This window comes from Mustela erminea, chromosome 18 (genome assembly GCF_009829155.1).
Source record: "Mustela erminea isolate mMusErm1 chromosome 18, mMusErm1.Pri, whole genome shotgun sequence".
NCBI lineage: Eukaryota > Metazoa > Chordata > Mammalia > Carnivora > Mustelidae > Mustela > Mustela erminea.
Genome location: NC_045631.1, coordinates 8,926,897 through 9,048,233, shown reverse-complemented (window position 1 = coordinate 9,048,233; position 121,337 = coordinate 8,926,897). Strand labels below are relative to the sequence as shown.

The 121,337-nt window shown below is 40.0% G+C and overlaps 3 protein-coding genes and 1 long non-coding RNA gene across 17 annotated transcripts; 1 reads left to right on the top strand and 3 right to left on the bottom strand.

Annotated features, from left to right (window-relative positions):
• Positions 1-8,669: 8,669 nt before the first annotated feature.
• On the bottom strand, positions 8,670-9,294 carry LOC116577180 (zinc finger protein 134-like). Its single transcript, XM_032320048.1, has one exon. The coding sequence runs from the start codon at positions 9,255-9,257 to the stop codon at positions 8,727-8,729; it is 531 nt and encodes a 176-aa protein (XP_032175939.1). The 5' UTR covers positions 9,258-9,294; the 3' UTR covers positions 8,670-8,726.
• A 7,096-nt stretch (positions 9,295-16,390) lies between these two features.
• ZNF286A (zinc finger protein 286A) lies at positions 16,391-44,815 on the bottom strand. Of its 3 annotated transcripts, none has more exons than XM_032320043.1 (7): positions 44,667-44,806; positions 44,033-44,270; positions 42,972-43,060; positions 39,380-39,494; positions 38,088-38,177; positions 20,812-22,063; positions 16,391-16,753 (listed from the first exon to the last, which is right to left on the bottom strand). In XM_032320043.1, exons 2-6 carry the CDS (start codon positions 44,067-44,069, stop codon positions 20,835-20,837), a joined length of 1,560 nt encoding a protein of 519 aa, XP_032175934.1. In that variant the 5' UTR covers positions 44,070-44,270; positions 44,667-44,806; the 3' UTR covers positions 16,391-16,753; positions 20,812-20,834. The 3 variants fall into 3 exon arrangements, with proteins under 3 accessions (XP_032175934.1, XP_032175933.1, XP_032175935.1); XM_032320042.1 differs by lacking the exon at positions 16,391-16,753 and adding an exon at positions 17,509-19,891 and having other exon boundaries at positions 44,667-44,815; XM_032320044.1 differs by lacking the exon at positions 16,391-16,753 and adding an exon at positions 17,509-19,891 and having other exon boundaries at positions 42,972-43,027; positions 44,667-44,810.
• A 7,691-nt stretch (positions 44,816-52,506) lies between these two features.
• Positions 52,507-76,875, bottom strand: LOC116577181. Of its 3 annotated transcripts, XR_004280433.1 has the most exons (5): positions 76,519-76,875; positions 75,559-75,671; positions 71,438-71,538; positions 55,446-55,575; positions 52,507-52,540 (listed from the first exon to the last, which is right to left on the bottom strand). It is a non-coding gene; the product is annotated as an uncharacterized LOC116577181 (long non-coding RNA). The 3 variants fall into 3 exon arrangements; XR_004280434.1 differs by lacking the exons at positions 52,507-52,540; positions 55,446-55,575 and adding an exon at positions 67,592-67,629; XR_004280432.1 differs by lacking the exons at positions 52,507-52,540; positions 55,446-55,575 and having other exon boundaries at positions 70,986-71,538.
• A 2-nt stretch (positions 76,876-76,877) lies between these two features.
• On the top strand, positions 76,878-113,924 carry LOC116577172 (zinc finger protein 624). 10 transcript variants are annotated; one of them, XM_032320034.1, is made up of 7 exons: positions 76,878-76,958; positions 83,449-83,537; positions 86,661-86,726; positions 101,331-101,457; positions 102,168-102,263; positions 111,525-113,413; positions 113,666-113,924. In XM_032320034.1, exons 2-7 carry the CDS (start codon positions 83,505-83,507, stop codon positions 113,741-113,743), a joined length of 2,289 nt encoding a protein of 762 aa, XP_032175925.1. In that variant the 5' UTR covers positions 76,878-76,958; positions 83,449-83,504; the 3' UTR covers positions 113,744-113,924. The 10 variants fall into 10 exon arrangements, with proteins under 10 accessions (XP_032175925.1, XP_032175916.1, XP_032175918.1 ...); XM_032320025.1 differs by having other exon boundaries at positions 111,525-113,924; XM_032320026.1 differs by lacking the exon at positions 76,878-76,958 and adding an exon at positions 79,890-79,926 and having other exon boundaries at positions 111,525-113,924.
• The last annotated feature ends 7,413 nt before the right edge of the window (positions 113,925-121,337 follow it).

The window sequence follows — 121,337 nt, the reverse complement described above, 5'->3', positions numbered from 1 at the left end:
GTTAATTATACTGTATTAGATATTTTAAGTGGATAAGGGTAAATCCTAAAAATTCTCATCACAAGAAGAAAACCTGTAATTATGTGTGATAATGGATATTAACTAATTTGTAATGATCACTTTGTTATCTATATCTATATCTATAATGATTATTTTATATACCTGAAACTAAGATAATATTTATGTCAATTATATTTCAATTAAAAAATGAAGTACTGGGGTGCCTAGGTGGCTCAGTGGGTTAAGCCGCTGCCTTAGGCTCAGGTCATGATCTCAGAGTCCTGGGATCGAGTCCCATATCGGGCTCTCTGCTCAGCGGGGAGTCTGCTTCCCTCTCCCACTCTCTCTGCCTGCCTCTCTGCTTACTTGTGATCTCTGTCAAATAAATAAATAAAACCTTTAAAAAAAACCCTGAATATATGACATTCTCTAACCATGATGTAGTAGAATTACAAATGTAAGTTTGAAGAGGGGGGAGAAAAACTCTGTCACCAGGAAATTAAAATAGATCCTCTTGAGTACTTATTAAGTCAAAGAGAGAACTTTAACTGCCAGTGAAATAGAAAATGAGAATTATAGGTTAAAAACTCATGGGTTGCCAAAACTTTCAGAAAGATAAAATTTATATCCCTAAATACATGCAACTGATATTTTTTAAAAGAATAAAAATATTAAACACTCAACTATGTAAGAGAAATAATTAGAAGCAAACCATAAAGAAAAAATAATAAAGAAACTAATAAGAAAACAAAACAGTAGACAAAGGGAGGAGCTGATTCTCTAAATAATGAAATACATATACCACTGGCCAAAGAAAAATACCAGTAAATCAAAAACAGAAACAAGAATGGGGCTATAATATATAAATCATCTTAAAACCATATGCCAATAAAAATAAAATTTCCCAAAGAACAATTTTTGCTTAAAAATTTTGTAAGACTGGGGCGCCTGGGTGGCTCAGTGGGTTAAGCCGCTGCCTTCGGCTCGGGTCATGATCTCAGGGTCCTGGGATCGAGTCCCGCATCGGGCTCTCTGCTCAGCAGGGAGCCTGCTTCCTCCTCTCTCTCTCTCTCTGCCTGCCTCTCTGCCTACTTGTGATCTCTCTCTGTCAAATAAATAAAATCTTTAAAAAAAAAAAAAAATTTTTGTAAGACTGACTCAAACAGCAGGAAACTTATGTAGGCCAAAGTAGCAGATACTGCTAATTGCCTTCCAACATCCAGTCTCCCCTTTCATACCGACAAAGGCTTGAAATCTCAGCTGGACACAAGGCCACCCAGGTAGAGACATTTCTCAGCCACCACACAGGCAGGTGTGCCCATGTGACTAAATTATAGCAAATGGGATTTAAACAAGAGAGCTGACATCACATATTTAAAAGGGAGCTGCAAGGCCTCCAGTTCCTCATTTCCCAAAGGCCTGGAACGCAACTGGTTGAGAGTGAGCCAGCCTCTGCCACAGGAAAGACAACACACCCAGGAGGTGCCAAAGCGAAAAGCTGAATGGAAACTGGGTTTCCAGAAAACCTAATGGATGAGAGCTGCCTACCCCTATCACCTTGGGCCACCTAACAGCTCAGACTTCTGTATCAGAAAGAAACAGGCTTTCTTGTTCAAAACACATAGACTCCATTAAAGCTGAAAAATGAATTTCCTAATTAGTAGAATGAGTGGCCCTGAAAGAAAAAAGGCAAGTTCTCAGGTAAGCAGGGGAGAGTAGGATTTTAGTTAAATCAAGAGAACATGTGAAGGGGTCCCTGGGTGGCTCAGTGGGTTAAAGCCTCTAACTTCGGCTCAGGTCATGATCTCAGGGTCCTGGGATCAAGCCCCACATCGGGCTCTGGGCTCAGCAGGGATCCTGCTTTCCCCTCTCTCTCTGCCTGCCTCTCCACCTACTTGTGATCTCTATCAAATAAATACATAAATTCTTAAAAAAAAAAAAAAAATGACCTGAAGAGTGCGTGGGTGGCTCAGTGGGCTGAGCATCTGCTTTCGGCTCTGGTGGAGATCCCGAATCCTGGGATCAATCCCCGAATTGGGTTCCCTGCTCAGCCTAGAGTCCACTTCTCTCTCAACTTCTGCGCCTCCCCTGTTTGTGCTCTCTCTCAAATAAATAAAATCTTAGAAAAACAAACAGACAAAAAGAATGACATGTGTCATCATTGCTTTTTAAATTTGTAAGGATTAATAAACTCCCCCTTGGCAATATGCCATACAGATAATGCTAGCTAAATATGGTTAATACCAAACTGTGCCATAAACATCTTTTTAAAGTTTTATCATCAGAATAAGCAATGCTACTTCAAATTCAATAAATTCAGCCTGATCTCAGTTATGTCAAAATAATGCACAGAGACAAAGACAGCATGTGAATCAGCCAAAACTCCACTGTGACCTGAGCGTTGGGCCCGAGGTGTTTACCTTCCTTCAGTTTTTCTTCACTTTCCACGTTGACAATGAGGAGTCGTCTGGTGTAGGTTCTAACTTAACTTCGGTTTGGCTACAGTGGAGACACGCCCACAAGCAAACCACCTGAGCTCAAGGGGAATCATCTGAGCAGTTGCTCCTTTCACTTCCGACATGACACAGAAGATACCCAGGCCGATACTTCATTCAGCAGTCATAATTTCCTAGATGTTTTCTCTGGATATTGCGACTTCACCCAAGCCCTGTCTACCCAAGCACTGCAGAAGTATCAGGGACTTGAGAAATTTCTCTCGCTGTGGCTCCCAAGCCAGCTTTGTTATTTTAAAATAACGACGGGGACCCTATTCTTTGTGAGAACTTCAGCGCCTGGGACCAGTGCAGCATTTCCCAGCCCAAGCAATGATGCCATTACCACGTCAGGGAGAGGCAAGGGACTTAAAAGTGATGACGTGAATGTAAGGGCCTATTTCGCCAGAGCGACTCCGTCTCGGTTAAACAGCTGTTGTTTGTTGTTTGTGCAGTAAAACTTAACCTGACCCCCCACCCCCACCCACAGTCCCTGACAACGGAGCCCAAATACAAGGACGGTCAGGTAAGGTGGAGATAACAGAGCCCAGAATGCAAGGACGAGTTGCGGCAGGAGGCCGGGTGGAGACATCTAAACAGGAAAGCACGCATACACTATCCCCTAACCACCAAGGAATGTAAACCCGGCCTTTTGGCCGTCAATTCTGACCAGAGTGATTGGCTAGTTCATACAGCTACTATAGGGTAAAGTGTAATTCAATTGGCCACCTGCGTGTGACCTAACATGACTATGCAACCCTCTCTGTGTGTTATAATCTCATTGGCCAGGCTCAACCACATGGCCATTGCTCTATAAAGGCTAGTCTGTGAGGCTGGGGGTGGTCCCTCTCTCCCTAAGAGACGGCGGTCCTGGAGCAAAATAAAGCTTAGCTTGACCTTCGCTTTGTATGAGTCTCCCTCCTTTGACCACGGACCCCATCAGTGAAATGCCATAAAATGAGGCAGGGAAAAACTGCCCTAGGCATAGAAAGACCGGAGTTCGTCCGCCTGTCAGGTCACCACATATGAAACCGGTCCGTCCCCGCCGCTTCAGAAGCCGGCAGGAAGACTCCTTCCACCCGCCTCGCACCCTTTCCCTAAGAGTACATCGGGCGTCCCCTCCTCCCTCCATCAAGGGTAAAGGACTGGGAAGAGGCGGCCCGCTCCAGGGCATCACGCAAGCCGGCCCCCGCGCCGGCGCTTCCCGACCCCGAGCCAAGCCAGGCCCGCGAGAGACCAAGCCGAAAGCCAGGCAGGAGGCCCAGCCCCAGTCGCCTATCAGGTGGGGGTGTCGGCTCAGGGACCGGAACTCTGGAGGTACTGGCCATGGCCCGGATGCCGCTAGGGGCCAAGGGCCGAGGGAGGTGCAGCGGAGAACCCGGGCAACGAGTACCTGGCTGCCAAACTTACTACTGCGTGCACTCGCAGAGCCCGGACAAGAACACTTCTGGGAATGGCGCCATATGGCGGTGGGGCGGCCTCCAGGCAAGCCAGTACGCCTGCGCAGCCGGGGCTCCCGAACTACAGCACCCAGAATCCTCAGGGCGGAGCTTTTTTTTTTTTTTTTTTTCGCCGCCTCCTCTTTTTCTTCTACTCTTTTGTCTGGATTAAGAGGAACTGGATGTGTTTATCGACAGTTTGGATGACCTAAGAAAAACTATTCAAATTGAACAAACTTGTATTGAGAAGCTATAACTATGTGTCAAGCATTATTAGCACGAAGGAGGCAAAAAAGAATGACACCACTCCTTGACTCTGAACGTTTCAGGGTGACTAAAGAAATAAAGTCAATGATAGAAGATACAGGCCTTTTGTAAATTAGCTAAAACTTCGGATGTCAGTAGAGTTGGTAAGTGCTGTGCGCACTTTTGTTTGTCTTTCTTGAATGAAAATCGATAATTCAGGGTTTTTTGATCTAGAGCATCCTTCCTCAGCTCATTAAAATTTAAAAAAATAATTAATATTTATATTAATTTATAGTAATATTTTAATCTTATTATTCATATTGATTTTTATTATATTATTATATATGATAAAGCATGTTTTCCTTTGTCTCAGTTCCACGGTTTAATGCCCGAAAGCCTTATTTTCCATAGTGAAACAGGCTCCATAAAGTCTCTAGGGCAGCTTCCCTCAGTGAAACCATTTCCTCTCTAACCCAGTCCTATTCTGTGTGCCTTGGATTGTATGCTGCTGTGACTGTGTATGGGGCCCACACAGAGTGAGCATATGGGGAGCATATGACATATGGGGATCTGCAGGGAAATAGCTCAGTGAAGCTGAACGTTGTAGAACTGGGTTCTTGGGATCTCAAAAAGCCAGTGGATACCTTTGGAGAAAGTATGACATGTGACACTTGAACTATGAAAGGAAAAAAAGTAAGTGGGATATCAAACTATTGGAGATAACAAGTATATCTGAAATGAAAAAAGAAAAAAAAACAGTAGATTAAGAGCTGATTAGACACTGCAAAAGGAAAGAATCATGAATTCAAAGGCACAGAAATAGAAACTGTCCAAAATGAAACACAGGGGTAAAAAACAGAGCATCAGTGAGTTACGGAACAATATGAAGTAGCCTAACTGTGTGTAACTAGAATGGTAGAAGGAGGGGAGAGAGTTAGGGAGTAGAAAAATATTTGAAGAAATAAGTAAATACTGTCAGAATTTGATGAAAATTATAAACCCACAGATCCAAGAAGCTCAGTGAAATTCAAAGAAAGCACATGAAGAAAATCACACCAAGGCACAGCATAATCAAATTGCTATAAACCAGTAATAAAGGAAAATCTTAGAAAAACAAAGGTATGTGCTTACTGGGTTCAAAGATAATTTCTTTTCATCAAGGGGAAAAAAAAAAAAAAGCAAAGCAAGCCAGAGGATAATGGAGTGCTTTTAAAGTACTACTTACTACCAGTTTCCTAAGAACTGAGGAATGCATAAGCAATTAGTGCTCAAATGCATTTGCACATACTAGAATTCCAGAAAGGTGAGAAGATTCCAGAAAGATGGGAAGATTGCTTAAGAACCCCTGGAGGGGCACCTGGGTGGCTCAGTAATTAAGCATCTGGCTTCTGCTCAGATCTTGTCCTGGGATCAAACCCTGTGTCTGGGCTCCTGGATGAGCAGGGAGTCTGCTTCTCCCTCCCCGACTCTCTGCTTGTGTTCCCTCTCTGGTTGCTCTGTCTCTGTTAAAAAACAAACAAACAAACAAACAAAAACAAACCAAAACACAAAAAAACAAAAAACAAACCCATGGAAGTGCTGAGTCACTTTTACACCTCTACAAAGTCCAAAAAGCACAAGGCCCAGGCTATAACAGTACCAGCCAAGGGCTTTTCTTAGCCCTCTTTCCTCTCCTAGCTCCAACTCTGGAGGAGCTGTAGCAGCTTTTATTGAGATAAAAGGAGTCTATCATGCCCTCCTCCTGCACATACATGTATGAAAACTCTGCATGAAACAAAGAGCAGAAGGGAAGTTTCACTTTAAAATCAAGTTCACATTGGAGGGGCATCCGAGTGGCGCAGTGCGTGAAATGTCAGACTCTTGGTTTTGGCTCAGGTCATGATTTCAGGCTCCTGGTCTCAGGGTCATGAGACGGAGCCCCCATGACAGGCTCTGTGCTCCACACGGATTACGCTTAGGACCATCTCTCCCTCTGCCCCTCCCCCGTGCACGTTCTCTAAAATGAACAAATCTTTTAAAAAACTCAAATTCACATTGATTCTTAATTATATAGAACCAGCCATTTTCATTTCTAAATTGTGACTATATTTTACAAATACAATGACAAAATCTCTTTTTCTCCAAATGTTATGGGGCTTTTCCCCAAATTGTGATGGACAGGATTCCAGATGACTCTATTGCCATCCCTCTCACATGTGACCCTCATTTGGTTCATATTCATGTGATGCAGACTTTGCCTGAATTTTCAGCCAAACGAAAAACCAGCCATCTATGAAATTTCAACTGAAAGTGACACATAAAAATAAAGTTGCTCCCTCCTCCTTCTCTTGATTTCTGTTTAATACCCTGGTTACACTTCACACCACAAAGGGGAAATATATTTATGATGTAATGTTAAGTGAAAACATCTGCATAGTGAGATTTTTTAAAGTTCATTTATTCTTTTTTAGTAACCATTACAATGTGGGGCTCAAACTTATGACCCCAAGATCAAGAGTCACAGGCTCTTCTGAGAGAGCCAGGAATCCCCTCATCTGTGTAATAAGATAAAAACTACAAAATATGTATATAAAAGTAAAGCCTAGAATAAACATGTTATACTACTTATTTCTGGGTGGCAAGATTTAGGTTGTTTACTTAACATTTTTCTCTATTTTTACCCTTATTACAGTGTTATTTTTACAATAAAACACATGGCTATTTTATTTTTAGAAAAGACTTGAGGGGTGCCTGGGTGGCTCAGTTGTTAGGAGTCTTCCTTCAGCTCAGGTCATGATTCCAGGGTCCTGGCATCAAGCCCCACATGTGGCTCCCTCCTTGGAGTGGGGGCTGGTTCTCCCTCTCCCACTCCCCCTTCTTGTGCTCCCTCTCTTGCTGTCTCTGTCAAATAAATAAATAAAATCTTAAAAAAAGAGACTTGAAATAAATAAGCAAAAATTATGAAATGATTATTAGGACGGTTGGGTTATAGTGAATTTTTTTTTCTATACTTCCTTAGTACCTAGCAAAATAATTACATAGGTTTTATAAGATAAAAATAATTTTTAAAATTTTGCATATCTTTCTGTGCTAGATTATACATGTGTTACTGATTTTTCTACCAAAGTTTTTATTTTACTAATTAACATAATTCTTTAAGAGACTGATGAATGAGGGGCTTTTGTTTTCTCAATTTTGAAGTTGAATACTTACTTCCACAATTCACTCTCCTACATTTGTTGTGCTATACAATTGATTTCCAAGATGGTTTCGAAGGTATTCAGTGAAAACTGAAAGAATGATATTTGGGGAAAAAAATCCATGTCAATTATGGTTCATTTATTAACTCTAAATTTTCTAGTAAGCCACAAAACTTGATATATAATTAATTTCCCATATTTGTTATAGTTGTAAGTTTTCACTCTCCAGAATTTTTTTTTATGAATATGAGTTGTAAATAATTGCTGAAGATTTTCCTTCCCGTATTCATTAAACATATACAATGCATTTCAGCATGCATTCTCTGACATTATATGGCCTCTTGTATTCCTTATAGCCATACTGTTTGCTATGTTCTCTGATGTAATCTCAAGGCTCGAGCTACATCTGAAAGCTTGTCCACATTCACTTATAAAGTTTTTCTCTAGTGTGTACTCCATAATGTATAGTAAAGTCAGAATTACTCCTGATGGTGTTCCCACATTCCTTCCATGCACAAGGCTTCTCCCTGATATGAACTCTTCAAAGAAGGGTAAGTTGTGATACACTGGTAAAACTTTCCGGATCTTCCTTCTCTCTCGTATGTGTTCCCAGATGCACAGCAAGGTTAAGAACCTTTACTGAAGATTTTATTTATTTATTTGACAGACAAAGCTAACAAGTAGACAGAGAGGCAGGCAGAGAGAGAGGAGGAAGCAGGCTCCCTGCTGAGCAGAGCCCAATGCAGGGCTCAATCCCAGGACCCTGAGATCATGACCTGAGCCAAGAGCAGAAGTTTAACCCACTGAGCCACTCAGGCGCCCCTCTTGTATGTATTCTTTGATGGGCACTGAGGCCTGCATTACTGGGTGAAGACTTTTTCACATTGATTACATTTGAAAGGTTTCTCACCAGTAGGAGAGAATTTATGCAGACTGAGCTGTGACATGTTAGCAAAAAATTTCCTACATTCATTTATGTTGTTTCTTCATTATGGGTCTTTTGATGTACAATTACTCCTCAAAGATTTCCCACAGTAGGTACTCTGAGATGGCTTGGATGCAATGTGAATTTTCTCACGCTCTGTGAGACTTACCATTTGAGTGAATACTTCCTCACATTCAGCACATTGGTACAGTTTCTCCACAGTACGGATTCTGTGGTGAACAATTAGGTGTGATTTTAGCCTGAATGGTTCCTTGCATTCATTACTCCCATAAGGTCTCTCATTTGTATGAATTCACTGATGAACAGGAAGAGATGAGGAGCACAAGGAGGCCTTTCCACATTCACTGCATGTGCAGTTTGTCTCTCATGAATTCTTTGACGTACAGTAAGGCTTGATTTATTTCTAAAGTTTCTCCCACATTTGTTACATGTAAAGCCATGTATATGGCTTCTTCCTTGCATGAATTCTCTGATGTGCTCTGAGGTTTTGTGTACAAATAATTGATTTTCCACATTCACTACATTCATAGGGTTTCTCTCCAGTATGGATTCTCTGATGGATGGCAAAATCTGGGAAACTCCTGAATGCCTTCCCACATTCATTGCATTTACGTGGCCTTTCTTCAGAATGGATCCTCATGTACAGTAAGGTATAAATTATTGCTAAAAGCTTCCCCACAATTGCCACATCTGTAGGGCTTCTTTCCAGTGTGACTTCTGGTGAGGAATCCAGTGTGATGTCTGGTGAGTTTTGATGTCTGACTGGAGGCTTTACCCCATTCATGACATACATAAAGTTTCTTCCAGTATGAATTCTCAGTAGTTGAGTAAAGTGTGCACATTTCCTGAAGGCTTTTCCACAGTCAGTGTGCTCATAAGGTTTGTCTTCAGCATGAATTTGCTGATAAGCAATTAAAGTTGAAGAAACGGGGGCATCTGGGTGGCACGGGGGCATCTGGGTGGCACGGGGGCATCTGGCTCAGTTAGTTAAGTGTCTGCCTTTGGCTCAGGCCATGGTCTCAGATGTCCTGGGATCGAGCCCTACATCGGACTCTCTGCTGAGCGGGGAGCCTGCTCCCCACCCCTCCCTGCTTCTCTGCCTACTTGTCTGATAATTGGCAGGCTTGAGACCCAAGGAAAGCTGATGTTTCTACTCAAGTGTGAAGGCCAGCAAAGACCAATGTTCCAGCTCAACAGGGAGGAGGAGTTCCCTCTTACTCAGCCTTTTTGTTCAGTTCTGATCTTCAGTGGATTGAATGGGGCCTACCCACCTGAGATAGGGCAATCTCTACTCAGTCTGTAGATTCAAGTATTCATCTCATCCAGAAACATTCTCATAGACACACCCAGAATAACGTTTGACCCAGTCTGGATGCCCATGACCCACTAAGTTGACATACTCACATTTTCTCTCTAGGGCAAATGTTCTTATATAAAATAGTTAGTGTTGGTCTGTGGTTCTTTAGTTAAAACTGTCTTTCTGAAGTAACTTTTCAATGGATGATTAAGTCAGAATTCTTTGTGATCTTCATTCATGTGCATTCATATGTGGACTCTTTCCTGAAGGCTCTGTAGTAAAATAAAGATAAACTTCAATCTGAAACCTCTTGTCCCACTTTGAGGTATCTTGTAAAAAAGTCAAATTTCCATCAGATGATACCCCCTACCTTTTCAACAAGTCTTCATGTTCCTAGGATTTTTCCACAGTGGACTGTTGACAGCACTATAAGTCTTCCCATTCTTGCCCCCTAGGTTTTTTTTCTGCTTTAGAAAATTCCTCAGATCAGGGGTGACTGGGAGACTCAGTCAGAGAAGGGGCTGCCTTCAGCTCAGGTCATGATTCCGGGGTCCTGGGATCGAGCCCTACATCAGGCTCCCTACTCTGCAGAGGGCCTGCTTCTCCCTCTCCCTCTGCCTGCTGCTCCCCCTGCTTGTCCTGTCAAATAAATATATAAGATAAAGAAAGAAAGAAGGAAGGAGGGAGGAAAGAAAGAAGAAAAGAGAACAGAAAAAAGAAAAGAAAAAATTCCTCAGATCAGATCTATGTTGGGCAGGTGATAGCAGATGAACCTACTGATGTGTGGGAGAAGACAGAAAATTGGTTTGTTTGTATGTGATTTCATACAACTCCAGAAAATGTCTCCTATCCATCAAAAAGGACAGCAGTCCTATGAGACCTGCACAGGTGAGCTTTTGTATTGTTTACTTTTGACTTGTGGTTAAGGTTGGTGAAAAGCTGCAAGCTATTTGCGTATCTGTGTCTATAAATGAGACACATTTATCTTACTGTGTGTTTTTCAAATATTTCCCTACAATTGGAGGGGATTAATTAAGTTATAAAGACTTTAGGTAAAGGAATTCTGATTAATTTCTAGAGAATGGTAGGAGTTTTTTTTATAAATCTAATATAAGGAAACTCTAAGAGTCCCAGTGGAGAAACTAAACCTCTAATTCTCTGAATATGGCCTTTTTAGGAATACAAAAATAAAACTTCTCATAGAAACACTAGCTTAGGGGCACCTGAGTAGCTCAGTCGGGTAAGCATCTGCCTTCAGCTCAGGTCATGATCCCAGGGTCCTGGGATCAAGCCCCGCATCGGGTTCCTTCTCCCTCTCCCACTCCCCCTGCTTGTGTTCTCTCTCTCACTATCTCTCTCTCTGTCAAATAAATAAATAAAATATTTTTAAAAAGAAAAGAAAAGAAACATTAGTTTACAGGTTTTTTTTTTTTTTTTTTTTTTTTTTTTTCCATAAGAACCAATTGCCCATAACCGAGGTGGCTCTGTAAACAAATCAGACTGGCTTGATGATTTTGGTTGAAAAAGAGCCAGATGCTTCTTCCTGAGTAAGCATGCATTCTCTTGTTTTGTAATATTTGGCATGTTTCTGATCACCAATTCTAGTGTGTAGGTTTTTTTTTCATATACATCCAAGCAGTCCTTAGACATCAGATGGGTGTCCTATAACTTAATTCTGATACGAGGACCGGGAGATAGCCTCAGATTCCAGAGGAGGCTAAGGGCTCAGTCCTATAAGACTGTCCCCCCACTCCAGTTGCCAGTCACAAATCCAGGTTGTCACCTGTTCTTCTGACCAACCCCCCCCCCATAGATTGGAGGTTCCAGTGACCCCCTCCTTGGGTTCAATTAATTTGCTAGAGCCACTCACAGAAGTCAGAATAGCATTTCACTTAGAAGAGCACCAGTTGACTACAAAAGGATTTAACTCACAAACAGCCAGTTGGAAGAGATGTACTGGGCAAGGGGTGGGGAAAGGGCATAGAGGTTCCCTATCCCCTCCAAGCACACCACCTTCCCCAAAACTTCCCACCAACCTGGGTTTCGGTTTTTATGGAGGCTTTGTTACATAGGTGCGATTGATTAAATCATTGGCCACTGATGACTGATTTGACCTCTAGCCCTTGTCCCCTTCCCAAGGTCAAGGGGGGTAGGGCCAGTTCCAACCTTCTAACCACCTGGATGGTTCTCCTGGCAAGCAGCTCCCATTGTTAGGTGCTGTCCAAAAGTCATTAACACAACAAAAGGTACCACTCTCATCACTTAGGAAATTCCAAGGGTTTTAGGAACTCTGCCAGAAATGAGGACAAAGACCAAATATATATATTTCTTATTATAAATCACACTATCACAGTTGGGTTTGCTTTCTCCCTCAGGGCTTAGTTAATCTAAACTTATGATTTTACTTATCTGCTAAGTTATATTACTTCCACATGTTTAAGATTATGAAAAACTTAGCACTGGTGTTCAGTTCCCTTGAATTATACTTGTGACAGGCTTTTTGATATCAACAGTAAATATGTTGCTCTGTAGTTAGCTTATATATAATTTCCAAAGGACCTTAACCTTAGTGAATTTTAAAGCCTAGAATTTACAATGAAATGAAAAAAAGGGACACATACACACATGCACATTGTTGCTAAACCAATGACTCGCCTCACTGGCCTGAAGCAGAAGCTAGACCTGCACTTGCTTTGTCTTTCTTTGGATTTTTCCTTCAGTTTCTCTGATTCGTGGGATGCAGATGTGTATTTAGCTCCAGGATGAAGGGCCTTGCCTTCTGTAGGACGCCCTGGTCACCAAGGTCAGAGGCAAGAAGAATGGATGTAGGTTTCAGTCTGACTGTATGAGGTCCTGGCTCCTGCTAATGGGATTCCAACTTGTTAGTGATCTTCCCCTGCTGACTGCCTGTGGACTTCAAGCATCAGATGCAGGGACTGTGACTGTATTCAGCCTCCACAATTCCCAGTGCAGGTCTCTTTTCAGGTACTAACCAGGACTCCCCAGGAGAGGATCCATGACTTTCTGGCTCACAGCAGATTTTCCATTACATCAAGGAATGGTCATTGCTGGGATCCAGGGAATACACATGGGCCTTGTCTCCATGGCCACTGTAGCAAACAGAATAGTTATAAGTATGCCCTCTCTGTGATCCTGGAACATAAAATCTTTTCTGATAACAAGGTCACAGAAACTAATGAAAGAAAAGCCTACAATGAGGGGCATCTGGGTGGCTCAGTCATTAATCGTCTGCCTTCAGCTCAGGTCATGATCCCAGGGTCCTGGGGTCAAGCCCAGGATCGGGTTCCCTGCTCAGCAGGATGCCTGCTTCTCCCTCTCCCACTCCCCCTGCTTGTGTTCCCTCTCTCACTGTCAATGTCAAATAAATAATTAAAAATCTTAAAAAAAAAAAAAAAAAGAAAAACCCAAAATGAGAGATGGCATGTGCTTCTAAGAAATCTAATGTTTTACAGAGATAATGAAGAAATGACTTTTTTGATGTCTCTACTAATTAGTCACAGGTTGGACTCTTCTGGGAAAGCAGTTTCACTACACAGATGGGTGTGGATAGCTAGCTCAACTTTCAACTAAAAGATTACAGATGCAGGGGCATCTGGGTGGCTCAGTGGGTTAAGCCTCTGCCTCAGCTCAGGTCATGATCTCAGGGTCCTGGGATCGAGCCCTGCAACGGGCTCTCTGCTCAGTGGGGAGCCTGCTTCTCTCCTCTCTCTGCCTGCCTCTCTGCCTACTTGTGATCTCTCTCTGTCAAAAAAATAAATAAAATCTTTAAAAAAAAAGATTATGGATGCAGCAAACTATAAACATAATTGTGCTTTTTCTACAAACGACATTATCAGATAGTTGTGGATGTTCAAAAATATACATATATAAAAATATATATCTATATATTTGTTGATGTAAGCTGAATAATTGAAACATTTCAGCTTGGAATCCTTTGCATGACTAAAATGGAAATGATATTAAGATTGCAAAGTCTCATAATTTACCTTCTTTGTCCTAATAGTAAAAATGTATTCAAATACATTTATCAAAGTATAACATGCATACCAAAAAACACAGGCATAAATCACAGCTCTAATACTCAGTGATGTATCACAAAGTGAATATGACCTTGTAACTACAACTGAGTTTGAGGAAAAGAAAACAAAACCCAGAAGCCCATCTCTTCAGAGTCCCCCAACCACGATCCATTCTATCTTGCGAGAACCAACCATCATCTAGTTTTTAACACCACAGATTAGTACTGCCTGTTTTTATAAATTTGCGTTTTTAGAACCATACAGCAGAGGGACGCCTGGGTGGCTCAGTGGGTTAAAGCCTCTGCCTTTGGCTCAGGTCATGATCCCAGGGTCCTGGGATCGAGCCACGCATGGGGTTCTCTGCTCAACAGGGAGCCTGCTTCCCCCTGTCTCTCTGCCTACTTGTGATCTCTCTCTGTCAAATAAATAAATAAAATCTTTTTTTTTTTTTTTTTTAAGATTTTATTTATTTGACAGACAGAGATCACAGTAGGCAGAGAGGCAGGCAGAGAGAGAGGAGGAAGCAGGCTCCCCGCTGAGCAGAGAGCCCGATGCGGGGCTCGATCCCAGGACCCTGAGATCATGACCTGAGCCGAAGGCAGAGGCTTTAACCCACTGAGCCACCCAGGTGCCCCAATAAATAAAATCTTAAAAAAAATTTTAGAACCATACAGCAGGAATTATTCTGTGTCTGGCTTCTTTTACTCAGATTATATTGGTGACACTCATCCATGTTTCACCGAGCGATTCATTCATTCTTGCTGCAATGTGTTATTCTTTTTATGAATATACCACGGTTATCAGCTCTGCTGTTAATGGACATCTGCTTTGTTTCCAGGGTGGGGCCATTAGCATTGAGGCAACCATACCATTCTTGCTGGTTTCCTTTGGTGCACATGCCTTCAATATCTTAAGTATGGGCCAACCTATAAAATGGCTTGGCCAGAGTCCCTGCATATATTCAAATTATGTATCACTAAACAGTTTTCCAGAGGTGTTTGACCAATATGCAACTCAACCACCAGTTTAAGAGAGTTCTAATTACTATATAGTTTGTTTTGATGGCTACAGTAGAAACCATGATAGGCATAGCTATTCCCTTTACCCAATATTAGAAATGATCTGATTGTCATTCTTTCTCATTTTATCTATTATTTCATCTTTATATATTTTGATCATTTAATTATTAGAAGACCTGAGCCTATTTTTTTTATATTTCTTAAAAATTTATATATAGTTTTTAAGGGTCTATGCAAATTTTCTGCACTTTTTTTCCTACTGTGATGTTAATCTTTCTAAATGGTTTTGAAGAATTTAAAAAATAATTGTTTTTTTTTTTCCTGGTTAAATGTGAAAGAATCTTTTCCATTCAAAAACTTATTAATGGGTAATCTTTGGATACTTAGATTTAAAGTAAGATAGAAAAAAGTCTTTTTGGGGTGCCTGGGTGGCTCACTACGTTAAAGCCTCTGCCTTTGGCTCAGGTCATGATCTCAGAGTCCTGGGATTGAGCCCCACATTGGGCTCTCTGCTCAGCAGGGAGCCTGCTTCCTCCTCTCTCTCTCTCTGCCTGCCTCTGATCTCTGTCAAATAAATAAATAAATAAAATCTTTAAAAAAAAAAGAAGTCTTTTAACATAGTTGCATTGTCTGTACTTTTCCCTTTTGTTTACATATGTTATAGCGGGGGTCTGATTTGGGGTCCTGTTAATGTATTGTTCTACTTTAAAAAGTTTTTTAAAGATTTTATTTATTTACTCATGAGACAGAGAGGGGCAGAGAGGGAGAAGCAGGCTCCGGAAGGAGCAGGGAGCCCAATGTGGAACTTGATCCCACGAACCCAGGATTATGACCCAAGCCAAAGGCAGATGCTCAACCATCTGAGCCACCCTGGTGCCCTAAAATGTTTTTACTTGGAAATAATCTGAAACTTACAGAAGTTGTATTAGCAAAGGATATCATTTATCATTTACTCTATGTATACATACTTTTTCTGCATTGAGAGTAAGAATGTGCATTGTTTTCATCCCTCTATGTACTTCAATGTGCATTTCCCAATAAGGATATGCTTCAATAAATTTAATGGATGTAATAATTTTATCTACTCTACTTCTTGTATTCCAGTTTGAAAAACTGAATCAATAGTGTTCAGGATCAATCAGCATGATCTCAAGCAAAGCTCAGAAATAGCCTTGGGATTTTGCTGGAGATGTATATTTTTAAGGATTTTATTTATTTGAGAGAGAGCGAGCGAACATGACAGGAGAGAGGTCAGCGGGAGCAGACTCCCCGCCAAGCAGGGAGCCCGATATGGGACTCCATGCCGGGACTCCAGGATCATGACCTGAGAAGGCAGCCGCCCAACCAACTGAGCCACCCAGGCGCCCCTTGCTGGAGATATTTAGAAAGAAGTATTCTCCTTGGGGTTGTATATGCTTAGAGCCATACTAATTTGGAATTGCCAGGAGATGTATTTGTCATCACTGGGAAAGACTGATGAGAATATAGCCCATACAGAAAAAAACAATGCAGATGGGGGTAAATAGTCGCAGATCAATGAATGTCTGAGTTTCTAGTTTCACTCCTGATTCCTCAGACATTTGAACTTTTCTGACACCAGTCTTTTTTTTTTTTTTAAAGATTTTATTTATTTATTTGATAGAGATCACAAGTAGGCAGGCAGAGAAAGAGGGAGAAGCAGAATCCCCCCGGAGCGGGGAGCCCAATGCGGGGCTCGATCCCAGGACCCTGAGATCATGACCTGGCCAAAGGCAGAGGCTTAACCCACTGAGTCACCCAGGCGCCCCACCACAGTCATATTTATGGGTGAACTGGGGGGAAGGGGAAGGAGAGCGAAGTAAGCACATTTTATGTATAGTCAACTCAATCTAAGGGCAGATTATCTGGTTTATGGACCAACAGAGGTTAAAAAATATGAGGTTACATTGTAAAAAATTTGAAGAACAATTCAATGAAAACATCTGATTTTTTGAGCACATCAACTGGAACTATAGGTAATTCATAGATGCCATGTTCGGTGATTGCCTCTTGGCAATACAACCTACGGTGAGGGACAGCTCAGGTGGTTCTGGATCCAGGACTGCCACATTGGGACCTAAAAAGAGTTAGGTAAGGAAAGGCAGAAAGCAGGGATGAAGAGCTTCCAACTTGAGTCCTGTTGTGATATTAAAAAGTGAAAACTCATCTAGGAAAACAGTTATTAGAAACTTTTAATAGACAATGGAACCTAGCCAATTGCTAATTTGAATACTATTCGGTGTTCTTTTTTTTTAAGTTTGGTGTTTTTTTTTTTTTCTTTAAAGATTTTATTTGTCAGAGAGGGAGAGAGAGCAAGCGCACAAGCAGGCAGAGCGGCAGGCAGATGCAGAGAGAGAAGCAGGCTACCTTCTGAGCAAGGAGCCGGATAAGGGACTTGATTCCACGACCTGAGCTGAAGGCAGGGGCTTAACCAACTGAGCCACCCAGGTGTCCCCTGTTCGGTGTTCTTATACAGTACTATTGCTTTAATTCTTTGGGTGATGTAACATTGTCCTCCCAAAAGCCAGATGTAATTTAAAATTTATACTAGGGGTACCTGGGTGGCTCAGTTCCGGTCTGCCTTTGGCTCAGGTCTTGATCCCAGGGTCCAGGGATCAAGTGCTATGTTGGGCTCCTGGTCAGCGAGGAACCCACTTCTTGCTCTCCCTCTCCCTTTCCACTTGTTTGTGCGCTCTCTTTCAAATAAGTAAAATCTTGCCAATAAATAAATAAATAAATAAATAAATTTACACCAAATCAGTCTACCTGATCTTGTCTAGTTGTAACACTACTTTTTATAGTTACCCCTGATAAATGAGTGGTGTCTTTTCCCCCCAATACCCCCTCCTAAATGAGTGGCATCTGCACTTGGCCAAAGGACTCAACACTGTTTGGTAGAAACAACCTTCCTGTACTCTTTAAGCTTTTTGCAGAGACATGGGCTGTGGAGGGAATTCCCCAACCCATGTCTTCAGAAGTTTCGAAGCCCAGATGAACAATTAGAAATGTGATTGGTTTCCCAAATGCTATGGAGATAGTTTATGGTTGGTCTGTCTTTGCCTCTTAAACTATGCTTAAATTAGGAAACTTTAGAAGCGAATTACAAAAGTTTCTGACAATAAATATATAAACAACATCTTTATTGACAGTGGGCCAATAAGAGCAGTCAAATTTAGTTCATAGGTAACCAAAAACATTTGAAAAGTGGAACACTAAAACTTCCAAGGTTCATGTTGGAGTACAAATACAGTCTTATTGAACGTCAAACATAAACAGAATACTGAAATGTCAAGGGCCAGAGTTCCCAGTAAAACTTAGAGCTAGTCTCTTAACAGTCCTTAAACTGCACTTAGATTACAAACTTGAGTCTCTGAAACTATCGATAGCTTCTGGCTAAGTGGTACTTAGGAGAGAATAAAGCAGATTCCCCAAGGTCTCAAGGAGGCTGTGTAGGGAGCAGCACCAGATGGAAAGACGAGCAGAAAGAGAAGCCTCTTCTCTATGCTGCGCTATACAGCAGGATGGTGACAGTTCTTGATGTTAACAAAAAGCGTGGAAGACACATTCACTCCTAAGTAATTTCTATCTGATCAATGCTTAGCCACTTATTGCAGACTGAGTTTGTATCTCCCCAAATTTATCTTGAAACTTAACCCCCAGAGGGATGGTACTAGGAGGTGGGGGCCTTTGGAAGGTGAATAGGTCACGAGGGCAGAATTCTTGGGAAAAGGTTTAGTTGGCCTTGTAAGAGGCACCAGAGCCCCCTTATCCTTTCACCATGTGAAGACAGAACAGAAAGATGGTGATTCCTGAACCAGAAAACAGACCCTCCCCAAACATGGACCTGGTGGGGCCTTGGTCTTGGGACCCTGGTCTCCAGAACTATAGCCAGTCTGTGGTGAGTTATTTCATTGTAGCAGCCCAAATGGACTGATGTTTCATTAAAATACATATATTTGTATATGTTTACATACCTTACAAACATATACTTATAGAAGCCATCTGTTTAATTTATTGTGAGCCAGGTCTTTGACACACATTGTCTTATTTAACCCTTACAACCTTACAAGAGAGGGATGATTTATTCCCATCTTATAGATGGAGGCCCTGAGACTTAGAGACAGCAAGTAGTAAGGTCACATAAATGTTAACTGGAGGGGGAGAATCCAAACTCAGCTTTGGAAAGCCCAAATGGATCTTACTCTGGAAGTCAAATTTTGGCCCCAAAATAATGAATTTATTTTCACTCAAGCAACTGGCACACAGAGAAGTATCAAGTATTACAGGCTTTGGGGGGACGTACAATCACTGTTGCAACTGTTGTAACAACCAAATGTAAATGAATGCATGTGGTCAAGATCCAACTAAACATTATTCTGAGATACAGGCAGAAGGTGGACTTGATCGTGGGTCCAGGTCACAGCCTGTCAGTTCCTATTTTTGAACATGAATACTGAGTATGAAGGGGAGCGCCTTTCTCTTTACCTTGTTCCTGTGTCAGCCTCTTACCCTTACCTCTCAGTCCCTGAGCCTTCCCACCCACTTCCACCCACAACGTGTTTTTTATTCTTCCCAAAACCTTTTCCCAGTTCATTCAGCCCCATTTTTGTTTTAATTTCCATCACGGCTGGATTTAACCCATTCATCCTTAATGATCTTGCTCTAAACTCTATTCCTCTACTTCTCCTCAATAATACAACTAAGATTTACAGAGAAGGAATTATAGGAAACAACAGAGATAATGTGGAGAAGGCCAAGAGCAAGGACTAGTTGCTGAACGTTCTTAAAGGATAGAATTTAGAAGAGAAAGAAGAAATCTGTAACTATTTTCCTTCTATCTCTTCTATACTCTTCTCTTCATACAACAGAGTAACAATAAAAATTGACATTTGTATAGTGTTCTACTAAATATTTATTTGAACTTTTGCTTCTGCATTTCCAATCCCACCACTTGTTTTTGATCACCCGTGTGGTTTCATGCCTCTTCTACCTTCTTTAGGGCTCTTGGACATAGCCCAACAAACATATAGGGAGAACAATAACAACAACAAAATGTGGGTAGACATGAAAGCCAGAGAAATGGCAACCTCTTCTTCATGGAGGGAAGCTGTTATCCTCCATTGAGTCACTGTCCTGTGAACTATTTTCCATATTTGACAGGAAGGTGTGTCCTTGTGTCTCAGAGTTGCTTCATTTCTCCTCCTTGACTGGGACCCTAAATATAATAACACATTGAACTCATCAACTTTCCAGACCCTCAACATCCTAGGGGCTTTTTCTCAAAGCGACAAAGCATCGTTTATAGAAGCAGAATAACTGTAAATGAGTTGGAAATGAAATATCCCTAATACTTTGCTTATAGAAAAACCAAGGACTCATTCAATGCCAAGGATACAAAAAGAGGCATTTGATCAAAAACTGCAGTTAAGATTTTGACCCATTCTTAACTTCAGGGAAATTCCAAGGAAGGAGAAAATGAAAACCTACACAACAGAGGGATAACAATTATCCAAATGTATGACCAGCATAATCCAGGGGAACACAATTTAGAACCTGCAATACATTCTACTTTATGTTCATCAAATTAGATAGTAGCCTTTGGGGAGGGAGGGAATCCGAAGCATAATTCAACTCTTAACTTTACATTTTATAGCTAATATAAAAGAAATAACCCTCCCTGAAGGAATGACACTAGCTGTACATCTGGAGATCTACTTTGGATCCAAAGAGGAACAACTCCGTGTCTTCCTGATGATAAAGATAGGAGTCTTCCACCTACGTTTATAAATAAGAATTTCCTTACAGAGTGAGAAGCTGTAACAAGGCTCTCATGTAACAAGGAGAGGGAGAAACCAGACTCACAATGATTATACAGTTATCCACTTCCAAGGATTTCTTGAATTTCCATGAAAGGGCTATTTGGTAGTGGTGGTGGGGGATCAAAATAGGAGATCCCTGGCCAGAAGCTTTCATAATGATCAAATCAATGAATATAAAGAACATTCTGTCTAGGGCTCAAAACTATCTGTTATGCAAGTAAAAGTAGATGCATACAAAATTGGTCCTTGGGCAGGACTTTACGGGTGTCCCACCTAAACTACTCAGATATTTAACACAGTGATAAAGCCAACTTACATTTCTTCACATTTAGGAATTTTTCAGAGTTGCTCTTCAGTATGAATTCTTTGATGTCTGATGAGGGATGAGCTGCACTTAAAGCTTTTCCCACATTCATCGCATCTGTAGGGCTTCTCTCCAGTATGAGTTCTCTGGTGTTGAATTAGAGCTGATGAATGGATAAAGGCTTTTCCACATTCATTACATTTGTATGGTTTCTTTCCAATATGAATTCTCTGATGTTTAGCAAAATTTGAGCTCCGGCTGAAGGTTTTCCCACATTCGTTACACTCGTAGGGTTTCTCTCCAGTATGAATTCTCTGATGCTGAACAAGATGTGTGCTCTGACTAAAGGTTTTTCCACATTCGCTACATTCATATGGCTTTTCTCCAGTATGAACTCTCTGATGTTTAGTAAGGGATGAGCAGTGGCTGAAGGCTTTCCCGCATTCCTGACATTTATAGGGTTTCTCTCCAGTATGAGTCCGTTGATGTTTAATGAGAGCTGATGAATGAATGAAAGCTTTATCGCATTCATTACACTCATAAGGCTTCACCCCAGTATGAATCAACTGATGCTGCACAAGATGTGTACTTCGATTAAACCCTTTTCCACATTCACTGCATTCATATGGTCTCTCTCCAATGTGAATTCGCTGATGTATTGCAAGGGATGCACTTTCTGTGAAGGCCTTCTTGCATTCGCTGCATTCAAAGAGAATTCTAGTATGAGTTCTCTGATGTTTAGTCAAATTAGCTCTGTGGCTAAAAGATTTCCCACATTCACTGCAGCTATAGGGCTTCTCTCCAGTATGGACCCTCTGGTGTCGGATAAGCACTGAATGGTAAGTGAAGAGTTCACCGCAATCGTTGCATTTATGAGGTTTCTTCTCTTTACAGGTTCTTTGCTTTTTCATTAAGTTTGATTTCTGTTTCAACCTTTTTTCAAGGGTATGGAAGGCATAGGATCCTCTGGGAGCTCTGTCTTGAGTGAGAAGAACAGACTTCGGACTCAGGTTTTTCCAATAAACATCATGCTCACGAGCTCTTTCTTCAGGGAGTGAATTCGCATGGCTGAGCATTTCTCTCAAGTGTCTCTCCTGATTTCCTTGCTGATTCTCTAGCCAGTTTTCACATTCAAGAGCTGTTTCCAAGCTGGAGTCATAGACACCATCCCTTGTCAGTCTATCTATTATTGCAGTCTGGCATGATTCATTGGAAAGATCTTGCACTGAAGTTGAGTCTTTGTCCTCAGGTTTAGTCTCCAGGTCTGAAAGAAATTGGAAATGCAAATTTCCTTTGTTTTCAGTGCTCAACAAAAGACAGTTCTGTAACAGCTAATAAAGATGAAAAGCATGCTTCCGAGGAGGAAGTGGATTTGACTTTTTTAAGATGACTTGCAAAGAGAAGCAAATGGAAGGAAACAAATGCACAGTGTTATGTGGAGAAAATGAGTAGACCTTATTCAGCATAGTCAAAAGGGGGTAAAAGATGACCAGAAATACAGAAGGAGAGATGCAGATGAACCAGTATTATCGCTGGATGCGCAGGAAATGAGCACACTAGATCAGAAGAGGGAAGAAACAAATTCTTATTGAATACCCACTTGCTATATTAAATATACTGTTCTCACTTTAGAGGACATTATGACTTTCAGGTTTCCAGTCATGCAGTCCTACCCACATCCAAATAGGCATTCCATTTCCAGTTTAACCTTCCCTAACAATGCTTTTATATGTCTCTGATCAAAAATGTCCTGTGATCTCCCAAAGATATAATGGCAAATATATGGTATCTTATATACATAAGACTACTCCTTTTAACACTGAGATAGCGGAATACTGGTAACATCTCAACACTGATTACAGAGAACTGATTAAATGCAGTATGATATAGACATAAAATGCAGTACTTGCAACTTTTTAAAACATCACAAAGATCTCCATATATAGATATGAAGTTATCTCCAGGATACATTAAGTAATTTTTTTTTAAAACCAGCAAACTGGGGCACCTGGGTGGCTCCGTGGGTTAAAGCCTCTGCCTTTGGCTCAGGTCATGATCTCAGGGTCCTGGGATAGAGCCCAGCATCGAGCTCTCTGCTCAGCAGGGAGCCTGCTTCCCCCCAGCCCCTCTGCCTGCCTGCAATCTGTCAAATAAATAAATAAATAAAATCTTAAAAACCAGCAAGCTGCAAGTGAGTGTGTACAATCTGCTCTTTATGTAGAAAAAATGGGGAGGGAGATATAAATATATGCACATATTTGGTTATATTTCCAAAAACCAAGGATGGACAAATGAAATATTAATAAAAATGGTTGCTTATAGGGAAAGTATCAGAATAGAGGAGAGAGGGCAGAGATGGAAGCTAGAGCTCTCTAAATACATCTAATGTATTAGAATATTTTGTCTAATATAAAACTATAAAGCTAAACTAATTTAAGGAGTGTGGTGGGTCAAAGCAACAGATCAATGAAACAGAAGAGCAACTTCAGAAATAGTCGAGCATATACAAATAAAAACAATACAAAGGTGATATTTCAGTCAACAAAAGACAATCTGTTTTCAAACATATGTTGCTATAACAACTGATTACACATTTACAAGAAAATTAAGTTAGACCTGTCCCTCATTCTATACAGCCAAATGACTTCCATTCCTTCACCAAGCTACTTTTCTATGCATTTATTCAACACTTATCCATTGAATATCTACCATACGCTAGGCTCTGTGCTAGGCACTGGAAAAAGACACATGCACAGGAGGGGAGAGAGAATTTTGTCTAACATTCACAAATGCATGTAAAAATATGCTTGTAGGGTACCTGGGTGGCTCAGTTGGTTAAGCGACAGCCTTCAACTCAGGTCATGATCCTGGAGTCCCAGGATCAAGTCCCGCACCAGACTCCCTGCTTGGTAGGGAGTCTGCTTTTGCCTCTGACCTTCCCCTCTCTCATACTCTCTCTCTCTCTCAATTAAATAAATAAAATCTTTTCAAAAAAAGTACTTGCAGTTAAGTATTGAGGAATAAAAGGCAAATGACTATGAAAAAATATGGGGGGAAATCTAGGGAGATGGGGGAGGCTTCTCTGAGGAAATAAATCACTGAGCTGGAATGAAAGTGCAGTTGGAGTTTGGGTGAATGTTGCAGGAAACTGGTACAAATCACAGAGATGAGCATTACAGGGAGAGGGAATGATACGAACCAAAGTGCCAAGATGAGAGGGACATACAGGGAAAGCACAGTGGTTGAGAGCATGGACTCTAGAATCGGAATGCATGAAGATAATCCCAGCTCTGTCGCTTATGAGCTGTGTGACCTAGGGCAAATTATTTAACCTCTCTATTTCAGTTTTCTTATGTGTAAGATGGGCAATAACAGTACCTACTTCATGAGGAATAATGACAATACTTACCTTAATAAGCATTAAAGGGATATAAACCACTAAAAATTATGACACAGCCTAAGAGCTAATAATTTGATGTAATAGGGATGTAGGTAGAAAGCTCAAAGTATGGTCCATAAACCCTGGGGAAGCCAGAAATTCAAAACTATTTTCAATATAATGTTTAGATGTTATCTGTCTCTTTCATTGTCTTGTCATTTGCACTGTTACAAAAGTCATCATGGTAAAACTGCTTATGACTTAGCACAAATCAGGACAACAATAAACTTAGTAGCAGCTGTAACCTAGCCCTGGCATGTACTCTCAGTTAAGGAAAAAAGGAGCCAGTTTCACTTAAAAATGTCTTAGGAAACAGTATACACTACTGATTTTATTAAATTTCAAGCCTTGAGTATACATCTTTTAAAATTTCTGAATTGAGAAAATAGGAAATATTATAAGGCAGCTCTGTTCCTGTCAAAGTATGATGACTGTCTTGAAGAGAACCACTTGTGGGATCATTTGAGCTGTGAGCTGAACTAGCCACTTTGCCCATGGACCACAGTTTTTACTTGGAAGAATGACTGACAGACAAATATGTTATCCAAGTTGAGTATTTGACAGATATTTCCTCCAAAATGAACAAACTGGGGTGCCTGGGTGGCTCAGTGGGTTAAGTCTCTGCCTTTGGCTCCGGTCATGACCTCAGGGTCCTGGGATCGAGCCCCACATCGGGTTCTCTGATCAGCGGAGAGCCTGCCTCCCACTATCTCTCTGCCTACTTGTGAGTTCTTTCTCTGTGTGTCAAGTACATAAATAAATATATATTTTTTAAAGATTTTATTTATTTATCTGACAGAGAGAGATCACAAGCAGGCAGAGAGGCAGGGAGAGAGGAGGAAGCAGGCTCCCCGCTGAGTGGAGTGCCTGATGTGGGGCTCGATCCTGGGACCCTGGGATCACGACCTGAGCCGAAGGCAGAGGCTTTAACTCAGTGAGCCACCCAGGTGCCCCTCAAGTAAATAAATAAAATCTTTAAAAAAAAAAAAAAAAAAAAAAAAGAACAAACTGAGCCTGTCACTTCAAGAAAAACAATCAACAGTATTCAGTAAAATTTCAGCTTTTGGGCAGAAATCAGAATTTTGGAAAACTTGTATCTGCTCTTGAGAACCTGGTAGTTTTTTAATCCTTAAAGACTTTTCTGATGAGGTCAGTGGTGATATTAAAAGTTGTGATTTAAAAAACACTACATGATATAATGTGTCAATACTTAGAAGATCTGGGGGTGCCTGGGTGGCTCAGTGGGTTAAAGCTTCTGCCTTCAGCTCAGGTCATGGTCCCAGGGTCCTGGGATAGAGCTCCGCATCGGGCTCTCTGCTTAGCAGGGAGCCTGCTTCCTCCTCTCTCTCTCTGCCTGCCTCTCTGCCTACTTGTGATCTCTGTCTGTCAAATAAATAAATAAAATCTTTTAAAAAGCCTGAGATCTGCATAACTCAATGAACCAGTATTTTCCAAAAGATCAGTAGATTTTAACAAAAGAGTATGAAAAATTCATGGATCTGGTTCCTGATGCCACATTATATCTGATCTTCAAGAAAGTAAAACTTGCCCAGGGGCACCTGGGTGGCTCAAAGGTGGTTAAAAGTCCGACTCTTGATTCTGGCTCAGGTCATGATCTCAGGGTCCCAAGACTGAGTCCCACCTTGGGTTCCACACTCAGTGGGGACTCTGCTTGAGGATTTTCTGTCTGCCTCTCCCCCTGCTCAAAGGCACCCACACACATGCTCTCTCAAATAAATAAATAAATCTTAAAAAAAAAAAAAAAAAAAAGGAAAGAAAGAAACTAACACTTGCCCAGTTTTTGGTGTAGTATTACAACAGCTACACTTACCTGAAAAAGCTATGAAATGTTTCTCCCTTTCCAACTATATTTTAGTGTGAGGCTGGATTTTTCATACATGTCAACCAAAACAATGTATCACAACAACTGCATCCAGAAGTGGAGTGAGAATATAGATTTGCAAAAATGTAAAACAATGCATTCTTTTTTTTTTTTTAAAAGATTTTATTTATTTATTTGACAGAGAGATCACAAGTAGGCAGAGAGGCAGGCAGAGAGAGAGGAGGAAGCAGGCTCCCCACTGAGCAGAGAGCCCGACGTGGGACTCAATCCCAGGACCCTGAGATCATGACCTGAGCCGAAGGCAGCGGCTTAACCCACTGAGCCACCCAGGCGCCCCAAACAATGCATTCTTGTCAATAAATTTTTTTTGCAGCAAATAGGTGTTTATATAAAAATTATATTATTTGTGTTAACATGAAATGGGTTTTAATTATTTTTACATGATTTAATAGTTTAAAATTTTTTCCAATTTTCATTTCTAATACAGTAAGTACTGGTAAATATAACCCAAACATAAAATATAACTGTATTTAATAAAGCTCTTTCGGGTCCTCAGTAATTTTAAACATGGTCCTTTGATGGCAAAGTACTTAAGAACTGCTATGTTAGAGTACAAAAACAGGGACAGCAGGTGTGAGATTAGATTAGAATAATGAGTAAAAGCCAGATTTTATGAGACTGTATAGGCCTCAAGGATTTCAGTTGTTATCCTAAGAGCAATGGGAAGACACTGGAGTGTTTTAAGCCAAAGAATGACACCATCAGATCTGTATTTTGAAAACATCACTCACACTGTGATACAGACTAGTGTAAATCTATGGGGACAGAGGTAGAATTGAGATTACCACAGTGGTCCAGGCCAACAAAAGAGAGAGGGATGCTAACAGTAAAAAAAAAAAAATATTTACAGGATGACTGGATAAATGCGAAGTTGAACTGGGTAAAGGAGAGAGGGAGTATAAAAACTGTTCACACATTTATGGCTTGTGTAATTTGGTAAAACAGTGAGTGTCATTAAGACAACTGAAGGGGCGCCTGGGTGGCTCAGTGGGTTAAAGCCTCTGCCTTCGGCTCAGGTCATGAACCCAGGGTCCTGGGATCGAGCCCCGCACTGGGCTCTCTGCTCAGCGGGGAGCCTGCTCCTCCCTGCCCCCGCACCTGCCTCTCTGCCTACTTGGGATCTCTGCAAGTAAATAAATAAAAATCTTCACAAAAAATAAACATGCTGTATTGCGGTTATATTTATCATAAGCACATGGAAACATCAAATAGTTACACAAATGTTTAGAACAGGAGGCTGAAGGAGAGATCTAGGCTCGAGATACAAATTTGGGATTCATTAGACAGAGCTGATAATTTGGTTATGGGACAAAGTAGAGGCTGCCACCAGGTGACCAGTGGGACAAACCTGACCCTCAGACATGTTTTGTTTGGCCTACATTGTTTACAGAAATTTTTGAGATTAGCGACAACATTTAAAAATGGAAAGACTTCACACAGAAATTCAAATTTTGGGTAATTTTGGAAAATACTAGAGGCATACTGCATGTCAACAACCAGCCGGAGCAAAGACCAGCAACTATAGCTTGCTGGTTTTTTTTTTTTTTTAATAAAGCTTTATTGGAACACAACCATACCCATTCATTTATGAACTAAGACTGCTTTCCACACCACCATGGCAGACTGAGTTGTTGCAGCAGAGGCCATATGTCTCACGAGATAAATTATTCACTATCTAGCCCTTCACATAAAAAAATTTGCCAGCTCTTGAGCGACAGCTAAATGGAAGGAGGGCCACTCCTTTCTGTTGAGCTGTGTGCTCTTTCAGTATATCAGCCCCACCTGCTTACCCAGCTTGCTTCACTCAGGTGTGTTACCTGCTGTCCCAGGCAGATGCTCAAGTGACTCCAAATACATAGAGGGATGAGAGATTAAAACCAAGCCTTGAGCCATTCAAACACGCAAGTGTTCAGAAAACAAACCTAAGAAGACACCACCAGAGATGAGGTGATTCCAAATGGATTACGGATTCAAAAGAAAAATTAAAAGACAAATAGAACAGAAGCAAATATGTCTTTCATCTTGGAGGGAGAACTTTTGAAACACTGATCAAATATCAGAAAATGGAGAGGAGGAGTCAAGATGGCGGAGAAGTAGCAGTCTGAGACTACTTCAGCTAGCAGGAGATCAGCTAGATAGCTTATCTAAAGATTGCAAACACCTGCAATCCATCGGCAGATTGAAGAGAAGAAGAGAAGAATTCTGGAAAACAGAAAAACAACCACTTTCTGAAAGGTAGGACTGGCGGAGAAGTGAATCCAAAGCGATGAGAAGATAGACCCCCGGGGGGAGGGGCCGGCTCCCGGCAAGCGGCGGAGCAACGGCGCACAAAATCAGGACTTTTAAAAGTCTGTTCTGCTGAGGGACATCGCTCCAGAGGCTAAACCGGGGCGAAGCCCATGCGAGGTCAGCGTGGCCCCAGGTCCCGCAGAGTCACAGAAGGATCGGGGGTGTCTGAGTGTCGCAGAGCTTGCGGGTATTGGAACGGGAAAGCCGGCTACAGAGACAGAGCTGACAGTAAGCTCACAGCTCGGTGTTACCTTGAACTGGCCACAGGCTCGGTGAGCTCGGAGCGTGGCCGGAGGTCAGGCAGACGGGAGTAACTGGGCGCTGTTCTCTGAGGGCGCACTGAGGAGTGGGGCCCTGGGCTCTCGGCTCCTCCGGGGCCGGAGACCAGAAGGCCGCCATTTTTATTCCCGTCCTCGGGAACTCTACGAAAAGCGCTCAGGAAACAAAAGCTCCTGAAAGCAAACCCGAGCGGATTACTCAGCCCGACCCCTGGTAAGGGCGGTGCAATTCCGCCTGGGGCAAAGACACTTGAGAATCACTACACCAGGCCCCTCCCCGAGAAGATCCACAAGAAATCCAGCCAAGACCAAGTTCACCTACCAAGGAGAGCAGCGGAATTCCAGAGGAGGAGAAAGCAAAGCACGGAACTCATGGCTTTCTCCCTGTGATTTTTTTAGTCTTGCAGTTAATTTAATTTTTTTCTTTTTCTTTTTTTTTCTCTTCTTCTGCTAAAATTTTTTTTTAACTTTTACCCTTTTTTTAAATATTTTTAACTAGTTTATCTAACATATATTTTTTCTTTTTTATATTTTTCTTTATTCGTTTTCTTTTTTTTAATTCTTTTCCTTCCTTCCTTCCTTCCTTCCTTCCTTTCTTTCTTTCTTTCTTTCTTTCTTTCTGAACCTCTTTTTATCCCCTTTCTCCCCCCTCACGATTTGGAATCTCTTCGGATGCGGTTAAAGCATATTTTCCTGGGGTTATTGCCACCCTTTTAGTATTTTACTTGCTCCTTCATATACTCTTATCTGGACAAAATGACAAGACGGAAAAATTCAACACAAAAAAAAGAACAAGAGGCAGTAACGAAGGCTAGGGACCTAATCAATACAGACATTGGTAATATGTCAGACCTAGAGTCAGACAATTCTCAAGGTTCTAGCCGGGCTCGAAAAAGGCATGGAAGATATTAGAGAAACCCTCTCGGGAGATATAAAAGCCCTTTCTGGAGAATAAAAAAACTAAACTCTAACCAAGTTGAAATCAAAAAAGCTATTAATGAGGTGCAATCAAAAATGGAGGCTCTCACTGCTAGGATAAATGAGGCAGAAGAAAGAAATAGCGATGTAGAAGACCAAATGACAGAGAATAAAGAAGCTGAGCAAAAGAGGGACAAACAGCTACTGGACCACGAGGGGAGAATTCGAGAGATAAGTGACACCATAAGACGAAACAACATTAGAATAATTGGGATTCCAGAAGAAGAAGAAAGAGAGAGGGGAGCACAAGGTATACTGGAGAGAATTATTGGGGAGAATTTCCCCAATATGGCAAAGGGAACGAACATCAAAATTCAGGAGGTTCAGAGAACGCCCCTCAAAATCAATAAGAATAGGCCCACACCCCGTCACCTAATAGTAAAATTTACAAGTCTTAGTGACAAAGAGAAAACCCTGAAAGCAGCCCAGGAAAAGAAGTGTGTAACACACAATGGTAAAAATATTAGATTGGCAGCTGACTTATCCACAGAGACCTGGCAGGCCAGAAAGAGCTGGCATGGTATTTTCAGAGCACTAAACGAGAAAAACATGCAGCCAAGAATACTATATCCAGCTAGGCTATCATTGAAAATAGAAGGAGAGATTAAAAGCTTCCAGGACAAACAAAAACTGAAAGAATTTGCAAACACCAAACCAGCTCTACAGGAAATACTGAAAGGGGTCCTCTAAGCAAAGAGAGAGCCTACAAGTGGTAGATCAGAAAGGAACAGAGACCATATACAGTAACAGTCACCTTAAAGGCAATACAAAGGCACTAAATTCATATCTCTCAATAGTTACCCTGAATGTTAATGGGCTAAATGCCCCAATCAAAAGACACGGGATATCAGAATGGATAAAAAAATAAAACCCATCTATATGTTGCCTCCAAGAAATTCATTTTAAGCCCAAAGATACCTCCAGATTTAAAGTGGGGTTACCATGCTAATGGACATCAGAAGAAAGCAGGAGTGGCAATCCTTATATCAGATCAATTAGATTTTAAGCCAAAGACTATAATAAGAGATGAGGAAGGGCACTATATCATACTCAAAGGGTCTGTCCAACAAGAAGATCTAACAATTTTAAATATCTATGCCCCCAACGTGGGAGCAGCCAACTATATAAACCAATTAATAACAAAATCAAAGAAACACATCAACAATAATACAATAATAGTAGGGGACTTTAACACTCCCCTCACTGAAATGGACAGATCATCCAAGCAAAAGATCAATAAGGAAATAAAGCCTTAAACGACACACTGGACCAGATGGACATCACAGATATATTCAGAACATTTCATCCCAAAGCAACAGAATACACATACTTCTCTAGTGCACATGGAACATTCTCCAGAATAGATCACATCCTCGGTCCTAAATCAGGACTCAACCGGTATCAAAAGATTGGGATCATTCACTGCATATTTTCAGACCACAATGCTCTGAAGCTAGAACTCAACCACAAGAGGAAGTTTAGAAAGAACCCAAATACATGGAGACTAAACAGCATTCTTCTAAAGAATGAATGGGTCAACCGGGAAATTAAAGAATTGAAAAAAATCATGGAAACAAATGATAATGAAAATACAACGGTTCAAAATCTGTGGGACACAACAAAGGCAGTCCTGAGAGGAAAATATATAGCGGTACAAGCCTTTCTTAAGAAACAAGAAAGGTCTCAGGTACACAACCTAACCCTACACCTAAAGGAGCTGGAGAAAGAACAAGAAAGAAACCCTAAGCCCAGCAGAAGACAAATCATAAAGATCAGAGCAGAAATCAATGAAATAGAAACCAAAAAAACAATAGAACAAATCAACGAAACTAGGAGCTGGTTCTTTGAAAGAATTAATAAGATTGATAAACCCCTGGCCAGACTTATCAAAAAGAAAAGAGAAAGGACCCAAATAAATAAAATCATGAATGAAAGAGGAGAGATCACAACTAACACCAAAGAAATACAAACTATTATAAGAACATACTATGAGCAACTCTATGCCAACAAATTTGAAAATCTGGAAGAAATGGATGCATTCCTAGACACATATAAACTACCACAACTGAACCAGGAAGAAATAGAAAGCCTGAACAGACCCATAACCAGTAAGGAGATTGAAATAGTCATTAAAAATCTCCAAACAAACAAAAACCCAGGGCCAGACGGCTTCCCAGGGGAATTCTACCAAACATTTAAAGAAGAATTCCTATTCTCCTGAAACTGTTCCAAAAAATAGAAATGGAAGGAAAACTTCCAAACTCATTTTATGAGGCCAGCAACACCATGATCCCAAAACCAGACAAGGATCCCATTAAAAAAGAGAACTATAGACCAATATCCTTGATGAACACAGATGCGAAAATTCTCACCAAAATACTAGCCAATAGGATTCAACAGTACATGAAAAGGATTATTCACCACGACCAAGTGGGATTTATTCCAGGGCTGCAAGGTTGGTTCTACATCCGCAAATCAGTCAATGTGATACAACACATCAATAAAATAAAGAACAAGAACCATATGATACTCTCGATAGATGCTGAAAAAGCATTTGACAAAATACAGCATCCCTTCCTGATCAAAACTCTTCAAAGTGTAGTGATAAAGGGCACATACCTCAATATCATCAAAGCCATCTATGAAAAACCCACCGCAAATATCATTCTCAATGGAGAAAAACTGAAAGCTTTTCCGCTAAGGTCAGGAACATGGCAGGGATGTCCATTATCACCACTGCTATTCAACATAGTACTAGAAGTCCTAGCCTCAGCAATCAGACAACAAAAGGCATGCAAATTGGCAAAGAAGAAGTCAAACTATCACTCTTCACAGATGATATGATACTATATGTGGAAACCCAAAAGACTCCACTCCAAAACTGCTAGAACTTGTACAGGAATTCAGTAAAGTGTCAGGATATAAAATCAATGCACAGAAATCAGTTGCATTTCTCTACACCAACAACAAGACAGAAGAAAGAGAAATTAAGGGGTCAATCCCATTTACAAATTGCAACCCAAAACTATAAGATACCTAGGAATAAACCTAACCAAAGAGGCTAAGAATCTATACTCAGAAAACTATAAAGTACTCATGAAAGAAATTGAGGAAGACACAAAGATATGGAAAAATGTTCCATGCTCCTGGATTGGAAGAATAAATATTGTGAAAATGTCTATGCTACCTAAAGCAATCTACACATTTAATGCAATTCCTATCAAAGTACCATCCATCTTTTTCAAAGAAATGGAACAAATAATGCTAAAATTTATATGGAACCAGAAAAGACCTCGAATAGCCAAAGGGATATTGAAAAAAGAAAGCCAAAGTTGGTGGCATCACAATTCCGGACTTCAAGCTCTATTACAAAGCTGTCATCATCAAGACAGCATGGTACTGGCACAAAAACTGACACATAGATCAATGGAACAGAATAGAGAGCCCAGAAATAGACCCTCAACTCTATGGTCAACTAATCTTCGACAAAGCAGGAAAGAATGTCCAATGGCAAAAAGACAGCCTCTTCAATAAATGGCGTTGGGAAAATTGGACAGCCACATGCAGAAAAATGAAATTGGACCATTTCCTTACACCACACACAAAAATAGACTCAAAATGGATGAAGGACCTCAATGTGAGAAAGGAATCCATCAAAATCCTTGAGGAGAACACAGGCAGCAACCTCTTCGACCTCTGCCGCAGCAACGTCTTCCTAGGAACATCACCAAAGACAAGGGAAGCAAGGGCAAAAATGAACTATTGGGATTTCATCAAGATCAAAAGCTTTTGCACAGCAAAGGAAACAGTTAACAAAATCAAAAGACAACTGACAGAATGGGAGAAGATATTTGCAAACGACATATCAGATAAAGGACTAGTGTCCAAAATCTATAAAGAACTTAGCAAACTCAACACCCAAAGAACAAATAATCCAATCAAGAAATGGGCAGAGGACATGACCAGTCATTTCTGCAAAGAAGACATCCAGATGGCCAACAGACACATGAAAAAGTGCTCCATGTCACTCGGCATCAGGGAAATACAAATCAAAACCACAATGAGATATCACCTCACACCAGTCAGAATGACTAAAATCAACAAGTCAGGAAATTACAGATGCTGGCGAGGATGCGGAGAAAGGGGAACCCTCCTACACTGTTGGTGGGAATGCAAGCTGGTGCAACCACTCTGGAAAACAGCATGGAGGTTCCTCAAAATGTTGAAAATAGAACTGCCCTATGACCCAGCAATTGCACTATTGGGTATTTACCCTAAAGATACAAACATAGTGATCCGAAGGGGCACGTGCACCCGAATGTTTATAGCAGCAATGTCCACAATAGCCAAACTATGGAAAGAACCTAGATGTCCATCAACAGATGAACGGATCAAGAAGATGTAGTATATATACACAATGGAATGGAATACTATGCAGCCATCAAAAGAAATGAAATCTTGCCATTTGCGACAACATGGATGGAACTAGAGCATATCATGCTTAGCGAAATACGTCAAGTGGAGAAAGACAACTATCATATGATCTCCCTGATATGAGGAAGTGGTGATGCAACATGGGGGCTTAAATAGGCAGGAGAAGAATCAATGAAACAAGATGGGATTGGGAGGGAGACAAACCATAAGTGACTCTTAATCTCACAAAACAAACTGAGGGTTGCTGGGGGGAGGGGGGTTGGGCAAGGGGGGTGGGGTTATGGACATTGGGGAGGGTATGTGCTTTGGTGAGTGCTGTGAAGTGTGTAAACCTGGCGATTCACAGACCTGTACCCCTGGGGATAAAAATATATGTTTATTAAAAAAAAAAAAAAAAGAAAGAAAGAAAATGGAGAAGACTGTAATGCATTAAATTTGTACATTAAAAAGCAAAGCCTAAAAGCAAAAGCTAGAAAAAATGTCTGACAATAATAATAAATGCCTCAGGTATGAAGAGTTTTAGATCATTCAGAAAATGGCAATATCTCCCACATAAAAAGGGAGAAGGGTGGTGAATAGGAAAGTCACAAAAACTGACAGGCCTACATACAAGAGGAAACAGACATATCTATGATCACAGGGGAAGATTTAAAAACTCAACATTCCAAAACCAAGAAGATTTTAAAAACAGAATATGACAGTAAGTTTCATTTTAGTGATACATACTATAAAGTATAATTCAAACAATGTGTTGCTGTGGTACAGGCAGACAAATAAGCCAAAGAGCCTGGAAACAGACCAAAGTATACATGGGACCAGAGTCTACCAGAGTTAGCACTACAAATCTGTGACAAAACATAGATTTTTCAATAAATGATTCTGGACTACCAGTTTTCAGCATGGAAAAAAAATTAAAAGTAGTTCCTTACTCACATAGCATGCAAAAAACCCCCAAGAGGTCCTACCCTTAAGACAAAACTTGAATATTTTAGAATAAAGTAGAGATCGTCTTCCCAACATTGGAATAAGGAAGGCAATGCAGAAAATAGTAAAGCACTTAAAAAAAAGAAATAAATCTAATAACATTAAAATTTTAAAATTCTGTATGCATAAGACACCCTAAAATAGACTAAGCCACAGATAAAAAGGACCATTTTTTTCCCTCACTGATTTCTAATGGTACCTCTGTCATGTATTACTATTGAAAATGTATAAAGAACTCCAACAAATCAAGAAAAAGATGGGAATGGCCCAATTTCAAAAAATAAGGCAAAAGATATAAACAGGTAATTTACAAACGAGGAACCCTGAATAGTCAATAAACATATGAAATACTCAAACTCATGAGTTTGAGAAATGTAAATTAAGAAATTAGAGAAATGTAAATTAAGAAATAAGAAATTTCCATTGGGCTCCCCGCTCAGCGGGGAGTCTGTTTCTCCCTCTGACCTCTCCCCTCTCATGGTCTCTCTCTCTCAAATAAATAAAATAAAATAAATTTAAAAAAACAAATAAGAAATTTCATTTCATACCCATCAGACTGACACAAATTACTAAATGCAATAGCATCAACTATTTGCCAGGATGGTGGTAGGACCTTGGGAGGTCCTAAGAAAGCTAAACACATGATACTTGAAGATCCAGTAGTTCTTACTCTAGTTATGGACCTAAACCAACTCTCAAGATACACAAAACACATTAAAATGATTTATCCCAACTAGTTACTTCTATGGAGAAAGCAAAAGGACTTCAACTATATCTGTAACATTTTTCCTTTTTTAGAAACTTTCTATTTTTAAAAAAGATTTTATTTATTTATTTTAAAGAGTGTGCAAGCACGAGTTGGGGTATGGGCAGATGGAGGAGAGAATCTCAAGCAAACTCCCCACCAAGCGCAGAGCCCCATGTGGGGCTCGATCTCATGACCCAGAGATCATGACTTAAAATTAAATCGAGAGTCGGACTCTTAATTGACAGAGCCACCCAGGGGCCCCAACTCTTCTTATTTATTGAAAAGATTTCATGCACCAATAAGAATGGCTTCAGTGAAGCCATCAGACAATATTAAGTGCTGGGAAGGATGCTGAGCAGCTACCACAATCATATATTCTGCTAGAAGTGCAACTGTAACTAGGACAATGCCTTTGCAAGCCTATCTGGCAGTTATCTACCACAAGTAAACATGCACCTATCCCAGGACCCAACACTGCTCCCCGTGTTAATGCAACAGAAACGCACAGACAGGCACACCTTGCTTTCATTATCGTCTACTTCACTGAGTTTGCAGATACTGCGGTTTCGTTTTGTTTTATAAATTGAAGGTTTGCAGAAACTCTGCATCAAGCTAGTCTAACAACTCCATTTTTCCAACAGCATTTGCTCATTTTGTGTCTCTGAGTCACATTCTTGCAATATTTTAAACTTTATCATTATTATTATATTTGTTATGGTGATGTCATCAGTGTTCATGACTTGCTAAAAGTTCAGATGACAATGAGCATTTTTTTTGGGAAAGAAAGTGTGAGCGACAGTGGGAGAGGGTCAGAGGGAGAGAGAATATTAAGCAAGCTTGGAGCCTAACGCTGGGCTCAATCTCAGGACCCCGAGATCATGACCTAAGACAAAATCAAGAGTTGGATACTTAACCGACTGCACCACCCAGCACCCCGATGGTTAGCATTTTTTTTTAAATGATTTTATTTATTTATTTGACAGAGATCCCAAGTAGGCAGAGAGGCAGGCAGAGAGAGGAGGAAGCAGGCTCCCCGCTGAGCAGAGAGCCCGATGCGGGGCTTGATCCCAGGACCCTGAGATCATGACCTGAATTGAAGGCAGAGGCTTAACCCACTGAGCCACCCAGGCACCCCGCAATGGTTAGCATTTTTTAACAATATGTTTTAAATAAGGTGTATACACTTTTTTTTTTTTTTTTAGATTTAATGGTATTATACACTTACTAGGCTACAGTATAGTATAAATGTTAACTTTTACATGCAATGGGAAACAAAAAATTCATTTGACTTCCTTTTTTGCAATGCTCACTTTTACTCTGGTGCTCTGAAACCTAACCCATACTATCTCCAAGGTCTGCCTCTATGGGTACGCCACAAGACATACCAAAGAATATACGCAGTGGCGCTACTCATATAGCCCCAAACTGGAAACCTCCCCGATGCCCATCCCAAGAGAATGGATAAACTGGTCTAGACCAGTGAAAGACCACACAACACAGAATGGAACCCAGCTACATGCAAAGACATGGCTGTTTCTCACAGTAACATTCAGTGAAGAAAGCCAGACGTTAGAACGTAGTCTGTATGAAGTTCAAGAACAGCCAAAATTAGTCTGTGGTGTTAGAAGTTGAGATAAGGTTATCCTTGGGAGAAATGAGTGACAAGAGTACTGCTAGGCTGGTAAGGTTGCTCCTTGATCTGGACACTAGTTACATGAACGTGTTCATTTGTGAAAATTCACAGACCCGTACAGTTATGATTTTTTTTTTAAAGATTTTATTTATTTATTTGACAGACAGAGATCACAAGTAGGCAGAGAGGCAGGCAGAGAGAGAGGAGGAAGCAGGCTCCCTGCTGAGCAGAGAGCCCGATGTGGGGCTCGATCCCATGACCCTGAGATCATGACCTGAGCCAAAATCAGAGGCTTTAACCCACTGAGCCACCCAGGCGCCCCCAGTTATGATATTTTTATTTTGTGTTGCCAAACAGAGGAAAGAAACAAAGGAAAGAGGAACAGAATATTAGCGTATGTTTGATTTTGACAGTGAAACCATATGTTACTTTTCTTCTCTACTTTTATATTAGTCACAGTGCTCTATCACTTAAAATAAGTGCACCACTTAAAATAAAAGCACATAGGCATTTCTAATATTCTCTCTTAAGCACTGAAAAGTGCCCCTTTCTGCTGTCCTGTGGGGCTGTTATTTCTGGAGACCACCATTTGGCCAACTCACCATAGTTGCTTTTGGGGGCTTTTCTCTCAAGCACCAATGGTTCTTTTCCATTCTCCAAACTGTAGTTCTCAGGTTTAGAAACCGGAAGCCCTGCTCATTTAAAAAAGAAAGAACAAAAAAGAAACAGGACTTAACTATCTGTGATGGGCACAAAGACCTATTCTATAACATAGACCCAATCCTATGATCTACAAAGACAGGGTATTATAGGAAGATCAGGAATGAGGGAGGGTGGGCTTCTGAATGCTGCTTAAAGTATTTGAAGCAAGAGTCTGGGTCTGGGAAGGCGCTTATATGCATTGGAAAAGGCAGATATTTTTGCCTGTCAAAAAGAAGAGAACTTCTAGGGTACCTGGCTGGCTCAGTCCACAGAGCATGGGACCCTTGATCTCAGGGTCATGAGGTCAAGAATCACACTGGGCAGAGAGCTTACTTTAAAAGACAGAGAGAAGAGAATTTCTCTTTATTTCTCTATTGAGGAATTCTCTCTTCCAGGGAGACACTACAGGTGAGTGCTTTAGCTTTGAGAAGAGATGAAGAAAGCGGACCTCAGTGGCTAAAAGTTGGGACCATGGTGACCAGAATTTTTGTCTTCTTTCTAAAGGTTTTTCTCTTCTTCCTTCTTTAGTTACCAGAACCCACTTTCTTAGAGAATTTATTACATAAGCACAAAACGAATTCAAGGCCAAAAGCATTCAATTGGAAAACGATGGCAACAAATTATGGGTTCAGATGTAATTTACAATGTTCATGTGTAACTATCACTGGGAAGAGTTAACATAGTTTCTTCTACCCAGTGTGAATCATATAGGGGCATACATTATGCACACGCGCACACATACACCCCCAGAAAGGTGAACACAAGATCCCTACTGGCTGGAGAGTACTCTAACTGGAAGAATCATGCAACCTTGGAGCTGCCAATGGCCATCTCTGCCACAGGGGGAGATCCTAAGAATAAAGCTTAGACAGAGTAATGCCAAGCCACATGTTTAAAAAAATTAAGAAAATTTCTGCCAGTATATAGGATTCCCTGAATCAATATTTTTATCCCCTTTAAGCCAGTGTGAATTAGGTTTCTAACATTCGAAAAAGAATTTTGACACAAAACCAGCATAGACATTTCACCAAGAAACTATGGCAGAAATAGATTTTTCTCTGGGCCCAAAGGGAGCAATACTTTATGATTCCTGAATGCAAAGGTAAAGGCTTCATTAAGCTATTTCACTTCCAGTAACGTAATGATGTCCCCATACACAGATTCTAGAGTCACGATGAGAACCCATCCTTACAAAGCGAGACCAGGTTCTTATAGTTCTCCAGCATCACCTCCCTTTGTGCGGGATCCAGCTTCCCCCACTCCTCTGGGGTGAAGTCCATGGCCACGTCCTTGAACGTCACTGATGCCTAAGACACAAACACACTTTTGTTCACCATCTCTCACTTAACAGACTCAATTTCAACCCCCAGTTTCTGCTGGCCCTCGAGCAGATGCGTAAGCTATACACAGGACAGGAAATAACAGTAATAAATGATAAGCATTCTAATGTACTCAGATTCGGAATACTCTAGGTATAAAGTCACTGGGTATCAATCATGTGCCAGGCAGACTACGGATTCAGTATGAGAATCCAGAGAGGTAAGACTACAGTTTCTCCATTGAGACTATCATTTTTCTAGGGAATACAAAGTTAAAACATGAATCAACGGGTCAGCAGTGCAGGTTGGCAAAGTAAACAAAACTCGGCCTGAGGAAAAAGGCATGTCTGAGTCATTCTCCTTGTGCGTCCTCAATAAAAACTTAAAGAATCAATCTAGCCAACCAGAAGATGAACTGAAACACAGGATTTGGAAATGCGAAATAGTCACGCAGTGAGAAGACTGACAGTCAAGCACAGAATTCAAAGGAAAAAGCATTAAACTAGAAACTAATAGGAACAAATTAATTGAAGGTACAGATATAACTTATAAATGTTCCTGTGTAAATATCACAGGGTCAAGTTTATATAACACAAAATATATAAAAGCTGTGATGAATTATAAAAAGTAAGGTAAATGTTAACTTTTGGAGACTAACTGGAGAGAATATGAAAAATCTTTTTACTACTTCTAACATTTATTTAAATCTAAAATTATTTCAAAATAAAGTTTCCAAAGTAGAAATAATCTGAGACTTAAGTAATAAAACAAAATCAAGAATCATCTTTGGAAAATAAAATACAATATGAAAATCATTAAGTAGCCACTGAGTTGGTATTATAAGGAAAAAATGACCTTGTTCCTATAATCTGCATATCTGTAGCTAAAATGACACACAATAGGAATTAATTTCCAAACCATTAAAAGAAAAAAAACAAACAAAAATGCAAGCTATTGCATGAAAGGCAGAAAATACAAAAGAAATAAAGCATAATGAACAATTATAAAAATCACGTGGCAAGAAAAATCTGAAACATAAAGTTAATATGACTTAGTTCATTTACCGCATAAAAAGGTGTTTTTTTAAAAAAAAAAAAAAATCCAAATCCTATTTACAGAAAGGACACTCAAACAAAAAACCCAAAGCTGGGGATGAGAGGGAAGTGGAAAGATATACACCAAACTGTCCTCCTCCGTAGGGAGAGGGGGAGGGCTGAATTTGGGGAGGCAAGTAATAGTATGCTTATTATATATATCTGTGCTGTTCACCTGGTTACAGTGAGCAAGAATTAAAACTTTAATATTTTTTAAAAATCTAATACGTTAAAGATAAAAAAAAAAAAAAAAAAAGAGCAACCAGCCCAGGCAAATTCCAGTAAGAAAGATAGTTGTTAGCATCAAACAAAATCTAATGCAATGCAAAAGACAGTTTTTAAAATTTATATAAAAGATCAGTGGGTTAAGCCTCTGCCTCTACCTTCAGCTCAGGTCATGATCTCAGGGTCCTGGGACTGAGCCCCACATCAGGCTCTCTCTTCAGCAGGGAACCTGCTTCCCCCCCTCTCTCTGCCTGCCTCTCTGCCTACTTGTGATCTCTCTCTCTCTCTCTGTCAAATAAATAAATAAAATCTTAAAAAAAAAAAAAAGGTCTAATCCATCCTGAAGCTATTAACAGTCTTAAATCCAATATCAAAGTGTTGAAATATATAAAGCATTCACCCCTCCTCTGGTACCTACACCCTGATTCTCCTCTGGCCACTATGTTTGGCTACTGTTAGTATAGCTCAGGTATTACTAATTCCATCCCTGATTCATGGATGGGATGTGTACTTGTTTGAGTGTGTGCAGGTATATTCCCTAGGCCTCACCAATTAATTAGAGAATTACAACTATATCTGGCCAATAATGGTGCCAGAATATTCCTCATACCCGTTCAAGAGTTAATTCCAGGACCTGGGCTCCAGTGACTAGGAGACAAGATAACTTTTTTCTGTGGTCTTCAACATAGGAAGATGTAAGCTTGAATTTGTTAGGAACAGGCACTAAGGAAAAAAGCCTGCTTGAGAACACAATGAGAGAAACAAAAACAAAAACAAAAAACAAAACTCAATGAAATGGAGAGAATACATGCTAATATTACTGTCTGGGTTCTATTTCTAGCCACACTTGGATTTTTCAGTTATGTGACTCAATAACTCTTTTTGCTTAAGCCAATCTGAATTTTCATGAGCTGCAACTTACCACTTCTTGACTGATAAAGTCTTCAGTAATCATGTAAGGCAGCTGAGAAAGCAATGGAAATAAGCAAGTGTAGAAGGATCCTGAGAAGGGATGCCTGGCTGACTTAGTCAGACGAGTGTATGACCCTGGTCATGAATTCAAGACCCAAGTTGGGTGTGGAGATTGCTTAAATAAGTAAAAAACTTATTAAAAAAAAAAAAAACTTAAAATAAAAAAAAAGGGATCCTGAGAAGTCACTTTTCAAATACTAATAGTAGTGCAATGTCTACTTTCTACATTCTGATTATAGTAGCAAAGAGAAAGCGAACAGAGGTATGCCACACACATCATGGAGAGTTCTTTTCTCCTACCCACCGTCTTTTCATAAAAACTTTCAAATATACAGGGGTGCCTGGGTGGCTCAGTGGGTTAAAGCCTCTGCTTTTGGCTCGGGTCATGATTCCAGGATCCTGGGATCAAGCCCCACATCTGGCTCTGCTTAACAGGAAGCCTGTTTCCTCCTCTCTCTCTCTCTGCCTACTTGTGATCTGTCAAATAAATAAATCTTTAAAAAAAAAAACTTTCAAATATACAAAAAAATTGAGAGACTAACACACTATTCACCCATATGGTACAGCCACCACTCAAGTTCAACAATCCTTGATATATTCTCTTGGGTAGGGGTTGGGAAGTAAGCTGCAGACGTTAACACTTCACCTCTAAAATACTTCAATGTTCATCATTACGGAAGACCGGATTCTAGCTCTTTAAATTAAATCCTGCACAGGCTTTCCCCTTCTAGCACTTCTTTGAACTATTTGAACCCTTGTTTTCATAATTCGCTTCCAGCATTTAAGGTGCTTTCTTACGCTTCTATTTAACAGTCATATGTATGTTGTTTCCCCTAGACAGACACATATTTCAATAGGTATGTGCCACATCTTTCAAAATAGTTTCCTATGTTATTCAAGCACAGAAATTAGCATAAAAGTTAAAAGAAGGGCAGGCTTTCTACATACCTACTGATAATGACAATAAACACTAGGTGGAGAAGGTACTAGGGGTACATACTAGCCATTTTCTACCGAGTTCATTAGATACTCAAGGAGTCTCTTAGAACTGGAATCCAGCTCTCTATATGGGCTCTACCGGACACAGAAACTCCAAATCAAAAACGAGAGAGTACATCTGTACTCTGAGAAATAACGGGGAGAGGGGTTATTTTTAACAGAGACTCACACTCACCTGGGATCTAGCTGTGAGGCGCAGAGCTGCCACTTCTCCCTCTTCTGTGCTCTGCTCTGGGGAAAAGGGAGAGTCCTGGGAAGACAGAGCTAAGGACAAGAAAGCAGTATAATGACAGGGCCTAGAACCATCCTGTGACTTTGATTTACAAGTCGAAAATTCCCTCCCCATACTAATGGTGCTCCCTACAAACACTGTAAAGAAAGGGAGGGAGCCCCAAAAAACCCAGGATCCCGGGATCATGGAGAAATGTCTAGAAGTGTTGCTACTCAGGACTTAAGTTCACTCAGTTGCTGTAATTCTAACACATTCTGGAAAGATGGCACACTCTGATCTAGAAATAAAACTAAGTCAGTTTTCCCCCTGAGCTTAATGTCCATATCAAAAAAAAACAGGCTCAGTAGCTTTCAGAAATCACCCTGCAAGCTTATTTAAAACGAATATTGCTGCATACCACCTCCAAATAATTATCATTAGTTGAATCTATGGTGCAATCTAGAAATCTAACAGGCACTCAGGAAGGTAATCCTGATGTAGGAGGTCACAGACCAAACTTCAACAAAGACTGCTCTGGTAAACTGGAGGTCAGTTACTGACTTCTAGGCCCGCTTTCTCCTATATAACACAAAAAATGATTTGCTTATTGAAGTCACATGGTAATCGTGCCAAGTGGCATAAAAGGTGTGGAAAATATTTTGCCAACCAGAAAGCGAAATTCTCAGGCCCACGACTGAGGCTAAGTTGGCATAATCATCTGGGAGAAAGAATGTGTGCGGAAAAAGTAATCGAGGCTCTGCTCACGCCTTAGAAGCTAAACTTACGCTCGGATTTTGGGGGTGGCTTTGAAGGGTCCATTATGCGCCCAGCTGGAGAGGAGAGAGGGTGGATCCCACACCAAGCCCTTCGTGCTTCCTGCAAGAGTCCATGGGTCCCCCAGACAAAGGAGACGGACAGCCCTCTCGGCCAAAAGCCACCTTCTGTGAGGCAACTGATTTTCCTGTCGGGAGGAAAGAATTTCTCCCTCCCTAACACAAGTTCAACAACACTTCGGCAACTCCTACCTCTCTTCTCAGGCTTGTCGGCCAAGTCGGTCTCCATGATCACTCCCTGCTCCGGGTTCCGAATATTCTGATCTCCCACCCAGTTCAGACTTCTCCCGGCAGAACAGCGAGAAGCCCCCGCGGCCTCGTCGTCCTCCTTCCTGCCCTCCCTCCGGGGGCTCTGCTGGAAGGCTTCGATCAGATCGGGTCGGGATTTTTCCTCACTCTCGAGCCTGGCTCGGTCCTACGAGGCTGGAATCTGGAAACCGGGGACAGCATCCCTGAGGCTGGGTGCCAGGTGCCTGTCCCTGCCGCCTGCAGCTGTCCCTGGGGGCACTGAGCGGCTGCGAGGGACCAGCCAGGTACCAGGCGCGCAGACAAATCCCGCCGCGCTCCGGGCTTGGCCCCGCGCCCCGCCAAGGCCCCGCGCCCCGCCCCTCGCGCCCCCGCCAGCACCGCGCTCACACCCGCGTCCCGGGGAGGCGGCAGCCGCGGGAGGGATTCGGGACGGAGCGCGAAGGGATGGGGCTCATGGTCCGCCCTCGAGGCCCCCTCCATAAACGCGCACTCCAGCCCCGACTGGGCATGAACTGATGCCCTAGGGGCCACCATCCAGGCTGAGTGGAGAAGAGCGCCATGGGAACGGCCAACTCACCTCCCATCCCGGGCCTGACAAAGGCTACGAACTTCTTGGGCCGGCTCGGAGTCGCGCATGCGTAAGAAGGAGCGGGGCAAGGCTGCCAGGCCTCAGCCAGCCCCGGAACTACGAATCCCAGAAGCCCCTGGGCGTTGTCGTACTCCGTTTCTCTGCAGGTGGGAGCACACGTGGCGCGGTTGGGAGAATCGAGGGAGCTGTGGGCTCCTTCCCTCTCGCGAGAGTATCGGGCCGCTGTGCTGGTGTCGGATTCACCCAAGAGAGCGCGCGAACGGTGGAGAGACAGAGCAGAGTTGGTATCGGTACCCGAGCCTTGTGTGCTCGTGGGACTGCCCCGCAGTGCTTAGGGCTGCTGAGGAATTCAACCCTAATGACTTACCTGTAAACTATATTACAGGATATGTCTTTTCCCATACTTTTGTCCTCCCCAAACTCAGCCTTTGCCTTCAAACAACGTGAAAGTCGTGTTTTGGAGAACAGCAGATTGTCTACCCAGACCGATGTTCCTGTATCCATAGACTGCTTTGTGATACTGCAAATTAACTTGCATGAAATAGATGAGTTGAAAAGACTCAGCCAGTTTCAACAAATTTGGAGCAACAGATTTCCTTGCAGCCGTAAAAATTTAATTTATATAAAGAGGTTGTTTGCTCAGTGAAGCACTGTTAGTCTCCGATTCTGCTCTTGCACGAAGCTACCCAGCCCAAACTAAACATCTAAATACATCTAAACTGCTCTTCCTCTTCTCAGTGAATTGTTTTCACTGTCCACAAACCCGTTCACAAAAGCCAGAACCAGAATATCCTCAACTCTTCCTTTTCACTATTTATCTCCAAGTCCTATTTGTTACATTTTTAAACAGCTCTCCAGTTTTGTTCATCTCTTTCTCTTCCCACTGACCTTCCCTTATCTCCGACCACCACCACCATTTCACGAGGATTACACCGAGTCTCCTAAGTGATTTTCCTAATTCCATTTTTCTCTCCTGTGTGTCCATTCTCCACACTTTCTGGGCACTGATCATTCTAGAGCCAGAATTTAATGTTCCTTTACTGCTTAAAACTTTTGAAATGGCTTTCAAAAAACTTTGAGGAAAGATAATCGTTAGTCCCCAGGAGAAGGTACTCCTTCTCTGGTTCCCATTATCTGCTGTGGCTCACACCCTTGTGTAATCCTGTCTTCCTGTGTAATCTCTTCAGGAGTTAAGTAGCACCTGGGACTTACTGTTAAAACAATGGAACACAACAAAGGTGATGTGTCTCTTGCGTCTTGGCTGGAGACTTCTTGCTGGCTTTGATGAAGCAAGGGTGTGATGTTGGAGGGCTCACATGGCAAGGATCTATGGGTGGACTTCAGCCAACAGTCAGCAAGAACTAAAATCTGTCAACAAACCCCAGGTGCTTGGAAGTGGATCATTTCTAGTAGAATCGTCACATGAGAACCCAGTCCTGGCCGAAACCTTAATAGCTGGCTGCAGAGGACCCAGATAAGCTCTGCTCAGACCTCACCCAAAGATACCATGTGATAATAAATGTATGCTGTATTGAGCCACTAAGTATATAGTAGTATTGCTATGCAAAGAAAAGATTACTAATACAGCATCCTAATGTAGAGGACTAAGTCCTTTCCCAAAACCTAACCTGAATATCCATTGGAAGGAGGGAGGTTGTTGAATTGAGAAACTATTGAAAAATTGATTGGCGGGGCACCTGGGTGGCTCAGTCATTAAGCGTCTACATTTGGCTCAGGTCATGATCCCAGGGTCCTGGGATTGAGCCCCACATCTGCCACCCTGCTCAGCGGGAAACCTGCTTCTCTCTCCCCGACTCTCCTTGTTGTGTTCCCTCTCGCGCTGTGTCTCTCTGTCCGATAAATAAAATCTTTAAAGCAAAAATTGATTGGAAACCCTCTGGAAGGTAGATGGCTACAGTTGGTCCTAGGAAGTGGGGTGCTTTTTGGTGTTTTGTTGTGCTCCTTTCCATCTACTCCCACACTACCCTGTGTAATTCTTTGCCCACTCCTTCACCATTGCACAGGGTAGCCCTAGAACAGGGCCAGGAGAAGAGTGGATATTAATAGATGCAATCATACCCACCTCAAAGGGTTTTATTGAGCTTTCTCCCATTCTGACACACACACACACACACACACACACACACACACACACTGAGCCAGGCAATTACTGTAAAAAAAAAAAAGAGGTAGAGATAGAAAGGTTCTCTGAGGGATAAGATCATCTGGTAGGAAGAGAGTAGAAAATGCCATCGATTCTCTGTTTTTAAAATAACTCAAATTCCCCTAAATAGTCTTTGCCCTGTCTACATACAAACATATGATCTACAGCTTGGGCACTTCCTGGTGAGTTGAAGAAGACTGAGGAAACACTCCAGGGCTTGGTTCCCTTCCCATCCTGTGTTACCAGCTTATAACCTGGGCCTGGAGAGTATGGCATTTACTACTCTCTTCCTACCAGATGATCTTATCCCTCAGAGAACCTTTCTATCTCTACTTCTTCTTTTTTTTTTTTTTTTTTTTAACAGGGAAAAAGAAATACCTGAAGAACTCTGTTGCCATAAAAAGAAAATAAACTGGAAAAAAAAAATAAACTGGACAATTTATAGAAGATAAAGCAGAATTAGTGGATCATTTAGGATAAAATATATGTATTTAAAAAAAGCTGCCCTAAAAGATAAAGGAGGGCATAAGAAATATTTAGTGAGAATGTATCATAAAAACGAAACCATGTGTGAAAAATAAATGGTTGAAATAAAATAGTCAATATTTTATTGAATACCAGAATGTATAAAGCTAGAGTAAATTTTAAAGCTGGGCACCACTCTTCCATAAGAGACAGAAATGGATAAAAAGTTGAAAAATATAAAAGAAAAATTTTAAAAAGATTTTATTTAATATTTGACAGAGAGAGACACAGTGAGAGAGGGAACACAATCAGCGGAAGTGTAAGAGGGAGAACAGGCTTCTGGCTGAGCAGGGAGCCTGATGCCGGGCTTGATCTAGGACCCTGGGATCATGATTGGAGCTGAAGGCAGATGTCTAACAAGTGAGCCACCCACGTGCCCCTAGAAAAGAAATGTTAAGCATCATGGAGACTGAATAGTTACTTATATAATGAGAATCCTAAAAGGAAAGGAAGAATAAACAGGTAAAACACTTAAAGAAATAATAACCAAGGATTATAGAGAAATGAAAGTTTAGGAACTTCAATAGAAAGTTCTCCTAGAAAGTCAAACAAGAAAAATATGAAAAGACACTGCATATTATAATAAAATATAACAACATAAATTTTGATTTACAACCTTGGGAGTTCCCTAGGTGGGATTTGAAACTGGCCCCCATATATGGCAAGGAAAGACTGAAGGAAGAGGCAGATTTCTGCAGGTTGGTAGGCAGCAATTTTAATAAGCAAGGGAACTAATATACTAGGTTCTCTTGAGCAGCTGTTCAAGAGACAAATTGATCTCTGCACCTGCCCACCAGAATCTTTAAAGTTTCTGTACAGGCTTTAACTGGATTCAGTCCACATGGTCTAAATAACACATTACTCTCTCAAGGCTACATCCCCCAAATGACTCCTACTGTGGGAATTCTGGGCAGAACATATATTTCCAAGGGCAGGGGAGGGGGTTAGGAGTCTCCCATTCCTTGGGTGTAGCTCACAGGTCAGTTGGCAGTCACTCTTCATGACCTCTTACACAAAAAGCGGCAAGAAATTCTAAAACCTCCCAGATACAAAACTGATCACATATAAAACAGAGTTCACTGCCAAATCCCCTGTGTTAAAAGCAGTGCCTGGAATTTTGTGGCCCTTTAATAAGTAATAATTGAATAAATAAACCTAATTGTTCACTAATAGTACTGACTACAGAAGAAGGTGTAATGATATTTTCAAATTGTAAAAGATTAAAAGTTTGAATCTAGAATTTTATATTTTAATTAAGTATCATGCAAATGAGTCAAAATAAGGCTACTCTCATGCATACAAGACCTTGGAAATTTTCTTGGAGGATGTATGTCAGCAAGAAGGAAAAGAGTTCAGGAAGATGCTTTAGGATATAAAAGACAGTAAGGGCAAAAATAATTTAATAAAGGATTTGTTATCATCTTTAAGGAACAGAGGTAGTGAAACAGGGTGACACCAACTAAATGTAAATAAAAATTCCACTAAAATGTTAGTATCAGTGAGGATGAGGTTGGGAAGTAGAAATGCACAAATAAGGTGACTAAGTTATTTGTCCTGAGTAGAGGGAGGATATACATAGTTACAAGTTGGATAAATAGATGGGCTGTGGGTAAGAAATGTAGGTGTGAGTTTTAATAAATTAGGTACAAGTACTATGAGGGTAAAAGAACATGTATAACATCCAAACCAGAGCAAAAGAACTGATTTAAAAAAAAATTTTTTTTAAAGATTTTATTTATTTTTGAGAGAGGCAGAGAGAACATGCAGGGTGAGGGGCAGAGAGAGAGGGAGAAGTAGACTCCTCACTGAGCAGGGATCCCAGGACCCTGGTATCATGACCTGAGCTGAAGGCAGACACTTAACCGACTGTGCTACCCAGTCACCCCAAGAACTGATAATTTAATGGAAACCCAGACAAGAGGAAAATGAGAAACAACAATAAAGTATGGTCAAGGGAAAACACAGAATAAGACCTGTTACATAACTTATTACAAAAAATGTAAATGAGTCAAACTCATCCATCAAAAGGCAGGGAATCTCTGTTTGAATTCAAAACAAAATCAAAAACTGGGGCACTTGGGTGGCTCAATTGGTTAAGCATCTGCCTTCAGCTCAGGTCATGATCCCAGGGACCTGGCACTGAGCTCTGTGTTGGACTTCCTGCTCAGCAGAGAGCCTACTTTTCCCTCCCACTATGTCCTCCCCCACCCACTGTATTCACTGTCTCTTTCTCTAAAATTAATTAATTAAGAAAAAAAACTAACACAAACCCAAAGATGCAGCAATACGTACTTTACAAAATACACATTGGAAATGAAGCAACACGGAAAAATGGAAAACAAAGTGATGACAAAGGATATACCAAGCAAATTGAACTAAAATAATACCCACATAAAATGTTATTTATTTTTTATTTTTTATTTTTTTTTAAAGATTTTATTTATTTATTTGACAGAGAGAGAGGCAGGCAGAGAGAGAGAGAGAGGGAAGCAGGCTCCCTGCTGAGCAGAGAGCCCGATATGGGACTCGATCCCAGGACCCTGAGATCATGACCTGAGCCGAAGGCAGCGGCTTAACCCGCTGAGCCACCCAGGCGCCCCTGTTATTTTTTTTTTAAAGATTTTATTTATTTGACAGACAGAGATCACAAGTAGGCAGAGAGGCAGGCAGAGAGAGAGGGGGGAAGCAGGCTCACCGCTGAGCAGAGAGCCCGATGCGGGGCTCGATCCCAGGACCCTGAGATCATGAACTGAGCCGAAGGCAGAGGCTTAACCCTCTGAGCCAACCAGGCGCCCCCCCACATAAAATGTTATTAATAGAATTAGATTCAAGATAAAAGCACCATAATGGACAAAAGAGGGATCTATATACCTGTAAAACTCATGAGGAGTATTGTATTTGCCTACATTTCTGTTTCTTCCATGGTTCTTTCTTTTATGATGATCTATGAGTCCTCGCTATATCGTTTTTTTGTTTGTTTGTTTGTTTGTTTGTTTTTGTCATTTTAGAATTTCGCTTTGCCATTCTTTAAGGGTAGATCTTCTAAGTGACCAATTTTTTTAGTTACCATTCATCTGAGAATGTCTGGATCGACTCTTCATTCCCAAAGATACTTTTGATACTCATGTCATGGTTGGCAATTTTTTTCCCTTCAAGCTGACAGCACTTGAAAATGTGCTATTTTCATCTGGCCCTCATGGTTTTTGGTGAGAAACTTCTGTCATTCAAATAGCTGTGGCCCTGTAGGTAATGTGACATCTCTCCACTGCCTTCTCAGTGTTGGCACTGTCAACTGCCTTTTCTCCTTTAGGTTGTGATCTTCCTGGTTCTTAGTATGATGGGTAATTTTGGATTGATTCCTGGAGATTTTGCCTGTTATATTAGGAGACTCGGTGTCCTATTTAAATCTTCTGTTTTAGACCACTATCACTCTTTTTAGGCTTAGCATACAGGTCTTAGCCTACTTTTGTGGTCTGTGATTTCAGCAAGAATTTAATTTTCAGAGCTTTTGTGGTACAATTTTGGTCTGGTTGGTGTATCTGGTACTGCTGGGTCTCCCACTGGTCCCTGCTGGTTCTGCTTGAGTGAGTGGAAAGAGCTTCCCAGGCTGGGCTAAGGTGGGGTAAAGGGTTTCCAGCCCAAAAAGAAGAAGAGTGCTTCCTGGGTTGGGCCCTCTATGTGGTGGCATTCACATGCCAGCAGTAGGACCCATCCAACTGGTATCTCTAGATGTGGGTGTGGATGTGTGCTGCGGTGGGCAGGTGGGGATTCCTGGGTCTAGCTGGGGCAGAGAGCACTTCTTGGGCCAACTGGTTGTTGTGGTCAGATCCCCCAGATTGTGCCATCTAGAGTCTGTTTCTCTCTGTGCATGAGAGAGGTCTCACATTTGTGGGGGCAAAGAAGCTTCTCAATCAGGACAGTTGTAGTGGTGGGATCCCCTTTATACAGTGCCATTTCTCATTAGTGACAGTCCCCTCCTACCTTAGCTCTAGGTTGGGGAGGGAGGTTTCAGTTTAAGGGACAAAGAAGCTTCCTGACTGGACGATGTGGCAGATCCTCTCCTTTTGCAAGTGCTGCCCATCTACTTGGTGTTATGGATGGGGGAAGAGAGTCAGGCTGGTAGGGAAGGAGGATACTTTCCCTGGCTTCTTATTGTTGGTGGGGCTTCCAATATGTCCCCCTTCCAGTGCTACAAGGCTCCCCTGGTATTATAGGTAGGGCCTCTATTCATTCTATGGGAGAAATGAGTCTACCTGGGCCACCTTCCCATGCTAGGTTTGGGTTGTGACTTGCCCTGCCACCATGCTGTTCCTCAAGTCCTGAGGTCTGTCTCTCTACCCAGTCCACGTTCCTCTTTCCACCTGTCAGAGTTCTTGTTTGTTATTTCTAGCATTTATAATAAATGCAGCAGGAAGGATTAGGGGTAAATAAGTCTACAGATCATCTCATCTAAACCGATTGTATACTTATAAAAGAAATGAGAGATCAAGTAGATAGTATGACTGATATCAATAATTATAGTAGGAAAGTTTTACATAACCCCTGAGAAAATGGTGAAATAAGCAGACAAGAGGAAGGAGAGCTATAGAAGTTTTAATAACAGGATTAAGGAACCCAAGATAAGGGGCATCTGGGTGGCTCAGTTGGTTAAGCGTCTGCCCTTCAGCTCAGGTCATGATCCCAGCATCATGGGATCATGCACTGCGTTAAGCTCTCTGCTCAGTGGGAGCTTGCTTCTCCTTCTCCCTGACACTCCCCCTGCTTATACTCTCTCTTTCTGTCAAATAAATAAATAAAATGTTTTTAAAAAGGAAGGCCAAGGTAATAGATTTACATGCAACTTGACATGCAACAAACAGATATGCATTCTTTTCTCGTATACAGGCAATTATTCAGAAAAATTGACTATAGGCTTTAATATAGAAGATGCCTCAGTGAGTTTAACTATCACACATCTATTCACTACATACATTATAGATCATTGAAATATAATGTAAACCGCATATGTAATTTAAAACTAGCCAGTGCACCTGGGTGGCTCAGTTGGTTAAGCATCTGACTTTGGCTCCTGTCATGATCTCAGGGTGCTGGGATCAAGTCCTGCATCAGGCTCCCTGCTCATTGGGGAGCCTGCTTTTCCCTCTGCCTGATTCTTCCCCTGCTTGTGCTTTCTCTGTCAAAAAAATAAAAATAATAATTTTTAAAAAGTAGCTGTATTTTTAAAATATTTATATATTATATATAATATTTATATATTAAATAAATATATTTACTTAACCCAATAAACCCAATATATTTAACTTGCAATCAATATCAAATTTAGTAATAAGACACTTTGTATTTTTGTGCCAAGTTGTCCAAATCTGTGTGTATTGTTCACTAAGAGCACATCTCAATTCAGATTAGGCACTTTTCGAGTTCTCTATCCACATATGGCTATTGGCTACCATATTGGATAGCACAGATCTATCTTTTTTGACCATATGTGATAAAACAGAAATCAAAAATAAAAAGAGCTAAAAATTCTCTTTCCGAATAATAAAACCAAAATGAAATATACTACTAAATAAATTTTGGGTTAAAGAGGAAATAGTGAAAGAAATAAGGGAATACAATGAAAAGATTCATTCAAAATTTGTGGGACACAACCAGAAGAGTACTTAAGGGGATACACATAATTTCAAACACATTTTAGAAAAATTGGAAACAAATGGGCTAAAGAGTCTATTCAAAGAGCTAAAAAGAAGGACAGATTAATCAAAAGAAATAAGAAATATGGAAATAAGAAAGGATTAAAGTCAATGAAGTAGCATACCCAAAACCAATGGAGAAGATAAAACCAAAGCTGGTTCAATGAATAGATTAAGAAGTTACAAAAAACCTGCAATGACAGTAATGAATCTCAAAAAGAAAGCAGGGGTGCCTGGGTGGCTCAGTGGGTTAAAGCCTCTGCCTTCAGTTCAGGTCATGATCCCAGGGTCCTGGGATAGAGCCCCCCATCAAGCCCTGCATTGAACCCCCAATCAGGCCCCGCATTGGGCTCTCTGCTCAGCAGAGAGCCTGCTTCCCTTCCTCTCTCTCTGCCTGCCTCTCTGCCTACTTGTGATCTCTCTCTGTCAAATAAATAAATAAAATCTTAAAAAAAATAAAAAAAGAAAGCAGACAGATGAACTAAGCAGAAAAAAAGGAGACACAACAGATTAATAAACAATACATTTGAAAACATAAATTTATGAAAATATACAATGAAAAAAATCAGTACAAAACTAAAGTAGATATTTTAATAGATCACTTACCATAAAATACGAGAAAATATAAAATGAAAAAATCAGTACAAAATTAAAATAGATATTTTAATAGATCAATTACCATAAAAGATTGAAAAGATTGAAATAAGAAACCAATTTCCAAATTCTACTAAACTTTTAAGGAATAAATCTCTATCTTATGTAAGATGTTCTAAAAACAGGAAAATAGGAGTGCCTGGATGGCTCAGTTGGTTAAGCCTCTGCCTTCAGCTCAGGTCATGACCCCAGGTCCTGGGACCAAGCCCCACATCAGGCTCTCTAGTCAGCAATGAGTCTGTTTTTCTCTCTCTCTCTTTCCCTCCACCTGCTTGTGCTTGCTCTCTCTCTCTTTCAAGTAAATAAATAAAATATTAAAAAACAAACAAACCAGGAAAGGGGCACCTGGGTGGCTCAGTTAGTTAAGAAGCTGCCTTCGGCTCAGGTCATGATCCCAGGATCAAGCCCTGCATCAGGCTCCTTGCTCAGTGGAGAGCCTGCTCCTACCTCTCCCTGTGCCTGCTGCTCTGCCTACTTGTGCTCTCTAGCTCTCTGTCAAATAAACAAATAAATTAAATGGTTTAAAAAAATGATTTAAAAAAACCGAGGAAAATAAAAAGAGATAAAGCTGTCACATTTGTTTTAGTAACCCAGTATAACCTTGATTCTTAACATTGATAACAACACTATATGGAATAGGAAAATTATAAAGTAATTCTACCTTTAGATATAGATGCAAAAGTCCTAAATAGAATATTAGGTAACTGAATTTAACTAATACCATGATCATACAGACTTTAACATCAGAAAATCTAGCTATGAAATTTTCCACATTAATGGACTCTAAAGGATAAAATTAAAATGATTAAATCAACAGAAACAAATATCATTAGTAAAGTTCAATATCTATTTACGATTAGGTTAAAAACTCAGATAAGCCTCCTTAACTTTTTAAAAAAGATTTTATTTATTTATTTGACAGAAAGAGATCACAAGTAGGCAGAGAGAGGGAGGAAGGGAAGCAGGCTCCCTGCTGAGCAGAGAGCCCAATGCGGAGCCTGATTGGGGGTTCAATGCAGGGCTTGATGGGGGGCTCTATCCCAGGACCCTGGGATCATGACCTGAACTGAAGGCAGAGGCTTTAACCCACTGAGCTACCCAGGCGCCCCAAGCCTTCTTAACTTTTATAAATCTATATTCCAAAAGCATAAATGTGAGTTTAATAAGGGTGATTAGGAGTATTCCCTTGCAGACTTGGAATTAGACAAGAACATTATCATTGTTGATGTTCAACATAGTAGAAGAGAAAATACAGTACTGCCCAATATAAGGAAGGAGGGGGGAGAAAAGGGGAGGGGCTTGTTAGGGTGTTGGAAGAGATAACATCTGAATGGCAATTATTTATATACATAGAAGTTAAGATCACAGACCCTAGAGCCCGACTACCAGGTATTAAATTTAAAATCTTGGCTCTGCTGCATATTATATGACCCCAGGCGCATTCCTTAACATCTCTGTATCTCAGTTGTCTTTTTGTAGAATGAGGGCAATAAGTAATACATACTTCAATGATGGTGTGAAAATGAAATGAGCTATCTAAGAGAGGATTAAATGAGTTGAACTCATGTATTTTATGTAGTTATTTGCTGGTGATATAACAGGGTATGAGTATCTCTAGAGAAAACCTAAAAGAATTAACAAATCATTAAAGTGAGTTCAAGCCCCATGCTGGGCTTCACTCTAAGTGGAGCCCACTTAAAAAGAAAAAAAAGAAGGACATGAAATGTGGTGTACCTATTTCATGAGGTCTTTACCATTTGCCGCAGCTTATGATCCATCCAGGAGTGATGACTTGGGTCATTACAGCCAGCCCTCGGAGTGCACGTGGTCCCACAGGTTTCCAAACAGAAGGCTTCTGCTGTCACTTATGACCCAGAAAGAGATCAGGGGCTCAGTGGGCTTTTCAAACATTTTGAACAACAAAATCCTATTTGCTTCTTCTGTAAAAGCTCAATGTGGAACATAGACAAAATGACGTTATATTAGAATACATCCATGTTGTAAGTTCAAAGTTCACTTGCTAGCAAGGCAGTTAGGGAGAACAATGTGGCTATTTTGATGAAAAAACACTAGAGTGCTGTATGCAGCATGTGGTAGGTTCATCTATATAAAAACAAGTTTCCTCCAACCCGACAGAAGCTAATGTCATTAAAATGAATAAAATGGGGGAAGCCTGTGTGACAGCACAAGACAGTAAGTTCAATGTGGGACAGGTTCCATCTGAGGTGTTTAGAGGGGCCCTGGGCAGGTCAGGTCACCTCTCTGTACTACCTTATCTGAAAAATGGCATAATAACGTAAAACATTCTTGATAGGTTATTGTGAGAATTCAATGAATCAGTGTATGTAAGCTGCTTAGAACCGCCTGGTCCATAGTAAATTCTATACACGCTAATCATTATGATGTAGCTAGAGCTTTCTAGTGTGAACTGCACATAGCAACAAGGCAGTTATCTACATGCTCATGGCTGTTGATCACATGCAACACCACCAAAAATATTGCCTCGCACTGTGAGAAGTGGATCCAAAACAGGCGTGAGACACGCGCTGCTACCATGAAGGCAGGAGGAGAACCCGGAGCCCCCAGGCTGGTGCAGGAACAGTCTAGAGAGAGAACCCTCTCCTGCTTAAGGGGAGCAGCCTCAAAGAACCCAAATGTCCTCAACTTCACCAAAGATCTGGAAGATACTTTTCTGGGTATTAAGAACAAAACTGGGGCAGCACCAGGAGGAATATGTGGCCCAACACCCAAGAAAGGGACGTTCTGTTACAGAGCATGGGGTGAGGGCAGGGTTTTCATTCGAGGATCTGCAGGAAGGACGAGCTGAGGACAGGACACCATGGGCCCCTCCAGACCAGAATCGAAGGCTTTACCTAAGTTACAAAGGTCCGCCTATCCTGCCTGTGGGCCACAGTCTCCCGTGTGCTTCTCAGTCATACTTTTACAGTCGCTATTGGAGTCTACATCGGTTTGAAAGGGTCTGTGGCAAAAGGACGAGACTGATACAAAGCGAAAGTTAAGCAGGGCTTTATTTTGTGCCAAACATCGAGAATCAAACTGACCGGCCAGGGCCGTCTCTTGCAAAGAGGCGACCCTCCCAGCCTCACAGACTAACTTTTATAGAGTAAAGGCCATGTGGTTGAGCCTGGCCACACACAGAGGCCAATTGAATTACAATTCACCCCATGATAGTCATTTAATTCAGCCTATGACCTTGGCTGGAATTGGCACCCTTGTCTGGCGCCTGATAGGCGGGGCTCACACTCCTTGGCGGGTAATCCGTGCGCTTTCCATTGATTGGACGTTTCCACCTGGCCTGGCTCATCTTTGGCGGGTAGGGAGGTAATATGTGTGCTTTTACTGATTGAGCATCTCCACCTGACCGAACACGTCCTTGGCCGGTAGGGAGGCAATACGTGTGCTTTTACTGATTGGATGTTTCCATCTGGCTGGACACGTCCTTGTATCTGGGATCCGTTATTTTTGCCCAGCCTGACATGTCCTGGTATCTGTGCTCCGTTATTGGGGTTATTTGGTCGTATTTCACCAGTTCTGTTTCTAAGCGCTTTCCTCTTTGGGGGGGGAAGGGGCAGGTTCAATGTAAGTTTACTGCATAAACAACAAAATGGCTCGCTCTGGCTAAGTATGCCCTTACAGGTTTCCTTGGGCTTGCCTCGCCCAGCAGTGCCCTGCACCACCCTGGGTTAGGGCATCAAGCAGACCAGCCTCCATTCACCGAAACCTGAAGCAAAGGCAAGCCCCTCGTGTGTGCTGGAGTGCACTGGAGTGCACGCGCACTGAGTGTCCCCGCTGCCCGCCGGCGCCATTGTGACCAACTGGGCGTTCCGTGCCACCCCAGGCACAGGGCCAGACCCCTGCGGGGCGCTGGGCAGGCCTCTTGCCTTTGGTTGGGGGGCCCCTGAAATGCCAGAGGGACTGAGGCGTATTGGGGGGAGTAACGTTGACTCTCTTTGGGGGGCATCCAGAGACCAACAACTTTGGACGTCCTGGTGTTGGGGTCCTGGGCCTGGAGCCTATTCCCCCGAGAGCCTAATGTGCCAACCCCTGGCAGTAGGGCCCCCTAGCACGTGTGTCCCCTGCTCAACCTGGGCAGGAGGAGGAAGCTGATAGAATCTCGGGTGTCTTCTGAAAAGTGCATCTGGCGGTGTGAGTGGTTGCCTTCTGAGGGTCACGTGTCCTACCTGCCAGGTGGGCATTCTTCTCCTTGGTCCCAGTCCCTTTTTTGTAAGCCCGCTGGAATGCAGAGGCAGTGCAGATAATTCCCTTTATTATTATTTTTTAAAGATTTTATTTATTTATTTGACAGAGATCACAAGTAGGTAGAGAGAGGAGGAAGCAGGCTCCCTGCCAAGCAGGGAGCCCAATGCGGGCCTCTATCCTAGAACCCTGAGATGATGACCCCAGCTGAAGGCAGAGGCCTAACCCACTGAGCCACCCAGGCGCCCAGATAATCCCCTTTAAATCCCTCTTCCTTGGCATATTATGATTGCACGAATCAAGGGTTGCTAGATTGGGCTGGGGCCCTGAAGATCACACAAGGGATGATCTCATGTATTTTACAGAGCAAGTCAGGTTTAGGAATCACGGCATAGGAAATTTCTTTCTGATAAAATACCCAAGCTGCTTATACATCACCTAATCTTGGTCATCCTAGTTTGAGAGGTTGAAGACTTAAATTAACAACACCCTAAAATACCCCAGGAAAATGTTCTGACCCAAGGGGCGGGAAGTAGCTGGTCATTTAGCAGGTGACTGGCAGAGGACACTTCCTATTAGAGGGAGAAAGGAAAATAGGATGGTTTTCCCTGTTTAAAAGAGGTTACCCAAAGCCCTGAAGCGGAAGGAAATTGCCCAAATCACCCTTCCAGGCATTGCCACAATCAAGACATGGAATTACAGATCAAAAGATTTTAATCTTCTGGGCGCCTGGGTGGCTCAGTGGGTTAAGCCGCTGCCTTCGGCTCAGGTCATGATCTCAGGGTCCTGGGATCGAGTCCCGCATCGGGTTCTCTGCTCCGCGGGGAGCCTGCTTCCTCCTCTCTCTCTCTCTGCCTGCCTCTCTGCCTACTTGTGATCTCTCTGTGTCAAATGAATAAATAAAATCTTTAAAAAAAAAAGATTTTAATCTTCTGATTACATAAATATTTACCACCAACCTGTCCTTACAGTGGTTATACTATTTAATGTTATTTATTTATTTATTTATTTATTTTTTATTACTGCCTGTATTTACTGGCAGTGTTTCCCCACATTCTGCCACATTTGGTATTGTCAGAACTTTTTACTGTATCACTTTTTTTAATTGAATGAATTGATTAAATTGATTCATTTCTATTTCACTAATGATTGCTGAGACTATCTTTTCATGTTTATTGGGCATTGCATTTAATGTTGTGAAATTGCCTACTTTTTTGCCCATTTTTCTTTAATCCTTAAATTTTATACAAGATACAAATAAAACATAAATCAATTTTCAACTAAAAACAAAACCACAAGCATCACAGGTAAATCTAAAGACTCCTTTGATTACTACCTTAAGATCATTTCCTCCATCTCCTCAGAGGAACCACTGTTGTCAGTATAGTATATATTTTTAGAATATTCCAAAAAATAGTTTTATAACTGGAACCTACTGATAAATCATAGCAGTGAGAAAAAAATCAGAAATGAGTGTTATGAGTACATATAAAATTATTAAAAAATTAAAAAATTATAATTATAATTATTAAAATTATAAATAATAAAATTTAATTATATAATTAAAATCATAAAATTATTTAAAAAATCAGAAATGAGTGTTATGAGTACATATAAAATTATATTGACTATACTGCAGTCCATTAAGTGTGCATCATATCTAAAAAAGCAATGCACATAACCATCATCTGAGCTTTCAGCAAGTCCTAATCTTTCTGCAGGCGGAGGGTCTTGGTTCAGTGCTGATGGCTGCTGACCAGTCAGGGTGGTGGTTGCTGAAGTTTGGGATGGCTGAGGCAATTTCCCAAAATAAGACAACAGTGAAGGTGAGCACATGGGTTGACTCTTCCTTTCACAATTTCTTTGTGATATGTGGTACCGATTGATAGCATTTTGCCCACAGCAGAACTTCTATTAGAATTGGAGTCAGTCTTCTTAAACCCTGCCTCTGCTTTATCAACTAAATTCATGTAATCTAAATCCTTTGGTGTCATTTCAAAACTCTTCAGAGGATCTTCATCAGGATAGATTTCATCTCAAGGAACAACTTTTTGTTTATCCATAGGAAGCAACTTCTCATCTGTTAAAGTTTTATCATAATCTCAGGGTCATAAGATCGAGCCCCAAATCAGTCTCCACGTTGGGTGTGGAGCCTGCTTAAGATTCTCTTTCCCTCCTTCTCCCTCTGCAGTGCCTCCGCCCCCCACCGTTCTCTCTCTGGCTCTCCCTAAAATAAAATAAAATAAAATAAAAGTTTTATCATGAGATTGCAATAATTCGGTCCCATGTTTGGGTTCCACTTCTAATTCTAGGTCTCTTACTAATTCTACCACTTCTTCAGTAACTTCCTCTACTGAAGTAGTCATCCATATGATTGGAATCAACTTCTCTCAGCTCAGTCTGTTTCTCCCTTTCCCTCTGCCTCTCCCTCTGCTCATGAGCTCTCTCTCAAATAAATAAATCTTTTTTTTTTAAGAAAGAAAATGGGGGCGCCTGGGTGGCTCAGTGGGTTAAGCTGCTGCCTTTCGCTCAGGTCATGATCCCAGGGTCGTGGGATCAAGCCCTGAATCAGGCTCTCTGCTCAGCAGGGAGCCTGCTTCCCCTCTCCCTCTGCCTGCCTCTCTGCCTACTTGTGATCTCTCTCTGTCAAATAAATAAATAAAATCTTTTTAAAAAAAATTTAAAAAAAAGAAAATGTGCAAAATTATAGCTTCTGTATGGGGATGAAATAAACATTAGATGTAGTGATACAGGTAAATCTTAGTAGAGTTCCATGGAACAAGGAAGGCACTCAACAAACATTTCCTTCTCTTTCTTGTATGTGTGTTCTGATATCCGGAGCTAATCTGCTTTGTGGTTATTGCTGGCCTCTAGGAAAATAGTGAGAGTGTTAAGACCCCTGGCAGCAAGGACCACGGATGCCCCTCTCTGGGATCTGTGAGGAAATGTAGCAACTCTTGTGACCCTTCTGAGGTGGGACACTGTAAGGGTTCTGATGGGTGCTCCTCGGTGAGGACATCACACTCCTATGAATTGGTATGTCAGGATTTCGAGTCCAAAGTGTCCGGGACTTTCAAGGTAGACTTGATTTTCATGTCTTTTATCTCGTCTTCAGGTAAAGTCTTCCCAGAGCCCCATCATTTAGAGGAGAATTCCATAGGAAGTATGGCTGCTCTACATTTATTAGTTTTGTGTGAGGTAGGATGTACCTTCTGCCATTTCTAAACAACTGTTTTGGTTTTCATTAAATAACAAAGACGTTTGTAAAATAAAGAGTGAAACCTTTTATCATCCCTTCAGTCCCACCCCACAGAAATAACTGTTAGTAAGTTTGGGATGTGACCGTTGGGATTTTGTCCCACTTGTTTGAGTGTGTGTATGTTCGAATGATCTAGAAGCACCTTCTTCTTTTAAGTGATTGTATATGGCATCATATGGTTGTTCCATAATATCTTCATATATTCCCCTTTTGGTGGCTGACTTCCTTGCTTTTACACTCCATGCTACAGCAAGAATTCTTGCACAAATCATTTACAGACTTGTATTAATGTGTTACAGATGATAAGATTTCCACCTTAAAGATTTTGATAGAGGCTTCAAAAATGCCTTTTGAAAGATTCTCATCATTCGTAAATAAGAATGAGAATACCAATTTCCAGTACGTGTAAATATCAATGTTAGGTGCTGTCAAGCTTCAACATTTTTGCCAGGCATGTACTAATGAGAAAATGTATCACATTATGGAATTTATTTTTAGAGATCAATGAAGTAAAAATCTATCTTGCCAAATGAGTAGCCGATGCAATAGTTTCTGAACGAGTCATGTTTTCCTCAGTTGTCTGAAATGCTGCCTTTATTATAAACCAACTTGATCTATGTACCAGGTAGTGTTTCCTTATTCCTTAATCTGTTTGACTGATGTATTTATACATTTGTGCACGAGGATCATCACATAGTCCTGATTTATAGAGATTTAAAGCACTAGCAGATATCTGGTAGAAAATATTTCCAATATTTTCCTTTTCTGAAAGTTTCTTGGGGCACCAGGGTGGCTCAGTCAGTTAAGCAGCTGCCTTCTGCTCAGGTCATGATCCGAGGGTCGTGGGATCAAGCCCTACATGGGGCTCCCTGGTCAACGGGGAATCTGCTTCTCCCTCTCCCTCTGTCTGCCGCACCCCCTGCTTGTGCTTGCTTTCCCCACCCTGTGTGAAATAAGTAAATAAAATCTTAAAAAAAAAAAAGAAGGAAGGAAAGTTTTTTGACTACTCTAGCACATTGACTATCAGAATTTTGTAATCAAATTACCAAGTTTTAGCAAATATGCCATGTAGCAAATATTCCATTATAATTGGAATTGTATTGGATTTATAGATTATTTTGGAGGCAATTGATAGACATTAAGTCTGCCAACCTAGGAAAAATGATATAGGTTCCCATTTTTCAAGTTTTTAATGCCTTTTTTATTTTCACTCAAAAGGTCTCACATATTTATTACTGAACCAACCTACTGGTGCAGAAGCATAGTAACAGAAAAAAATCACTTCTGTGATGAAACAAGTCTGTTGTTTATATAGTAGGGATGTTTATAGAGTGACAAGATAGAAGCGTGTGACCTTCGAGCAGCATAAATATGTGTGTGGTCTTATGTGCCACCCTTATAGACCCAGCTTGTTCCCTTTCAGTGCCTCCTTTTGGAGTTGTACCTGATTTTACTACCAGTTTTCATCTGAATCCACTGTGGAATGGGACAATTCTCCTTTTGTTTCATGACCAGGAAGCCCTTGATCCTGAAAGTCCTTTTTTTAAAAGATTTTATTTATTTATTTGACAGAGACAGCGAGAGAGGTAACACAAGCAGGAGGAGTGGGAGAGGGAGAACAGGCTTCCCGTTGAGCAGAGAACCCGATGTGGGGCTCGGTGCAGGGCTCCATCCCAGGGCAAGACCCAGACCAAAGGCAGACGCTTAACAACTGAACCACCCAGGTGCCCTCCTGAAAGTCTTTTGAGAACACAAGGCAAGGAGCAGTCAACCATATACATCACAAAAGCAGAGAAAAGGAGAGAGCTCAAGTTTTTATTGTCCTTTAAAAAAATGTAGATTTCTTCATATAAATGAAGTTTTTGCTATTTAAAAAAATTTATTAAATTTTTCTTTGATAGAGATAGCAAGAGATGGAATTCATGCAGATAGAACAGGCAGAGGGAGAAGCAGGCTCCCCACTGAGCCAGGAGCCCAATGTAGGACTCAATCCTGGGAACCTGCCATCATGATCTGAGCCAAAGGCAGCCACCTAACTGACTGAGCCACCTGGGCATCCCAATTGTTTTACATTCTTTTTTGGGTTTCTTCCTTTTATGATTATCAAGTATCCTTCTTCATCTCTTATTATGGTCTTTGTCATAAAGTCTGTTTTGTCTGATATAAATATTGCTATCCTGGCTTTCTTTTCACATCAATTTGCATGATAAATGCTTTACCATCCCTTCCCTATCAATCTGCATGTGTCGTTAATTCTGGAATGAGTGTCTTGTAGGCAGCATATAGATGGGTCTTCTTTTTTTTAATCCTCTCCATCACCCTCTGTCTTTTGACTGGAGCATCTAGTTCATGTATAGGTATGTACATTTTATTACTTGTCATGATTGTTTTTATGGTTATTCTCTTGCTCTCTTCTCCCACAGTTTTCTGGCTTTCATTGGCGATATACTTGGATTACTTTCTCTCTAGTTTTTGTGTATCTATACTGATTTTTAATTTATGGTTACCATTAGGTTTATATATAACATCTTATGCATATAGTAGTGTGTATTAAGTTGATGGTCACTTAAATTTGATAGATACAATTGGTTTCTGTAACAGAAACAAAGCTAATCAGTGTATTGTTTAGAGATACATATACATTTAGTCAAACTATAAAGAAAAGCAAGGAAATGTTTAACCCAACATTTAGGATAGGTTATTACCCCCACAAGGATAAAATCCAGGAAGGCCACACAGGTGAATTCAAATGTATTGGTAATGATTTATTTTATTTTATTTTATTTTATTGTTTTGGTAATGTTTTTTTTTTAAGCTGGGTAGGGGTGCACTGTTGTTCAGTTTATAGTGAACTGGGGTCTCCACAGATTTGCATTTGCTCAGTTTCTAATCTCAGAATATTCTAAAGAAATATTTTTTCAATTTTATTTTATTTTTAAAGATTTTATTTATCAGAAAGAGAGCACAAGCAGGGGGAGCAGCAGGCAGAGGGAGAAACAGGCTCCCCACTGAGCAGGGAGCCCAATGTGGGGCTCGATTCCAGGATCCTTGGACCGTGACCTGAGCCAAAGACAGACGCTTAACCAACTGAGCCACCGAGGCATCCCTTAAAGAAACGCGTTTAAAATTCTTTTTCACTGCAAACACTTTTTTATTCCAGTCTTGTGTGAAAAATATTTTAATTAATCTCTGATACCACTCTCCTTTGAGAATCTGCCTCTTTCCCTGAGCATATCTACATGTGGGAATATATTAGAAAGAGGGCTTTAAATAATTCATTCTTCTTATATTTATTATATGAGCCCTTTGCCAAGTAGTCAGCATGGATAATAGACTCCATGACACATAGTTTCTGTTTCCAAGATTTCCTCTTTGGCATTAGAAGAAAATAAATCTTTTTATTTAGAAGTAAATAAATCTTACCATAGCTTGTAGATGAATAGCCCTTGAAAAAATAAAAAAAGAATGTTGTAAATGAATATTTTCAGTCATTGTATTTTAAGAACTCTCATTTTATATGCACGGTGGAGAATTTCTACAGTTTTTCTTTGCATTTTGAAGAATTTTTGCTTTTTAAAATTTCCCATTTGTTTCCAAGCATTTATATATGTTCTACTTAATTGGCACTATGATCATGAATTTTTGTCTCCTTCAACTTTGAGGGAATTGTCATAAAGCAAATTATTGAGAAAAATTTTTTTCAATCATTAGTCCATAGACTTTTATGGACTCTAGTTATCTCTATAAACTTCCATGCATTAATTTTTTTAATTTTCTAAGTTGGGCAATTTAAAAATATCATTACCCTTCTCTTGTATCCTAAATCTTTATTATAGTTATAAATACTTTTCACTGTAGTTGTAATCTTGGTATATAAGTTGTATCAAATATGAGTAAAGCAGGGGATTTTATGCTAAAGGTAATAAAAGATGCTAAAATGTAAAATATGTTGTCAAAATATCACTTAAATAGCTATATTGGAAAATAAGTTGCATTTGCTGAAAATAAATTTAATTTTTTAAACCCTTATTTCCATAAATATACTTAATTTTAAATAAATGCATGAGTCATTTACTATTTATATTTAGTAGAGTCTTTCATTTTCTTTTTCTCTTTTGATAGGCCCTCCCTCCATTATTCCCCTCTCCCCACCTCCGGTGACCCATGTTAACAAACATATTTATTTTGACATATTTTTCTCTGTACTTAAATGCACATATATATGTACATGAATATTCACATTTGGGGACATTGGTCATTGTTTTTACAGAAATGGAATTATATTTTATATACCTTCATATGTTGCTTTTATCTTATTTTTAAAACCTTAAAATATCTAGTACAATACTTCTGTCTTTTTTTAAAAGGTTATATTCATTTATATGCCAGAGAGTGAGCACACAAGCAGGGGGAGTGGCAGGGAGCCTGATGCGGGACTCAATCCCAGGATCTTGGGATCATGTCCTGCACCAAAGGCAGATGCTTAACCAGCTGAGCCACCCAGGCACCCTACTTTGTCTTTTAAAAAATACTTTGTGGCTGGGGCGTCTGGGTGGCTCAGTGGGTTGGGCCTCTGCCTTCGGCTCATGATCAGGGTCCTGAGATCGAGCCCCACATCGGGCTCTCTGCTCAGCAGGGAGCCTACTTCCTCCTATCTCTCTCTCTGCCTGCCTCTCTGCCTACTTGTGATCTCTGTATGTCAAATAAATAAATAAAATCTTTTAAAAAAATAAAAATAAAAATACTTAGTGGCTATATAATATTCCATGTGTAGATGGTCATGGGATGAAAAGCTAATACAATGAAAATTCACTGTGATGTTTGCATGCTTTAACAAATGATTGGAACTCATTTTAGTAATATTTGTGTAGTAGAAAGCTGATCCTTTTCACTTTCACTATCACTTTTACACTAGAGCTGTTAACTTTCATTTGCATTGGAAATAATTTTCTGCTTTTTCTCTTTCAGACTACAAGATCAAACTTGAAACTAAGCAACCTGATCCTAGATACTTCTGAAGAAACTTGCCAGGGGACCATAATAGAATGATTCATTAATAATGACCCACAGGGCCCTAGTTTAAGAGAATCCTGGAAAAGAGATAACAGGTTATTGTGACAGAATAGTTAGGAAATTTTGAATGGAAAATAATTACCCATGAAAGAACTGTCCCCGAGAAAGTTACTTCTTGTTGAAGTCTATTCTCTTTAAAGGACAGAGAATTCTGGGGGCATCAGGGTGGCTCAGTGGGTTAAAGCCTCTGCTTTTGGCTTAGGTCATGATCCCAGGGGCCTGGGATCAAGCCCCACTTCGGGTTCTCTGCTCAGCCAAGAGCCTGCTTCCTCCTCTCTCTCTCTGCCTGCTTCTCTGACTACTTGTGATCCCTGTCTGTCAAATAAATAAATTAAAAAAAAAACAAACTTTAAAGAACAGAATTCTTATAGAAGATAGTGATACCTAAGTGATCTATATGGACAAAGTTGTCAAGAAAACTCTGAGCTAATTATTCCATGAGAAACTAACCTGGGTAAGACAATTTTCAAAACTACTAAAGGCAACAGAGATGTGAGCCAGGCCTCCTGACTTAAAATAGAAGAGATAAGTAATGGTAAAGAGAAATCTTATAAATGTAATACATGTGGAAAAGCTTTTAGTTTTAGGTCATCCCTTATTCAATGCCACAGAATTCATACTAGAGAGAAACTGTATGAATCTAAATGTGATAAATGTGGGAAAGTTTTGAGTCAACCTGCAGACCTTCATATCAACATAAGAAAATCAACAGAAAATTCACAGTGAAGAAAACCCTATAAATGTAATCAATGTGGGAAAGCCTTCATTGTTTCTTCAACTTTTAAAGGATTTCATTTATTTATTTGACAGAGAGAGAGATCACAAGTAGGCAGAGAAGCAGGCAGAGGTGGGGAGCAGGTGAGCAGAGAGCCCGATGTAGGGCTCGATCCCAGGACCCTGAGACTATGACCTGAGCCAAAGGCAGACACTTAACTGACTGAGCCACCAGATGCCCCCCTGCCACCCAGATGATGCCCCTGTTTCTTCAACTTTAATCGCTTATCAGCAAATTCATGCTGAAGACAAACCTTATGAGCACACTGCCTGTGGAAAAGCCTTCGGGAAATGTGCACCCTTTACCCAACTACTGAGAATTCATACTGGAAAAAGCTTTATGTATGTCATGAATGGGGTAAAGCCTCCAGTAAAGCCTCCGACATCAAAACTCACCAGACATCAAGAAAGTCACACTGTAAAGAAGCCCTACAGATGTGGCAATTGTGGGAAAGCTTTTAGCAATAATTTATACCTTACTGTACATGAGGACCCATTCTGAAGAAAGGCCACGTAAATGCAATGAATGTGGGAAGGTATTCAGGAGTTTCCCAGTTTTGCCATATGTCAGAGAATCCATACTGGAGAGAAACCCTATGAATGTAGTGAATGTGGAAAGTCATCTAGTTGTATACAAAACCTCAGGGCACATCAGAGAATTACGTGGCCATATACGTGGCTTTACATGTATATATGTAATGAATGTGGGAGAAACTTTAGAAATAAATCAAGCCTTACTGTACATCAAAGAATTCATGAGAGGGGCGCCTGGGTGGCTCAGTTGGTTAAGCGGCTGCCTTTGGCTCGGGTCATGATTCCAGGGTCCTGAGATCGAGCCCCGCATCAGGCTCTCAGCAGAGAGCCTGCTTCTCTCTCTCCCCATCTCCCTGCCACTCTGCTTACTTGTGCTCTCTCTCTAGCTGTCAAATAAACAAATAAAATATATATATATATAAAAGAATTCATGAGAGACAAACTGTACACATGCAGTGAATATGGAAAGGCCTCCTCGTGTTCCTCATCTCTTCCTGTTCATCAGTGAATTCATACAAGCGAGAAACCTTATGGGAGTAATGAATGCAAGGAACCATTCAGGCTAAAATCACACCTAATTGTTCACCACAGAATCCGTACTGTGGAGAAACCGTACCAATGTGCTGAATGTGAGGAAGTATTCACTCAAATGGTAAGTCTCACAGAACGTGAGAAAAATCGCATTGGATTCAAACCATCTCAATGTACCTAGTGTGGGAAATCTTTGAGGAGTAATTGTACATCAAAAGACCCACGATGAAGAAAAAACATTAATGAATGTAGGAAATTTTTGCTACCATGTCACAGCTCAGTCTGCATAAATTCTCTCCTACTGGTGAGAAACCTTTCAAATGTGGGGCACCTGGGTGGCTCAGTGGGTTAAAGCCTCTGCCTTCTGCTCAGGTCATGATCTCAGGGTCCTGGGATCAAGCGTCGCACCGGGCTGTCTGCTCAGCAGGGAGCCTGCTTCCCCCTCTCTCTGCCTGCCTCTCTGCCTACTTGTGATCTCTCTCTCTGTCAAATGAATAAATAAAATCTTAAAAAAAAAAGGAAACCTTTCAAATGTAATCAATGTGAAAAGGTCTTCAACCAGTAATACAGGCCTCAATGCCCATCAAAAAATACATACAGGAGGGGCTCCTGGGTGGCTCAGTGGGTTAAGCTTCTCTTAGCTCAGGTCATGATCTCAGGGTCCTGGGATTAAGCCCTGCATTGGGCTCTCTGCTCAGCAGGGAGCCTGCTTCCCTTCCTCTCTCTCTCTGCCTGCCTCTCTGCCTCCTTGTGATCTCTATCAGATAAATAAATAAATGAATAAATAAATAAATAAATAAAATCTTAAAAAAAAAAACATACAGGAGAGAAACCACTGACATGTAATGACTATGGAAAGTGCATTCGGCCAGATGATACATGGTGTAGAACATCAGAGAATTCAAACTGGGGAGAAACCCCATAAATGTGATGAATTTAGAAAGGCCTTCAATAAAGGTTCTTAACCTTGCTGTGCATCTGAGAACACATACTAGAGAGAAGGACTATCCGGAACGTTTTACCAGTGTATCACGACTCATCCTTCTTTGGAGAGCTCATATCAGGGAGAAGCCCTATGCATGGAAGGAATGTGGGAACACCCTCAGGAGTAATTCTGACTTTACTGTACATTACAAGTACATAATAGAGAAAAACTTCATAAGTGAATGTGGACAAGCTTTCAGATGTAGCTCGTGCCTTAGCGTACATCAGAGAACATAGCAAACGGTATGGTTATAAGGAATACAAGAGGCCATATAATGTCAGAATGCATGCTGAAATACATTTTATATGTTTAATGAATACAGGACGGAAAATCTTCAGCAATTATTTACAACTCATATTCATCAAAAAAATTCTGGAGAGTGAAAACTTACAACTATAACAAACATGGGAAATTAATTATATATCAAGTTTTGTGGCTTACTAGAAAATTTAGAGTTAATAAATGAACCATAATTGACATGGATTTTTTTTTTCCAAATATCATTCTTTCAGTTTTCACTGAATACCTTGGAAACCATCTTGGAAATCAATTGTATAGCACAACAAACGGAGGAGAGTGAATTGTGGAAGTAAGTATTCAACTTCAAAATTGAGAAAACAAAAGTCCCTAGTTCATCAGTCTCTGAAAGAATTATGTTAATTAGTAAAATAAAAACTTTGGTAGAAAATCAGTAACATGTATAATCTAGCACAGAAAGATATGCAAAATTTTAAAAATTATTTTTATCTTATAAAACCTATGTAATTATATTGCTAGATACTAAGGAAGTGTAGAAAAAAGAAAACATTCCCTATAACCCAATCATCCTAATAATCATTTCATAAATTTTGCTTATTTATTTCAAGTCTTTTTTAAAAAAGATTTTATTTATTTATTTGACAGAGACAGCAAGACAGGGAGCACAAGCAGGGGGAGTGGGAGAGGGAGAACCAGCCCCCACTCCAAGGAGGGAGCCACATGTGGGGCTTGATGCCAGGACCCTGGAATCATGACCTGAGCTGAAGGAAGACTCCTAACAACTGAGCCACCCAGGCACCCCTCAAGTATTTTCTAAAAATAAAATAGCCATATGTTGTATTGTAAAAATAACATTGTAATAAGGGTAAAAACAGAGAAAAATGTTAAGTAAACAACCTAAATCTTGCCACCCAGAAATAAGTAGTATCACATGTTCATTCTAGGCTTTATTTTTATGTACCTATTTTGTAGTTTTTATCTTATTACACAGATGAGGGGGTTCCTGGCTCTCTCAGAAGAGCATGTGACTCTTGATCTTGGGGTCAAGAGTTTGAGCCCCACATTGGGTGTAATGGTTACTAAAAAAGAGTAAATGAACTTTAAAAAAATATCTCACTATGCAGATGTTTCCATAACATTACATCATAAATATATTTCCCCTTTGTGGTGTGAAGTGTAACCAGGGTGTTAAACAGAAATCAAGAGAAGGAGGAGGGAGCAACTTTATTTTTATGTGTCACTTTCAGTTGAAATTTCATAGATGGCTGGTTTTTCATTTGGCTGAAAATTCAGGCAAAGTCTGCATCACATGAATATGAACCAAATGAGGGTCACATGTGAGAGGGATGGCAATAGAGTCATCTGGAATCTTGTCCATCACAATTTGGGGAAAAGGAGCCCCATAACATTTTGGGAAAAAGAGATTTTGTGATTGTATTTGTAAAATGTAGTCACAACTTAGAAATGAAAATGGCTGGTTCCATATAATTAAGAAAAGCCCTTGGCTGGTGCTGTTGTAGCCTGGTCTTGTACTTTTTGGACTTTGTAGAGGTGTAAAAGTGACTCAACACTTCCATGGGTTTGTTGTGTGTGTGTGTGTGTGTGTGTGTGTGTGTGTGTGTGTATGTTTTAATAGAGACAGAGCAACAAGAGAGGGAACACAAGCAGAGAGTGGGAGACGGAGAAGCAGACTCCCTGCTCAGCACAGAGCCCAGACACAGACTTGTTCCCAGGACAAGACCTTAGCAGAAGCCAGATGCTTAATGACTGAGCCACCCAGGGGCCCCTCCACAGGTTCTTAAGCAATCTTCCCATCTTTCTGGAATCTTCTCAGGTTTCTGGAATTCTAGTATGTGCTCATGCATCTGAGCACTAAGCAAATATACCTTCCTCAGTTCTTAGGAAGCTGGTAGTAACTTCAGCTGCTTCTGCTAAAAGCCCATGTACTCTACCTCTCATCTCAGAGATGACCCCATTGCCATCTCTCGCATGTTCATGGTATGCACACTTTGCCTTAAGGAACTCTGCAAATGCAAGGCACTCGTGCAACCACTCCTCTCATACATATCAGCCATTAGACACCTCATTTCTTACCCTTTGGATTTCTTCAGTGGTCAGATTTCATCTGCAGAGAATGCATATCAAATACATACAAGGGATCTTTAAAAGTCTTTTTGTATTCTCCAGTTTATGCCCTTAATAGAGAGGGGAAAAAAAGAATTAGGAGCCATCTAATTCATTCTTGGCCATGTACTTTTAAAATGTACATCTGAGGGCGCCTGGGTGGCTCAGTGGGTTAAGCCGCTGCCTTCGGCTCAGGTCATGATCTCGGGGTCCTGGGATCGAGTCCTGCATCAGGCTCTCTGCTCAGCAGGAGCCTGCTTCCTCCTCTCTCTCTCTCTCTGCTTGCCTCTCTGCCTACTCGTGATCTCTCTCTGTCAAATAAATAAATAAAATCTTTAAAAAAAAATAAAAAAATAAAATGTACATCTGATTGTTATCTTGGGTCTTTCTCCAATATTTTCATTTTAACATCACTCTTCAGAAGGTTTTTTTACCCCCAAGAATCTATTATCTTGAGACATCTTTTGAATAAGTAATGGGTGCCTGGGTGGCTCAGTTGGTTAAGTGTCTGCCTTAGGCTCAGGTCATGATTTCAGGGTCCTGGGATTGTCCAGTGGCTCCGCATTCAGGTGTTTCTTCTTCCCTCTCCCTCTGCCCTTCCCCCACTCATGTTCTCTCTTTCTCAAATAAACCCCAAAAAACAAAAAAACAAAACAAAACAAAAAACCAGTGACATCTCAGATGACTTTCAAGCAAAAATAAATAAGTTAAAATAATGTCCATCCTGAGGAAGATAGACTAGACAAAGCACTAAGTTTAAAGCGTTTTCTTACTCTTCCATCTAGAACAAAAAAGCTCAATACATGCGAATAAATGTATGAAATATATAGACACATTCAAGATGAAAACTTGTATTTCACTTATAAAATGTTTATAATGTGTGCACTTTTAAAAAAAAGACTCATTTAAAATCATCTCAGTATTGCCTCCTTTAAGCTCTTAGATCCATATTAAGTCAATAACTGAACATCCTAGCCATGGCCAACACACAGGATTTTTTTGGTTACATTATGCCTAAAGGCAGCTGCAGTTTGCATTGGGCCAAAAACTAATGTAACTTAAAATGATCTCATTCTAACCATCCATGAAAATATGGAATTCTTAGATACTATTTTTATTATGTTCAAGAGTCCAGTTCATTTAAGTTCAACAGCAACAGGGAGGCTGAGTAAGAAAGAAATTCTGCAAATAAAAATATAAAAACAATTTTTAGTTCTAATTTCAAAGTACCGAAAGACCCCCCCACCATTTTTTTAAAAAGAAAGATCTTTTTAAAATAAATTTCTCCTACTCTCTTACTCCTGAAATCCTGGTGCTATACAAAAGAGTTGGAAACAAGGATTTGGATATGCATAAAAGAATTTGGACATGGTATATATACATGTATGTCATTAACAAATGTAAGGAAAATTCTAGAAAAGAACAATGGCTAAGGATTACCAAGTTAATTTTTCCAAGCTATTTAGAACACAAAAGCAAAGAACAATTTCTATGATTTTTTTTTAATGCTGGTAACACTTGGGAATAATTTCCAGAGTTGTAAAGTCTTAAATGTGTAGTACCTTTTAAACTGTGCCTTTGAAAAATACTGATATCATAGAACCATCTATTTTAAGTTGTCAAAACTTTCATTTTGAGAGAACATGAAGATGATGACCAAGTTGCTTTTCTGTAGCTCTGATTATGTGAACTATTCTTACTTAAGAATATTCTATTGTTGTGATGACACCATCACATATGCGGTGAAATATTTATAAAAATGAAATCTGGCAATTTGCTATTGTTTGAATACCGAATCTTGAGGTAATGCAGAAATTTGCTATTCCTATGAAACTGGGAGAGAGAAAACTTTGATTTTCAAGTGTAACTGATTTGTATGGCAAAAAGAAGTATGTATTTTCATTTCTTTTTTTAAAAAAAGATTTTATTTATTTGACAGACAGAGACCACAAGTAGGCAGAGAGGCAGGCAGAGAGAGAGAGAGGAGGGAGCAGGCTCCCTGCTAAACAGAGAGCCCGATGCGGAGCTCGATCCCAGGACCCTGGGATCACGACCTGAGCCGAAGGCAGAGGCTTTAACCCACTGAGCCACCTAGGCACCCAAGTATCCAGAAAAAAAGGCATCCCCACTACCTGACACATTCCACCATGAAAAGCTAATGCTCATCTGGGAAACCAGCTCAGCATGTCTGCAGTGAGCACCCAAGGTTTTCTCAGCTATGCATATTCTGAACCAGCTCTGACATCCAGGGTCCAAGAGAGGACAATGCTTCTGACCCTTCTGTACTTGGCAAACCTCTTTCATGAACTATCTTAGCATCTGAACAACTTGAAATAAAGACCATCTGTCACATTGCAATCAGAAGGCACATGCTTAACTATATACTACATGCTGGAGAACTTTACTTTTCTCCTAGATCATCTATTTTTAACCCACACTGCTTCTTATTCTTTCACTTCTAGCTTCTCTTCCAGTTTCTCTTCTTTAAATTATTGACTGTTGTCATCAAATAGTTTTTGGCTCATCTTCAGGAAGAATCTTAGCATGTTATATCAAACAATGTTATTTTCTTGTTTCCATGTACCTTTAAATTGCAGTACAAGGGTAGAAACATGATGGGAAGAATGTTTGCTTCATTGTCACTGACTAAATTCAGATTCTGGGTTTACAATTACTTTCTTTCTTGAAAAATATTGTTTCATCTCCTTCTGACCCCCACGGTTTCTGATGAGAAGTCTACTGTCATTTGAATTGTTTTTCCGTTACTTGTACAGTGTCCTTTATTTCTTGTTGCTTCCAGGATTCTTCATCTTTAGTTCACAAGAATTTGATTATGATCTGTCTTAGACTGAAGTTGGCATTTTCTTATCATCTTGCATATGAAGAATTTTGTCTTTGGTCAAATTTAGACACCAAATTTTGGTCAAATTTGTGTTTTAGCAGGCCTCCCCTGACACCACTCTGGTGGGAGAAGGATGTTCACCACTATGGTGGGAATTCGAGTCCAGGAAACTCAGTTTCTATTAACAGCTCTGAGGAGGGTTATTTCTTGTTCCTGCTGGTCAGGGGTAGAATTTCAGGCTCCTCACTAAACCATCACCATTAATGACACCTTGTCTAGGCGGAGAGAGGCATCTCTTACCACTTCCATGCAGCTGTCACTGACATTGCGTGTAGGGAGGCTCAATACTACTAGCTGGGTGGGAATGAAGGTTGCAGCTGCCCATACTGCCTGCTCTGACACTATCCCTGCAAGGAAAGAAGAGCACCCCATTTCAGTCTTTGTTGTTCGGGATGAAGTAGGACCACAGTTTTTTCTGTGGTGTTTGGCTGAAGCAGAGTGGTTATTTTCTTAAAGGTTTTTTGCCACTCTAGGCTGCTCTTTTCTTGGTCCATTAGCCAGAGAGCGACAAGCTTTCCTTGGAGCTTTTTCTCTTTTTCTTTCTTTCTTCCTTTTTTGGTATCTGCACCCACTGGAATATTGGATTGCCAGCTTCTCCAGCACCCAGCTCAGGATACAGGATGCAAAACAAAAATGTAGAAAACCTACCACTGTGTCTTTCCCCAGGTTGTAAGATCCCTAGCTGGCCTGCCTCCTGTCCAACTTTCAGAGTCTTCTTAATTTGTTTTATATAGAGTATCAAGGGGTTTTAGCTGTAATTAATGGATACAGAGAGAAGTGTTCCTATTCCATCTCATCTCACTATCAGTTTACCTTCATTTATGAGAATAATTTGATGGGTATAAATTTCTGGGTTGACAGGTTTTTCCCCCCTTTCGGTACTTTATTTATTTATTTATTTATTTTAAAATATTTTATTTATTTATTTGACACAGAGAGAGGTCACAAGTAGGCAGGGAGGCAGGCAGAGAGAGGGGGAAGCAGGCTCTCCACTGAGCAGAGAGCCCGATGCAGGGTTCGATCCCAGGACCCTGACACCATGACCTGAGCTGAAGGCAGAGGTTTAACCCACTGAGCCACCCAGGCGGCCCCCCTTTCGGAACTTTAAAAGCACTCCATTATCCTCTGGCTTGCTTTTTTTCCCCCCCTTGATGAAAAGTAATTATCTTTGAACCCAGTAAATACTTACTTTTGTTTTTCTAAGATTTTCCTTTATTACTGGTTTGTAGCAATTTGATTTTGCTGTGCCTTGGTGTGATTTTCTTCATGTGTTTTCTTTGAATTTCACTGAGTTTCTTGGATCTGTGGATTTATAATTTTCATCAAATTTTGACAGTATTTAGTCATTTCTTCAAGTATTTTTCTATACCCTATCTCTCTCCCCTCCTTCTACCATTCTAATTACACACAGGCTACTTCATGTTCCATAACTCACTGATGCTCTATTTTTCTTCCCTGTGTTTCATTTTGGACAGTTTCTATTTCTGTGCCTTTGAATTCATGATTCTTTCCTTTTGCAGTCTCTAATTAGCTCTTAATCTTCTGGTTTTTATTTTTTTCCATTTCAGATATACTTGTTATCTCCAATAGTTTGATTTTCCACTTAAATTTTTTCCTTTCATAGTTCCAGTGTCACATGTCATATTTTCTCCAAAGTTATCCACTGGCTTTTTGAGATCCCAAGAACTCAGTTCTACAGCGTTCAGCTTCACTGAGCTATTTCCCTGCAGATCCCCATATGTCATATGCTCCCTATATGCTCACCCTGTGTGGGCCCCATATACAATCACAGCAGCATAAAATCCAAGGCACATATAGTAGGACTGGGTTAGGGAGGAAATGGTTTCACTGAGGGAAGATGCCCTAGAGACTTTAGGGAGTCTGTTTCACTATGGAAAATAAGGCCTTTGGGCGTTAAACCATGGAACTGAGGCAAAGAAATGCATGCTTTATCATATATAATATATAATAATATAATAAAACTGATATTAACAATAAGATAAAAATACTATAAATTAATATAAATATTAATTATTTTTAAATTTGGATGAGCTGAGAAAGTTCTAGATAAAAAACCCAGAAATTATAATGAAAGCATTATCAATTTTTCATACAAGAAAGACAAGCAAAACTGCGCACACGCACTTACCAACTCTACTGGCATCTGAAGTTTTAGCTAATTTGCAAAAGGCCTGTATCTTCTATAATTGACAAGAGGTGGTGTCATCTTTTGCCTCCTTCGTGCTAATGCTTGACACATAGTTATAGCCTCTCAATACAAGTTTGTTCAATTTGAATAGATTTTTTTAAGTCACCCAAACTGTCGATAAACACATCCAATTTCCTCTTAAGCGCAGACAAAAAAGTAGAAGAAGAAAAAGAAGAAAAATGGGGGGGCCAAAAAACCCCACAAAAAACCAAAACCAAAAACGCTCCGCGCTAAGGATTCCGGGCGCTGTAGTTCGGAAGCCCAACTGCGCAGGCGCACTGGCTTGCCTGGTGGCCGGCCCCGCCAAGCCGGCGCCATTGATGGAAGCGGTCTCGTCCGGCTCTGTGAGCGCCCGCAGTTGTCCTCAGTTCGGCAGCCAGGTACTCGTTGCCCCCGGCGCCAGGCCCCGGTTCTCCGCTGCCCCTCCCTCGGCGCTTGGCTCCTGGCGGCGTCCGGGGCGCGGCCGTTCCCTCCGGAGTCCCTGTCCCTGAGCCGACACGCCCACCTGAGAGGCGACTGGGGCTGGGCCTCCTGCCTGGCTTTCCGCTCGGTCTCCCGCTGGCCTGACTCGGGAGCCGTCGGTGTCCTCGGCTCGGGAGCCGTCGGTGTCCTCGGCTCGGGCGCGGGGCCCCGGCTTGCGTGGTTCGACCGGGGCTGGCCTTCTCTTCCCAGTCCCGCGCCTTTGACGGAGGGAGGAGGGGGACGCCAGATGTGCTCCTTGGGGAAGGGGGCGACCGGGGAGGAAGGAGTCTGTCCTGAAGCGGCGGGGACGGACCGGTTTCACACCTGGTGACTTGACAGGCGGACGAACTCCTGTCCTTCTGTGCCCGGGGCAGTTTTTCCCTGCCTCGTTTTATGGCACTTCACATCATCACTTTTAAGTCCCTTGCCTCTCCCTGACGTGGTAATGGCATCATTGCTTGGGCTGGGAAATGCTGCACTGGTCCCAGGCGCTGAAGTTCTCACAAAGAATAGGGTCCCCGTCGTTATTTTAAAATAACAAAGCTGGCTTGGGAGCCACATCGAGAGAAATTTCTCAAGTCCCTGATACTTCCGCAGGGCTTGGGTAGACAGGGCTTGGGTGAAGTCGCAATATCCAGAGAAAACATCTAGGAAATTATGACTGCTGAATGAAGTGTCGGCCTGGGTATCTTCTGTGTCCTGTCGGAGGCGAAAGGAGCAACTGCTCAGATGATTCGCCTTGAGCCCAGGTGGTTTGCTTGTGGGCGTGTCTCCACTGTAGCCAAACCGAAGTTAAGTTAGAACCTACACCAGACTCCTCCTTACTGTCAACGTGGAAAGTGAAGAAAAACTGAAGGAAGGTAAACACCTCGGGCCCAACGCTCGGGTCACAGTGGAGTTTTGGCTGATTCACATGCTGTCTTTGTCTCTGTGCATTATTTTGACATAACTGAGATCAGGCTGAATTTATTGAATTTTAGGTAGCATTGCTTATTCTGATGATAAAACTTTAAAAAAATGTTTATGGCACAGTTTGGTATTAACCATATTTAGCTAGCATTATCTGTATGGCATATTGCCAAGGGGGAGTTTATTAATCCTTACAAATTTAAAAAGCAATGATGACACATGTCATTCTTTTTTTTTAAGATTTCATTTATTTGAGAGCACAGATAGGGGAGGGACAGAAGGACAGAGAGAGGCGGTCTCTGGGCTGATCCGGGAGCACAGTTTAGGGATTGATTCCAGGATCCAGGATCTCCACCAGAGCTGAAAGCAGATGCTCAACCCACTGAGCCACCCACCCACACACTCTTCAGGTTATTATTATTATTATTTTTTAAAAGATTTACTTATTTGACAGAGATCACAAGTCGGCAGAGAGGCGGGTGGTGGTGGAGAGGTGGTGGAGAAGCAGGCTCCCTGCTGAGCAGAGAGTCTGATGCGGGACTGGATCCCAGAACCCTGAGATCATGACCCGAGCCCAATGAGCCACCCAGCCCCCCCCCCCACATGTTTTCTTGATTTAACGAAAGCCTTACTCTCCCCTGCTTACCTGAGAACTTGCCATTTTTCTTTCAGGGCCACTCATTCTACTAACTAGGAAATTAATTTCTCAGCTTTAACAGAGTCTGTGTGATTTGAACAAGAAAGCCTGTTTCTTTCTGATACAGAAGTCTGAGCTGTTAGGTGGCCCAAGGTGATAGGGGTAGGCAGCTCTCATCCATTAGGTTTTCTGGAAACCCAGTTTCCATTCAGCTTTTTGCTTTGGCACCTCCTGAATGTGTTGTCTTTCCTATGGCAGAGGCTGGCTCACTCTCAGCCCGTTTTGTTTCAGGCCTTTGGAAGGGGAAATGAGGAACTGGAGGCCTTGCAGCTCCCTTTTAAATATGTGACGTCAGCTCTCTTGTTTAAATCCCATTTGCTATAATTTAGTCACATGGGCACACCTGCCTGTGTGGTGGCTGGGAAATGTCTCTACCTGGGTGGCCTTGTGTCCAGCTGAGATTTCAAGCCTTTGTCTGTATAAAAGGGGAGACTGGATGTTGGAAGGCAATTAGCAGTATCTGCTACTTTGGCCTACATAAGTTTCCTGCTGTTTGAGTCAGTCTTACAAATTTTTTAAGCAAAAATTGTTCTTTGGGAAATTTTCTTTTTATTGGCATACGGTTTTAAGATGATATATATGTTATAGCCCCTTTCTTGTTTTTATTTTTGATTTACTGGTATTTTTGTTCTTTGGCCAGTGGCATATGTATTTCATTATTTAGAGAATCAGCTCCTGCCTTTGTCAACTGTTTTGCTTTCTTACTAGTTTCTTTATTATTTTTTCTTTATGGTTTGCTTGTTAATTACTTCTCTTATATAGTTGAATGTTTAATATTTTTATTTTTTAAAATGTCAGTTGCATGTATTTAGGGATATAAATTTTATCTTTCTGAAAGTTTTGGCAACCCATGAGTTTTTAACCTATAATTCTCTCATTTTCTGTTTCACTGGCAGTTAAAGTTCTCTCTTTGACTTAATAAGTATAAGTACTCAGGAGGATCTATTTTAATTTCCTGGTGATTGGGTTCCCCCCCCCCCAAACTTAAATTTGTAATTCTACTACATCATGGTTAGAGAATGTCATATATTCAGTTTTTTTTTAAGGTTTTATTTATTTTATTCTAGAGAGAGAGCATATGAGAGCGGGCAGAGGGACAGAAGGAGAGGAAGAGAGAGAATCAAGCGGACTCCACACTGAGCATGGAGCCCCACATGGGACTCAATCCCATGATCCTGAGATCATGACCTGAGCCAAAATAAAGAGTTGGACACTTAACCAACTGAGCCACCCATGTGCCCCCCACCTCCCCACCCCCTGGCATGATGATTTATTTTAGTGTATGTATGTGTGTTTATAATGAGAGCTTGCTTTCTTTTTTTCATCTACAGAGATACTTAGTACTTCATTTTTTAATTGAAATGTAATTGACATAAATATTATTAGTTTCAGGTATATAAAATAATCATTATAGATATAGATAACAAAGTGATCATTACAAATCTAGTCAATATCCATCATCACACATAATTACAGGTTTTTTTCTTGTGATAATTTTTAGGATTTACCCTTATTAACTTAAAATATATAATACAATATTATTAACTATAGTCACCATTCTGTACATTACATCTCCAGGACTGACTTATTTTGTAACTAGGAGTTTATAGCTTTTGGACCACCTTTGCCCATCTCGTCCACTGCTCACCGCTGCCTCTGGCAATCATCTCTGGCAATCTGTTCTCCGTATCTGTGAGTTCAAGTTTGCAATAGGCGGTTGTTTTGTTTTTTATTTTAGATTCCATATAGCAGCGAGGTGATAGTTGTCTACATCTGTCTGACTTGTTTCACCTAGCATAATGCTCTCATGGTCCATCCACGTTTTTCACAAATGGCAAGATTTCCTTCTTTTTTATGGCTGAATAATATTCCTCTGAGGGTATTATATTATCTATTCAGCTGTCAACAAACACTTCCATTTCTTGACTATTGTAATTAATGCTACAGTGAACATATGAGTATGGATATCTTTTTGAGGTAGGGTTTTTGTTTCCATCAGATAAATGCCCAGAAGTGGAATTGCTGGAAAATGTAGTACTATTTTTAATTTTTTGAGGAAATTTTAGTATGCTTTGTTCTAGTTTTGTGAAAAATGTTGTTGGTACTTGATAGGGATTGTATTAAACCTATAAATTGCTTTGGGTAGTATGGACATTTTAACAATATTGGTTCTTCTAATCCTTGAGCACAGAATATCTTTCCATTTAATGTCTTCTGGTTTCAATGAACAGGTCTTTCAGCCCCTTGGTTAAATTTATCCCTAGGTATTTTTTTCTTTTTGATGCAATTCTAAATGGGATTATTTTCTTAATTTCTCTTTCTTACAGTTTATTATTAGCGTATGGAAACGCAACTGATTTTTGTAAGTTGATTTGTATCCTAACCGTTTTTTGTTTATCCTAACAGTTTTTTGGCAGAGTCTTTAGGGATTTCTCTGTATAATATTATGTCATCTGCGAATAGTAATGGTTCTTTTCCAGTCTGTATAGTTTTGATTTCTTTTTCTTGCCAAATTGCTGTGGCTAGGACTTCCAATATTATGCTGAATATAAATGTTGAGAGTGGGCAATGATGAGAAGTTTTATCATTTCACCACTGAGTATGTTAGCTGTGGTCTTGTCATATATGGCCTTTATTGAAAGTTTTTTAAGTCATAAATGGATGCTGAATTTTGCCAAATGCTTTTTCTGCATCGCTTGAGATGATCATATCATTTTTATTCTTCATTTTATTAATGTGGTGAACATCACATTGATTGACTTGCAGATGTTGAACCATTCTTGGATCCCTGGAATAAATCCCACTTGGTCATTGTGTATGATCCTTTTGATGTATTGTTGAATTCAGTTTGCTAATTTTTTTTAGGAATTTTGCATCTATATTCAAGAGGGTCATTGACATCTAATTTTCTTTTCTTGTGGTGTCGTTGCCTGGTTTTGGTTTCACAATAATTCTGGCCTCATAAAATGTGTTTGAAAGTGTTCCTTCCTCTATGTTCTTTGGAAGAGTTTGAGAAGGATTGGTACTAAATCATATCTTAAATGTTTGGTGGAATTCACCAATGAAACTACCTAGTCCTGGACTTTGTTTTTTGAGAGACTTATTATTGATTCAATCTCCTTACTAGTATTCAGTCTGTCAGATTTTCTCTTTCATCATGATTCAGTCTTAGTAGATTGTTATGTTTCAGGAATTTACTCATTTCTTCTAGGTTGTCCATTTGTTGGCATGATCTTTATTAGATCCATATTGTCTTAAAATTTGATGTGTGCACATGAATCAGCTAGAGATCTTATTAAAAAGCTGATTCTTGATTCAATCGGTTCTGGAGTTGGACCTCAAATTTTACATTTTCACAAGCTCTCCAATAATATTTATTCTGCTGTTCTTTGGACTACGCTTTTGAATACAAAGGTCTTGGATATGAATTCTTAATGGAGGCAAATGGACTCTGTAAAGCAGGGACAGATTCAGCATGATTCTGCATAGATTCCCTTGGGCCCCACAAGCCCTACTGCATGGTGAGAGCATCAGACTTCCTGGGAAACTGTCATTAATATGAGTTTCACAAAATCTGGGAAGCTTTATTCTTATTGCACCACTGCCCTTTTATATGTCTTACAGCATCATCCTGAAACTTTGCCCTTTAATTAAGAGAATGTTTACAAACATTTATAAACATTTTTGTAAGAGTTTGCAGACTCTTGTTTTGCAACCAAACTCAGCATTAGCTGGGTCATATTCTTTTTTTTTTCCCCCTCTGCTTCCTTCTTATTTGGGTTTGCCTGATACAGAATGACTAGATAAAGATCTGTTTGAATATGAGATTGAGAGAAACATATCAGGGCTTCTTTTAAATTTGGAAGTTGTAGCTGAAATCTCTGAAAATGTTAGCAAATTAATCATCACATGAAAGATAGGAAGAAGAGATTCTTAGAATGTTTCATTTTTATTTATTTTTATTTTTTTAAAAGATTTTACTTATTTATTTGACAGAGATCACAAGCAGGCGGAGAGAGAGAAGCAGGCTCCCTGCTGAGCAGAGAGCCTGATGCAGGGCTCGACCCCAGGACCCCGAGATCATGACCTGAGCTGAAGGCAGAGGCTTAACCCACTGAGCCACCCAGGCGCCCCGAATGTTTCATTTTTATTTATTTTTTATTATTATTTATTTATTTATTTGACAGAGAGAGACCACAAGTAGGCAGAGAGGCAGGCAGAGAGAGAGGAGGAAGCAGGCTTCCCGCAGAGCAGAGAGCCCGATTTGGGGCTCGATCCCAGGACCCTGAGATCATGACCTGAGCCGAAGGCAGAGGCTTTAACCCACCGAGCCACCCAGGCGCCCCTCGAATGTTTCATTTTTAGATGAATAGGTGATTGTGGCAAAGAAAGATTATATTGTTTTCATCCACATCACGTAGCAAGCTGATTTAATGGAAAAGTTGTGAGCATTGGAATTAGACTGATTTGGGGTCATGCATTGCCTTGGATAAATAGTATTATTTCTCTAAGCTTCATTTTCCTGATCAGTGGAATGGCAATATAATTCCCATTGGACTGATGTGAAGTTCAAATTAAAAGAACCTTGTACAATGTCTGGCCTCCTAGCCATGACTACACCTAATGGCATTAAAATGACAAGATCTCCAGGATCAAGGATCATTTTTTCTCACTGATTTTGGAGGGTTAATCTTGTGTTCTTTAGGGAAGTCATTGCTTTCTTGTAATGTCAGGGTTCCAGCTGGGTAAGTCTATGATTTCCAAGGCAGCATGGGTTTTCATGGCTTATTTCTCTTTCTCAGGTACGCCCCTGCAGGACTCCACTCTTGCCAGAGAGGGGAACACAGAGAAAGAGATTATGGCTGCCGTGTTTTTTTCAGTTGGACCTCTGGTAAGTTGGGATTTTTTCGGGTCCTGACCTGCCTCGTGGGTTGAGAGCATGTCGGTTTTTGTTGAAGTCTGTGACTTCTCTACCTTACCCACATCCCTTCTGGTAACTGAATCAAATTGTTTCACCCATGGAAATTGGGTTCATCATAGTAAAGCTTGGACTCTATAAAAAGATTCATTATACATATTGAACCAATTATCAAGGTACATGAGCTTTCAAAAAATACTTTTGCTAGTTTTGATAGAGAGCCTAGGAAATTTACTTTTGATGTTCAGTTTGTATAGTTCCCAGGAAATTTCAGACATTTATGGGATAGAAGAATGGAATATTTTATTTTATGTTTTTAAAGATTTTATTTATTTAATTGACAGGCAGAAACCACAAGTAGGCAGAGAGGCAGGCAAAGAGAGAGGAGAAAGCAGGCTCCCTGCTGAGCAGAGAGCCCGATGCGAGGCTCAATGCCAGGACCCTGAGATCATGACCTGAGCTGAAGGCAGAGGCTTTAACCCACAGAGCCACCCAGGTGCCCCAAAGAATGGAATATTTTAAATTGGAGATTTTGTTTAGGAAATTTTGGAAAAATATGTACACACACAGACACACCCATATACCCTCTTAATTAAGAGGGACCATTCCCCTTGTGTCCACCACTCTCAGTGATCTCCTCTTTTCTACCCATTAAGAACTGATCGAGCTTAATAGATGACATGGAGAGAGAGAAAATGTTTAAGACACAGTGCTTGGCTGTAGGGAACTATAGTCTCATTGAGTAAGGCATACAAAAGAAATAGTTCCATAATTTATTTAGGTGAATGGTAGTTGTTTAGCCATATGCTAAAGAAATGATTGCTATAAGAAAAAAGAAATGTGGACCCCATGGATGGCACAGTCAGTTAGGCTGGTGCCTTTGGCTCGGGTCGTGTTCCCAGGGTCCTGGGATTGAGTCCTGCATAGGAGTCTGCTTCTCTCTCCCCCTCTGCCTGCTGTGCTCTGTCTCTCTCTCTCTTCCTCTCTCTCTGACAGATAAATAAATAAATAAAATCTTTAAAAAAAAAAAGAAAGAAAGAAAAGAAATGGGACATGAGTATGGGCAAAATTGGTCTATGATAAAGCTCATGAGGGCAGTGAGACTTAAGGTGGTATCCAGACAATGATTCAATGATTTAAATTGTCTTGAAGTGTTTGTGAAGGTACTTTAGGTGAGAAGGGAGTTCAAGGGCAAGGCTCTGCATCAGAGAACAGTGCAGTGAGCTAGTGATTCCAGTGGGAAAGTTATGAAAAAGAAGCCTGGGAGTTAGATATTAAAGCTGAGTCTTTCAATGTTTCCCTGAAGACATTTAAGTGTACGTATGTATGTGTGTGTGAATGTGTTTGAGATAGGTGTTAATGTGATAAAAGCTATATTTTAGCATGACTTTCTGAAATAGGAGATCCCGAAGAAAGATGATACCAACAAATATAATTTGTTCTAGTAATAATCCGCAGTAACCTGTAGTTGTGATCTTTTATTCTTTGTTGTTGGGATGTACAGTGAAAATAGTCCTTAAAACATACCTTGAAATGTAAGTGAGGGGCACCTGGGTGCTTTAGTTGGTTGAACATCTGATTTTTTTTTTTAGGATTTTATTTATTTATTTTTCAGACAGAGATCACAAGTAGGCTGAGAGGCAGGCAGAGAGAGAGGAGGAAGCAGGCTCCCTGCTGAGCAGAGAGCCCGATGTGATGCGGGGCTCGATCCTAGGACCCTAGGATCATGACCTGAGCCAAAGGCAGAGGCTTTAACCCACTGAGCCACCCAGGCGCCCGTCTGATTATTTTTTTTGTAAGATTTTATTTATTTATTTGACAGAGACAGGGAGAAAGCACAAGCAGGGGAAGCAGCAGTCAGAGGGAGAGGGGGAAGCAGGCTTCCAGCTGAGCAGGGAGCCTGATGCAGGGTCGGATCCCCGGACTCTGGGATGCCGACCTGAGCTGAAGGCATACACTTAACCAACTGAGCCACTCAGGTGCCTCAAGTGTTTGACTCTTGATCTCAGCTCAGATCTTGATCTTAGGGTCTTGGGTTCAGGTCCTGCGTTCAGGTCCTCCACATGGATCCTTTTTTTTGAAAAAGAGAAAAGATAAATAAAAAGCAAAATATTGCATTTGATCAGTAGATCCAAAGCATATGTCTAGTATTGACATGGTCAAACCCATCCTTAATTACCAGATGTTGAGTTCACATTTTTTAGATAAGAACTTGGGAGGGGAGAAAGATAACATTTTTTTCTCAATGGACTTTAGATAGTTATATTACCCATAGTTTTTAAAATGACACACATAAAACCTAAAATTGTTAAGTGCTAATGGAAAGATACAATAAAAGATCATTTCATCTATAAAATCAGGCCCTCATGGGGATACAGTTTATAAGGTTTGGAAGAAAACAATATACTGAGAAGTCCCTGAAATATTTCCTGAATGAGATGGTCCCTTGGACCCCCCACAACACTGTAATGATTTTCAGCTGTGAAAAATATGTAGTGTTGGCAGGTATTGAGTACTTTTCTTGAGTGAGAGAGATTGTTTCTGAGAAATACATTTCAACCCTACATGTAAAGGGAAAATTGTGTAGCATCTGAAGGCCTCTTTTTATAAATTTATTTTTGTTGTGGTAGGTTCTTTGATGGAAGCCTGCTTTAGAAACTATGCAGTTATATCTGTCTCAGTCTTTTTTTTTTTAAGCTTTTATTTATTTATTTGACAGACAGAGGTCACAAGTAGGCAGAGAGGCAGGCAGAGAGAGAGGGGGAAGCAGGCTCCCCGCGGAGCAGAGAGCCCGATGTGGGGCTCCATCCCAGGACCCCAAGATCATGACCCGAGCCAACGGCAGAGGCTTAACCCACTGAGCATCCAGGCACCCCTATATCTGTCTCAGTCTTATGATTGTCCTTGTCTTAAACAAGGTCACAGAAAATTATAGTTGGATGTTACTCCAGGACATTAATTTCAGCCCTAAATAAAACAACAAAAGAGGTTATCCTGTATATGCCATATCCACCGTGGACGGATGTTGCTTGTTGAGGCTCTGCTATAGGTCATAGGCAGCCTGTCACTGAAAGATCTTATCCTGTATCCCCTCAGAATCCTGAAGATTCCCAGGCAGATAATGATTCTCACCTTCAGCCAGAAGAGCCAGAGCTGGTAAAGGTAATAACTTAACATGTATGTAGGGGATGGAGAAGGGTCTCTTTTACTGCCCCTGGTTCTTAATGTTCCTAGTTCATTGCAAGTTTACAGTGAACACCATCTTGCTTGATAGGTGTGGTAACCCCTGGGCTGGTCCCATCCATTTGGCAGATTTCATTTCTGTCAGTGGTGGCATTCCTAATGTGGCAGATGGTCACATTGTCATTGCTAATTGATAAAGTATCCTTTATGACATTCTCTGATTCTCAGTTTGCATTGTGAGACTCAATGTCATTAAAGATACCAAGAATGGGCACCTGGGTGGATCGGTCAGTTAAGCGTCTGCCTTTGCCCTGGTCACGATCCCAGGGTGTTGGGATCGAGCCTGGAATCTGGCTCCCTGCTCAGCCAGGAGTCTGTTTCTCCTTCTCCCTTTGCCCCCTCCCCTGCTGTCTCTCACACTCTGTCTCTCTCAAATAAATAAATAAAAATTAAGAAAAAATACGAAAACAAGAATGCATCAATGTGATTGGAAACATTCTTAAGATGTGTTTAAATTAGTTTAGATTTTTTCTTTCATTATCATATGCTTGCTTTCTTATTTGTGAGTACAGAATCCACCCGACTTTTTCAAAAAATAACGAAGTCAGAAATTTATGAATTATGTAAGATAAATTATCTAAAACTTAGAAATAAGAAATAAATCAAAAAATTAATGTATACCCTTTCAGTGTCATATTAGACATGTCTTATTTTGGCATTCTTTTTTCTGCTGTCAGTAGACACCTGTTTTTGTATCCACTTTGAACCAGCTTTGTCAAGCAGCTGATATCTGATTAATGACTTACATTAATCTTTGGCTTCTTTTGATTTTAGAATTGTGGGGTTTAAATTTTTTTTAAATTTTTTGTTGGAAGTCTAGTTGATGGACCAAGTTTATTAGTTTCAGTTGTTTAGCCTAGTGATCGGACAAATCTATACATTACACAGTGCTCACCGCAGTAGCTGTAGTTACCATCTGTTACTGTAAAAAGTTGTGACAGTATTATCACCTGTACTCTCTATACTGTACTTTTCTTCTCTGTGACTTATTTATTTTATAACTGGAAGTTTGTACCTCCTAATCTCCTTCACCTCTTTCACTCTTTACCCTCCCCTCCTAGGAACCACTGGTTTGTTCTCTATATTTTGGAGCTTGTTTCTGATTTTTGTTTGTTCATTTTGTTTTGTTTTTTTTTTTAGATTTCATATGTAAGTGTAGTCATATGGTGTTTGTCTTTGATTTATTTCACTTAGTATAATACCCTCTAGGTCCATCGGTGTTACGACAAGTGACAAAATTTTTTTCCTTTTTATGGCTGAATTGTGTATATATATCTCACATCTTTATCCATTTATCTTTTGGTAGACACTTGGATTCCTTCTGTATCTTAGCTATTGGAAATAATGCTACAATAATCATAAGGGTGCACATGTCTTTTTGAATTAGTGTTTTCATTTTCTTCGGGTAAGTAGCAGTGGAATTACTGGATCATATATGGTCATTCTATTTTTAATTTTTTGAGGAACCTCCATACTGTTTTCCATAGCTGCTGCACCTGCTTGCATCCCCACCCACAGTGCCCAAGTGGCCCCTTTTCTCCACACCCTTGCGAATCCTTGTTATTTCTTGTCCTTTTTATTTTAGCCATTCTGACAGCTGTATTTTCTCATCGTGGTTTTGATTTGCATTTCTTTGGTAATTAATGATGTTAAGCATCCTTTCATGTGTCTGTTGGCCATCTATATGTATGTCCTCTGATAAAATATTTGTTCAGGTCCCCTGCCCAATTTCAATTGGGTTACTTGGGGTTTTGCTGAGTTGTATGCATTTTTTATAGTTTGGATATTAACTCCTTATCAGATACATCGTTTGCAAATACCTTCTTCCATTTTTGTGTTGGTGGTTTCTTCCGCTGTGCAAAAGCTTTTAAGTTTGATATGGTCCCAGTTGTTTGCTTTTGCTTTTATTTCCGTTGCCTGAGGAGACAGATCCAGAAAACTGTTGCTAAGGCCAGTGTCCAAGAGTTTACTGTCCTTGTTTTCTTTTAGATGTTTTATGGTTTCAGGTCTTATATTTAGGTCTTTAATTTGTTGTTACCTTATTTTTGTGGGGGGGTATAAGAAGGTTGTCCAGCTGCATTCTTTTCCATATAGCTGTCAAGCTTTCCCCACACCCGTTTGTTGAAGAGACTGTCTTTTCCCCATTTATATTCTTACTTCCTCTCTTATAGATAATTATGGTTTAAAAAAAAAGAGTATGTTGAAGTTCAGCTCCTTTTTTTCCCCCAGAATTATGTTTTTAAGTTTTTACAAAATTACACTTTAGAATTTTGTTTTATTCCAAGAATATTTTATGTGAAACTGGGCTTTTTTTTGCTTTTGTGACAACATACATTCTGAGACTCTTACACATAATTTTTATATAGTCTTTTTGAAATTTAATACTGGGCCAATCCTTCTTAAATTTGTCCTTGAACATATGACAGTTTAGACTTAAAAATTTTTAAGGTGAAAACATTAATAGTTTCAGGCTTTGAACCATGAACTGTCGGAAAATACCATTATTTTTGACATGGTGAAAAATTCATGGGGTTTATTTTTGTTCTGACAGGGAGTCCTTGGGAGAAGGTTAATTCTGTCTGGCTCTTTCTTTCCTTTTTTATTTTTTTAAATTTATTTGAGGGACAGAGATCACAAGTAGGCAGAGTGGCAGGCAGAGAGAAGAAGGAAAGCAGACTCCTTGCTGGGCAGAGAGCTGGATGTGAGGCTCCATCCCAGGACCTTGAATCATGACCTGAGCTGAAAGCCGAGGCTTTAACCCACTGAGCCACCCAGGCACCCCCCTGTCTGACTCTTTCTTAAATTCTGCATCCTGTTTATAAGTACTGAGCTTAGTTTTGTTTAATATTTTTTTTAAAGTAGGCTCCACGCCTACCATTGAGCCCAATTTGAGGCTTGAACTCAAAACCCTGAGATGAAGATGTGAGCTGAGATCAAGAGTCAGACATTTAACTGACTGAGCCACCCAGGTGCCCCTAGTTTTAATTTTAATTTGAGTAGAACCAGTATTTTGATGATACATTTTAACATTTCTATAGCTCCAAGAAAGGCAGATAGACTTTTCTTAGGGCTTGTGTTGAAAGTGTTAATCAATTTGGGAAATATTCCTGTGTTCATACTGCATTCTAGTAAGAAGAATATGGAATGTCCTCTCATTTATTTAAGTGTCCTTCAGTCTCTTTTAGTGATATTTTGTATTTTTAATGTATGGGTCTTACACATTTTTTGTTAAATTCATTCCTAAGTGTTTTATTCTTTTTGTTCTTTTAAATGGATTTTTTTTTCTTAATTTCTTATTTGAAATGTTCAATGGTAATGTATAGGAACAGTTGACTTATGTATATTGATCTTGTGTCCTGAACCTTGCTAATCTAGTTTTTTTCATAGGAAAAGGGTTTTTGTTTGTTTGTATGTGCATGTGCATGAGTGTGGACTCCTTAGGGTTTTCTGTATGTAAGATAATATCATCTGTAAGTAGAGATTATGTCATTTCCAAATAGAAATTCACTTTTTCCTTTTGAGTCTGGATACCTTCTATTTCTTTTTCTTCTCTAGTTTTTCTTGCTTAAACATACAGTACAGTGTTGAATAGAAGTGAGGAGATAGGACATCTTTGTGAGATTTGTAATCCCAGGGGGAACGCATATGGCCATTCACTGTTAAGTATGATGTTAGATTCGTGCTTTCATAGATGGTCTTTATCGCGTTGATGAAGCTTGCTTCTGTTTCTGGTTTGTTGGGTTTTGTCACATAATTTTTTGATTCTGTTAAGATAACTGTGTGGGTTTTGTTTTTTATTCTGCTAATATTATGTGTTATGTTGGTTGATTTTAAGATATTAAATGAATTTTGTATTCCTGGGGTAAATTGCATTTGCCATGGCATATATTTTGTTTTCTTTGTTGCAGGATTCAAACTGAATCAGACTGAATAGGTTCTGCCTGGTTCTCCCTTAAATTTTGCATCTGTCTTGTTTTATTAACACTGACCTCATAGAATGAGTTGAGGATTATTTCCTTCAGTTTTTTGGAAGAGTTAGTGTAAGATTGGTATTAATTCTTCTTGAAATGTTTGTTAGAATTCAGGGAAGCCACTTGAACCTGGGCTTTTATTGTGGGAAGTTTAATTATTATAGACCTATTTGTATTTTCTATGTCATCTTGAGTCAGTTTTGGTAGTTTGTGCGTTTCTAGGAATCTGCCCATATTATCTAGGTTTTCTAATTTGTTGGCATACAGTTGTTCCTAGTATTCTCTTATAATCCTTTTTATTTCTGTAAGGTCAGTAGTAATGTCTCCTTTTTCATTCCTGATTTTAGCAGTTTGAGTCTTATCTCTTTGTCTAGCTAAGGGTTTGTAATCTTTTCAAAGAACCAACTTCTGCATTTGTTGATTTTCTCTTTTTTTTTATTCTCTATCTTGTTTATTTCCATTTAGATATTCATTATTTTCTTCTGCTTTAAAGAAAAATTTAGTTCCTTTTCTAGTTCTTCTTTTTCTAGTTCCTTAAGGTATAAATTTATTTTGTATTAATTTTTAATTTTAATTCCAGTATAGTTGCATACAGTATTGTATTAGTTTCAGGTGTACAGTATACTAACTAATTCAACAGATCTGTACATTACTCAGTGTTTATCGTGATAAGTGTACTCTTAATCCCCATCACCCATTTCCTTCATCTCTCCACCCAGCTCACCCCTGGTAGCCATCAGTTTGTTCTCTATAGTTAAAAATCTGTTTCTTGGTTTGTCTCTCTCTCTCTCTGTTTTCCTTTAATCATTTGTTTTGTTTCTTAAATTGCACATATGAGTGAAATCATATGATATTTGTCCTTCTCTGACTGACTTATTTCACTTAGGATTATACTCTCTAGATCCATTTATGTTGTTATAAGTGGCAAGGTTTCATTTTTGATGGATGAATAATATTCCATTATGTATACACACATGTATATCACATCTTCATTATCCATTCATCTATCGATGGACAACTTGGGGTTGCTTCCATAATTTGCCTATTGTAAATAATGCTGCAGTAATCATAGGGGTGCATATATCTTTCCGAATTAGTTTTCATATTTTTAGATAAATAACCAGAAATACAATTCCTGGATCATAGGGTAGTTCTATTTTTAACTTTTTGAGGAAGCTCCATACTGTTTTCCACAGTGGCTGTACCAGGATGCATTCCCACCAATAGTGCATGAGTGTTCCTTTTCTTCACAACTTCACCAGCAGTTCTTTTTGGATTTTTGATTTTAGCCATTCTAACAGGTGTGAGGTGGTATCTCATTGTAGTTTTGATTTGAATTTCCCTAATGAGTGATGTTGAGCATCTTTTCATGTGTCTGTTGGCTAAATGTCTTCTTTAGAGAAATGTCTGTTAAAGTCTTCTTGTCCATTTTTTTTTAAATTTTAAAATATTTTATTTATTTATTTGACAGAGAGAGATCACAAGTAGGCAGAGAGGCATAAGAGTGAGACGGAGGAAGCAGCCTCTCTGCTGAGCAGAGAGCCCGATGTGAGGCTCGATCCCAGGATCCTGGGATCATGACCCGAGCCGAAGACAGAGGCTTTAACTTACTGAGCCACCCAGGCGCCCCTCTTGTCCATTTTTTGATTGGATTATTTGTGTTTTTGTTGAGTTGTATCAGTTCTGTATATATTTTGAATACTAGTGCTTTATCAGATACATCATTTGCAAATATTTTCTCCCATTCAATACATTGTTTTTGGATTGTTGGTTCTTTCCTTCTCTGTGCAGAAGCTTTTTGTTTTGATGTAGTCCCGGTAGTTTATTTTTGCTTTTCTTTCCCTTGCCTCAGGAGACATATCTTAAAATTTTGCTATGGCTGTTGTCAGAGAAATGACTATCTGTGTGGTCTTCTAGGATTTTTACGGTTTCAGTTCTCACATTTCAGCCTTTTAATACACTCTGAGTTTATTTTTTCTGTATGGTGTAAGAAAGTCATCCAGTTTCACTGATTTGCAGGTAGCTGTCCAGTTTTACCAATCCCCTTTGCTGAGAACACTGTCTTTCTTCCATTGTATATTCTTTCTTCTTTTGTTGAAAATTAGTTGACCATGTAATTATGGTTTTACATCTAGGTTTTCTATTCTGTTCCATTGATCTATGTGTCTGTATTTATGCCAGTCCTATACTGCTTTGGTTACTACAGCTTTGTAACATAATTTGAAGTCTGGAATTTTGATACCTTGTTTCACTTTTCTTTTTCAAGATTTCTTTGGCTATTTAGGGTCTTTTGTGGTTCCATACAAATTTTAGAATTGTTTGTTCTAGTTCTGTTAAAAATGCTGTTGGTATTTTGAGTGGGGTTGCGTTTAATCTGTACATTGCTTTAGGTAATATAGACATTTTAGCAATGTTTGTTCTTATAATCCATGAACATGGAATATCTTTCCATTTCTTTGTGTTGTCTTCAGTTTTTTTCATCAGCATTTTATAGTTTTCAGAGTACGGGTCTGCATAGTACCTATTTCCACAAGGTATGAGTTTAGAGTGTTGATTTGATATCTTTCGTTTTTTAATGTAGGCATTCACAGCTATACATTTCCAACTACACACTTCTTACACTGCATCTTCTTCCAACCATGCACTTACACTTATCCCACAAGTTTTGATAGAAAGTAATTCATTTTCATTTTTCTCAAATTATTTTCTAAATTCTCTTGTGATTTTTTCTTTGACTCATTAGGTTTTTTTTTTTTTTTTTAAAGATTTTGTTTATTTATTTGACAGAGATCACAAGTAAGCAGAGAAGCAGGCAGAGAGAGAGGAGGAAGCAGGCTCCCTGCTGAGCAGAGAGCCTGATGCGGGGCTCAGTCCCAGGACCCTGGGATCATGACCTGAGTTGAAGGCAGAGGTTTTAACCCACTGAGCCACCCAGGTGTCCTGACTCATTAGTTTTTTAAGAATTATTTATTTCTTACGTGCTTTTGAATTTTCTAGTTTTTTTCTTGTTGATTTGCAGTTTCATTTCATTGTAATCAGAAGTGATACTTTGTACGATTTCAGTCTTTTAAAATTTTGAGAGTTGCTTTGTGTCCTAACATATGGTCAGTCTTGGAGAATATTCCATGTACACTTGAGAAGAATGTATGTTCTGCTATAACTGGATGCCTCTGTGTTCTACAGATGTCTGTTCAAGTCGACTGTTTCCTTGTTGATCTTTTGACTTGTACTGTTTTTGGAAATGGGGCATTGAAGTCTATTGTTGGATAATGTTTTTGTTTCTTCAATTCAATGAATTTTGTTTCTTGTTTTTTGAGATTCCTTTAAGGGAATATATGTTTAAATTTTTTATGTCTTACTAATAAATTAACCAGTTTATCATTACAAAATAGCTTTCTTTGTTTCTAATAACAATTTTTTTAAAAGATTTTATTTATTTATTTAACAGAGAGAGAAAGATCACAAGTAGGCAGAAAGGCAGGCAAAGGAGGGGGAAGCAGGCTCCCTGCCAGGCAGAGAGCCTGATGTGGGGCCCAATCCGAGGACCCCTAGATCATGACCTTAGCCAAAGGCAGAGGCTTTAACCCACTGAGCCACCCAGGCGCCCCACAAATAAATAAATCTTTGAAAAATAAAAAATAACAGAAAATAAGAAATGAAAAATTTACAAATGAAAATATGTTTATATTGTTATCTGTAGACTTATGTTTACTATTTCTTTATGTGGACTTGTATTACTGTCTAATGTTCTTTCATTTTACTTGAAATGAATTTAGTGCAGGCCAGATGTGTTAGCAGTGTATTCTCTCATTTTTTATATATCATTTTTGAAGGATAATTTTGCTGGTGTAGAATTCTTTGTTGACTTTTTTTCTTCCAGCATTCTGAATGTTGTAACACAGCCTTCTACTTTCACTGATTTCTGGTTAGAAATCAACTGACATCGTTACTGAAGATCCCCTGCACATAAGGAGTCCCTTCTGTTTTGCTTTTTTCAAGATTCTCTCCTAATCTTTTCATCAGTTTGACTATGACATATGTAGGCATGGGTCTCTGATTTTATCCTACTTAGTGTTCTTTGAGCTTCTTGTATGTACAGAGTAATGTTCACCAAATTTGGGGAGTTTTTTTTGTTTTTTTGTTTTTACAATGAGAGAGAGAGCGCATGAGAGGGGGACAGAGGGAGAGGGAGAAGCAAGCTCCCCACTGAGCAGGAAGCCCAATGCAGGGCTCTCTCCCAGGACCTTGAGATCACAATCTGAGCAGAAGGCAGATGTTCAACCCACTGAGCCTGTAGGTGCCCCAACCATTATTTATTTGAATATTTTTTCTGCCTCTTTTCCCCCTCTCCTTCATGGACTCCCATCATGCATATATTGGTATTCTCATTGTTCCACAAGTCTCTGAAGTTCTATTTACTTTTTTCATTCTTTTTGCTCTGTTCCTCAGTCTAAATAATGTCATTTTATCTTTTTTCAAGTTACCAATTCTCTCTCTCTCTCTCTTTTTTGCCTGCTTATTTTAGTCTGTTTGGGCTTCTATAGACAAAAGACTGGGTGGCTTATAGAGAATGGAAACTTATTCATCACAGTTCTGAAGGCTGGATGTCTGATATCAGTGTGCCAGCATGTTCAGATGAAGGCTCTCTTCTGGGTCACAGACTTCTCACTGTACTCTGACGTGGCAGAAGGAGCTAGGGATCTGTCTGGAGCTACTTTACTAAGGCATTACTTCCATTCATGAGGGTTCCACCTTCATGACTTAAGTATCTCCCAAAGGCCAGACTTCCTAATGTCATCACACTGGGCATTATGATTTTGACACATGAAAGTGGGGAAGGAGAAGGAGACACAAACATTCACACTCTACTGCTGCTCAATTTGCTCTTTCCTTTCATGGAACCTCTCTAGTGAATTTTTTATTTCAGTTATTATGTTTTTCAACTACAGAATTTCTATTTCATGAGATACCATTTTCATAATTTCCTTTAATTCTTTAGATCTGCTTTTCTTTAGATCTTTGGATATACTTTTTTTTTTAAGATTTTATTTATTTATTTGACAGAGAGAGAGATCACAAGTAGGCAGAGAGGCAGCAGAAGAGAGAGGAAGGGAAGCAGGCTCCCTGCTGAGCAGAGAGCCTGATGCGGGACTCGATCCCAGGACCCTGAGATCACGACCTGAGCCAAAGGCAGAGGCTTTAACCCACTGAGCCATCCAGGTGCCCCTGAATATACTTTTAATATTCATTTAATATCTTTATTTGGTAAGTACAATTTCTTGGCTTCCTTAAGGACATTTTCCGTTGACTTTTTTTTAAGCTTGGCCCATGCTTTCTTGTTTCTTTTGTATCTTTTTTTTTTTTTAAAAGATTTTATTTATTTATTTGACAGACAGAGATCACAAGTAGGCAGAGAAGCAAGCAGAGAGAGAGGAGGAAGCAGGTTCCCTGCTGAGCAGAGAGCCTGATATGGGGCTCGATCCCAGGACCCTGGGATCATGACCTGAGCCGAAGGCAGAGGCTTTAACCCACTGAGCCACCCAGGTGCCCCAGTTTCTTTGTGTATGTTGTAATTCTTATTCAAAAAACATATTTAAAAAAAAATTTATTTGACAGAGAGTGAGATCACTAGTAGGAAGAGAGGCAGGCAGAGAGAGAGAGAGAGAGGGGAGGAAGCAGACTCCCTGCTAAGCAGAGAGCCCAATGCAGGGCTCAATCCCAGAACCCTGCGATCATGACCTGAGCTGAAGGCAGAGGCCTTAACCCACTGAGCCACCCAGGTGCCCCTCAAAACACATATTTAAATAAAATGATGCAGCAACTCTAGAAATCAGATTCTCTGGTCCCCAGGGTTTGTTGTTGCTGCTGCTGCTACGCTGTTCTGTTTTGTGACTTTTCTGGACTAATTCAGTAAAGTTTGTATTCTTTGTCATGTGCAGTCTTTGAAATATCTGCTTGGTTGACATAGTAATTAATGACTGGACACAGATTTTCTTAAATGTATTAAACCAGCAAGTCTTCTAGCACTTGTCAGAAGATTTTTGTATGTGCTGGGCATACCTTCTCTTCCTAGTCTTAAGTAGGAGTTTACAACTCTTGCTTTCACAGAACCTCAGGGTAAGCCAAAGGTGAGCGCTGAGGGCCTTCTTAACTGGGGGCTTAGCTCTTGGTGGGAAAAGAAAATAAAGCCCAGTAAGTTCATTATACTTTGAGTGACATGTGAAGTGTTTAACAGTAAAGTTTATGTACTGTCATTCTCTCCCATATTAGCTATAGTTTATTATTAGCAGAATGAAAAGTTTGTTTCATGGACTTTCAGGTACAAATAAAGGGTTTAAACAGTTGACAAGTATACAGATCTATATGGTGGGAAAACACCCCAGAGGAAATCTGTTTCTTCTGATATAGAGCAAATCATAGACAAATAAAATCTAACTTGAGGCTTTTGGCTAATCAGCTAATCAGGATCTTTAGTTTATTAGATCATAGAGTTAGGGATTATGAGTTTGAATTCTGAAGTCAAACTGCCTGAATTTGAATCTAGACTTTACCTTTATGAGAACTTGGACAAGACATGGAACCTTTTCATGCTTCACTTTTCTTATTAGCACCTTCCTTATTGGAAGATTTAGTCATTATATAACAAGGCCTTAGATCAGTACCTGACAAATACTATGCACTGTATGTATACAAAAGAAGAGAGAGTGGTTTCATGAATCCCTTTGTACCTAATGCCTGTGTTCAACAATGATCAGCCACTGGATAATCATATTTCATTTGTAATCTTACCCTCTCTCATTAATTATTTTTAAGCATATACGTTATATAATTTCACTGATAAATATCTTGTCATATATCTTTAACATGTTTTTTAATGTTAAGTGTATTACCATAGTTTCAGCTAAAAATCAGCAGAAAGCCTTAATATTATCAAATGTTAACTTGGTATTTGTTTCCCTGGTTGATTCATATGTTATGATTGGTTAATAGTGTCTCCTAGGTCACTTTTAGGCTAGAATTTCCCGCTTCCCTCTTTTTTTCTCCTTGTAATAATTCGTTGAAGAAACCCACGTTATTTGTACTTTCTTTGTACTGTTATTTGTACTTACTTGTACTGTTGCCCAGTAGAGTAGCCTCTAGCCACATATGGCTGTTGAACACCTGAAATGTAACTAGTCCAAATTGGGATGCCCTGTAAATTTAAAATGCGTGTCATGGGGCACCTGGGTGGCTCAGTGGCACCTGGGAGCCTCTGCCTTCGGCTTAGGCCATGATCTCATGGTCCTGGGATCGAGTTCCACATCGGGCTCTTTGCACAGTGGGGAGCCTGCTTCCCTCTCTCTCTCTGCCTGCCTCTCTGCCTACTTGTGATCTTTCTCTGTTGAATAAAAAAAAATCTTAAAAAAATAAAAATAAAAATAAATAAAATGCGTGTCCTATTTCAAAGTCTTAGTACCAAGGATAGTGTCTCATTAATAATTTTTACTTTGTGTGTTGAGATTATAATATTGCATATACATTAGGCTAAGTAATATTGAAAATTTCACTTGTTTCCTTTTATTTTAATGGGTCTGCTAGAAACCTTAAATTACATATGTGACTTGCAATACATTTCTATTGGACAATACACTTCTATTGGACAGTATTGATTTAGCATTTCATACAACATGGATTTTATTGATTGTTAAATAAGGGTTATTTAAGATGTTTCTCTGTCCTAGGATATTGTTAGTTGGATCTGGAGGCTTAATCAGATTCTGATATGATTGTTTTCAAAATATTTTTGGCAGATATCTGGTATATACCCCCAGAAGGCACATAATGCCTAGTTGAGGCCTCTTTGGTATATTAGTAGCCACTGATGACCCTTTAATTTATTAGAGCTTGCAAAATGATGATATTTGAATTATCTTTGTTCCTTTTCATGTATTAGCTGGAATCCTTCCATAAAGAGAAATCTCTCCTCACCAATTGTGTGATCACAATTGATTACTATGCAAGCCATAAATATTTTCCATAAGGAATGGACAAAAGGTTAATTCTTTCTATTTATCAGTTTCCAGGCATCCTCCAAAAATATTGAGTATTTTTATAGTAGTATATGGAATCATGAATTTAAATGTGTTTTTGAAACCCACTGTATTTATTATCCTCACTGATATTAAAATTATCCCATTATTATTAAGTAGTGGGAGTCTCTTCAAGTTTCTCCTGCGTCTTAGATATGATCTTAGTAGTCTTTGATAGCTGCCTTGCCTTTGGAATCACAGAATGTTCCAGGCCTTTGTTCCTTTTAGTGATAAGTAATAGAGGCCAAATTCTAGCTTGCATCATGTTACCTTATTAGTTATTGTTTATATTTTTAGGCCTTTTCCATAGATGAAACTAAGAAATATATTTTATTTTCTTCCTTAAAACTAAAATAATTCACGAGTTTATACTGATACTTCCAATTCAAATTTGGATCTATGGAGTTATTACATTATCTCACCAATATCATATATCTTCTTTCTATCACGCTAATTTTATTGGTTCTCATTGGCGTCAATATACTAATTTGCTTTAGCAAACACTATGCACACAGCAGTTACAAAATAGCATTTTTTTCACTACCACCAACAGTATGATTTTTTATTGAAAACATAGTTTTTTATAATTTTTATGTTCTTGTGAGGGAAAAAAAGTAAAACCTGTTTAATCTTATTTGACTTTATGACATTGCTTTCAATAAGCAAATATTAAATGTGGTAAGACTTGACTTTTGTACTAGTATTGTAATTTTTCAAGTTAAAAGTGTCCCTAAAGGCCACTTCCTACGTTCGATTTTTCCCAGTAAGTGAGGCAAAGCAATTCTAAGACCTTCCACAAACATCTAGCCATCTAAAATGGAGAGGTGAATCTTTCTGCCTATACAAACAAGCTAGCTGTTAGAGGGTGGTCGGGGTATGCTACTTGTAGGATTTCAGAGGGTTTTCAAACTGAAATCTCAATGTTCTCAGTATGAAAAACCTGAGATCAGATGCTTATGTAAGGAAAGTGCTATTCACCCAGTAAACCCAAAAAACCAAATGGATAATGCTGGCCATATTTTGCCTTTCTGACATTTCCGTGGGAATCTACAAGAACCTCCTCTTTCCCCTCCCACCAATAACACCATTTAAGTATGTGTTAAGCAACTACAGAATACTAAATAAAAAGTTTGGCCAAAACCAAAACCAAAACAAAACAAAACAAAAAAAACAGTTTTTGCTTTTTGCCGTTCTTTTTCTTCTCGGGATATATTTCACAAAGGATATATAAAAAATTGTTGTTTTAAAGTCACTTAAAGGGCGCCTGGGTGGCTCAGTGGGTTAAGCCGCTGCTTTCGGCTCAGGTCATGATCTCAGGGTCCTGGGATCGAGTCCCGCATCGGGTTCTCTGCTCAGCAGGGAGCCTGTTTCCTCCTCTCTCTCTCTCTCTGCCTGCCTCTCTGCCTACTTGTGATCTCTCTCTGTCAAATAAATAAATAAAATCTTTAAAAAAAAAAAAAAAAAATAAAGTCACTTAAAATATTTCATCTTTTTTTTTTAAAGATTTTATTTATTTATTTGAGAGAGAGAGACAGTGAGAGAGAGCATGAGCGAGGAGAAGGTCAGAGGGAGAATCAGACTCCCTATGGAGCTGGGAGCCGATGCGGGACTCGATCCCGGGACTCCGGGATCATGACCTGAGCCGAAGGCAGCCGTCCAACCAGCTGAGCCACCCAGGCGTCCCAAAATATTTCATCTTTGATGAATGTCTGTGCTTCAGACTGGTTTCATTTTCCTTTTAATTTTTGGAGATTTAAATTTTTTTCATAACACATTGACATGGTCTACAAAACAAGAAATACTCAAGAGAGTCTAGCTTCTAATTCCAGTCCTCTGCACTCTCTCTGTTCCCTTCTTCTTCTAACAGGTAACCACTAAAAAAATTTTATGGCTCATTCTTGCATTTTTTTATACAAGCACATGTATAATTCATATCTTGACCAAAGAAGTTCTCCACAGTGCCCATGATTTCTTATTTTTTTCTTGCTCAAAGACAGAGCTTATGATATTCTGCATCTACAATCTGAATGATAAACGGTATGTTTTATTAAGTCATATTATGTAGATTTGGTACTGAGGAAGAGCAGATAATATAGATAAGCCAGAGTTTTGAGGGAGAAAGGATGATTTGGGTAGAGACTACTAGCTGTTATCAGATGTTAGGACTTTCTAGGGAAGGAGGAAACCATGCTGTTTTACTCCAGAAAATATAGTAAGACCCATATTTCAAAATTAGAGAAAGCCAGATTTTAAGTAATCTGAAAAGAAAATCCTGCTTCAAGTCAAACTCAGGAAATCGAATGGGCTTCATCTTGTGGTTTTAAGTTCTTATTGCTGGAGAGAATCCGTCAGCATTTGGTCATTTGGTCATGTGGTCATTTGGTGATTCTGATTTCTGGAGTATTCCTCCAATTTTATATGTATCATTCTGCCCAACAGGTCTCCCTGTGTAGTGCTGGGTGATCACAGTGTATTTATTTTAGGATCCCGTGACGTTTAAAGATGTGGCTATAGACTTCACGTTAGAAGAGTGGAGGTTGATGGACCCTTCACAGAGGAACCTACACAAGGATGTGATGCTAGAGAATTATAGGAATCTTGTCTCCCTGGGTAAGAATAACTTCCAGTTCCCCTACCTACCCACTTGATCAGGTGTGCTTAAGATACAGAGCCTCTAAAGTACTTAACTGACCTGGACTTAGAGTTTAGGCATTAAAATCTCATATTAGGGGGATATTGTTGGGATCATGCTATCCCTTGCTCTTAATTAAGTGGCCCACCCATTGTAGAGTAAGAAATACATATTTCTTTGGCATCTTGGGAGATTGTTGACAGCTCCCCAGACTTAAGACTGAAGTTTTTTCTGATCATTTTTATAAATGGGAGTTATCAGTACCTCCAGAAAGAAAGGAACAGATATGTTCATTTTCTTTCTAAATGCAGATTATTCCCATGATCTATAATCCCAGAAAACCTAGGATCATAGTGTTGGACTCCTTTGTAATCATCTGTAACACTGCTGTACAATAGAATGTTCTGTGTCTGTGCTGTCCAGTATGACAGGCACTAGATATTTGGGGCTGCTGACAACCTGAAATCTGGCTAGTCCAATGGAATAACTGAATTTTAAATTTTATATAGTTTTCACTAACTTAAATTTAAATAGCCACCTGTGGCTGTTGACAACTGTATTGGGCAGTGCCATCTCTAGAACCTTCCATAATAACCACTCTGCACTGAAGATTAAGAGCTGAGAGTAAATTTGGCAGTAGTTCTTACTCCTAGACACAGTCAAGTCCTATTCATTTTTCTCTGAACAGGGCTCGCAGTTTCCAAACCAGACATGATATCTCATTTGGAGGCTGGAAAAGGACCATGGGTGGTAGTGAGAGAAATTGCAAGAACCCCCTACCCAGGTGAGTGCATAAGAACCAGGAGGACTGGATTTCTTTCAAGTTCATGGGTTATGGATGGAGCAGAACCTCTGAAATATTTTGGGCAGTATCCTTGCTCAAAACGATCTCAGAAGAAGGGAGCCTCTCTGTCCCTTGCTCGCTCTCTCCTTTTCCCTGTCCTGTTGTTTCTCCTCTCTGCTTTTGATTCCCGTGCTACTTTACTTTCTTGAGGACATGATCTTCGTGATTAGTCCTTCATTCAGACATGCAGGAAGCACTGCTTTCAGTTCTGTCTCTTAAGTTAACTTTAACTTTACACTTTTCTCATCTGTTTAACCATTTTCTGACATCTCTTCCTTCATTACTTTTCCTGAAAACGCTTTCCTAAGGGTCCCCACTCTTTCCGTTTAAGCCAGACCTACTTACTCATTATTTAACTTTCTTCCCCTGTAAGCCTGCTGCAGTTCTGGGGGCACGCTCCTCTTCTCCTCCAGATTCTTTGCTAATTGAAAATACAAACAAGGAACCAGTGAAAAGTCAAAATACAGTATTTATGTATTTAATGAATATTTACTGGATATCTGTATTCTGCGTAGTGGGTTAGGAACTAGTTCTAGAGCAATGAGTAAGATGGACCGGGTCCCTGCCATCATGAAGATTAAATTTTGAGAAATTAACAGGTATAGAAATAAAAAGAAGCTAAATAATGGCTGTAAGTCTTCATTTATGAGATAAATTGGGGGATATAAAAGAGTGACTGGGATGGGGATGAGGGTGCCTCCTCCAAATGGTCAAGGAAGGCTTCTGAGGGGCGACATCTGCCTTGAAGATTCAGAAGCAAGCAGCCAAGGGAAGGGGAAAAGAGAAGCATTCCAGGCAAAGGACTGGACACAGAAAAGAATGAGGGGCACCTGGGTGGCTCAGTCGTTGGGCCTCTGCCTTCGGCTCAGGTCATGATCCCAGGGTCCTGGGATCGAGCCCCATGTCAGGCTCCCTGCTCAGCAAAAAGCCTGCTTCTCCCTCTCCCACTCCCTCTGCTTGTGTTCCCCCTCTTGCTGTGTCTGTCTCTGTCAAATAAATAAAATATTTTTTAAAAGTAAAGGAATGAAATGTGTTCTCAAAATGAAAAGGAGGCTGCTATGAATGAAGCCTAAGTAAGCAGGAGACTGCGTAGACAACCACCTGCCTACTCAGAGCTTTGTAGATGATGGTAACCATTTGGATTTTAATCAAAGCAAGTGAGAAGTCATTGAAGGACTTTAATCAAGGATTTTTAGGAAGTAACTGTGTGTGTGGAAATTGAGCTTGAGGACATTAAACTAGGTAATGAGGTTGTTAGGATAGTCTAGGCAGAGATTGTAACTTGGGTTAAGCTGATAGTGGAGATGGAATCCACGAGTTGGATTCTAGTTCACTTGAGAATTTTATCGTGATGCCATTGGTAACTCAGTAGGTGTTATACATATCTTTTCATGTATCAATATTACAGATTTTTTAGTCAAGTATAATTAACATAGTTTTATATGAGTTTCAGGTATACAATGTAATGATTCAGTGATTCAGTAATTCTGTTCATCACTCGGTGCTCATCAAGATAAATGTGCTCTTAATCCCCTTCACCTATTTCACCCATCCCCCACCTGCCTCCACTGGTGGCCACCAGTTTGTTCTCGGTATTCAAGAGTCTGGGGTTTTCTTTAATCTCTTTTTTTCATTGTTCATTGTTTTGTTTCCTGTATTAAACTCTGACTGACTTATTTCACTTGGCATAATACTCTCTAGGTCCATCTATGTTGTTGCAAATGGCAAGATTTCATTCTTTATCGTGGCCAAGTAATATTCCATTGTATGTACACACCACATCGCCTTTATCCATTCCTCTGTCATTGGACACGTGGGTGGCTTCCATAGCTTGACTATTGTAAAAAATGCTGTAGTAAACATGGGGGTACATATATCTTTTCAAATTAGTGTTTTTGTTTTATTTGGGTACGTACCCAGTAGTGGAATGAGTGGATCATATGATAATTGTTTTAAAGTTTTTGAGGAACCTACCTACTGTTTCCCACAGAGGCTGCACCAATTTACATTCCCATCAGTGGTGAATGAGGGTTCCTTTTTGTTTTTTGTTTGTTTGTTTGTTTGTTTTGTTTTTTTGAGGGTTCCTTTTTCTTCACATCCTCACCAACATTTCTTATTTGTTGTGTTTTTTTATTTCAGCCTTTCTGGCATGTGTGAGGGATATCTCATTGTGGTTTTAATTTGCATTTTCCTGATGGGTAGTGATGTTGAGCATCTTACCATGTTTCCATCAGTCGTTCTCTATTTCTTCAGAAAAATGTGTTTTCCTGCCTTCTCCTCATTTTCAATTGAATCATTTGTTGTTTGGGTGTTAAGTTCTTTATTTTGGATGTTAAGCCCTTATCAGATATATCATTTACAATTATCTTCTCCCATTCAGTAGGTTGTCTTCTTGTTTTGTGGGTGATTTCCTTCACTATGCATAAAGTTTTTTAGCTTTGTGTGATCCCAGTAATTTAATTTTTCCTCTGATTTCGTTGCCTGAGGAGATATATCTAGAAAAATGTTCTGTGCCCAGTGTCAAAGAAATCACTGCCTATGTTCTCTTCTAGGAATTTTATGGTTTGAGCTCCCACACTTAGGTGTTTAATCCATTTTGAGTTTATTTTTCTGCATGGTGTAAGAAAGGGGTCTAGTATCACTCTTTTGCATGTAGCTGTCCAGTTTTCCCAGCACTGTTTGTTGAAGACACGGTCTTTTCCCTGTTATATATTCTTGCGTCCTTTGTTAATTGACCATATAAATACGGGATTATTTCTGGACTCTCTGTTCTGTCCTGTTGCATTGATCTATGTCTGTTTTTGTGCCAGTATTACACTGTTTTGATTACTGCCACATTATAATATATCATGAAATCTGAGACTGAAACCCCCAGCTTTGTTCTTTTCTTTTCTTTTTTTTTTTGAAAGGGGTTGGTGATCATAACCTGAGCCAAAATCAAGAGGCAGATACTTAACCAAATGAGCCATCCAGGAGCCCTTTTTTTTTTTTTTTTTGAGATTGCTTTGGCTATGTGGGGTCTTCTCTGGTTCCATACAAATTTTGGGATTATTTGTTCTAATTCTATGAAATATGTTGTTGGTATTTAATAGGAATTACATTGAATATGTATATTCCTTTGAGTAGTATGGACATTTTAACAGTACTGGTTCTTGCAGTCCATAAGCATGGAATACCTTTCCATTTGTTTGTGTCATCTTCAGTCCTTTTCATTAACATTGAATGTTGGAAATATTATATATATTTTTAAGCATCTGCCTTTGGCTCAGGTCATGATCCCAGGATCCTGGGATCCAGTCCCACATCGGGCTCCTTGCGCAGCGGGAAGCCTGCTTCTCCCTCTGCTGGTGCACTCTCTCCCTCTCTCTCTGACAATTAAATAAAATCTTTAAGAAAATAAAAATATTTTTTAAAAGGAAAATACTATATATTTTTAAAAGAGTGAATGAAAAGTAGACTTTAGAGATAGTTTATATGACTCTTTAGAGAAGATACCCCCACCACCATGAAGAGGGAAAGAGAAATGGGGCAGTAGCTACAGGAAAGTACAGAATGAAGAACAAAACTCTTCTCTCTTATATTTGAGATGGGAGTTTTTATGGCATATTTGAGTGCTGATAAGAATAATGCCATAGTAGAGAGGGAGAAATTGATGTTGCAAGGCCAAGATGGGACTCAGTGAAGAATGAAAACTAATGTGTGTCAGAAGGTTTAAGTGCATAAACTCAAGAAAGGAAAAGGAGGGTTTTACCATTTATAGGCAGAGGCCGCCTCTTTGGTTCTAACACTTGGAAGGATGGAGAAGGCAGGTGCAGATGATAGGTCAACCCGTGATAGGAAGATCAAGGCATTCTATTATAATAGATTCTGAATTGATAGAAAAATAAGAAGCACGACCATCAGCTTATGGTGAGGAGTAAAGAAAGAGCTGTGAGAGAGGGAACGATAGATATTTTAAGGTACATAGATTTCATTAGGGAAGCCATGTTGGCCTGATGCTTTTATTATGGAAGGTGTTTTTAGCTTCTATTCCTTCTGTAGTTATAGAAATATTGATATGTCTTGGTTCTTTTTGTTTCAGTTTAGTAAGTCATATTTGTCTGGCAGTGGATCCATTTTATCTAAAATTTAAATTTATTGGCATATTATCTTCTCTTAAATGTCGGTATGGATCTAAAGTGATGTCTCCCTTTTCATTCCTGACATTGATTTTTTGTTTCTTTGTTTTCTCTCTTTTATCAAGGTCTTGCCTAGGGTTTATCAATCTTATTTGACTTTTAAAGAATCTTTTTTGTATGTTTGACTTCTATTATCATTACTTTATTCTCTTTATTGTTTTTAACCTTTTTAGCATTTAATTGGCTGATCTTGTCTAAGTTCTGAGTTGGATACTTGTATCATTGATTTTTAGCCATTCCTTTTTTATAACTTATTTAAGGCTATCTAGATTGCATCATACCCCAAAAAAGACCAAAAAAAATTAACAAGTAAAAATCCCTATATCACACCTTTTTTAGATTAGCAACTTCATAATTACTGAATTCAAAGCATTTGATAATTTCCATTGTGATGTCTTAGTCCTTCAAGTTATTCAGAAATATTTTTCTTAATGTTATACCATCTGGGGATTTTTTGGTAATCTTGCTACCTTAATTTTTCCTGTGATCAGCGATACTGTGTATGAATTCAGTCTTTACAAATTTATTAAAATTTTCTTCACCACATGGACAATTTTGAGAACATTTTTTGTGCACTTGGAAAATGTGTAGTCTATAAATATTAAGTGCAGTTTTAGATACAAGTTTTTTTTTTTAAGATTTTATTTATTTATTTGACAGACAGAGATCACAAGTAGGGAGAGAGGCAGGCAGAGAGAGAGGAGGAAGCAGGCTCCCTGCTGAGCAGAGAGACCGATGTGGGGCTCGATCCCAGGACCCTGGGATCATGACCTGAGCGGAAAGCAGAGGCTTTAACCCACTGAGCCACCCAGGCACCCCTAGATACAAGTTTTTGTTTTAAATTTTATTCATTTGTTTATTTGAGAGAGCACATGAATGGGGAGGAACAGAGGGCGGAGGCAGCAAAAGGGGGAAAGAATCCCAAGCAGACTCTGCGCCAACTGTGGCTCCTAATCAGTCTCACGACCCTGAGATCAGGACCCGAGCTGACACCGAGAGTCAGAGGCTTGGCTGCCTGAGCCACAGAGGCACCCCAGCAATATCAAATTATTTATGTTGCTAAAATCTATGTACTTACGGATTGTCAGCTTTTTCTGTCGGGTACTGAGAGAGATTTTTAATGTTTCCTAGTAAGACTGTAGATTTCTCTGTTTCTTATTTTAGTTACTTTAATTTTTGGTTTATGTATTTTATGGCTGTGTTATTAGGCAAATACAAAGTTACAACTGTTCTTTCAGTTAAATTGGACTTTTTATTCTTCTGAAGTGTCTTCTCTATCTCCATAATGGTTTTTGCCTTAAAGTCTATTTTGCCTCATACTCACATCGCAGTAGCATCTTTATTTCGGTTATTGTGTATATGGTGCCTCATTTTAATTCTTTCACTGTTATCTTTTGTATATCCTTGTATTTTGTTTCTCTTATAAGTAGCATATTAGATTTTTGTTTTAACCAGATTTTGTTTTTAAGGCAGATGGTACAAAATTACCTCAAAATAACCTGAGGGAATGTCCATATCTTTTGGAGTATTTAGCTTATATTTACATAATGCAATTACATAATGTTTAAATCTGTCATCTGACTATGAAAGTCTCCTGTTCTATATTCTCTTTTTCCCCATTTATGCCTTCAGGTTTATTAACTTTTCTTTTTCTTTTTCCTCCCTAATCACTTGGTAATTATAAATTTCTAGAATTATTTGTGTGGTGGTTAACTTTGAGATTAAAGCATGCATCAATGATTCATTTTAGATTTTCTCTCTTAGATTAGATTTTCTCTCTTACCAAACAACACAGGGATCTTAGAATAACTTACTTAACCTAATTTTTATGTTGTTCAAATTATGTATTTTAATCCTGTTTATATGTCAAATCTCATAAGACTATGTTCTATGCAGTCAGTATTCATTTAGATTTACCTATAATTTTGCCTATACTTTCTCTTTTTATTTTTCCTCATTTCTAAGCTTCTACCTGGGATTATTTTTCTTCTGCTTAAAGAATACCCTCTAATATTTAATTTTATTCACCTGCCAGTATCATATTCCCTCCATTTTTCTTTTTATCTTCATTTAATCTTCATTTTTGGATAATATTTTTGGTAAGTTTAGACTTCTAGGTTTGTGTTAAATTCTTTCAGCATGAATGAGGAGGAACAGAGGGCGGAGGTATTATGAAGGTATCATTCCATTTTTTTTCTGTCTTATATCATACCTGTTGACAAGTCAACCATCTGTTTAATTCAGAACTCGGCAAACCTTTTCTGTAAAAGGTAAGACAATAGATATTTTAGGCATTTGGGGAATATGATAGCTCTGTTGCAACTACACCATTTAGCAATTAAAAGCACAAAAGCATCCAAAGACAAAGTGTTAACCAAAGAATATGGTTATATTCCACTAAAATCTTATTTATGGACACTGAAATTTGAAATTCATATAATTTTAATGATTCATAATATATTATATTTCCTTTGTATTTCTCCTACATGGGATTCATTTGGCTTCTGATATCTATGGCTTGATATTTTTTAAATGTTTTGGAAAATGCTTTGGTGTTAATGTCTTTGAATTTGATTTCATCTCATTCTGTCTCACCTTTCTAGTCTTCTGGGACATCTGTGATCAACCTTTTCACACTATCCTCTATGTCTCTATAATTTATTAAAATAATTTTTTCAAGTTTTTCATCATGCTGTCCTTCAATATGCATATTGTCTATTGACCTATTTTCCATTTTGTTAACACACTCAGGTGTCATATCTACTGTGCTTTTAGTCTTTGAGTTCTTATTGTCCAGTTCTAGAATTGCCAGTTGATTCTTATTTTAAACTTTCCAATTATTTGGTGAAATTATGGGTCTTGTCTTATTTTCTTAAATTTATAATCATGATTATTTTAAGTTTATGTCTGAAACCTCAATTGTCTGGATACCTTTTAAATCTGTTTGTATTATCTGTTTTTTTCTCTTGACTTTTTTCTTTTCTCTCTCTCTCTCTCTCTCTCTTTTTTAAAATATTTATTTGAGAGAGAAAGAGAATGGGGGTGGGGAGGGAGAGAGAGAAACTTAAGCAGACTCTTTGGCTCAGCAAAGAGCCCAGTGCAGGGCTTGATCTCACAACCCTCCAAGCCGAAACCAGGAGTTGGACACTCACCAACTGCAGCACCCAGGTGCCCCTCTCTTGACTTTCTTGTTGAGAGACTTGACTTGTCAAGAGAGACAAGTCTTTTTTCTTCTTATATGTTTATTATTTTTCATTGTCAAGCATTGATATGAGAACCTGTAAAAATAGTTTGAAGTTCTGGATTGTGTAACCTTTTTCCATAGAGAATTGTTTGCTTTGGTGGGCTGCTAGGGTAAAGGCTGTAACCATCCCCAGTTACCTTAATTGAATTAGACATTTAAGTGAACTGGGTTCTAGGGTTCTCCTCTTTGGTGTCTTTGAATTCAAATCTTTGTCCTTTTTTTTTTTTTTAAGGTTTTATTTTTAAGTAATCTCTGCACCCAACATGGGGCTCAAACTTAAAACCCTGAGATCAAGAGTTGCATGGTCTACCAACTGAGCCAGCCAGGCGCCCTCAAATCTTGGTCTTTTTAAAAAAGGTTACACTGTGGGATGGTCGTCTTAAAACTTGCTTGTATATACAATTTAAAATTTTACTCTTTTTGAAAAATGTATTTATCTGAGAGAGACCGAACATGCATGAGTGCACACTTGGGGGAAGGGGCAGAGGGAGAGAATCCTCAGGCAGACCCTCTGCTGAGTGTGGAGCCCAGTGCAAGGCTCAGTCTCACAACCCATGAGATCATGACCTGAGCCAAAACCAAGAGTTGGACACTCACCAACTGAGCCACCCACATGCCCAAATATTTTACCTTTTTTTTTAAGGATTTATTTGAGAGTGAACACAAGCAGAAGCATGAGAGGGAGAGAGAAACTAAGGCAAACTCCACACAGCACAGAGCCCAACCCGGGGCTCGATCTCACAACTCTGAGATCACAACCTGAGCTTAAATTAAGAGCTGGACACTTAGCTAACTGTGCCACCCCGGCTCCCCAGTAGTTTACTTTTAGAACAGTTTTATACTTTCTGTTTTTTTAAGTAGGCTCCACATTGAATGCAGCGTGGGGCTTGAACTCACAACCCTGAGAAAACCCGAGCTGAGATCAAGAGTCAGATGCTCTTGATCAAGAGATCAAGAGTCAGTACAGAGCCACTCAGGCGCTCTGTATTTTTATACTTCTTTTAAATTTCTAGTTAATTTTCAGGCAGTTATTTCTAAATGTTTAAAAAATAATTAAATCACAACCTTTTGTGGATAGTGGAATGCTTCATGGCTTTAAAATTCAGTGTGTAAGTTGTTTTTATCCAGTTTTTTTGGACAGGCTTTTAGGCATGATCTTAAGACATAAGAAGGTTGCAAAACTACCCTTCATAATTATTATCACTGTTTGAAATATTAATAACTATAAACACTAATTTTGACTAATATACTGTTCAGCCTACTTTCTGAAAAATCAAAGTGTTGTTCTCCATTAACATTTTATTAAAAACTACATAAAAAGATTTGAATAAGCTACTTTGACACGGAAAGTTGAGAAAGGCATCATTTAAAAAGCTAGCAAATGAGTGAGAATAAATAGAAAGTATGGTTGGGAGCAATGTCTGGTTTGTAGAGTAAATGGGAATCAAAAAAATAATCACAACCTATGAAGAATGGTCTGGGAAAAAAAAGTTTATTATAAAGGGAATGAAAAGAGAAGTATTTGAGATACTTAAATTCTAGGAGGGTTATCATGAATGAATTTTTTTTGTAGGGGAAAAGTGAATTTGCTGCTTTGGTTCTTGGCTCAACTGGCCTCCTTCAAACATATGTCTTAATTCTTAAAAACAAGGCCAGTTTGCAAGCAGTTAAAACTTTACATTCATTATCAGCTAAGGTTTCCATTTTATTTTCTTGTTTACTGAGATCTTCCTAACTTCAGAAATAGTAGTCATTTGATTTATCTTTTTCTTCCTCCAGAGTTGGAGACCAAACCTGCAACCAAGAATGTTGTACCAACAGAGGATGTTTCTGAAGATGTATCACAAGAGACCATAATAGATAAACTCACAGAGAATGGTCTATGGAACTCAACAATGGGAGGATTATGGAAATGGAATGAAAGGAAATTAAAATTGCAAAACAGTCAGGAAAATCATTTGAATCAAAAAATAGTCACTCACAAGAAAATTCCCTCTGGTCAAAGAAGATTTAGATTTGGATCTCTTCTTTTTCCTGAAGCAGGCATTATCACAGAACAACCCCACAGCAAATGTCAAACACATGAGAATTTCACTGGGAATTTAGATTTGATTACAGATACCCATCTGGGGAAGAAACTTTGCAAGGATACAGAAGGCAGCAAAGCCATAAGGCCTACTTCAGAATTTACCATAGGGGAAAAATACAATAATAAAGAAAAGCCCTATAAATGTAGTACATGTGAAAAGTCCTTCCGTTACAGGTCATTGCTCATTCAACATCAGAGAACTCACACTAAAGAAAAACCTTATGAATGTGATGAATGTGGGAAAATGTTTAGCCAGCCTTCATATCTCAGTCAACACAAAAAAATTCACACAGGAGAAAAACCCTATAAATGCAATGAATGTGGAAAGGCCTTCATTGCTTCTTCATCACTTATGGTACATCAGAGAATTCATACTAAGGAGAAACCTTATCAGTGCAATGTCTGTGGAAAGTCTTTTAGCCAGTGTGCTCGCCTGAATCAACACCAGAGAATTCAAACCGGAGAGAAACCCTATAAATGTAGTGAATGTGGGAAAGCATTCAGTGATAAATCAAAACTTGCAAGACATCTGGAAACTCACAATAGAGAGAAACCCTACAAATGTAATGATTGTGGGAAAGCCTTTAGGAATAAGTCATATCTTAGTGTACATCAGAAGACCCATACTGAAGAGAAACCATATAAATGCAATGAGTGTGGGAAATCTTTCAAGAATACCACAATTTTTAATGTCCATCAGAGAATTCATACTGGAGAGAAACCCTTTAGATGTAATGAATGTGGGAAAGCCTACAGAAGTAATTCAAGCCTTATTGTACATATAAGAACTCATACTGGGGAAAAACCCTATGAATGTAATGAATGTGGGAAAGCATTCAATCGTATAGCAAATTTCACAGAACATCAAAGAATTCATACAGGAGAAAAACCCTATAAATGTAATGAATGTGGGAAAGCATTCATTAATTATTCATGCCTTACGGTACACCACAGAATGCATACAGGAGAGAAACCTTATAAATGTAATGAATGTGGAAAGGCCTTCATGCGTTCTTCATCCCTAATTATACATCAGAGGATTCATACTGAAGAGAAACCTTACCTATGTAATGAGTGTGGGGAATCTTTCAGAATAAAATCACACCTAACTGTACATCAGAGGATTCATACTGGAGAGAAACCATATAAGTGCACCGACTGTGAGAGGGCATTTACCAAAATGGTAAATCTCAAAGAACATCAGAAAATTCATACTGGAGTGAAACCTTATAAATGCTGTGATTGTGAAAAATCGTTCAGGACTAAGTCATATCTTATTGTACATCAAAGGACCCATACTGGAGAAAAACCATATAAGTGTAATGAATGTGAGAAAGCTTTCACTAATACGTCACAACTTACTGTACATCAAAGAAGGCACACTGGAGAAAAACCCTATAAATGTAATGAGTGTGGGAAGGTTTTCACAAGTAACTCAGGCTTTAATACCCATCAAAGAACACATACTGGAGAGAAACCATTTAAGTGTAATGACTGTGGGAAAGCATTTAGCCAGATGGTACATGTCACAGAACATCAGAAAATCCATAGCGGAGAGAAACCCTATAAATGTGATGTCTGTGGAAAAGCCTTTAGGAGAGGTTCATACCTTACAGTGCATTGGCGAACACATACTGGAGAAAAACCCTACACATGTAAGGAATGTGGAAAAGGTTGTATCACTCTATCGCAGCTAACTCTACATCAGAGAATTCATACTGGGGAAAGGCCCTATAAATGTGAAGAATGTGGAAAAGCCTTCAGAACCAACTCAGACTTTACTGTACATCTGAGGATGCATACTGGAGAAAAACCCTATAAATGTAATGAGTGTGGGAAAGCCTTTAGGAGTAGCTCCAGCCTTACTGTACATCAAAGAATCCATCAAAGAGAAACTCAGCTAATATAAAGATTAATAAAGCATTCATCCAGATGCCAAAACCACAAGAAGAATCAAACTGTATCTTTTATGGACAATTCACCAGAGAAAATACACACTTAAGAGATACTTTAGAGGGGGTGTCTGGGTGGCTCAGTTGGTTAAGCATCTACCTTCACTCAGGTCATGATTCTGGGGTCCGGGGATGGAGCCCCACATCAGGCTCCCTGCTCAGCGGGGAGTCTGCTTCTCCCTCTGCCCCTCCCCCTGCTCTTGCTCTCTCTCTCATGCTCTCTCTCAGATAAATGAAGTCTTTTAAAAAGAGAGAGATACTTTAGAAACATAAGAATGTGTTAAAGCATACCGTCATTAAATCTTAGAAGTTCTAAGAAAATTAACAATAGAGAAAAATAATGGACAAATGAAAATATTCATCCAGATTTCATACTGTACTCAACAAATCATCTTCAGTGAATTGCCTATATATTTTTGGCCTATTTTTGTATTGGTTTGTCTTTCTTATAAATCTGGAGGTGCTCTTTATATATTTGAAATATTAATCTTTTTTCATGTGTGTTGCAAAGTTTTTTAATCTAGTGATTGTCTTTATGCTTTTTTTATATAGTAAAAGAACATTTTAATTTTTCACAGTAAGATATTTATATATTCTCCTTTTTAGATTGTTACTTTACTCTTTTAAAAAGTTAAAATGGTCTCCTTAATCCCTAATTTGTTTCTGAGATTTTGATTATTTTTTACATTAAAGTCTTTAATCCATCTGGACTAGATGGCTAATCATAGAAGAGCAAATGGCGATTAATCTCTGAAAGTGTTAATGAATCTAAGATGTACTCAGGGAAATGTGAATTAAAACAACCAATGAAAAACAAAAAAGAACACACAAAAATCCCCAACCAATGAGCTATCACTTTGACTTCGTGAAGTTGGCAAAAATTAAGAGATCTTTTGCTAGTGCATTTTGGGAAACCATCTACTTTTACAAAAAGGTTATATATCAACTTATATTTCCAGCAGCAATTCAGCAATATGTAAGTTTTTAAATTTTTAAAATAAAAATACTTTGACCTAGCAGTCTCATGTTGGGAATCTGCCCCCACAGAAGTAACATCTTCAATGCATAAAGATACAATTAAGGAGTTTTGTGGAACTATTGTTTGTAGAGGCAAGTAGAAAACCAAGTGGAGACAAAGTGAATGACCATTAATGGGGGAATGGTTGAATAAATGGTGATATAACCATTTTGTGGAACAGCATGAGAGTGATTTTTAAAATTAGTTATATGTACACTAGTTGATCTCAAGGTATTTCCACAATTTTGATAATTGCTTTATTACAGAGTTTTATGTGTACAGAGCATTTTTAGAGAGTGAAATAGAACAGAAAAGAAGAAAAAACACTAGAATGATGAAGACAAAACTTGGGAACCTGAGGTTAAAGATGACAGACACGCGGGACACCTGGATGGCTCAGTCAGTTAAGTGTCTGACTCTTGGTGTGGGCTCCGATCATGGTCTCAGGGTCATGAGATCAAGCTCTGTTTGGGAGCCTGCTTACGATTCTCTCTCTTCCTGGGGGCACCTGGGTGGCTCAGAGGGTTAAGCCTCTGCTTTAGGCTCAGGTCATGGCCCCTGGGATCGACCCCTACATCTGGCTCTCTGCTCAGCAGAGAGCCTGCTTCCCTCTCTCTCTCTCTGCCTACTTGTGATCTCTCTCTCCCTGTGTCAAATAAATAAATAAAATTTTTAAAAAATTACAGCTTCCCTCTAGGATGAGATCAGATGTGTGAGACCAGCTGTCACTGCTCTTGTCGATGTAATGATTTCCCTAGATTACGCCAAAATGTTTGGGGTAACTGAGCATTTCTGGTGCCCACGTCTGGAGACCAGGCACAGTTAGAGAAAGGTATAGGATATCATTGCCTGGCTCGGTGGCAAAGGCAGTCTCACACAAGGGTCAGGGTTGGGGGCAGGAATCAGGCTGGGAAGGAGATCAGTTCTAACAGGTTGGTCTCTTCTGCCTGAATCAGTATCTGGAGAAAAGGTGAAGGTGGGTTAGCTTCTAAACTCTTGGGGAGGGGCGCCTGGATGGCTCAGTGGGTTAAGCCTCTGCCTTCGGCTAAGGTCATGGTCCCAGGGTCCTGGGATGGATCCCCACATCAGGCTCTCTGCTCAGTGGGGAGCCTGCTTCCCCCTCTCTGCCTGCCTCTCTGCCTACTTGTGATCTCTCTTTCAAATAAATAAATAAATGAAATCTTTAATAAATAAATAAACTCAACTCTTGGGGAGGGTGGCCAGGAGGAAAGAATTCCCACATGCATAGGGTTTGGGTCTCTACGCAGGAGACACACTACCAACGCCCCAGAACTACTACAAGCTCAAAGTAGCTTGTGTTTTTTGTTTTGTTTTATTTGTTTTTAGAGGGGGAGGTAGAGGGTGAGAGAGAAAATATTAAGCAGCTGCACACCCAGCAGGGAGCCCGATGTGGGGCTCGATCTCACAACCTTGAGATCATGAACTGAGCTGAAATCAAGAGCCAGATGCTTAACTGACTGAGCCCCAGAGGCGCCCCTAAAGTGGCTGGTTTTTGAAGGTCCAAATTAATCAGTGAGGCTGACATACATCAAAGCGGTTTTGCCCACCCAGCTCAGCCTTGATTAGCTGAGGGCCAGCGGTGGCCCTGGGGGAGCACAAACCTGGGAGTCAGAGAGACCGGCTGGAACCCCATTGCTGCTCCTTACTAGTTGTGTGACCTTGAGCGAGGTACTCGTGCTTCCCTGAGCCCCCGTTTTCTTACCTGTAGAAGACACATAGTCCCCACCCCGCAGGGTGCTGTCCTATGAGGACTAATTAATTTAATTAGGTGAGCATGGAATTTCTTTCTGCTGCCTCTGCATTCCACTCACTACCAACACACACACACACACACACACACGGCATCTTACCTGCAAAGTGACCAGTCCACTCACTACACACACGCGCGCGCACACACACACACACACACGGCATCTTACCTGCAAGGTGACCAGAGGGGATAAGCCAATGATGGGGAACTAGCACCACTTCTACCGAAAGAGGCTTTGGGGCTGAGAAGTCCACCTGGAGATTTCTCAGATATCCATGCTGCCAGCAGCCTGTAGACTGCGTGCCAGTCCCCTGGCTGTCGTCCTTTCTGCCTTGTGTTCTTCACGATTCCGATTAGACAGTCTTCCCATACGGCCTCAGTCTCTACTTTCCTTTCCCACCCTCTCGCACCATTTGGAGAGCTCCAGAGAGCAGGGCTGCTTCACCCTTCCTGTTCCGCTGCCCTATCTAGGACCACACTCACGGCCACCTGCCGGGCTCAGCCAGCGGGAAGTCGGGAAAAGGCTGGGGGGCCGGAGTAGGAGGGTGTGGGAGGATGTGGGAGGGTGTGGGAGGGTGTGGGAGGGTGTGGGGTGAAACCAGGCTGTGCTGCGGCCAGCGACTCGCCCCCTCAGTAATTCCCTTGCTGCACCCCTTCTGCAAAATGGAGCTCATACTTCTGCTTAGCTCGTGGGTGAGAGTCAGGGTCAAGTGAAGGGATACATTTGAAGGACACCTTACAATGTGAAGAACTATCCAAGTACTGTTATCCGGGAAAGCGGGGAAACTCACATTTTATCATCATCTCTCCTTCATGCAGCGTTTCAAAGTCAATCGAGCAAAGTTTCTGCTCCCGAGAAGCCCGTCAATCTCTAGGCTTTCAAATGGCCCTTTGACTTTGAAAGGTGGAACACAAGGGCCTTGGCTCGACGTGTTTTATAATGCACGAGGGGGAGGACGGAGACAAGCACAGAAAAGCTGGAAGCCCAGCTGCTGGCAGTTGACGAGCAGAGCCGGTTAGGGAGAGAGAGATGCGAACCATGGTTCTCACACTTCGCGCGGGCTTCAGAATCGCCTCGAGGCCTTAATAAACCAGACTGCTTCGCCCGGTCCCCAGAGTTTCTGATTCCTAAATCCAGGCTGGGAGCCCCAGAATTTACATTTCTAAGAAATTTCTGGATGGTGCTGACGCCGCTGGTGGGGAAATCGCACTTTGAGAAACACGACTGTGAGCTATGCTTGCGTCTGAGAACCGAACTTCGCTTTAAAAATGAAAGCGCGGGTGGGGGTGGGGGTGGGGTGCATGTCTGGCTCAGTGGGTTAAAGCCTCTGCCTTTGGCTGGGGTCATGATCCCGGGGTCCTGCAATGGAGCCTGGACGGGCTCTCTGCTCAGCGGGGAGCCTGCTTCCCCTTCTCTCTCTGCCTGCCTCTCTGCCTACTTGTGATCTCTTCCTGTCAAATAAATAATAAAATATTAAAAAAAAAAAGAATTTTGTAACTATATGAGGTGATGGATGCTAACCATACTCTTCATTTCACAATATAGGTGTATGTCAAATCATTATCTTGTACAACTAGGCTACGTTGTATATCAATAATACCTCAAAAAATGTGGTTTTTTGTTTTTATGCATTTAAGAGAGAGAAAGACAGTGAGAGCCAAGGAGGGTGAAAGGCAGAGGGATAAAGAGAAACAGACTCCCTGCTGAGCTGGGAGCCTGATGCAGCCTCGATCCCAGTACCTGGAGATCATGACCTGAGACCAAGGCTGATGCCTAACCATCTGAGCCACCCAGGTGCCCCAAAAAATGTGTTTTAAAAAGGCATATTTTGGGGTGCCTGGGTGGTTCAGTGGGTTATGCCTCTGCCTTCGGCTCAGGTCACAATCTCAGGGTCCTGGGATCAAGCACCGCATGGAGTTCTCTGCTGGGCGGGGAGCCTGCTTCCTCCTCTCCCTGATGCTCTGGCTACTTGTGATGTCTGTCTGTCAAATAAAGAAAATCTTTTTTAAAAAAAAAATCCTTAAAAAAATATCCTTTAAACTCTTAAATGAGGAAGAGTGGTCTCCACTGGTCAAGTTGGCAATTTGAGCCACATGACTTTGACAGGTCCAACAAGTGGACTCTATAAAAGCCTCAAAGTTTGTAACAATCCCCCAAAACACAAAGTTAGTATCGGGTGTGAACAAAGACCTCCGTAATGCCAAAGAACAGAGGTTATAATACGACACGTTTCATCTTTATCTTAATGTCAGGAATAAAGCGTGTTTGGTTTCTTGTATTCATTAGATCTGTGTATAACAATACAGATGTGCTTCTTTCAGGAAGCAGGAAAGAATACATAAAGGAAACTATGTAGAAGTGGAGAGGTCCTGAGAAAAAGTAGGAGCCATGGCAAAAACAGGAAACAGTCCTTGGAACCTGGGGCTCCTTGGAGAAGGAGGTCCCGCACTTATCCAACCAGCAGTCACCCCCAGAAAACAAGCAGTAACAGGATTCAATGGCGTGTCCCAAAAAGATTAATTTGCCAAATGTCATAAAAATATGCAGTTCTGCCTCTCCTGGGAGATGAAAGCATATGGACTGGTTATGTCCTGATCGGAAACACAGTGTTTTATTTTTTTTTAATTATTTATTTATTCATGAGAGACAGAAGGAGAGGCAGAGGGAGAAGCAGGCTCCCCAAGGAGCAGGGAGCCTGGTGCGGGACTGGATCCCAGGACCCCTGGGGAACGTGACTTGAGCCAAAGGGAGACACCTAACCTTCTGAGCCACCCAGGCGCCCTTGGAAACACAGTGTTCTAAAACATGCTAACAGACCAGATCAGTACCACACAATGACAGGACAACAGGGAGTCATCTGGTAACTAGCCAGGAGCTTCCGACCTGCCAAGTTCATGAAAGACAGACTAAGCGATTGGACCCAGGTTGGGGGAGACTAAGGAGGCAGGGAAACATCTGTGATCCTGGATCGGACTAAGGGCTAGAAAAAGGACACTGGTTGGCACGCTTGCTGAAACACTCGGATAATTCTACAGATTGGTTAATAGCAGAAAACTGATGTTCGTTTCCTGGTTTTGGTCAATGTACTGTAGTTAAAGAAAGTGTTAATGTTCAGAGAAGTCTGATGAAAGGTATACGAGGATTCTGTCCTATTTTCTCCACTGCCTTTGTGAGTTTGAAATTGTCTCAAATGTGAAATGTAGGGGCGCCTGGGTGGCTCAGTGGGTTAAGTCTCTGCCTTCAGCTCAGGTCATGATCCCAGGGTCCTGGGACTGAGCCCCGCATCGGGCTCTCTGCTGAGTGGGGAGCCTGCTTCCTCCTCTCTCTCTGCCCGCCTCTCTGCCTACTTGTGATTTCTCTCTCTGCGTGTCAAATAAATAAAAAAATTTTTAAAAAAGCTACTTCAAACTCATAAAAAGAAAACAGCTCAATATAATAATGAGAAAAGGAAATGAATGGGTGATTCAATGGGCAATTCATGGACTGATTAAGATGAAAATATAGATAAGTATATGAAATGATGAATCACTAAGAATGGCAGTATAATAAAATATAAATTAAGATAAAATATTGATCATATCCAATGTAGGAAAAACTATGGGGAAATAGGTATTCCCTTACACTATGAGAGTACAGATGAGTACTGCTAATTCAAGATTCTAAATGTACCTGCACTCTGACCCAGCTCTCACATTTCCAGGAGCCTGTCCTACAGAAATAACAGCAACACCACAGAATTGCTTGTATCAGCAAAAAATTGCAATGACCCAAATGCCTATCAATAAGAATATATTTGAATAAATTCTAGTCCATGTAATATCAGAACACTATGTATCCACTTACAAAATGCGGTAGCTCAAAAAACAAAATGAGGTAGCTCTAAATTACTTCGTTCACAGTATAGCGTTGAGAATTAAAAGGAGTTGCAAAACAAAACCAACAGTATGAGACTAGTTACATGTGTGTGTACATACACAAGTACACAGGAATCTGGCCAGGTCCACGTCAAACAGTTCTAAAGGCTTGAAAAATTGAAGGGGGAACAGAACAACCCTTTTTAGTTTATAATAGTTCATATTTATAGTTCATAGTTTATATTTAGTTTATATACTTAGTTTTTTTAGTTTATATACTTATATTTATTTATTTATTTGACAGAGTGAGAAGGGGAGAGAACACAAGCAGGGGGAGAGGGAGAAGCAGACTCCAGCTGAGCAGGGAGCCCCAGGCAGGGCTGGATCCCAGGACTCCGAGATCCTGACCTGAGAGGAAGGCAGACGCTTAACCGACTGAGCCACCCGGGGCCCCCAGTGTATATACTTGTATATTATTTGACCCTATTGTAAAATTATTTTCACTTTTGTAATGGAAAAACAGTTTGTGTCTGTCTATCTGTGTTGAAAGGAGAAAGACTGCTCCAATCAACTCTGCCCCTGGTGAACTCTGTTATGGGCTCGGCAGCAGGCGTCATGACTGCCATCTGGTGGTCACACAGAGTCGTGACAAATTGCGCATCTGAACGTTTCTCCATGTCCGCACTCTTGCCATTTGGGGCCAGATAAATGGGGGTGGGGTGGGGTGGGAGGCTGTCCTGTGTGTTGCAGGATGTTTAGTAGCGTCCCTTGCTCTAACTTCTAGATGCCAGTGACACCCTCTCCCTAAGTTGTGACAACTTAAGAGGTTTCTAGGCTGGCAATTCTCCCCCCACAAAGGGGACAGGGCACAACTGACTTTGGTTGAGAACCCCGATCTAAGAGAATG

What these genes read in the sequence shown, in the direction of transcription:
- LOC116577172 (XM_032320025.1), top strand. Translation starts at nt 83,505, where the DNA reads ATGGCTGCCGTGTTTTTTTCAGTTGGACCTCTG. An exon ending in AAGAGCCAGAGCTGGTAAAG is followed by an intron (nt 86,727 to 101,330) that starts GTAATAACTTAA and finishes TATTTATTTTAG; the next exon opens with GATCCCGTGACGTTTAAAGA. An exon ending in TGCAAGAACCCCCTACCCAG is followed by an intron (nt 102,264 to 111,524) that starts GTGAGTGCATAA and finishes TTCTTCCTCCAG; the next exon opens with AGTTGGAGACCAAACCTGCA.
- ZNF286A (XM_032320042.1), bottom strand. Translation starts at nt 44,069, where the DNA reads ATGGAGACCGACTTGGCCGACAAGCCTGAGAAGAGAG. An exon ending in CGACAAGCCTGAGAAGAGAG is followed by an intron (nt 43,061 to 44,032) that starts GTAGGAGTTGCC and finishes TCTTGTCCTTAG; the next exon opens with CTCTGTCTTCCCAGGACTCT. An exon ending in GCCTCACAGCTAGATCCCAG is followed by an intron (nt 39,495 to 42,971) that starts GTGAGTGTGAGT and finishes TTTGTGTCTTAG; the next exon opens with GCATCAGTGACGTTCAAGGA.
- LOC116577180 (XM_032320048.1), bottom strand. Translation starts at nt 9,257, where the DNA reads ATGCCCCCGTGCCACCCAGATGCCCCCGTTTCTTCAACTTTAATTGCT.